Source organism: Heteronotia binoei, chromosome 5 (genome assembly GCF_032191835.1).
Source record: "Heteronotia binoei isolate CCM8104 ecotype False Entrance Well chromosome 5, APGP_CSIRO_Hbin_v1, whole genome shotgun sequence".
Classification (NCBI taxonomy): Eukaryota; Metazoa; Chordata; class Lepidosauria; order Squamata; family Gekkonidae; genus Heteronotia; species Heteronotia binoei.
Window position 1 is genome coordinate 37529199 of NC_083227.1, and position 143364 is coordinate 37672562.

The following is a 143364-nucleotide window of genomic DNA, read 5'->3' on the forward strand; positions in this document are numbered from 1 at the left end:
ATGCGTAATTTTATAAACTTCTACTGTGCCTCTATCCCAGTTGTCCTTATTCTGAAGCTCAGTTCCCAGCTTTCCTTTTTTTAAAGTAAGTCTCTATCACCTTGTAGAGATATACCTTTCCCCTTATATCTCCAGAACAAAAGAAGCTAGGCTAGAGACTTACTTTTTCAAATAAAAGCTGTGTGTGTGTGCAGAGAACAGGCAGGGGTCAGTTCAATTGCTTTCCAGATGTACCTCAGCCTACCTTCATACAAATGCTATAACGGGTGGGTCAAGCTCTCCCCCTTCCCTATGCAGAGAACAGAGATTTGGAGATATTAAATGAAGACAACGAGATTAGATTTATACCCCATCCTTCACTGAAAGTGTCTTACAATCTTTTGCCCTTCCTCTGCCCTCCACAGACACCCTGTGAGGTAGGCAGGTCTGAGAGAGCTCTTTCAAGAATAGGTCTGAGAGAACTGTGACTGACTCAAGGTCACCCAGCAACTACATGTGGAGGAGTGGGGAAATCAAATCCAGTACTCCAGATTTGAGTCCACTGCTATTAACCACTACACCAAACTGACTAGAGAGTCTTCAGGAAGGAAAACTCTGGAGACTTCATGAAAAGCCTCCTTGCCTGGTTCAGGGGGTGGAGAAAAGAGATATGATAAAAACTCCTTGCAGCAAGTAGGAGGGCTCTTAGGTACTGAGTCCATCAGAAGAGGCAGAGCTCTCAAGGAGCAGGCAGCTATTTTGACCATGTGCTTTGAGGTAATGGTAATTCTGTAGAGATTTGTAACTTTTCAAGCTAAGGAGCCTTTAAGAGAGCAAATGAAGATACACATTTGAGGAATGCAGAACATTATTAAAGCCCAAATTTATTCTTCCCAGGCTAGTTATGGATCTGGTTTATAAAAGATGGGTCTCTTTCTCTAAAGACATCTGGTTGCTTGTGCTTTAAGAGGAGAGACTTGAAGTGAAAATTTTCTTTCCTTCTTAATGTCTCAAGGCACTGCATTCTCAAAAAAAAATTATTATTCCTTTTGCCTTTTCTGGTTCTGTTAAAGATTTCAGATTGAGTAAGGAGAAGAGGATTAGCATTCCTTCCCTAATGGGGGAAGGGCAGGAGGACTGCAAATTTGCAATCTTTAACTTCTCTAGGCCAGGCTCCAATTTGGGCTGATCTTGGGCACTCTCTGTACATGCTCAGAGGCCTTTCCTTGAGCTTGAAATTTATAGAACTGAAGCAGTAAATATTTAAAAAAACTAGTTTAATCTCTCTTTCTCAGAGGTATTTGGTTCTGGCATTTTAAAAGTGAAAATAAAGGTACAACTCTCTGAATCTCTCTCTCAATCATGACAATAAATTGTATTTGTTTAGTTCTCATCCTGGCTGCATTTTAAAAGGGCTGAACCGCAGTTCTTTTTGGCTAACTGTAATGCAGTAGCCATGCACCAACTGAATTTTAGTGCTGAATAGCTGAATAGCCTTAATTGGCTACACCGCAAGGGTCTGGGCGGCATAAAAATAACATCATGAGTGCATTTCTTTGCCTAGCCTAACCGAGACTAGAGCCTATTATGCTGAACAGCCTCCTGACGTGATTCCATTCAGGAAAACCCTTGGATTTCATTTGGACATTTGAACATATGAAGCTGCCTTATACTGAATCAGACTCTGGGTCCATCAAAGTCAGTATTGTCTACTCAGACTGGCAGCGGCTCTCTAGGGTCTCAAGCTGAGGTTTTTCACGCCTATTTGCCTGGACCCTTTTTAGTTGGAGATGCCGGGGATTGAACCTGGGACCTTCTGCTAACCAAGCAGATGCTCTACCACTGAGCCACCATCCCTCCCCATTGGACTCTGTATGATAATATCTATGAATTTATACCCAGTTAGCTAGTTATATTGAACAACATTGTTATTTTGTATGGCTCACTAAAACCAATGCTTTCATGCCTATTTTGTAAAATAAACTTTCTTTAAGTTTATTTTTGTGGTTATTTGCTTTCAGGGCCGCAACAATTTGAGCCAAACTTACCCACTAGCCTTTGGAAGTGCCTACTACCAATTTGTGAAACTTGGGGGAATCCCTTGCTGCAGTGGTGTGGCTTGGTTTTTTCTAGAGTATTCCTAATAGGCAGAGGCTTGACTGGGGCCTCTTTGCTAAAGGATTTATTCAGTCTGGTGGCAACCTACCTTCCTGGTGTTTCTGGGGGAAATACCAGATTTTGGACCTGTGTTGGACTATCAGTCGGCAAGTCTGCTGACCCACCTTGGCCAGACAGGTGGCAGACTTCGTCACACTAACAGAGACTTGATCTTTTAGGCAAGGCCACATTCTCTGCAGTTAGTTTTATTTCCTGAATGGGGTTGCCATATCCAGACAGGACAGATTGCTAGAGATCTAGAATGGAAGTCTAAAGAAAGATGAGATCCCAAGGGAACCAGGCTCTGAGCTCTCACTCACACCGAACTTCCATTACCCTGCAGAGAAAACTGAGTCTGCAGCTTGGAACTTTGTGCTGTGATTCCAGGAGATCTCCAGGCCTCACCCTTGAGAATGGGACTTTAATTTTAGTCCAAATCATTGCTTTTCTGTTTATTTTGTTAAGGGAAGAGAGGTCTTTGTTACCTTATAAAGCCAGGTTTCTCTATTCTAAGAGACATTCAAATTTAAAAATTAGATTTTTCTTGGGGGGGGGGGAGGTTTAGGGACAAAGGAGCCTTGCCTGCCCATGTGGAACTACCATTCTCTGACATTCCCCAGAATTCTGGCTTTTAAGTTCCCCATGGCACCAGACGTTTAGACAAGACACTTCTAGGGAAAACAGAAAACAGGAGCTGCCAGTAAGTGGTCTGGCAGCCAGGGAGCCCTGGGGGTTTTCACTCCCTCTTTTGTGACCTCTTTTGTTGCCCTACTGGGAACTTCACAAGAGAAAATCCCTCTCGCTTAGAGGCTTCGTCTCCTCTCATTCACACACACCACAGAAATCCTTCCAAATCCTAGCTTCTGTGCTTCAGCTCCAAAGTGGGGCCTAATAGACAGAGATTTAGGGGTGATCAGACCCTTCTTCTCTCCTAAGGAGAGGTAATCAGAATTCCCAGATAGTTCATACTCACAATCCTGAAGATCTTCCGATTCCCTGGACATGTCGGTTCAACCAGGCACGGGATTTTGGTTTGGCAAACCAGACACCTTCTCCCACCAGGGCAGAGAGAGCCGGACTCGATCAAAAATGTGACCATGGTGCCTAGTCCGGTCTTCCCACCACGAGGGTGGAAGGCGGACGGCTATACAACCAGCCAAGAGGAAGGAAATATTCTAACCCCATTCACTTCCCAGCCAATTGCACCAGAATGAAGCAGAGAAATAACGAGGTCCGTACAGACTTACTGGTTTGAAGCGAGTTTACTTTATGGTACCATAAGCAGAACCCAGTCGTACACTTACCTATGGGCCCCCAAAATGACTGAGTTAAAATCATTCTACATACAGACCATTTTATTCACACAGAAAACAAACAGGCAGGCACCCAGGCTTATCTGATTTCAAAAGTCCCACCTTACAGAACTCCTTCTAGCAAATTTTCCATGACGAAGTTTCCTTACTTATCTATATACAACAAGTCCCCTGTAGGAGGCTGTTCCCTTATCTAATCTTACAGCTGGAGCTCACACCCATTGGGCGGTATAGTCAGTTTCTAACGGCAGTTTTACAACAGACCCCTTTGTCTGAAGACAAAGCATATTTTTACTCAATATGACAAATATTATTATTGGGGGTATTAATTAATTATTCAGGGGCTCTCCTTCACAGGCTGAGAGATTGTTTCAGGCCCAGGGTCACCTGGAGAGCTTCCATGGTTGAGTGAGTCATTCAAGCCAGGTCATCCCAGGTTCTAGTTCAACACTGTAACCACTATAGTACACCAGAGCTCTCAGCTTCTTTTAAATTTTAATTTCCAGGTGCTTCTGACAGAATGTAGCACAAAGGAGGGACTCAGTCTTCCTCCCTTGCCATGTTCCGAATCTGAAATGATGCTTGGGTACTCCTGTTTGCTTTGCTGGAGAAAATACACAGGTACTGATATAGGTGTATACTCAGCCGGTGCAGGTAGTGACATGGTTGCCCCCAAGAGTGTCCAACTCCTCTGTGACATTGGAGCAGCTAACCCCTTGTGGCCGAAGAGTCTGTGCAGGTCTTCTTGTGCTCTCACAGCAGCTCAGCCAACAGCATCAAGAGAAGCAAGCAAAGAGGAGTGCCGGTGCTCAAACAACACTCAGTGCTGTGGCTGTGTACCATATAGAAATAAAGCTTTTTTCTCACAGATCCAATTGGCTATATTAATGCAGGCATCAGAAATAATTTGGTTTCCATTCAGCTTCCCACAGGCATTTGTTTCTGCTGAACCTGATCTGCAGTAAAAAGAAGAAAGCGATTAGCACTTGTCAAAGGGTGGCACGTCCATCTGCTTCTTCATTCTCTTCATGATTGTGGCTTTTCTTTCATAATTGGCACCTATGGGCTTTCCTAGTAGGCACAACCTAATGCTGTCAAATCAAGACAGGGGATTCAGAGACATCACTAGAGCAAGCATCACTATGCAGAACTTCTGGTCTCACAGAGGTCTTTTCCACATACATATACACTTAAAAAAATTAAAAAGACAAAGGAAAAACAAGGGGCACAATCCAGCCATAGGTAAGTGTACTACTGATCTCAATAGGAAAGTTGCTTTAAAATGTCGCTAATAGTTGTGGGACATCACCCCAGAGCTGGAAATTACTGGTGCTTGCACAGGGGACTACCTTTACTTTTAATAGCTATGGAAGGCCTGTACAAAATCCAGAGATGCTTGATGTCATATTTTTGAAAAAGAATTCTGTAGTAACAGAAACAAAATGTTTGCATAAATTCAAAGGTAGTTGTCTTGTAAAAAAATGTTTTTGATCTGAACTCTATTTGGACTACTAGGGCTTTTTTGTAGCAGGAACTCCTTTGCATATTAGGCCACACCCCCTGATGCAGCCAATCCTCCTGGAGCTTACAGGAGGCCCTGTACTAAGAGCCCTGTGAACTATTGGAGGATTGGCTACACCAGGGGTGTGTGGCCTAATATGCAAAGGAGTTCCTGCTATAAAAAAAGCCCTGACTAATAGATTCTGCGGTTAAGTCCAAATGATCCCTGCCTCAGATGGTGTAAGCACACTCCTAAACTCATTTACTCAAAAGTAAGGGATTTTGGTTTCAAATGGGGTTTTGTTCCAAATAAATTATATTATTGCTTGACACTGGGTATAGGATAGAGAGTTCCAGTCTTCTCTGAAGATGATTGACACTACATTTTTGGACTGGAAACATTTCACATTTATGACCCAATCTGGAAATCAGCTGTAATGAAATGGTAGGGGTTTGGAAACACCTGCTTTTTGCTCCTCAGGTTTGCAGTGGCTGGTATGCAGACATGTATGCATGCTTAATATCATAAAGAAACACAAAGACTGGTTTGTCCTATGGATCCACCATCCACCAAAAGCAGCAGAACCATCAGTGGAAGAGGAATTTAAGATGAGGAGGCAAAGAATTTCAGTAGACCTGTCAGTGAATCTTAGCAGATCTGGTGTGATCAACTGATGAATAACTGAGTAGAAATGGTAGGTGAGATACTCACAATTCGTTATCATAGGGGGAACCATCCACCCACATCCATTTTCTTTCAGGGGATGTGCGTTGTAGTCCAATCCACAACATCTTATTTGCCTTGATGATATTCTGTAGAAAAGCCTGCAAGAAAAGTAATTGGTTTGGCAATGCTGTACCCCTGTTTGTAGGTTCCTCCCCTCTACTACATAGAAACATAGCAGAGATCCTTCTTTGTAATGTTCTGACTTCATATAAGATTGCCAACCTCCATATGGAACCCAAAGATCTCCCATTATTACGATTTTCAGATGATCAAGATCAGTTCCCCTGAAGAAAATGGCTGCTTTGTAAGGTGGACTTTATAACAGTATACCTTGCTGAAGTCCCTCCCCTCCCCAAACCTCAGACCCCCCAGGCTCCACCCCCCAAATCTCCAGATATTTCCCAATCCAGAGCTGGCAACCCTAGATTGGAATGGATTTAGGCGTAAATTCACACAAGAGCTCATTATCGGACACTTGATTACTGCTCACAAATACTAATGAAACAACCTATGGTGTTACTTTACCCAACAGAAGGTACAGTTAACTGAAAATGGAAGGACACATTCCTTTAAAAGGACAATGCATCTAAGTTTTTTGGGGGGAAACCATGTCAGAAAAGTGAAGTTCCATTGAAATTAATGTAGCTTAGTTCCATGGAGATATGTATAGGATCAGGTTGGGAGGGGTGCTTTCTCTGTCTCTTTGGGAAGTAATTGCTGGCCTTTACTTACCACTTCTCTCTGATCCTGTATAACCACCATCTGGGAGAGTTTTGCTGTGCAGTTTTTCATAGCCTGGTTCCAAGTTAATTTCTCTCTGGAGATCCAGTAGCACTTCTTCTCATATAGGTGCCAGTTGTAAGGACAGATCTTGCAGGTGGTGCTCTCTTGAAAAGAAGTGAAATGGGAGGAGCTGCGTGTGTTAAGTGACATAAATTAAATGAATTAATGTCTTACAAAATGTCCTATCATTAACAGCCTTGCTCAGATCTTGCAAACTGAGGGCAGTGGCTTCCTTCCTTCCGGCCGACTTCTAGCCTGCACTCCCCTGCACCACAAGGCTCAGGGAGTTTATCAAGAAGTTAAAAACGACATCATAATTAATTATTAAAACAATTTAACATAATAGCAATACAAGATAAAAACAGATGGTGATATAAGCACTAATAGAGTGAATCAGAAACCTTTACAGCAAGGAAAAAAACAACAGGAGGAATCTGGTATAATTTGCTAGAAATAATACATATGCAAGTATAAGAATATCTATTCAGAAGTGATTTGATATTCCAAAGAAGCTTAACTATGTGCAGATATCAAGAAAGTAGGATAATTTTATATACAGTTTTTGAGTTATTGGGAGCATTTACTCCATGGGTTTGCACATTAACAATAGCACAGGGCAGTGGAGTATGAAACTACTGCATATTCTTATTATTACTTAGCTGGTGTGGAGACCCTCAGGCTTAATCCTTAAGAGATACTGGTCACATTAATTCTTAAAGCAGCTGTTTTTGAAAACACAGAAGGTCTGTGTAACATGCATAATTATTCATAATTATAATCAGTGTTCTCTCTAAGCTGAGTTAGTGTGAGCTAGCTCACAGACTTTTAGCCTCAAGCTCATACATTTTTGTCTTAGCTCAAGAAGGATGACCCCAGAGCACACTAATTTATGCAGTAGCTTACAATTTTAATGCCAGTACCTCACAACTTTAATGTCAATAGCTCACAAAGTAGAATTTTTGCTCACAAGACTCTGCAGCTTAGAGGGAACATTGATTATAATGCTTCCTTAACTGAGGCATGCTGTGTCTTCCTCTTTTTCTACTGCCTTCAACTTGTCCTAGTCTATATATTTCAAAATCTAAATGCTATGTAAGGATCCAAAGAGAACCATTCTAAACGTTGCCTCTGAATGTGACTAAACTGTTTACTGGCATGTCTGGAAGATATGCTGGGCTATGAGATGGCAGTTCCAACTCAAAGTAACCCGAGACGAGGCATAGAAGTGGGCGGCATCAGGGGTGTGTCACGGAGGAGCAGGGTGCATATAGGTTTCCCAGCAAGGTAAGTAGCAGCTCTGTGGGGCTTTTGCTGGTCAGAAAAATAGAGTGGAGAAGGCAGAATCCCCTTTCAGTGCACCAGGGTCCCAGTTTGCAGTGGGGCTGTCACTGTGGCTGCCTGCAATGCTTGAAACTACCCCCAAAATGTCAGACCAAAAGCCCTTATGGACTTCATAACATGTGAATCCACCCTGAGAGTTTGTGTGTGGAAATTTTAAGTAGTATTTTTCTGTTTAAGATATGACATTGAAATTACCTGTTGTGCTCTCAAGTGACATGCACAAATACTGCCGCAAATGATATATCGACTTATTCTCCAAGCTTGATTCATTTATTCCATTGTTGCTTCCCTGAGAGGTACAGGGTTTCTTCAAAACACTCCTGAGTTGTCCAATCTGAAAAACTTCAAATAAGAAAGCATGTTTAGGTGATAGTATGGTGGAATCCATTCCAAATGCTAGAGAGGCCTAAGATGGCAACTAAGTCATTGTGTTGGTGTATCTTGGAGATATTCTAGTGTTCCTGGAGATAGACCAACATGATGTGTTTAGTTTTGGGCACCACACTATAGACAAGCCAGAACATATTCAGAGGAGGGCAATGAAGATAGTGAGAGGTCTGGAGAGCAAGCCTTATGAGGAAAGGTTGAAGGACCTGGGGATGTTTAGCCTGGAGAGGAGGCAGCTGAGAGGTGATATGATCACCATCTTCAAGTACTTGAAGGGCTGTCATATAGAGGATGGTGTGGAGTTTGTTTTCTGTTGTCCCAGAAGGTCAGACCAGAACCAATGGGTTGGAATTAAATCAAAAGAGTTTCCGGCTAAACATTAGGAAGAACTTCCTGGCAGTTAGAGCAGTTCCTCAGTGGAACAGGCTTCCTCAAGAGGTGGTGGGCTCTCCTTCTTTGGAGATTGATGGCCATGTGACAGCAATACTGATTCTGTGAATTTAGGCAGATCATGAGAAAGAAGGCAAGGGGGGGTAGTTGTGATTTTCCTGCATTGTGCAGGAGTTGGACATGATGACCCTGGAGGTCCCTTCCAACTCTATGATTATCAATCAATCAATCAATCAATCAACATTTTATTTATATCCTGCCCTCCCCGCCGAAGCAGGCTCAGGGCGGCTAACACATCAAATACAGTAAATTATACAATAAATATTTAAAAACAGTAGCTAATTTAAACAGTTTAATTTAAAATTCCTAAAATTAACATTCTGGTGCTATTTCAGCATAATGGTGAAAATTGCTTAGGCGAGTCCCTCTGTCATTTTAATCGGTGAAGGCCATCCCAAAAAGGATGATTCTATTATTCCATCATTTTTTTTAAAGTGGGGGAGGGGAGCTTAACCCTAACTGAATTGAATTAAGAAACCTAAAGGTTAAGAAGCTCTGAGTGTATAGGCCTAATAATTCTGCTAGTCAAGTTAAAAACATTGAATATTGACAGAGATACAGAAATATACATGTATTTATTACAAAAAGTAAATTGGCCTGAATTAAGAACCAAATTATATAGTGACAACCATTATTGACCCTGATCATATGTTTCAGCCCGTTGGCCTTCCTCAGTGGTCAAATTAATAATTTTACAGAATGGCTTCTAACATGAGAGGGAAGAGCAGGAAGGGCTGCATCAGTGCTTAGTTTTTGTGGTCCTTTCTTACACACCCAGGGAAATACTAATCATCGCTTAGGGGTCAGGAAACAATTTTCTGCAGGTCAGTTTAGTCAGGGATCCTGAAGGTGGGGTGTTTTGTTTTTTGCCATCTTGTGGGCATGGAGCGGGGTGGGGGGAGTATTTGTGAGTTTCCTGCATTGTGCAGGGGGTTGGACCCTGGAGGTCCCTTCCAATTCTATGATTCTATGATTACAATGCAACAATCATTTCTTATTAATTGACCAAGTTGAAATTTTGATGATTATTGTGTGTGACCCCAAAGAAAAGATATAAATCAGTGTCTCATACCTGACAGTACCGCTTGCAACCAGTCGATGGTTCTAATAGTCACAGAGAAAGTGACACAGGCAGACAAACAAGAAAGGACCGTGAAGACTTGGAGGTAGGAGTCTCATTTCTTTACTCCCTGTCTCTGTTTTACTATTCTTTTTTGTCACACCCTATCAGTGCCTGCAGCTTCTTCCTTCATCCCTTTCTCCTACACACATACCTACTTTTTCTGGCCTTGACCTGGATACCCCAGGCAAGCCCAGTCTCATCAGATCTTGGAAGCTAAGCAGGGTTGACTCTGGTAAGGAGACCTCTTGGGAATATCTGGAGTCAGAGGCAGGCTTTATTCAGCCAGCCCTTAAATATCCCACTTTTTCTGTGTCTGCTAGGGGTGTACAACGCACCCCCCAAACACAGTATATTTTGGCTATGAGTATATTGAACCGCCAAAACTTCCTGATATTCTCAAATTTCAATACCAGTATGGTATTCCAATTCATAGTAAATATTCAGGATTCTCAGATCTTTTTGGCTCCATTGGAACCCATTATAGCTGGTCCGAAGGTAGTGGATTATTTCAATTGATTATAGCTAATGTTCCCCATAGGGTATACTGGATAATTGACTGGGAGTATCTGGGGCTCAGGGGTTGGGTTTTTGTTTTGAGATAGAGGCACCAAATTTGTAGCATAGTTGCTGGAGCCTCTCTTAAAAATCCCCCCAGGTTTCAAAAAGATTGAACTAGGGGGTCCAATTCTATGTGCCCCCAAAGAAGATACCCCCATTCACCATTGTTTTCAATGGAGGGGGGGAAGGCATTGAAAGAGATTGTTATGTATGTGGACTCAAGTGAGAACCAAATTGAGTGTTCCTGCATGGCTCATTGGAGCCAGACAACCAGAGCTTAGGGACTTGGGAACAATAGGCAGCAGGATCCAAATCCCTGCTGCCCTGCTCCAATCATGAGCCCCCTGCTGGATTGAATGGACCAATAGAATACTAGCGCGGGAACCCTGACATGTATATAAGGTTGGCCCCGTTGGCCCTTTTGGGCAGTCTTACACTGAAATCAATAAAGAGCTTATGATTCACTGCCACCTCGTCTCTTCCATGTATGGAACCCACTATACTATAGTGGCGATGAGGATGGAATCCTGGTGAGTGGCCCAGACCGGCATCGCAACGCGTTCCGCACCACCATGGAAGAGATGGCTGCTACACCAGGACCGATTCCGGCCTTTGACTGGGCTAGGCCTGAGAGATGGGAAACGTGGTTAGAACAGCTGGAGAACCACATTGAATACAACGAGGACATGGACCACAGGAAGAAGGCACTGCTTCTCAGCTCCTGTGGAATGGACATCCTGGAGCTGGCGCAAGGCCTCATGGTGCCCGTGACCCTCAAGGCGGCCACCTTCAATGAGATCACCACGGCTCTCACAACTCACTTCACTCCACAGTCAACAGTCCTGGTGTGCCACCTCGAGTTCTTGGAATGCAGCCAGCGACCCAATGAGCCCATGGCTGAATTCAGTGCCGCCCTCCGCCGGTTATCCATCTGCTGTGAGTTCCTGGACATGGACGAAGCGCTGAGGGACCAGTTTATCTTTGGTCTGCGGGACGAGAAGCTGTGGAGGAAACTGGACCCTGGGGACTTACACGGAGCCCCCTGTGTCTCTGCAACTAGACCCAAACATTCAGCCCATAAGGCTGAAAGCCCGGCGTGTTCCCTTCACCTTAAAACATGATAAAGGGGGAGCTAAACCTCCTGGTAGCCCAGGGAGCGTTGGAGCTGGGAGACGTCCATCGTCACCCCAGTCAAGCCCAACAGCCATGTCTGCCTCTGTGTGGACTATAAGTGTACGATAAATAAGGTGCTATGGAACCACACCTACCCGGTGCCAGTTGTGAGCCACGTGTTGGCCTCCCTAGCGGGGTCCAAGATTTTCAGAAAATTGGACTTGGTCCAGGCGTACCAACAGCTGCCAGTGGACACCACCACAGCTGAGGCGCAAACAATAGTGATGCATAGAGGCGCCTTCAAGGTCAAGCGCCTCCAGTTCGGAGTCAGTGTGGCCCTGGGTATCTTCCAGAACCTAATGGACTCTCTTTTAAAAGGTCTGCAGGCCTAAAAGTGAACAGGGAGAAATGCCTGTTGGGGGTTCCTAAGATCAACTTCCTGGGGTACTCCATGGATGCGAATGGCATCCACCTCTCGAAGGAAAAGGTGGAAGCCATTTGTGATGCTCCCGCCTCCACCAATAAAGTGGAACTACAGGCTTTCTTAGGACTCCTCAACTTCTACTACACCTTCCTTCCCCACAAGGCGGTGGTAGCGGAACCACTCCACTTCTTACTAGACAAATGGGCCCTGTGGGTATGGGGCTGCCGGCAGGCCGCTGCTTTCCAGGCGGTGAAGGACCTCCTCACGTCCAACAGCCTGCTGGTGCATTTTGACGAGCAGCTGCCTGTGGTCTTGGCTTGTGATGCGTCTCCTTATGGGGTGGGGGCAGTATTGGTGCACGTGCTGCTGGACAGTCGAGAGGTTCCAGTGGCTTATTATTTGAGAACATTGCAAAAACCTGAGCGCAACTACGTGCAAATAGATAAGGAAGCGTTGTCCATTGTTGCTGGTGTTAAGAAATTTCATGATTATTTGTACAGCCAACCCTTCACCATTCTCACAGACCATAAACCACTCCTAGGCTTGTTCGCCCCAAACCACCAGACACCGCAGATGTTGTCACCCCGGGTTTTAAGGTGGTCCATTTTCTTAGCAGGGTACCAATATGACCTCCAATACTGGCCAGGAAAGGCTATAGGCCATGCGGATGCCTTAAGTCTGCTGCCACTTCCCTCCGTGGTCACAGATCTGGTGCTGGCGCACCAGATAATGTTGTTGGAGTCACTTCCAGACCACCCAGTTCACGCTAAGGACATCGCTAAATTTTCTGCCAGGGACAAAATCCTCTCCCGGGTTCTCAACTGGGTGTGGAGGGGATGGCCCATGGGCTGGGTGGGCTTGGAATTTGCAGGTTTCGCGTCCCGCTGGGATGAGCTATTAGTTCACAAGGGCTGTTTACTATGAGGAGGATGGGTGGTGGTGCCCCCTACTCTGTGGCAGAGAGTCCTAACCGCACTGCATGACTGACACTTAGGGATTGTGTGGATGAAGGCTTTTGCCCACAGTTACATCTGGTGGCCGGGAATAGATTACACCATTGAATCCTGGGTGGCGAGGTGCCAGCCATGCCAGGAGACCCGGCCAGCACCGCCCTGAGCCCCAAACCAGCAGTAGGAGTCCACACACCACCTGTGGTCCCGCCTGCATCTGGACTTCGCGGGGCCCTTCCAGGGGCAGCTATTTTTCCTCATTGTGGACTCCCATTCAAAGTGGTTAGAGGTAGTCCCCGTGGCTTCCACTTCCTCCTGAGCCACAATCACAGCACTCCGCAGGGTTTTTGCCATCCAGGGGCTCCCAGACACGCTTGTCTCGGACAATGGGACAGCATTCACCTCAGGGGAGTTCCAGGACTTCTGCGTCCGAAACCTAATCCGGCACACTAGGTCAGCCCCTTTTCACCCAGCTACCAATGGCCATGTGGAAAGGATGGTGCAGTCCCCAAAAGAGTCACTCTGCCACATCATCCAAGGGGACTTGGAGACCTGCCTCGCAGAGTTCCTGTTAGCTCAACACGCTATCCCCTGCACAGCCACCAGCCGCTGCCTGGCGGAGCTCCTCATGGGCTGGTGGCTGTCAAAGCTCCTAGACCGCATGCACCCCAATCGGGCCCTGGACATGGAAGAGATACCTGACGCGGTCCAAGCACCCAGGGGTTTCGATACGGGGGACTTTGTGTATGCCAAGAACTTTGGGGGGGGGGGGGTCAGCTTGGCTTCTGGCTTGAGTCTCAAGGGTACTGGGGTCTGTAATGTATGAGGTCACCACAGAGGAGGGGTTCACAATGTGGCGACACCTAGACCAGTTGAGGTCACGAGAGGTGCCCGGGGATGAGATCGAGGAAGACGGCGGGTCACAGGACTCGCCAGCCAACCCGGGTCTGACAGCCCCCGAGCTGGCAGCCACAGCGATTCTGACCCCCGCCATTCTGCCAGAACATGAGGCAGCGGAAACCCCAAACCACCGTTCCAGCATCACCGACCCCTCCACTCACTGTGCTGGAAGCCGCTGCCCTCTCCCACTCCCAGGCGATCAACACGGGAGCACCGCAAGCCTGCATACTTAAGGGACTATGTGTGTCAGGGCTTGTGAACTAGGAGGGGAGAGATATTATGTATGTGGACTCAAGTGAGAACTGAAATGGGTGTTCCCATATGGCTCATTGGAGCCAGACAACCAGAGCTTGGGAACAATCCAAATCCCTGCTGCCCTGCTCCAATCATGAGCCCCCTGCTGGATTGAATGGACCAATAGAACGCTAGCGCGGGAACCCTGACATGTATATAAGGTTGGCCCCGTTGGCCCTTTTGGGCAGTCTTACACTTAGGCTTAGGCATAAAGAGCATATGATTCACTGCTACCTCACCTCTTTCATGTATGGAACCCACTATACTATAGGGATCACAGTCCTTTTAAATGCCTTCTCAAAGCTGCAACTCCAGAGTGAACTCTGAAGGCATTTTAAGGGCTTGCAGTCCCTTTAAATACCTCTATGCAGCAAGTTCACATGGAAGGCATTTAAAGGGACCACATTTAAAGGGACCCTTTAGCTTTGACTACCTGGTGGCCTTGAAAAATTCCCAAATATTTTTGGGTACTGGCCATTTTGGAAAGTAAAAAATGGCCAGATCAATATCCGGGTGAAAGAATTTCTGGAAAATACCAATAAGGTATTTTTTGGATTGTTTTTTCAGCTCAGATTTAACTGAATGCACACCCCTAGTCCCTGCCCCCTCCCTCTCCCACCTTTTCTGTTCTTCAGCTTTCCTTTTCACATTTTCTGCTCCTATACCCTGCATCTTTATATTTCCTCCTTCCTCTTTTTGACACCTCTGCCCCTGCTGACAGTATCTAAGGCTTGGAATTGTCCACAATAATGTTGGTTGCATATTGCCTGGCAACTCCCCAAACTGTCACCAGATGTCACAACAGTCTTCTGAGATCTCAGTGGTACTTTTCTCTTAAGGAAGCAAACATTCCTTCTATGATTGTGAGGTTTTCCTGCCCTCCAGTGCTTTTAAAAATCAGGTTTTCCTGCATATCTGGAATTTTCCCCTGGCTGGCAGAAAAATCCCCTTCTAATATCTGTGGCCTCTTTTGTAGATTTTTTTATCCCAAGCTGTCTGGTGTAGTGCCCAGAGTTTTACAGTACTATTAGCATTTGTCTCCCCAGAACCCTCTCAGATGTAATTTTCGTTTTGTGCCTGTTGAGAAAATGACATTATCTTAAGGCAGACTCTCCTCCTCTTGTGTATGGCCAGCTCAAGGTTAGACCATCACTCCTTTGTCTCACACTTTCCTGAGGTTAGGTTATTCACACTGAGGTTACCAACTCTGGGTTGGGAAATTCCTGGAAATCTGGGGGTGGAGCCTGGAGAGGCCAGGGTATGGGGAGGGCAGATTTTTTGGAGGGTAGGATTTAAAGAAAAATATAAGCATTAGCTCTCTCCGTCTTCAGTTGTTATCCAGGGGGATCATTTATTCTGCTGTTTAGGTATACACTGATGTGTGTGTGTGTATTCCAATCTCAAATGACTGATTTCTTCTGTCTATTTCTGCAAAAAAAGACCCTGCCATTAAAAACAGCAGCTGATGTTGGATCTGACCCAGAAATTACAATTGATCTCCAGACACAATTCCCCTGGAGAAATTGCCTGCTTTGGAGGGTGGATTCTATGGGATTATACTCTACTGAAATCTGCCCTCCGATTTGGCTGAACCAAATGATAAGATAAGATAAATTTATTTTTATATCCCGCCCTCCCCCGCCAAAATTTATTTTTATATCCCGCCCTCCCCCGCCAAATGCACACCCCTACAGTGTATGAGAACAAATGTAAGTGCGACAATGTGGTGAGGTGAGAGGAAGTGAAATGGTGGGAGGTATGGGAGTGACTGTGAATGGAACCCGGTTCTCCCCCGAAGACCAGGACACCAGCAGCGTGGGGACGAAGGCCACTCCCTGGCCACTCCCAGGACATCCTCCCGCGCCACCCAGGGCGGGTCCCCTTGGGGATCAGCGGCTGCCTTTCGCCCGCAATGGGCATGGAGGCGGAGGCTGCGCGGCTTGGAGGGCTTGTTAGCCGCCTTGAGGGTGAAGTCACACCAGTTTCTCCTGCAGGGGCCTCAGCCTGACGAACACACAAACACCCACTCTCTCTTCACTTATCTCCGCAGGGGGACTGGCCTCACTTTCCTGCGCAATTCTTCCCTCACGGGGTCACTTCTTTTTCAGAAAGAGTGCGCAACCATTTGTCTGTTTTGCCTTCCTCACACCCGCTCGTCTGCCCTGGGGGTAAGGTGTTCCTCTCACGCCTTCCAAGCAATCTTCCCGTTTTTTCAAGCACGCGGCTCTCGCCCCTGAGGAGACTGTAGCGCGAGATTACTCTCGGCAGCTGCCATACGGTCCTCCTTGTTGCTCCAAGGACAAACCCAGAGAGACGTGGGGCTCACTTCCCGGCGCCACAAAGTCCCATCCGCACCAACCGAGCAGGATCCGCCCTCTCCACCACCCCCACAGGGAAATTTCTCAAGCGCAAATGGACGCTTCCTCAGATGGACCCTGGCGAGCTTGCGCAGGGCTTCTTTTGCCCTTTGCAAAATCTGGAAGTAGTTTCTCTTCACTGATAGAGAGGAGAGCGCTTCTCCTTCCCTCGGGAAGGGAAGGGCCAAGGAGATGCTGCTGCGATCGGGGCTGGGTGGGAAGGGCCGCCATTTCCCCCCACCCACCCCCACCCCCCGCTTTCCGGGTTTTTCGCAAGCGGGGGGAGGAGGCTCCAAATCTGGGGTCCCCCGGCCAGGCAGGGGATTTGGGAAGCCTAAGAACAATGTATACGATTTTCCCCTCCCTCATATTTATTTATTTATTTATTTATTCCATAACTTATACCCCGCCCTTCCCATAAAATGGCTCAGGGCGGCTCACAGCAAACGATAAAACAATAAAACAAGGTACAGAATTATTACATTTAAAAAATCAAAGCATTTAAAAACCTAAAAACCTTAAATTCTTAACATTAAAACTATACAGTATAATTCACAAAAGTCTAATAAGCTACATTTATCCAGTCAGGCATAGGCTAACCGGAAGAGGGTTGTCTTACAGGCCCTGCGGAACTGAGTAAGATCCCGCAGGGCCCTCACCTCCTCTGGTAGCTGGTTCCACCATGTAGGGGCCATTGTAGAAAAGGCCCTGTCTCTGGTTGTCTTGAGATGGACTTCCTTAGGCCCGGGGATGGTGAAAAGGTTTTGAGTCCCAGACCTCAGTACTCTCTGGGGAACATGTGGGGAGAGACGGTCCCTCAGGTAGGCAGGTCCCAGGCCATATAGGGCTTTAAAGGTAATGACCAGCACCTTGTACCGGACTCGGTATGTTATTGGAAGCCAGTGCAAAGCCCGAAGACCCGGCCGAATGTGCCCCCATCTTGGGAGGCCCAATAACAGCCGGGCCGCGGCGTTCTGCACCAGCTGCAATTTCCGGGTCCAGCACAGGGGCAGCCCCATGTAGAGGGCATTACAGTAATCCAACCTCGAGGTGACCGTAGCGTGGATCACTGTTGCTAGGTCGTCGCGGTCCAGGAAGGGGGCCAACTGCCTTGCCCATCTAAGATGAAAAAACGCGGACTTGGCAGTGGTCGCTATCTGAGCCTCCAACTTTAAGGACGGCTCTAGTAGCACCCCCAGGCTCTTGACCCTGTCCGCCGCCATCAGCGGCGCACCGTCATAAGCTGGCAGGGGGATTTCCCTCCCCGGTCCCCGATGGCCCAAACAAAGGACCTCTGTCTTTGCAGGATTCAGTCTCAGTCCACTCAGTCTGAGCCACTCAGCCACGGCCTGTAGTGCCCAGGCTAGATTTTCTGGGGCGCAGACCGGTCGGCCGTCCATAAGTAGATAGAGCTGGGTGTCATCAGCATACTGGTGACACCCCAGCCCATACCTTCGGGCAATCTGGGCAAGAGGTCGCATATAGATGTTAAATAACATCGGGGAGAGAACCGCTCCCTGGGGCACTCCACAATTAAGTGTGTGCCTCCGGGATAGTTCCCCCCCAATCGCGACCCTTTGTCCTCGACCTTCAAGGAAGGAGGAAAGCCACTGCAAGGCCAGCCCCTAAATCCCCATGTCGGCGAGGCGGCAAGTCAGTAACCGATGGTTGCTGTATCGAACGCCACCGATAGGTCCAACAGCATCAGCACTGCCGAGCCACCCCGATCCAGATGCCGTTGAAGGTCATCTACCAGGGCAACCAACACCGTCTCCGTCCCGTGACCTGGGCAAAAGCCGGACTGGAGTGGGTCAAGGATGGAAGCGTCCTCCAGGAAAGTCTGTAGCTGCCTCGCCACTGCCCTCTCAATAAGTTTGCCCAGAAAGGGCAAATTCGAGACCGGCCTATAGTGTGTCAATTGGGCCGGGTCTAAAGATGGTTTTTTTAGGAGGGGACAGACCACAGCCTCTTTAAGCGGCGCTGGAAAAAGCCCTTCCGTCAGGGATCTGTTTATGATATCCCGTATAGGATATCTGAGATCCCCCTGGCAGGATTTAATAAGCCAGGAAGGGTATGGGTCCAATTTACAAGTTGTTGGGCGGGCAGATGAGAGGATCCTGTCAACTTCCTCCAGGCTGAGGGGGCTGAAACCGTCCAGAATATGATCCGAAGACATGCTCAGGGCCTCGGTTGCGTTAACTGTCTCAAAGTTGACGGGGAGGTCGAGGCGGAGTGATGCGATCTTGTCCGCAAAATAATTTGCAAAAGCCTCACAGCCTATCTCCAATTCAATAGAATTTGGTCTGCCCTGGGGCAGTGTAGTAAGATCCCGAATTATATCGAACAATTGTGCCGGGCGCGAAGTTGCGGACACAATCTTAGCCGCAAAGTATGTCTTCTTTGCGGATTTGATTGCCATCTCATAGGTCTTCAAACTCTCTCTATAAGATGTTCGGGTCACTTCGTCTCGAGTACGCCGCCATTGCCTCTCTAGTCGTCTGAGGTCCCGCTTCAATTGCCGCAATTCCTGGTTAAACCAGGGAGACGGCTTAAGGCGGGGGCGCAGAGGACGCCTAGGCGCGATCTCCTCGATGGCCCTGGAGAGTCCATCGTTCCAGGACTCTACCAGATCATCTAGGGAGTCGCCAGTGGGCCAGGTATCCCGCAGGGCCGTCAGGAACCATTCCGGGTCCATCAGGCCCCGCGGGTGAGCCAAAATCCACTCTCCGCCTAAACAGGTTTGGGGTGACATATCCATACGAGCCTTAAGGGCAAAGTGATCCGACCATGGCACTGCTTCCATTGCAATATCATTCACTCGTACTCCCGCCGTGAAGACCAGGTCTAACATGTGTCCCGCCTGATGAGTGGGCGTTGTAACAACCTGGGAGAGTCCTAGTGTCGCCATGGATGACACTAGATCCATCACCTGGCTGGAGGCCGCGTCGTCGGCATGAACATTGAAGTCACCCAAGACCAATAGCCTTGGGTACTCCAACGCCCAGCCCGCCACGGCCTCCACCAGGGATGGTAAGGTGGCGGCCGGTGCGTTAGGCGGCCGGTACACCAGCCAGATCGCCAACCCCTCCCCAAGTCCGACATCAGGCCGGCACATTCAATGCCTGGGATCTCTGGGGCCGGGAGAGCTCTAAAGGAGTAAGCCTCTCGTATGAGTAGTGCCACTCCTCCCCCCCGCCTGCTAGTCCGGGACTGGTGAAAGACCGAGTAACCTGGGGGGGTCATCTGGGAGAGAGCGACGGTCTCCCCATCTCACACCCAGGTCTCGGTCACGCAAGCCAGGTCCGCGTCCTGCTCCCGCAGGTAATCCCGAAGGACAATGGTCTTATTGTTGATGGACCTGGCATTGCATAACACCAGTGTCGGAGGCGGGTAAATTCGTCTGGTCCCACTACCTGTCACCATCGGGATGGGACGCAGGCTGGAAGGTGGTCGAGCACTCTCATGTCTCAGCCTCCTTCGCTTGTAGGTCTGCCTGCTCCCACCGTCATACCTTCCCCTCCCCAGGAGTACCGGAATCCCCAGACCAGTCATCCTCTGTGGTGGACACCAGTTCGTCGACTGATGGTAACAATAGTTCGGGAAGTAAAGTGCTGCTGTATACAAAATACGGAGCAGTAGGTGCAAGATGCTAAAGTGCAAAGTTCTTCTTCTTATGTTGTAGAGGCTCTAAAAACTAAAGTGCGGTAGTGTCCAAAAGTGCAAGGCAGCAGAGTCTAAAGTGCGGTAATGTCCAAAAAGGTGCCAGGCGGCAAAGTCTAAAGTGCGATGGTGTCCAACAGGTGCATGGCGGCAAGGAGGTGGAAATTGGGTCTCAGTCTTGATCTTATTCTTAAATAGTATAGCTGCACAGTTATTATAATTGCTGATATTGATGTTCCCATTGATGTTCCTATGCGGGGGGGGGGGAGGTGGGAGAGTCTGAGAACCCAGGCAGCCTCCACCCAGCTCTAGGGCTCCAGGGGGTGCTAGTCCTCCCTGTTTCCCACAGCCGTGCGGCCGCTGCCCTAGTATCTCAGTTACAGGGTGAGTTGTAGTTCACCCCTTCTCCCACTAGGTGTCCTCAGCTCACTCTCCACCCTACGTGCGGACTCCAGGTGTTTACAATTCTGCTAGGGAAGAGAGGAGGAGAGAGGGAGAAAGGGGGGGAGAGAGGAGGGGCCGTCGTCCCACTGGTAGCCTAGCTACCCCGGTACTTCGCCCCCCCTCACCCGCAGCTGTCTCCAAGCACCCTAAAACCACAATCTCCCCAATCAAAATGCCGCTCTTTGGCGCTCCTCGCTACTCCTCACGCTCGCCTCGCACCTCCGCCTCCTGCAGTCTCCGGCGCGGTCTCCGGCAGGGCGGTCCCTCAGGCGGCTGCTCAGGCGGTTGGTCCCCAAGCGGACGGTCCCCCAAACAATCAGTCTGCGGGCTCCACCGCCTCAAATTCCCAGCCGTCTCCGCTCGCCCGCAGAAGTCTTGTGGAATCTTAATGATTCAATTTTTATTTTAAGATAAGCTTTCAAGCTACAGCTTGCTTAATCAGATGCTATAAGTGGATGTTTGCTACATGAACATCAGTAGTAATCCCAGGAGAACTGCAGGCTCGAACCCTGGAGTTTGGCAACCCATTCCTCATTCTGCCTTCCAGTGTCTCTAGAACTACCTGGAGGAAGATGGGCTATATTGTTACTGGCAAGAAGAGAGGCGAGGCTCTGTCCCACAAGAGAAAATCAACTCCTTCTGTGCTCTCATTTGGGGAGAACTGTATTTCTTCAGAAACTGCCATCAGCTTACTGAGGCAGGCAGCCAGAATGTTCAGTGAACAGTGAAGAATTGTCCACAAATTGATTTATTATAGGCTTTTGTGATTTAGTTTTATTGTAACTTGCCTTCAGAGCTGTTATAGTGCATGGCCTGTCCATACAGCAAACAAGGAAATAATGAAAACTAGAAGTATGAACCTGTGACTGCCTTTGGATCTCAAGTGTTTTTAAAAAAGCACACATGAACTAGAAAAACATGGTATTCAACCAGCCACAAAAACCTGTGTGATATTTTCCCCTCACAGGAACTGTCATATGAACAAAGCAGGAGTCAAGTTGCACTTTTAAGACCAACCAATTTTTATTTAGAACGGAAGCTTTCATGTGCTCTTAAGCACACTTCATCAGACGAGGAATCCAGCACAGTGAGCAAAGCCATACATAGCTGAGCAGAGCCATACATAGCTGGTAGGCAGTGGCCCAGAATGCAACATGGTACAGATTTAAGAACCAATGACAGTGAAGTAAAATTATCTGGTAGGCAGTGGTTTAGAATGTAAAATGGTACAATGACAGAATAGTAAAATTAACAAATTGAGCAAACCTTTGATCTGAGTAGCATGAGCATGCGAAAGCAACAAAACAGTAGCATGTCAAAATGTGAGATTGTCTGTCAATGACAATGGGAGATGGGTTCAATATATATAATGGGATAAGCAACCTAAGTCCCTGTTTGAGTGTGTCAATACAGCTAAAAGAGAAATACATTGGATAGTGATGTTCTTGTCCACCTAATTTACTTTTTAGCTTGTAAACATAATTCTAGTTTGCCATAGGAAAAAGGAATACAATAAAATATAGTGAAAATGGGTAAAGCATATGTAATGAGATATACAGCCAATATCCCTATTTTGAGTATGTCAATACAAATAATTATACTGATACAAATTCTAAAAGAGAAATTGTCATTGTTGAAGGCCAGAAGCACTAAGCATCCTGTGAATGTCAGCATAACAAACTGGAGGTCATTTTTGATACTAAATATACTTACCCAGCACCATTACAGTGACTAACAGGATGGCATTCCCAGTCCATCCTATCCATAGAGCAATCCGGGGCCAGCAAGAACCCTGGCAAGGATCTGTAATGATTGAAAGGCATCTAAATTTAGCATAATGAGGAAGGCAAAGAAACAGGATTCCAGTTACCCAGGTGTGGATTACAGATCAGAGCCCGTAATTCCTCAATATGTAACCAACAGCAGTCAGAAGAATTATAATCAAGAATTGTCACATGGGTGGGGAGGAGTGGTGTATGTGTGTGTTCTTTCCAAAAGTTTTGACATTATTATTATTTTTTTTAAGAATATACGTAAAGACTCTTTTCTGCCCGAGTTTTTGTATAGCTAGTCACAGTAAGCAGGGCTTTTTTTTGAGCAGGAACGCACATGAACACAGTTCCAGCTGGCTTGCTGTGAGGGGGTGTGGCCTAATATGCAAATGAATTCCTGCTGGACTTTTTCCTACAGAAAAGCCCTATGCGAAACAATGGTGACACCTGGGGGTGTGTCCTCATATGCAAATGAGTTCCTGCTGGGCTTTTTTTCTACCAAAAAACCCCTGACAGTAAGTATTGACAAGACAGTATTAAAGGATGTAATGATAGATTTAGTTATTTAGGTATACTCCACTTATTTATACTCCATGTTTCTCCTCAAAGCGGTGTACAGCACCATTCTCCCCTCATCCATATTATCATGACAGCAACGTGAGGTAGGTAAGACTCCAAGAAAGTAAATGACTGACCCATCCTTTGAAGCTTCCATGGCAAAGTGGGGCTTCAATTTAGGGTCTCCCTTAAATCTTACCCAACACTATAACATCCTTCAGACTGCTACTCTCAAAAAAACCCCATGATGCATCATTCTTGGACATTAATTAGGTATCACATACAGGTATACCCATCAGTCTAGTGTGACTTTTTTTCTTAGTTTTTTTTCTTGAAAAAATGTGATCAAGCATTTCCAAGAATATGTTCAGCCATAATTGACCACAGTGAGAAATATGGAAGCAATATGAGAGCAACATGTGGACTAGGGATGTGCATTCGGCTCGGCCGAGCCGTATTTACAGCCGAATCAGTGCTGATTCGGCCGCATACGGAATAGCCTGCAGCCGACTTCCATAAGCGTCCATTATACAGCAGCCGAATAGGCTCGCTGTGTAGTTACGAATAGCTATTCGTAAGCACACAGCTGTCAATTCAAAAGGCGGCAATTAGCTTCTGGAGCTTCAAAGGAGCTGCTTTGGCGCCTTTAGTGGCTTCTTCCCGCCTCTGCCTTAACCTCCCTGGGATCAGGGAGGGGGGGGAGGGGGAAGAGGAGCCCCAGCAGCCAATCCAAAGCATGCATTTGCAAAATGCATTGCAAATGCATGCTTTGAAGGGCTTTCTAAGGAGTCTTCCCTTCCTGGCTGACTCCTCCATGCTGTGTGTGAGAGATTGTGCAAAGGGCTGGCAGTGGCTGGCTGGCCCTTCGCTTAAGCTGCTGCCTCTCTCACTCAGACTTCCCTGGACTAGAGAAGACAAGGTAAGACTCTCTCTTGGGTTCTTGTTTTTATTTATTGTTGGTAAAAGGACTTTTTTTTAAAGACTTAGAGTCCCTTTACTTATCCAGATTTGGGTGGTGGTGGGGTAGCTTATTTGGGGGTTTCTGCTTGGGGAGGGGGCCTGGGGTGGGGGTTTTTGCCAATTTGCCCATATCTTAATTTAGTGAGAGGACTTTTAAAAGTGCAGTGTCCTTTTACTTCTCCTGATTTGGGTGGCTTGGATTTCTTGGGGTTAGGGTGAAGGGTTTTTTTGGGGGGGAGGGGGTGGCAAAGTTCCTGTATTGTTAAAAGTTAATTTTTTACTGTTTTAAAAGTATTCAGTGTTTGATTTGTTGCTGCTGTGCTGTGTTGTGCTGCTGCTGTTACTCTTTTTGTGGTTGGCCAGCTCTCCCCGTGTTGTTTGGGGCAGGGCTGGAGAGCTGGCATCTGGGTTTGCTGCAGCCAGGTCTGCAGAGCAGACCTTGAGCAGATTGTGTTTTGTGTGGCAGTGACGTTGGTAACTGGGTTTATATTGGTGCCAGGCCTGCAGGCCCAGGGTTCATAGATTAGATAGAGGGATGTAGTGCATTTGGGGCCTATAGAGATTCTCTGGTGTGAAGTTAGGTTTGGCTTTGGGTGCCCCAGGAATTGGACCCCCTGGTCCAATTTTTTTTTGGCCTTGTGGGTTTTGTGTGGGACAGTGCCCTGAAGCTGCACAGCAGTTTGGGGGGGGGGCTCTCCTCAAAACCTCCTGCTCCCCAGAGCCACACTTCCCATGACAATTGCAGTGAGGAAGTGGCTCTAATTGGTTTTTTCTCACCATTGGGAGCAGTGTTCCTTTTGGGGTGCCCACAGATGGGTGCTGTCTTTTGGGCCAGGGGGGTTGCATGCTGGGGAGTCCCCTGAAGCTGCCCTGCAGTTTTGGGGCCTCTCCCTCAAACCCCCCTCTGGCCAGAGCCACTTTCCCCACAGCAATTGTAGTGGAGGAAGTGGCTAATTGGGCTTTCCCCATCATTGTTGGCAATGGGCCTTTTGGGGAGCCCAAAGACAGGGACCCCCTGGCCCAATCTTTTTGGGACTTGGGGGGGTTGGAGGGGAGAGTCCCCTGCAGGTCCCCTGCAAATTTGGGGGCTCTCCCTCAAACCCCCTCCCCTCCAGGCGGCTTCAATTGTACCCTATTTGCCATTGATTTCAATGGCCCATAGGGTATAATGATGGAATAGGGGCACCCTCTTTGGGTGCCCCTGGAATGGGATCCCCTGGCCCAATCTTTTTGGGACTTGGGGGGGTTGGAGGGGAGAGTCCCCTGCAGGTCCCCTGCAAATTTGGGGGCTCTCCCTCAACCCCCCCCTCCAGGCGGCTTCAAATATACCCTATTTGCCATTGATTTCAATGGCCCATAGGGTATAATAGGGCCGTATATTCGGTAATAGCCGTGCATCTACCGTATATGCGGCTATTCCGAATACGGTATTCAGTAGTGCATGGGGAATCCGAATTTTCTTCCCCAGTGTACTTCCGAATCCGTGTAATTCCGAATTTTTTTTTTTTGCACATCCCTAATGTGGACTGCTATGTTGGAACATATGCAAAGGAGCTTCTGCTGGAATTCTGACTTTGATGGATTAAGACAGCATCATGTGTTGACATGTATTTATGTTCTTGTATACAGGGCTTTTTCTTTGGTAAAAAAGTCCAGCAGGAACTTATTTGCATATTAGGCCATACCCCTTAACATCACCATTGTTTTTGTAGGAAAAAACCCAGCAGGAACTCATTTGCATATCAGGCCACACCCCCGGCACCAAGCCAGCCAGAACTGCATTCCTGCTCAAAAAAAGCCCTGCTTGTGTGTATGTACTGTACCTTTTAGCTACATTGTTGAAACAGCAGAAAAATTGTAACCACACAAAATTCCAACACAGTGAAAAACATTGAAACTAGTGACTAAATAGCTGAAAAAAACACTAGAAAAGCAAAATTAAAATCCAGTGACCACTAAAAGACAAAGGAAGCTTTGAGTCTCAAGGAGCTTATACTGAGGAAATCTTGTTGGTCTTTAGGTGCTCTTGGACTCAGAGCTTGCACCACTAAAATACAGGGAGCTTTAATTGTCACTCACCGATGAAATTCCATGGCAGACCATGGCGTGGTCTATGTGCTTCAGCTATGTGCTATGTGCCTCACAGGACTGTTGTGCCACTAATTGGGAGAGTGGAGAACCTTGAGGATGGGCAGGGAAACCCCCCCATACCTTGGAGACATGTATGTGCCTACAAATAGATGTACTAAGATAATTAGAGTAGGGTTTTACAACTGATCTTCAGGTGACACGGTTTAGTTCCCCTGGAGAAAATGGCTGCTTTGGAGGATGGTCTCCATCACTTTGTTCCATGCTGATGTCTCTCCTCCCACCCAAACCCACGCTCTGCAGGGTTCAACTCCACCCCCCCCCCCCCAAAAAAAATCGAGGTATTTCTCAACCCAGAGCTGGCAAAATTAAATTAGAGGGCACAGCAAAGATCATAGCAGCAATGAGAGGGTGTGTCTTAGTAAAATGCAAAAGTCAAATACAACATACAGACTTGACAGATCATTAGTCATAGTTCTATTTATTTAGGATTATACAACCCAAAGCATTTATTTCTAAACAGAGATTGCTTTTTTAAAAATGAAACTGAATACTAGTTCTGGAAACCCAAAAAAGGATTTTGGACTTTTTATCTTCCCCTCCCCCATCATATGGCAGTCTAATTTGGAAATGAGTATACTTTTTAAAAGGGATATAAGAGTGTTCTCATCAAAGAGGGGGAAATGCCAGATTCCAATTAGACTTGCCTGAGGTTGAATTTTGGATCCTGTCTTTTGCTTCTCAGCCCACATTGATGTCATGATGAAACCAAAAATGTATCAACAAATCCAACAGCTCCGCTACTTTGTTGTAGCATAAAACAGCCCAGAGGAATAGTGAGGAATGGTCCTTAATATGCTCCAACATCTCCCCAGATTCTCAGGGCCCACTGAACATGCCGTGCCCTAACCCCCCCATAACCTCAGAACAGATCTTAGTAAATGAGGTGAATAATTATTCTCCTTGCTTCCTCTGAGATTATCTAACACATAGACCAGATGTCACTGTGTTGCTCTTTAGTCACTCTCCTGGGTCCATTCATGCTGAAAATTTTCAGTTTCCTTAGGAAACTGAAATTTCAGCTGCTTAGACATTTCAGTTCCCTGAGCCTCAGAAAAGCTTCAAGACTTAGATACCAGCAAGCCCTGGTTTGTTTGGAGCCTTGCTTTTACTTTTTCCAGTTTTTCAGTCATTTTTGGAATGTGATAGTGGTATCCATTTTCATATGTAGTAAAGGGTATCTTGGGTACATTGTCATTAATGTTTACGTTACTGCAAAACTGCTCAACATCCTGTTGGGGTGCTCTAAAAATATTTGTTCATATGCTCTAAAAATATGTAACCTCACATCCACCACCCCTCTCTCTGCAGTGAATAGCACAGAAACTTTATATAACGCCTTAATCAAATTTATGCACAGTATTATAATACTTACCAAAACTTTGGAATAGGTGAGGCGGTGTGGCAGAGTTATGTCCAGAAGGGTGGCTGAGATAAGTATAAACAGTTTAGTCGGCCATGCTGTAAGAAGCAAACAAGCCCAGAATGTTGTGTGCAAAATGAGGGCAGCCAGCAGCCTTCAGTGAGCTTTTGTGAAGGAAGCTGACCAATCAACACAATGCATGCTCAGGAAGCAGCGGTAAAATATTGCCAAATTCATCACTGACCTTTAAAGACTGAAGCAAGGTTTTCTTTTGCACAAAGGTGAACAAGAACCCATGTGTTGCTCTGCCTTCTTTACAAAATTGATCCCAATCTTAAACATAACCACTTGCTCACAATGAAACGAGATATATTGTATTATAGAATGGCAACAGGACAACAAGATAACACCTATATTCAATTTTTTATTCAAGGTATAAGCTTTCATGTGCATGCATACTTCTTCAGATATAGTGTGTTGTGTACATGGACTCAAGTGAGAACTGAATTGGGTGTTCCTGCCTGGCTCAATTTGAAAATTTTTATTAGTTCTCCAGAAGGTTAAGGGGAACAGGTAAGAGGGGAATAGAAAATTAGAATTACAAATATCAATACTGTAATAATCTAATCTGCATGTAAAATACTTTCCCAAGGTACAAATATTATCACATATTGTTATCTCTTTATGCTAAGTCATCAACATCTAGATCAGGGGTGACCAACGGTAGCTCTCCAGATGTTTTTTGCCTACAACTCCCATCAGCCCCAACCAGCATGGTTGATTGCTGGGGCTGATGGGAGTTTTAGGCAAAAAAACATCTGGAGACCTACCGTTGGCCACCCCTGATCTAGATAAAATGTTTTAGTGATTATAAGTCTTCTTTTAAGATATCTATTTAAGCTTACATTTCCAATATAAATGATATCATAATACACATTTCAGGAAATAGGAGATAGAGATTCACACCAAAGAATCTTAGAAGTCTTGATTGTCTAACCAAGCATATCACTTCACCCTTTTCTTGTTTCATCTTTAGCTTTCCTAGCCATCAACTGGGATAAATAGTCCATCTCAGCCGTTTGCCAATCTGGGAGGCCCAAGCCTGCTCTCAATTTAGAGTCTTGTCTTTAGCTTAATTCTTGTTTTTTTTCCTCCACCAAATATAGTCAGAGACCATCTTATTCAGTTCTTGAAAAAACACATTGGTTAAACGTACTGGTATAGTTTGAAACAGAAATAACAGTCTTGGCAAAATGTTCATTTTTACTGAAGCTATTCTTCCCATTAAAGATAAATTCAGATCTTGCTTGCTATTTTCCTAAGTCTTTTTTGATTTCTTTGAGCATTTTATCATAGTTGTCCATCTTTAAACTACTGCATTTGTTTGTAATGTATACACCTAAATATTTAACTCTTTTCTCATAAGAAAACCCCGATTTATGTTGAAGGAGTTGAATTTGTTCGGTCATCATGTTCTTTGTCAGAAATTTTGTTTTGTGGTAGTTGATCTTCAATCCTGCCCAATGGCCAAATTGATTAATCTTATTTATCATACAGTCAATTGAGTCTATTGGTTGTTCTAATATAAAAACCAAGTCATCCGCAAAGGCTCTCAGTTTGTATTGTTCACCCTTGATCACCACTCCCTTAATACTTGATATCTTCTCTTATTTGGTATTCAGTATATCTAAACACAAGATAAAAAGAAATGGTTACAGTGGGCAACCTTGTCTTGTACCTTTTTGAATAGCAATTGCTTCTGTTAATTCACCGTTCACCATCACCTTTGCCCTTTGCGAGGAGTATATTGATTGTATTGTTCTCAAAAAATCCTCACCACATTCCATACCCTTCAGTTGTTGCAACATAAATGGCAACAAATATTGTCAAAGGCCTTCTCTGCATCCAGACAAATTAATGCCAATTGTTTCTCTGGATGGTTATCATAGTATTCCATTATATTACGTACTGTTCTGACATTATTTTTCAGATATCTTCTAGGAAGAAATCCTGTCTGATCTTGGTTTATTGTAATCTGTAAGACCTTCTTTAGGCATTGTGCCAATATTGCAGCAAAATTTTTGTAATCCACGTTTAAAAGAGAAATTGGCTGCACCCTCTTTTGGAATTAGATATTGTAGCTTCTTGCCATGAAGCTGGTATTTGAGCTTCCTCTTGAATCCTTTCAATAAGACGTTTAAATGGCAACAACAAACAATCTTCATAGGCTTTATAGAACTCTGTAGGTAAGCTATCTGGACCCGGTGATTTACCATTCTTTTGAGATGCCATTGCGTCTCCCACTTCTCTTATTATTATTGGTTCATTTAAAATTTTCTGTTGCTCTTCTGTAAATTTATTAAGATTGTTTTGTTTAATATATTCTTCCAAATTTTTAAGAACATAAGAGAAGCCATGTTGGATCAGGCCAATGGCCCATCCAGTCCAACACTCTGTCACACAGTGGCCAAAAAAATTTATATATATAAATTTATATATATATATATATATATATATATATATATATATATATATATATATATATATATATATATATACATACACACACACACACACACACACACACACACACTGTGGCTAATAGCCACTGATGAACCTCTGCTCCATATTTTTATCTAAACCCCTCTTGAAGGTGGCCATGCTTGTGGCCGCCACCACCTCCTGTGGCAGTGAAGTCCACATGTTAATCACCCTTTGGGTGAAAAAGTACTTCCTTTTATCCGTTTTAACCTGTCTGCTCAGCAATTTCATTGAATGCCCACGAGTTCTTGTATTGTCAGAAAGGGAGAAAAGTACCTCTTTCTCTACTTTCTCCATCCCATGCAGTGGAGAGCCAGTTTGGTGTAGTGGTTAAGTGTGTGGACTCTTATCTGGGAGAACCAGGTTTGATTCCCCACTCCTCCACTTGCACCTGCTGGAATGGCCTTGGGTCAGCCATAGCTCTGGCAGAGGTTGTCCTTGAAAGGGCAGCTGCTGTGAGAGCCCTCTCCAGCCCCACCCACCTCACAGGGTGTTTGTTGTGGGGGAGGAAGGTAAAGGAGATTGTGAGCCGCTCTGAGACTCTTCGGAGTGGAGGGCGGGATATAAATCCAATATCTTCTTCTTCTTCTTCTATCTTGTAAACCTCTATCATGTCACCCCGCAGTCGACGTTTCTCCAAGCTAAAGAGTCCCAAGCGTTTCAACCTTTCTTCTTCTTTTGAACTTGTTTATCTTCATATAATATTTTGTAAAATTGTTCCACAATTTGGCGTATCTCCTGTTTTTGAAATTTCTCTTTATTATTTCATCTTTCAGTACCGGTATTAGGCTTTTGGCATTCTCTTTTCTCAATCTGTAGGCCAACCACCTTCCAGGTTTATTTGCATCTTCAAAGAAATTCTGTCTAGCAAATCTTATGTTTTTTCTCCGTTTCCTCTACAAGCGGCAGATTAAGTTGATGTTGTATTTTTTTGACTTTATTTTGAAACTCCTGTTTTGTAGGTTGTGTTTTTAAATTCTTTTCAGCTTCTCCTGCTTGCAACATTAGTTTTTGGAAGTTTTCAGTTCTTTCTTTCTTTTTCTTGCCACTAGATCTGATTGCAAGACCCCTAAAATATGCTGTAAAGTACTGGGGTCGGCGCAGTAAGAGACCAGAGTCGGAGAGTGATTTCAGCAAGCTTTACTTCAGGAACACCAACACAGACTGAGCTCTATTCAAACTTCCCACTCTTTTATACAATTCTTGCCCCCTTCTGATTGGTCCTTAACTATCTACATGGATTGGCTATTTACAGGGCCCTAAGGGCCTATCAGGGTACAGTATGAGCCTAGATGTTGATTGGCTACTTATGTTTCAATCCTTCCCCTGATTGGGCACGCTTAGGCCTTCTCTGGAACCCTGGTGTGGAGTACAAGCTTGGCTTGTTCAGCTTCCCTCCAAAAGTAACAGTTCTCCATTTGAACCTAGGACACAACACCCCTCCCCCCATAGTTCCAGCTATCAGGTGACATAGTCCTGGAGATATGCCGGAGGGCGGCGGTCTCGTGTCGAGCGTCGGAGCTCCGAGGGGACTGGGCGTTCTGACTCGGTTTGTGGTTCCGCGGCTGCAGAGCTGGAGACATCTGGGACGGCGGCCCCGGAAGACCTGGGTTCAGCTGCGCGGTCGGGGGTCTCCTCCTGCTGGGCCGAAGCGGGCTCCACGGAACCCTGTTCTGTGTCAGGCTCACGGGGACTTACGTTGTCCGGATCTGGAGCCTCTGACCTTGGCTCCCCGGCAGGCAGGCGACCACGGAGTTGGTCGATGTGTCGCCTCAGGAGATGTCCACCCTCCAAGGTCACTGCATAGGAGACCGGTCCTGTGACGTGGTCCACCTTTCCAGGGAGCCAGGCGGGGCCAGTGGTGGCATAGTTCCGTGCCCACACTGTCTCACCTGGGTAGAACCCTCTGGGGGCTTTAAGGTGTTCCGGCGCCGGTCGCCTGTCTGGGGCTCGGTCAGGGTGCAGCTTGTCCAGCAGGGTGGTGATGCGGCGGCCCATGAGGAGTTCGGCTGGACTGCGACCTGTGGAGGCGGTGGGTGTGGTCCGGTAGGCCATTAGGAAACACGCCAAGTCTTTTGGCCAGTCTGAGGGGCCCAGACAGTTCAAGGCCTCCTTTGCCGTGCGCACCATCCGCTCTGCCTGGCCGTTGGTGGCTGGATGAAACGGGGCAGAGCGAATGTGCCTGATGAGGTTCCTGGCTAAGAAGTCCTGGAACACTGCTGTGCCGTTGTCGGTGACGATGGTCTCCGGCAACCCGTGGGTTGCAAAGATGGCCCTCAGAGCCGTGATGGTTGCCTGCGATGATGGCGAGAGCACCTGGACCACCTCCAACCACTTGGAGTATGAATCCACTAGTATGAGTAGAGTCCGCCCATGGAAGGGGCCAGCAAAGTCCATATGCAGTCTTGACCAGGGGGTTTTGGTGGATTCCCATGGTTGCACTGGGCCACGTGGGGGGTCAGGCCTTGACACCTGGCATGTCGGGCACCTTTTAACCCAAGCCTCAATTTCTGCATCGAGGCCGGGCCACCAGACATAGCTTCGTGCGAGAGCCTTCATGCGGACTATGCCCGGGTGTGCCTCGTGCAGGGCTCTAAGCACTTGGTCTTGCAAGGGTTTGGGGATGACGACTCTGTTGCCCCATAGTAGGCAGCCTTTGTGGGTGGATAGTTCGTCTTTCCGGGCTGCAAACGGAGTAAATTCCGGCCCAGTCGAGCCCTTGGGCCACCCCCTCCCCACCCAGTCCAAGACACGGGAGAGGACTGGATCACGAGCGGAGCGGGCAGCAACGTCGCGGGCGAGCAATGGCCTGTCCGGAAGCATGTCCATCAGTAGGATCTGATGAGCCGGGGCTGGATCGGGATCCACGTCAGGCAAGGGCAAGCGGCTCAGGGCGTCAGCATGGCCCGGGCGATGCACTAGGGTGTAAGTGTAGCCGGCTAGAAAAATGGACCAACGGAGGACCCGTGGGGACAACACCTGAGGGGTCTGCCGGTCTGATGCAAAGAGGCCCAAGAGGGGTTTGTGGTCCGTATAGAGGGTAAAGGGCCGGCCGTAGATGTAATCATGAAATTTTTTGACGCCGGCCACAACTGCCAACCCTTCTTTGTCGATTTGGGCGTAGTTCCGCTCCGCCGACGAGAGGGTCCGCGAGTAGTACGCGATAGGGACTTCGGTCCCATCAGGGAGTCGGTGGCCCAGAACTGCCCCCACGCCATAAGGGGATGCGTCGCATGCAAGGACCAAGGGCAGGGTCTCGTCGAAATGGGCAAGGACAGAGTTGGACATCAGGAGGCCCTTGATATCCTGGAAGGCTTTAGCGTGCTGGCGGCCCCACGCCCAGGGTCGGTTCTTGTCTAGAAGCCGGTGCAGGGGTTCGGCCACCGCTGCCTTGTGGGGGAGAAAAGCATGATAAAAGTTTAGGAGGCCGAGGAAGGCCTGGAGTTCTTGCTTGTTGGTGGGCGCTGGAGCATCTCTGATGGCACGCAGCTTGGCGTCGGAGGGGTGGACCCCCTGGGCATCGATGGAGAACCCCAGGAATTCCACCCGATCCACGCCCAGGAGGCACTTCTCCCGTTTGACCTTGAGGCCGGCTGTTTCAAAACGTTGTAGGACTCCTCTAAGGCGGGCGGCGAATTCTTCAGGCGAGGCTGCAGCGATCAGCACATCATTGAAGAATGGAGTGACTCCGGGAAGTCCTTTTAAAAGAGAGTCCATGAGTTCCTGGAACAACCCCGGAGCCACACTCACGCCAAATTGCAACCGCTTTACTCTAAAGGCCCCCCGGTGGGTCACAATTGTTTGGGCGTTGGCCGTGGCCTCATCCACCGGCAGCTGTTGGTAAGCTTGGGCCAAGTCCAACTTGCCAAAAATTTTTGCGCCGGCTAGGGTGGCTAAAACGTGGCTGACGATGGGCACAGGGTATGCGTGGGCCTGAAGAGCCTTGTTGAGGGTACACTTATAGTCTGCACAAATCCGCACTTCCCCACTGGGCTTGACTGGAGTCACGATGGGCGTTTCCCAGGCTGCGTGGGTGACAGGCTCTAGTATTCCCTGTGCAATCAGTTTATCCAGTTCCTCCTCAATTTTAGGCTTGAGCGCGAATGGAACTCGCCGCGCTTTAAGCCTAATAGGCCGCACTGTGGGGTCGAGGTGTAGTGTAACCGGGGGACCCGTGTAGCAGCCCAAGGTGCCATCGAAAACGGCCGGGAACTCTTCGCAAACCTTGTTAAAGTCCACTCCGACAGTCTTATTGACCCCCCTGATCTCTATTCCCAAAGGCTTGAACCAGTCGAGACCCAAAAGGTTTGTAAGGTGGTTCTTGACCACTAGCACTTGTAGCTGGCCCTTGAACCCCTTGTATTCGACTGGGACCGGGCCCACTCCCAAGATAGGCACCTTATTCTTCTGGAAGTCCACTAAGGTAAACTCCGGGTCCCTGAGACGAGGCCTCAGCCTGGTGGGGATTTTAAAAAATGTCTCTGCCGCTATAATAGATGATGCTGACCCAGAGTCCACCTCCATTTGGCAGGGCACCCCCCCGATCTCTACATTGACCCGGATTTTGGAGGGCCTGACTGGCGAGGGTAGGTACTGTACCGGGTATTGGTGGGCGTGGAGAGCGTCGGTCTCGAAGTCTGGCTGGCCTTCGGAGTGCGCAGATCTTTGCGGGACGCGTGCTCGGGATGTGGATCTGCAGGCGCAGGCGATGTGGCCTTCCTTGCTGCAGAGTCGACAGGTGGCATTCCGGAATCGGCAGGTCTTTCGCTCGTGCTGGCCCCCGCAGCTTGCACATGCAGGTGGTGTCTTGTGTCTCATGCCCTGTGGGGTATGGGTGGTCTTCCTTCCTGCTGAACGATAGCCGGTTTGTAGAGCTTTGTCCTTGTCTGAGTCCTCTGTAGATGGTTCAGGGTTGATCTGGTGTGCCGCAGCCTGTCTTGTCAGCCGTGGCCCTGCTGATCTGCCCTTCTCCCAGCTGGTGGCCACATCGATTGCCTTTCTTAGGTCGCACTCGGAGAGGGACAGGAGTTTCTGTACTAGTTTTTCGTCCCTCAAGCCCCATACAAACTGGTCGAGAAGGGCTTCGTTGAGGTCTGCGAAACTGCATCGGCTTGCCACCCGGCGCAGGCTTGTCAAGAACGCCATCGTGGTTTCGCTTGCTTTCTGTGTCCTTTGTCGGAAGTCCCAGTGCCGGGTGAGCTTGGTTGGCTGGGGCTGGAAATACTTCTCCAGAGCGCTGATGATGTCGTCCACCGGCGTCTCTGAGAGGTTCCTGGGTTGGAGAAGAGCCCTGGCTAAGTCCACGGTCTCCGTACCACACGTACTGATAAGCAGAGCTCTCTGCATGGTAGTCTCTGTAATCTTCCGGAACGTCAGGTATGACTGGAAGCCTTCGACCCACGAGTCCCACAGCTCGGGGCGATCGATGCTAAAGGGCTGCAGGAGGTTGGCTGGAGCCTCCATTCTTGGCAGCGTGTCTGGGCGGCTTGCGAGATGGGGTGTGCGCAGAGTGGAGGTGGGGACCCAGATGGCTTGGATTTAGCCACCTTTCCGTGTTCCTGGTTCTGTTGCTGGTTCTTACTGGCATCCCATCCTCGTCGCCAGTGTAAAGTACTGGGGTCGGCGCAGTAAGAGACCAGAGTCGGAGAGTGATTTCAGCAAGCTTTACTTCAGGAACACCAACACAGACTGAGCTCTATTCAAACTTCCCACTCTTTTATACAATTCTTGCCCCCTTCTGATTGGTCCTTAACTATCTACATGGATTGGCTATTTACAGGGCCCTAAGGGCCTATCAGGGTACAGTATGAGCCTAGATGTTGATTGGCTACTTATGTTTCAATCCTTCCCCCGATTGGGCACGCTTAGGCCTTCTCTGGAACCCTGGTGTGGAGTACAAGCTTGGCTTGTTCAGCTTCCCTCCAAAAGTAACAGTTCTCCATTTGAACCTAGGACACAACATATGCTTTGGCAGTATCCCAGACCACTTGCATTATTACATCTTGAGTTATATTCTGTTTGAAAAAAGATTCCATTTCTACCTTAGTTTCTTGAAGAAAATCTTTGTCTTTTAGAATTGAAATATTTAACCTCCAAGTTCTTCTCAGCTGGGTGCCTTTGAATTTTATCATTACAGGATTATGATCTCATTTGACTCTTGGTTGAATTTCTGTCTCAGCTAGGTCTTTAACCTGGTCTGTGGACAGCCAACACATATCAGTTCTTGACCACAATTGGTGGCTGACAGAGTAGCATGTAAAGTCTCTCGAATTTGGGTATCTTGTTCTCCATGCATCAACTAACTCCAATTCTTCTGCAAGCTTCCAAAAGTTTGTTGGTAGTTGAAAGCCTTTAGCTTTAGTATGCTTGTGTGTTTTTTTGTCCAATTGTCTATCAGAAACTGCATTGAAGTCTCCTACTAGACAGTATTCTGCATAGTCCAGATTTACTAACCTAAGGTGCAGATCTTTTAAAAAAATTTCTTGATATTCATTCAGAGCATAAATGTTTGCCAATATTTTTTTTTATTATCCATCATAACTTCCACTAATAAAATTCTTCCATCTTCTGAAGCATACTGCAACTGTGGATTAAATTTGTCCTTAATATATATTGCCAGGCCCCTTTTCTTTTTATTAATATCTGTTGCTGTAAACAAATTGCCAAGTTTCTTATTTCTCAAAAAATGTTGATCTTTTGCCAGAAAATGAGTTTCTTGTAAGCAGATTAGATCCATCTCCAATTTTGCTATATATTTAAAGGTCTTCCTTCTTTTTATGGGAGAATTAAGTCCCTTCACATTAATAGAGACTATTGATGCCATTATAGATTTTTCTTATCACTAACTTTTTTATCTTTTTTGGTCTGCAGTCTTGTTGGGTATTTCCTTGCTCCACTTGGGTCTTCTTCATCTGAGATTTCTTCTTCTTCCTCTTCACCGTCCTTTTTCTTCCCCTCTTTTTTCTCAACTTTCTCCAAAAAAATTTGGGCTTTAAAAATAGAATTTATCCTCTATCTGTTCTCTTCATATGTAAAAAGTAGGCCTTCCGGCATTAGCCATGTGTAAGGTATTTCTCTTTCTCTCAGAAAATTTGTCAAAGTTTGATATTGTCTTCTCTTTTGTCTGACTGGCCATGGTACCTCTCTCAAAATTTTCACCATATTTCCTGCTATCGTCATTGGCTTATCTCTCGCTTGTTTCAAAATATTATCTCTAGTCTTCTTCCTCGTGAGCTTCAAATGGATTTCGCTAGGTAGTTTGTTCCATCTCATGAAACTTGATGGTACCTGCTTAACTTGGTCGAACTCCTCCTCAATCTTATCAGGTGTCACCTGTAGAATTTCTGCCAGGGCTTCACTTAGTATTTTCTGTAGATCTTCAGCTTTTTCTTCTGGTACATTTTGAAACCTTAGCATATAGGCTGTTCTCTATCTCTAACTGAAGAAGTCTACTAAGATATGCTTTCTGTTCTTTTTCTAGTTGCGCCACCTTTTGTGTGTTGTCTGTCACCTGTGCATCTAAGACCTTTAAAGCTTTATTGGTCTCTGCTGTCTGTGTTCTATTCTCTTGAAGTTCTTGCTTAATTTCTGCCATCTGGTCTCCCATATTGTCTACTTTACCAGTCAATTGTGCTATGGCAGTTAGTAGAGTATTTTGCATTTCTTTCATGTCCCCCTGCATGGTTACAGGTGCAAACTTCCCTAAACCAGATGAAGAACTGGGTGAAGGAGTCTGTGGTCTGCCTTCTTAGTTCTTTTTTCCTTTGAGCCTCTTTAAAGCCAATAGCAGCTTTATTTTCCATCCTTATTAGTATATTTGCACTCACAGGCACAAATTTTGTATATTTCCCTTTAGCTAGCCTGTTTTGGAACACAATGTTCCTGTTTGTGTCAACTGAGCTAGTATCTAATAAATAGTGTCAATATTATGAAAAGATAGTAGTTTGTTTGAGAATAAAACCTTCTTGCTTCTATCAACATTTTAACAAGCCCCAAACGGCGATAAGCCTTATGTTAAACAAAACCTTTTTACCACAACAACCTTTAGTATCACCAAGCCTAAACAATTCAACTCACAGAAACAGTTCACTGTAGAGCGTTCTCAGAATAAATAATTCAATCGAGTCTAGGTCTTAACAAATTCATCTAGGTATTTCAAAATATAAATTGTAATCCAGGGCTGTGTGCCCAGTTTGTATAACCTCCACGAGAAAGAACAAAAATTAAAAATAATCAGAAAAGATGAAAAATGAAGCAATCCAAATGAACCCAACAGAAAAATAAAAATCCACAGAGAGAGAAAAAAATGAAGAAAAATAAATATATATTAAAAAAGTATTCCAGCCATATGCTTATGGATAAATCCTCCAGGTAAAGCCACAAGGGGTAAACACACAAAAAGAAAAATAAACCAAAATTGAAAAAAAAATGCAAGAATCACCTTCAGCCAACCAACTTTTTACAATCCATTAACGAACTGAAGTCAGAAAAATTACTGGTAACCGTATCAACCATCAAAAATTTGTAATCCACTTGAAAACTTCAAGCTATTCTTCCAACAGTCAACAATATAGCTGCATTTTATAATCCACTGCACAAGCCAAGTAAGACGCTGAATGTGGCTATTAGCCACAGTGTGTGTGTGTGTGTGTGTGTGTGTGTGTGTATATATATATATATATATATATATATATATATATATATATATATATATATATATAATTTTTTTTGGCCACTGTGTGACACAGAGTGTTGGACTGGATGGGCCATTGGCCTGATCTAACATGGCTTCTCTTATGTTCTTATGTATATTTAAGACCAACAGAGGTTTATTCAGGATACTTCCCTTCACCCCAGCCATCAAGTTCTTTCTTTTTCTTATATCTTTAAGAGCCACAAAATTTATTCATAACTGTATTCTGTCCATTAAAAGTCAATTCTGTAAGACATTCATTAGCTTAACAGTCTCAGCTCAGAATTCTTACAGCAACTGTTCTTCTCATCCACATATGCTTGCTACTAGCTTTCCAACAGCAAGATCTTCCTCCCCCAAAAGAGTTCAGGACAAATCAGTTCAATTCAAACATCAGATCTTTTTTATCTTAAGAAGCTGGTGTGAATCAATCCCATTTTTTCAGGACATCTCTAGGAAAATCACCAGGTTAGGCACAAACTTTTTGAAGCCTCGGAAAAGAGAAGCTGAGCATTTCCCCCCTTTCTCTTCGCCTTTGCCTCCGTAAGTGCTCCACTTCATTTTCCACTCTCAAGCTCCCGATCTTTCAAAAGTCTTACTTTAAAAGTTGAGTATTAGAAAGAAAGAAAAACTTACAACCAGTCCCATAAATAGCAAAGTCTGAGCTTGTCATGCAGAAATACTTGATAGTAGAAGGAAAAGAGGTCCAGCAGTCAACCCTGATGCCATTTAAAAATGGTGATCGGGACAGTGAGGCTCGCAGCAACATCGGGGTCAGGAGACAGCCACCGCTGATGATCCTGACCCTCAACGTCAAGCCTCCCACCTTCTTGGATCCTTCCTGGGTCCCAGACTCGGGTCTCCCCATGAGGAGGACCCCTCTGCTGCCCGATTAGGGAGCGACTCTGGACCAGCCGGTCCAAGTCGCTCTCTAAGTTAGGTTGCCGAAACCAGAAGTCTCGTTCCTGCCTGGCTCATTGGAGCCATATGAACGGAGCCTGGGGACAAATACCTGCTGCCCTGCACCAATCACAGGCCCCCTGCTGGTTTGAATGATCCAATAACGTGCTTGCGCAGGAACCCTGAGTTGTATATAGTTGGCCCCGTTGACCCAGTTCCTCAGTCTTGAAGTGCAGGCTACCTTATGCTGTACTTAATAAAGAGCTAATGATCACTGCCACCTTGCCTCTTCAATGCATCGAACCCACTATATTATGCAGTGAAATGGAAATTATCAGTCCATATATATAGGTAGAGGGTAAGCAACAAATTAGCATACATCAAGAAGATGTTTAACAGATTCAAGGACCAAACAGAAAAAAAAGATTAGTTTATATGGCTACCATTTGGGTTTGATTCTGGGGGAAAACATTGTGAAGGAAATAAATATCTCAAAATTGGAGACTGATGGGCAGATGTACTCTTCTTAACTGTGGAATGCTAATTATCTGAGACCCTGTCATTATGGTCCATCCATCTCCTTTCAAGCATGGAAGTGACCTTACAGCATCTTTTTCTTTGAGGTGAGGTGATTAGCTGTATCTCCTCTGTCCCCAGACCAGAGAAATACATTCCGATCTATCATTCCAAATAACAGTACATTCTACTATTCATTATCTTACATTACAATCTAATATTTCCATCTACTATTCCAAATTCCAAATTTCCATCTACTATTCCAAATAAGAAATAAATTAAAGAGGATGTATAGAGGATTGGTGGGTTGGAGGGTTGGTGAGAATGCAGATGTAAGGATAGAATGAGAATGTAACACTGCATGCTTCTGGTCCAAGCTTGGTGAAAAAACATTGTAAAGGAATGAAACATCATTTTTCTCCACTTCCAAATTCAACCAAAGCTCATCTAAACCTTTGCTATGGAAAGCTCATCTAAACCTTTGCTAAACCTTTGCTCAGCCCAAAGTTGGCAGCTCTACAGGCAAACCTGTAAAACAAATATAACCCTGCAACTTCCTCAATCATAAATTGTTCACATTCGGTTTTCCCAGCTGAGTCTTGATAGGAGTCAGCTGTATTTGACACTCATATGTTATGTATTTACCACCACTTAGTACATTTCCTCACTGAGTCAACTGGTTTTTGGCGGTTTCCGTTTGCGCCACAAAAGCCGCGGGACTTTCCGGCTCTTCCGAGTGCTCCGCAGCAATTAGCGCGAAATCCGCGCCGATCCTGCGCGGTGAAGAGGGGCGTCGCTGCTGATTAAGGTCAGTGCGAAAACGCCCATGAACTGATAAGGAATCCCAAACTGCACAGACTTTTCATGCTGTTCATGGCTTTGGAAAAGGGGGGGGGTGTATCAGCAGGCTTGCCTGTTCTCTCTCTGTCCCAGTCTTTATCTTGGCTTGGACTGGCACAGGCTATAGAAACCTTTGCTATGGAAAGGCAGCACCTCACTTTGCACTGTGCTCAGTTGCTCAGTGAGCAATCACAAATTGCTCACATTCGGTTTTCCCAGCTGAGTCTTGATAGGAGTCAGCTGTATTTGACACTCATATGGTATGTATTTACCACCACTTAGTACACTTCCTCACTGAGTCAACAACTGGTACTCATGAACTGATAAGGAATCCCAAACTGCACAGACTTTTCTTTGCTACGACTCCAGACACTTTCTAGTTTCCAAAACACTTTTTTACAGCATTTTTCAGTAACAGGTCCAAAGAATATACAGACATAAAAATGCAATATTACAGTCAACATTAAAAAAGAAAAATATATTTCTGCTAGTGCACCTTCTATCTAATTTTTTTTATTTTATTACTCCAGTTTTCTATCCCGCCCTCTCCGCAAGCGGACTCAGGGTGGCTATCAATTCAAAAACAATTTAAGATTATGATATAAAACAATAAAATAACAATTAAAATACATTTCGTGGTGCTGCTCAAAACTTCAGTATAGGCGGGATTATAACTTCTTTCTTCTGACAGTGATCCTATGGTGATCACAATTCCTCATGAGTGATATCGCTCAGCAGTGTAGGGTGGCAGTCCTCTCCCATTTAAGTGTTAAAGACCTGTTGAAATAGTTCAGTTTTACAGGCCCTGTGGAATTGGAAGAGATCCTGCAGGGCCCTTGTGGCCTCCGGGAGGGCATTCTACATTGCTGGTGTTGCCACTGAGAAGTCCCTAGCCCGTGTAGAGCACAGTCTGGCCTCCCATGGTCCAGGGATAGATAGTAGGTTTTGTGTCCCTGAATGCAGTGCTCTCTGGAGAACATATGGAGAAAGGTGGACCCATAGATAGGCAGGCCCTTGATCATATAAGGCTTTAAAGGTCTAAAGAACTAATAGGAGTGCATTTTATCCTCACAACAACCCTATGAAGTTGGTGAGGCCATAAGAGCAAAAGCATTCTTGGTCAACAACTCTGTGAGGTATTCAGGCTGTAGGATTGCCAATGCTACATGTAGCTGATGGGCAGGGGTTAAGCATGCAAAGTTGTTCAAAGTTAGAATCCAATGACAGAACAGTGAAATTAACAAACTGAAGGAACATTTGGTCTGTGTTGCCTTTGGTGTCAAATCCAGCTGACTCCTATCAAGACTCAGCTGTGAAAATTGGGGGCATGCCTGTGTGACAGTTGGGAGGGGGTGAGGGAGGAAGAGCCCGGAAAAAACCAAGCAGCAGAAAGGCACGCAGGAGGAAGCCCAGCTTCAGCCACATCCTCAGCTCTGTGGTGTGTTCCCCTCACCTCAGCCATTGTTGGGCTCCTGCCTGCCCTCCTCCCGGGGTTATCTGCTGTTGCTCTTCACTTGCCCTAGCTCAGTTCTGCACTCCCCCCCCTTCCCTCCTCCTTGTCCTGCCGCCTCTCCGAGGCAGGCGCCTCACACCAAGCCCTGCTCTTGCTCCTTCCTTCAGCTAATTTCTCCTGCCTCAGCTTTCCTCGCTCTTGTCTAGTGCTGCTGCTGCTGTCGCTTTCATCTCTCTGTTCCCAACTCCTGCTGCTCGCTGCACTCCCTTTTTATAAGCTCCCTCTTCTTTCACTCTCCTTTTACTCGCAGCCTGGCTTTTCTCTGTCTCTTTGTGTAATGTACCGAGTCGGGAGACGAGCGTAAGGCAACATACTTTATTGAAGGCACATCACGAGAGAGAGAACACGCGGGCCGGGTCCTGCTTATGTACCTTACCCGGAACAACCTCCCAGGCTGGCCAGTCCAATCCTGGCCAGTTAAACTTCCCGCCACTGATGGTGATAGGCGGGCGCTTGCGCGCAGCGTGGAGTTGCCTGGGGCATCCCCACTCGCCTCCCCTGCCTGGTTGCGTTGGGAGAAGGCTGACATCTTTGTGTACCATGTAATAGTGTGTAGTTGCCATCCAGGCTAGCGCAATACACTACACTCCTCCCCCCCAGTTGATGTACATAGTCCCGTAGGTAGGCGGGAGCCCGGCGCTCCCGGGTAGAACGCCGGGGCGCGGCTTGTGGTGTGAGTGCTGGAGCTGCTTCCATTTCTGGAATCTCTCCGGGGGATGGCGCTGCTGTTGGTTGTTGGTCCGTCTCTGCTGGCCGCGCTGGTTCGGCCGGCCTTGGGGGGTCGTGTGTGGGTAGGATCGGTTCTGGCACTGTCGCCTCTGGCGGAACCCTCGTTGGCTCCTCCCCTGCTCTTGCTTCCTCCGCTTCCGTAGGGACCTCCGGTAGGGTGCGGCGGCGCAATTGGTCGATGTGCCGCCTTAGGTTCTGGCCCCCCTCGGTCGACACATCATAGTGGCGGGACCCTAGCACGCGCAGTACTCGGCCCGCAACCCATTCCGGCCCCCGCGCGTAGTTTCGGGCGAACACCGGCTCCCCTGCAAAGAACCCTCTGGTCGCGTCCCTGATCTCGGGGGACCCGCGAATGTCTGAGGCTCTGTCGGGGTGCATCCTGTCTAACCTGGTAGTGAGCTTGCGCCCCATGAGGAGCTCTGCTGGGCTCACTCCTGTGATCGGGTTGGGAATGACCCTGTTGTCAAACAGGAAGGCGGCCAATCGGTGATCCCAGTCGCCCTGCACGATCTGGCCCAGGGCTTCCTTAGTGGTGCGCACCATGCGCTCTGCCTGGCCATTGGTAGCCGGGTGGAATGGGGCTGCCCGAATGTGTTTGATTAAGTATCTCTGTAGGAACGCCTGGAATTCCCCAGAGGTAAATGCGGCCCCATTGTCGGAGACTATTGTGTCCGGGATGCCGTGTGTGCAAAAGGCCCTCCGCAGCACTCGGATTGCTGCTGCTGAAGACGTGGACGCCACTGGGGTGACCTCCAGCCATTTGGTGTAGGCATCCACAATAATCAAGAAGATCTGTCCCTGGAAGGGCCCCCCGAAGTCTATATGGAGCCTCGACCAAGGCTTCCGGTTTTAAAAGGAACTGAACTGATTTTGAAAAAGAAAAAAAATAATATTTGCAGCCAATTTAGATCACGGGCTACCTGGAGAATATTCTCCAGAGTGCAGTTTCAAGAATAGATGGAGTTCAAAGGGCTGATCTTCTTAGGACTCCACATTGAGATCAGAATAGAACACAGGGCAGGATGACTTGCGCTATGCAAGTTTCTTCTCTTACTCAACCCATATATAATGCCATTAAAAATTTTTGGTTTATTGTGAGGGATTTGCTGGGATGCCAGGATATTCCGAAGATGGGTTTTAGAAGAACAAAAAATATTGGGGAACTTGTAACCAAATCAGATTTTGCAGCTCCAAAGAATGATATGAGAAAAACGAGAGAGCACTTTAAGTCCTGGGTGTGTTCCGCCTGTGGTTCATCCTACAACTGGATACAAAGGTTTTTTTGAAGGATACCCCAAAATGCTCAACAAAGAGATGCATTTATGCAATTCTCTGCCCGTGCAAAAAAAATTATCTGGGTTCTACAACACGCATGGTATGCACACGCGTGTTGGAACACAAATCCCGCATTAAGAACCACGTGTCAGAAGCTTCCCTTGTGGAACATTTCTCAGAATTAAAGCATGATCCTGAGTCTTTGCGGTTTTGTGTCATTCTTAAGTTTCCATCTAAACTACAGGATAAGGTGGACTGCAATAAATGGCTTTTAGAGCAGGAAATGCGCATGATTTTCAAGCTTAATACGTTTGTTCCCTTTGTATTAAATAATGAGTGGGACTTGACATGCTTTCTGTGACTATGGATGTACTTATGAGATCTGAGTATCTTATACTGTTTAATGTTATTCTGGACATCACTGTAGCTGACATTACTGTTTCTTTAAGGAATGCTTAAGTATGTACACCTGTGTCTATATAGCCTAGGAGTAGCTGTGATTTCATCACCATAGAAGTGTTATCTATTGTTGTAAACGTTTGGTGTTCTTACCTGGTGTTGAAAATAGTCTGTGAAAAGGTATGCTTTTTACTACATTGTCTGTATATACATGGTTAACATTTGGGTGTTTTATATAAATTCTGAAATTATTTGTATGCAGCTTGGAGAAGCTTATTGTGAAACAGGGGCACAAGTACAGTCCTGTCGCCTTATGGATTGCTGTCTGCATATATCCAAGATATTGGACTTAAATGAATAATTAACACGTTGACCCAAGATTCCTTAAATCACTAACATTCAATTGTTGAAATAGGAACTTGCTGCTTGGGGACACGTTCCTTATACCACTTGGAAGTTTGATTGACTTCATGTTTTTGTAATAAATATATGCCCTTTTTGATACAATTTGGATTACTGCTTGATTGTTTGGAGGCTGGCATCACGGTAGCTGTTTGCTTTGGTTTCCTCTGCCCACCTGGGGATTGGCAACCCTAGTTCCCTTTTTAAAATGTTCCCAAACTTATGTTGTGTTAAACTGCTATAAAGCCACAGCCTTTTGAGTTTCTCTCTCCTGGGGGGGGGGGGGAGCTCAACTACTAAGCAATGCAGGCCTGAAACACAATAGAAGAAACCAAAGTTGTTTTACTATTCTGAGTCAGATACGTGAGTCAGTAGAGGAGCAAATCCACACTTTCTGTTCCTACTGGTTATCATTTGCCCAGGGCAGTGCCCTTTCTAAACCTAGAGAACAAGTTCACCCAGCTCCTCGCCCTTGAAAGGGAAATCCTGCAGACGCAGCAGCTTGTCACGCCTCTCAACTGGTGAATGTATCAGCAGGCTTTCTTTGAGGCTCCCCAGCTCTTCCTACATGCACCATGAATCACCTCTCACTCTCAGTGGATCTGAATACCTGAGTGGAAGAAGACAACCCTCTTTTTTAAGAAAACCAGTAAAGGTAAAAAAATATTCCTTAAAAAAAATACAGTGCAGTTTTTGTATTTCTGTCTTTTCCCATCAATAGTATGTCATGTGTGTTCTTTAGATACACAGTTGGGAGGGACAAAGGGATATCTCAGTTGTCCTGAAACATGCCGTACTAACAACATTTGATCGTAAAATATACAAGACAATATCTAAGATCTGAAAGGAAATTATGTGGACACCCTCTGAACTGGGAATGTCATAAATGCCAATGTAATTGGTCTTGTCAGCCACCAGCGAGCCTGCAGCAGATGTGGACTATTGCACCCTTCTTAAATCTTCGTTCGCGAAGCCAAGCCGAGAGAGAGAGAGAGAGAGAGAAATGACTGTCATACAGTGGAATTTAGTTTCAGAGGCCATGTTGGTCTGCAGTAGAATAGCTAGATATGAATCCAGTAGCACCTTAGAGACCAACAAGATAATCTTTCCAGAATCAAAGCTCTGAAGAAGGGGTCTTTGACTGTTGAAAGCTTATATACTGAAAATCTCAATGGTATCTAAAGTGCCTGCCACTGGACCTGTAGCTAACAGTAGAAGATGTTAATCTGGGTCCTATATTTAGACCCAGGGGAAAGGGCACCTACTACTACTACTACCAACAACAACAGGATTTATACCCCTCCCTTTACTCAGAGTCTCAGAACAGCTCGTAATCTCTTTCCCTTCCTCTCCCCACAACAGACGACCTGTAAGGTTAGAGGGGCTGTGAGAACAGCTCTGAGAGTACTGTGACTGACTCAAGGTCACTCAGCAGGTGCATGTGGAGGAGTGGGGAATCAAACCCGGTTCTCTCATATTAGAATCCTCCACTCTTAACCGCTACACCCAACTGGCTCTCAGAAGCCAGAAGACAACCTAGACTGCACGTATTGAACTGATATAAGTAAAACTTTTTAAAAGGAACTGAAGACTGCTTAAGCATCTAACAGCCAGTTTGGTGTAGTGGTTAAATGCGTGGCATGGACTCTTATCTGGGAGAACCGAGTTTGATTTTCCACTCCTCCACTTGCAGCTGCTGGAATGGTCTTGGGTCAGCCAAAGCTCTAATAGAGTGTCCTTAAAAGGGCAGCTTGTGTGAGAGCTCTCTCAGCACCACCTACCTCACAGGGTGTCGTGGGGGAGGAAGATAAAGGAGTTTGTAAGCCGCTCTGAGATTCAGAGTGGAGGGTGGAATATAAATCCAATCTCATCATCATTCCACACTTAATAAATGAAGAAAAGCAATAAAATAGGAAAAACAAAAAAGTGTGGTGTAAAGTACTGGGGTCGGCGCAGTAAGAGACCAGAGTCGGAGAGTGATTTCAGCAAGCTTTACTTCAGGAACACCAACACAGACTGAGCTCTATTTAAACCTCCTGCTCCTTTATACCATTCTTGCCCCCTTCTGATTGGACCTTAACTATGTACATGGATTGGCTATTTACAGAGGCCTAAGGGCCTATCAGGGTACAGTATGAGCCTAGATGTTGATTGGCTACTTATGTTTCAATCCTTCCCCTGATTGGGCATGCTTAGGCCTTCTCTGGAACCCTGGTGTGGAGTACAAGCTTGGCTTGTTCAGCTTCCCTCCAAAAGTAACAGTTCTCCATTTGAACCTAGGACACAACACCCCTCCCCCCATAGTTCCAGCTATCAGGTGACATAGTCCTGGAGATATGCCGGAGGGCGGCGGTCTCGTGTCGAGCGTCGGAGCTCCGAGGGGACTGGGCGTTCTGACTCGGTTGGTGGTTCCGCGGCTGCAGAGCTGGAGACATCTGGGACGGCGGCCCCGGGAGACCTGGGTTCAGCTGCGCGGTCGGGGGTCTCCTCCTGCTGGGCTGAAGCGGGCTCCACGGAACCCTGTTCTGTGTCAGGCTCACAGGGACTTACGTTGTCCGGATCTGGAGCCTCTGACCTTGGCTCCCCGGCAGGCAGGCGACCACGGAGTTGGTCGATGTGTCGCCTCAGGAGATGTCCACCCTCCAAGGTCACTGCATAGGAGACCGGTCCGGTGACGTGGTCCACCTTTCCAGGGAGCCAGGCGGGGCCAGTGGTGGCATAGTTCCGTGCCCACACTGTCTCACCTGGGTAGAACCCTCTGGGGGCTTTAAGGTGTTCCGGCGCCGGTCGCCTGTCTGGGGCTCGGTCAGGGTGCAGCTTGTCCAGCAGGGTGGTGATGCGGCGGCCCATGAGGAGTTCGGCTGGACTGCGACCTGTGGAGGCGGTGGGTGTGGTCCGGTAGGCCATTAGGAAACACGCCAAATCTTTTGGCCAGTCTGAGGGGCCCAGACGGTTCAAGGCCTCCTTTGCTGTGCGCACCATCCGCTCTGCCTGGCCGTTGGTGGCTGGATGAAACGGGGCAGAACGAATGTGCCTGATGAGGTTCCTGGCTAAGAAGTCCTGGAACACTGCGGACGTGAATGCTGTGCCGTTGTCGGTGACGATGGTCTCCGGCAACCCGTGGGTTGCAAAGATGGCCCTCAGAGCCGTGATGGTCGCCTGCGATGATGGCGAGGGCACCTGGACCACCTCCAACCACTTGGAGTATGAATCCACTAGTATGAGTAGAGTCCGCCCATGGAAGGGGCCAGCAAAGTCCATATGCAGTCTTGACCAGGGGGTTTTGGTGGATTCCCATGGTTGCACTGGGCCACGTGGGGGGTCAGGCCTTGACACCTGGCATGTCGGGCACCTTTTAACCCAAGCCTCAATTTCTGCATCGAGGCCGGGCCACCAGACATAGCTCCGTGCGAGAGCCTTCATGCGGACTATGCCCGGGTGTGCCTCGTGCAGGGCTCTAAGCACTTGGTCTTGCAAGGGTTTGGGGATGACGACTCTGTTGCCCCATAGTAGGCAGCCTTTGTGGGTGGATAGTTCGTCTTTCCGGGCTGCAAACGGAGTAAATTCCGGCCCAGTCGAGCCCTTGGGCCACCCCCTCCCCACCCAGTCCAAGACACGGGAGAGGACTGGATCACGAGCGGAGCGGGCAGCAACGTCGCGGGCGAGCAATGGCCTGTCCGGAAGCATGTCCATCAGTAGGATCTGATGAGCCGGGGCTGGATCGGGATCCACGTCAGGCAAGGGCAAGCGGCTCAGGGCGTCAGCATGGCCCATTGCCTTGCCCGGGCGATGCACTAGGGTGTAAGTGTAGCCGGCTAGAAAAATGGACCAACGGAGGACCCGTGGGGACAACACCTGAGGGGTCTGCCGGTCTGATGCAAAGAGGCCCAAGAGGGGTTTGTGGTCCGTATAGAGGGTAAAGGGCCGGCCGTAGATGTAATCATGAAATTTTTTGACGCCGGCCACAACTGCCAACCCTTCTTTGTCGATTTGGGCGTAGTTCCGCTCCGCCGACGAGAGGGTCCGCGAGTAGTACGCGATAGGGACTTCGGTCCCATCAGGGAGTCGGTGGCCCAGAACTGCCCCCACGCCATAAGGGGATGCGTCGCATGCAAGGACCAAGGGCAGGGTCTCGTCGAAATGGGCAAGGACGGAGTTGGACATCAGGAGGCCCTTGATATCCTGGAAGGCTTTAGCGTGCTGGCGGCCCCACGCCCAGGGTCGGTTCTTGTCTAGAAGCCGGTGCAGGGGTTCGGCCACCGCTGCCTTGTGGGGGAGAAAAGCATGATAAAAGTTTAGGAGGCCGAGGAAGGCCTGGAGTTCTTGCTTGTTGGTGGGCGCTGGAGCATCTCTGATGGCACGCAGCTTGGCGTCGGAGGGGTGGACCCCCTGGGCATCGATGGAGAACCCCAGGAATTCCACCCGATCCACGCCCAGGAGGCACTTCTCCCGTTTGACCTTGAGGCCGGCTGTTTCAAAACGTTGTAGGACTCCTCTAAGGCGGGCGGCGAATTCTTCAGGCGAGGCTGCAGCGATCAGCATATCATCGAAGAATGGAGTGACTCCAGGAAGTCCTTTTAAAAGAGAGTCCATGAGTTCCTGGAACAACCCCGGAGCCACACTCACGCCAAATTGCAACCGCTTTACTCTAAAGGCCCCCCGGTGGGTCACAATTGTTTGGGCGTTGGCCGTGGCCTCATCCACCGGCAGCTGTTGGTAAGCTTGGGCCAAGTCCAACTTGCCAAAAATTTTTGCGCCGGCTAGGGTGGCTAAAACGTGGCTGACGATGGGCACAGGGTATGCGTGGGCCTGAAGAGCCTTGTTGAGGGTGCACTTATAGTCTGCACAAATCCGCACTTCCCCACTGGGCTTGACTGGAGTCACGATGGGCGTTTCCCAGGCTGCATGGGTGACAGGCTCTAGTATTCCCTGTGCAATCAGTTTATCCAGTTCCTCCTCAATTTTAGGCTTGAGCGCGAATGGAACTCGCCGCGCTTTAAGCCTAATAGGCCGCACTGTGGGGTCGAGGTGTAGTGTAACCGGGGGACCCGTGTAGCAGCCCAAGGTGCCATCGAAAACGGCCGGGAACTCTTTGCAAACCTTGTTAAAGTCCACTCCGACAGTCTTATTGACCCCCCTGATCTCTATTCCCAGGGGCTTGAACCAGTCGAGACCCAAAAGGTTTGTAAGGTGGTTCTTGACCACTAGCACTTGTAGCTGGCCCTTGAACCCCTTGTATTCAACTGGGACCGGGCCCACTCCCAAGATAGGCACCTTATTCTTCTGGAAGTCCACTAAGGTAAACCCCGGGTCCCTGAGACGAGGCCTCAGCCTGGTGGGGATTTTAAAAAATGTCTCTGCCGCTATAATAGATGATGCTGACCCAGAGTCCACCTCCATTTGGCAGGGCACCCCCCCGATCTCTACATTGACCCGGATTTTGGAGGGCCTGACTGGCAAGGGTAGGTACTGTACCGGGTATTGGTGGGCGTGGAGAGCGTCGGTCTTGAAGTCTGGCTGGCCTTCGGAGTGCGCAGATCTTTGCGGGACGCGTGCTTGGGATGTGGATCTGCAGGCGCAGGCGATGTGGCCTTCCTTGTTGCAGAGTCGACAGGTGGCATTCCGGAATCGGCAGGTCTTTCGCTCGTGCTGGCCCCCGCAGCTTGCACATGCAGGTGGTGTCTTGTGTCTCATGCCCTGTGGGGCATGGGTGGTCTTCCTTCCTGCTGAACGATAGCCGGTTTGTAGAGCTTTGTCCTTGTCTGAGTCCTCTGTAGATGGTTCAGGGTTGATCTGGTGTGCCGCAGCCTGTCTTGTCAGCCGTGGCCCTGCTGATCTGCCCTTCTCCCAGCTGGTGGCCACATCGATTGCCTTTGTTAGGTCGCACTCGGAGAGGGACAGGAGTTTCTGTACTAGTTTTTCGTCCCTCAAGCCCCATACAAACTGGTCGAGAAGGGCTTCGTTGAGGTCTGCGAAACTGCATCGGCTTGCCACCCGGCGCAGGCTTGTCAAGAACGCCATCGTGGTTTCGCTTGCCTTCTGTGTCCTTTGTCGGAAGTCCCAGTGCCGGGTGAGCTTGGTTGGCTGGGGCTGGAAATACTTCTCCAGAGCGCTGATGATGTCGTCCACCGGCGTCTCTGAGAGCTTCCTGGGTTGGAGAAGAGCCCTGGCTAAGTCCACGGTCTCCGTGCCACACGTACTGATAAGCAGAGCTCTCTGCATGGTAGTCTCTGTAATCTTCCGGAAGGTCAGGTATGACTGGAAGCCTTTGACCCACGAGTCCCACAGCTCGGGGCAATCGATGCTAAAGGGCTGCAGGAGGTTGGCTGGAGCCTCCATTCTTGGCAGCGTGTCTGGGCGGCTTGCGAGATGGGGTGTGCGCAGAGCGGAGGTGCGGACCCAGATGGCTTGGATTTAGCCACCTTTCCGTGTTCCTGGTTCTGTTGCTGGTTCTTACTGGCATCCCATCCTCGTCGCCAGTGTAAAGTACTGGGGTCGGCGCAGTAAGTGACCAGAGTCGGAGAGTGATTTCAGCAAGCTTTACTTCAGGAACACCAACACAGACTGAGCTCTATTCAAACCTCCTGCTCCTTTATACCATTCTTGCCCCCTTCTGATTGGACCTTAACTATGTACATGGATTGGCTATTTACAGAGGCCTAAGGGCCTATCAGGGTACAGTATGAGCCTAGATGTTGATTGGCTACTTATGTTTCAATCCTTCCCCTGATTGGGCATGCTTAGGCCTTCTCTGGAACCCTGGTGTGGAGTACAAGCTTGGCTTGTTCAGCTTCCCTCCAAAAGTAACAGTTCTCCATTTGAACCTAGGACACAACATGTGGTTTTATGGATTAGGGAATAAATGAATTCCTGCTGAGGCACTTGTCATCATGAGCACAACTGCTTACCATTCTAGCAGTCACCTTTATGTACAGAACAAAGTCCTATGTTATTGGGTTGCACATAACATTGGCTGTTTATATATCGGGGTCTCACGGGCCTCTCCTTATGGACTTAGCTTTTCAGCAGATGCTTGTCTGATTCAATATTTGATTCAATGTTGGCACAAAGCCTATAGAGCATAGCTTGTTATCATGATAAGAAATGAGTCAGCTGATATAGAGCGTGTCAGTGGGCAAAACAGAATGGCAAACAATCTTAGTCAATCAAAATAATAGTTTAACAATATTTCTTATACCACAAACTGGACTCATGAACTCTAGCACAGACCTCTGCTGATCCATGACAGCTGAAGAGCTGTCTGAGAAAGGTTTTTTACATTTGAGTTGTCTATCTGCCATGTCTCTCAACAAAGTTTGAGTCCAGTAGCACCTTTAAGACAACAAAGTTTAATACCATGTATCTTCTTTCTGAGTTGTTTACCTGCTTTCCTCCTCCCTCAGGTCCTTCTCTTTCAGTTTCGTCTCTTTTTTCTGATGCCTTGTTTACTAACTATCCCTCTCTTGGATTTCCTTCTCCTTCAGGTCTTTCTCTTCAGTTTCTCTCTCTCTACCTGTCCCCAATTGTTTGCTGTCTATACCCTCCTTCACTTGCCCTCCATTCTAGAATCTCACAGGAATATGGAGCAGATGTTACACATGAGACCTGGTTCACAGACACAGCAGAATGGGGTGGCAGAATGCTGAGGTGGTAGAATGAACTGTACAGACTATAGACACAGAATCTCAGTTTGTAATGCTTCCATTCTTGCAAACAGACCAACACAGCAAACAATAGGAAAGTGGGTATATTTTTTCTAACTGTGGTGCCACTTGGTTTATTAATGCAAAGGAATGGTTAAAGCTAGATTCTACCACCTGCAGTCTGGTGCAGTTCATCCTACCACTTCAGTGTTCTACAAACACATTCTGCATAACAAATACAATTGAGATGCTACTTAAGACAAGTTGGTTTTTCACTGTTCTACCCCTATGAAGCCTAAGATTCTATGCATCATACAAAACAATTTTTCTGATCTCTATAGAGAATCTGCTTTGTGATATTCAAGGCGCTTTTTTTGTAGCAGGAACAAGTTTGTATATTAGGCCACACACCCCTGATGTAGCCAATCCTCCAAGAGCTTACAGTGCTCTTCATACAGGGCCTACTGTAAACTCCAGGAGGATTGGCTACAACAAAGGGGCATGGTTTAATATGCAAAGGAGTTCCTGCTACAAAAAAAGCCCTGGTGATATCAGTGTTGTAACATTTCAATCTATTCTTTGATTCAGACCAAATTTTAGAAAATCTGATTCAGAGTGTCCAAGCTATTACAGGGTAAATTTATCCTTTTACTATTACACGTAATGGTAAACATTTCATTAGTTGGAAACCCGTTCTATAGTTCAAAGTTGTGTTCAGCATTTGGTTGAGGACAGCTATGGGCCAGTATAAAATCTGGTAAACCATCTTTGGTAACCACCTTCTGTAACCCTCCCTCCTTCTAGGTGGCCTTAGTTGTATATATATTTAGGTATTTTAATCTTGGTTTTTAACTGGACTTGCTTATTGGTTTTTTTCTGTTGTAAGCTGCCCTGAGCCCTGCTAGCAGGGAAGGACAACCAAAAATTCAGTTTAATAAATAAACAAATATAAATATATTTATAAGGGAAGGGCAAGCTATGCAATACATCTCTCTTTCAGTCAGTGACACTCATGGCAAGAAGGAGGTGGGGCAGCTGCTTCCAGGGCCCATAGGGAGACAGGATGAGCCATCCCTAGCACAGCATGCAGCTGCAGGAGGTAGAGGCTCCAGCTGGAAAGTTGCCCAAGGCAGAATGCTCCTGGAGGAGGCCTGGAGCCGGAGACTGAGTGGAACAAAGTAGGAGTCAAGTGCAACGAAGTTTTATTTAGAATGTAAGTGTGATGAAGTGTGCTTGGAGCTGATGAAGCGCGCTTGGAGCACACGAAAGCTTACGTTCTGAATAAAACTTTGTTGGTCTTAAACGTGCATTTGACTCCTACTGCTTCAGACCAACATGGCTGCCCACTTGGCTCTATCTGAGTGGAATAGTAATGGTCATGCTCCCAGGCCCCCCTGTTGAATCAAAAAGACTGAGAAAAACAAAGCAAAATGAACTAAAGACAAGAGTTAAGACAGAATGTGAAACTGATTCAAAAATTTAATAGAGTATCTTCACCCAAAGGGTGATTAACATGTGGAATTCACTGCCACAGGAGGTGGTTGCAGCTGCAAGCATAGCCAGTTTCAAGAGGGGATTGGATAAAAATATGGAGCAGAGGTCCATCAGTGGCTATTAGCCACAGTGTATATATATTTTGGCCACTGTGTGACACAGAGTGTTGGACTGGATGGGCCATTGGCCTGATCCAACATGGCTTCTCTTATGTTCTTATTGGCACAATAAAAACACAATTATAAGAATGGCTGTGTATGTCTGTTTCAATTTTGTTTCTTTCCCTTGTGTAGCACAAATGAGGAACAGGATAGAAAAATACACACAAGGATGTCAGTACAAATAACTTTGATTGAGCCTGGTCATATGGAATCCAGATTTTTTTGTTTATTTTTGTTTTATTAGTTCAATTTATAACCTGCCCTCCTCACCGTATGTCAGAGCATTTAGCGCATGGGAGATCTTTACCCTTCCTTCTTTTCCTGCTGGACTCAACTTAGGAAGGACTTGAACTGATCAAACAGGCTCTGGCATTGAACTCAGGTGAGTAATGAGTTACTGGAGGGGCACAGGAAGGCTGCTTGGGTGGCTCAGGTTTTTTTTTACAGCTAGCTCTGATTGTGACCACCTCTCCCTTGTGGGTTAGGGTGTTAGGTGGACTCAGGGCTCTGAGCCACCATGTGTCTCTGCTCATGCTGAGGGGCTTAGCTACTGTGCCTCTGCTGAGCACCCACCTGGAGAAAACGGCTGCTTTGCAAGGCGGACTCTATGGCATTATACCCAATTAAAGTCCCTCCCCTCCCTAAACCCCACCTTCCTCAGGCTCTACCCCTACAATCTCCAGGTAATTCCCAACCCAGGTTTGGCAACCCTAGACTTGTTTGCACTGTATATAATAACCAGAGTTTGGGGGGGGGGTTAGCAGGAACAGTTCCAGCTGGCTTGATATTGGAGGGTGTAGCCTAATATGCAAACAAGTTTCTGCTGCGAATAATATGCAAATAAATGCAATAATATGTAAATACATTTTTCTACCCCCCCCCTCCAAAAAAAGCCCTGATTATAACAATTTGGTTTTTGCACAATCAAGGACAATTCTCTCTCTCTCTCTCTCTCCCCCTTCTTTTTGTAACCTGTCGGGGTGGCCTTGGCCTCTATGCCTTGGTTCTCCAGTGGAACTGGTTGGCCACTGTGCAAGTTAGGATGTTGGATTAGATGGACCATTGGTCTCAGGGCTTTTTTGGTAGGAAAAGCCCATCAAGAACTCATTTGCCTATTAGGCCACACCCCAGATGTCAAGCCAGCCGGAACTGTGTTCCTGTGCTTTCCTGCCCCCCCAAAAGCCCTGATTGGTCTGATCCAGCATGGTTCTTCTTAACTCTTATGTTTCCTTTCAGGGAGCTCTCACTGTCATGATCAGATCCGTTGGCATTGCTGCTGTCATCCTTGTTCTTCTCTACATTATAGCAACTGATTGGTCATCACCAGGTGAAGTTTCTAGCTTTATACTTAGTCCTTGGTTCTACGTCATTCACAGCAATGTTATCACATTTACTTTGATGAGCATCTGAATGGAGGAATTATGAGGGCCATGAGTGACAGTCATGGTTCTTGTCTCTGTCACAAACCTGCCCTCCACCACCTATGGCTTCTTCATTCAGATGCTTATTGAAGTTGTATAGGGGAAAAGGCTATGACCTGGATTGCCAAGTCTAGCTTGATCTCATCATATCTTGGAATCCTAGTAGGATTAGTATTTGGATGATAGACCACCAAAGAAATCTAGGATAGCTGTGCAGAGGCAGACAATGGCAATTCACCTCCGAACATCTCTTGCTTTGAAAACCCCATGAGGAGTTGCTGTAAGTGACTTGATGATAACAACAACAAAAAGGTGGGGGGAGGCTCGGGGGAGCCCTGGGATGGGGGGAACTAAGTGGGCCTAGGCCTCCATGTCCTACCTTGCAGGCCTACCAAGGCTTTCTCTTTGGCTACTGTGTGAAACAAGGTACTGGACTAGATTTAGATGGGCTGTTAGTCTGATCCATCAAGGCTACTCGTATGTTTCTATGGTGCTACTGATCCTAAGTGAAGGCAAAGTGTCAAAACTGCTGTGATCCTTCACTTATGCCCTTGGCTCCCCATCTAGTAAAGATATGGATTCATTTCCTCTCCTTAATCTCTGGGCTGCATTAAGCACTATGTACAACTGAAAGCCCTTACAGCTACTTCAACTAAATAAAAGCATCAGGAAGGGTTAGGCATGTGCAAACACCCAAACTGCTTCTTCCTGAAGCTACTTCTCATTGTAAGAAAACTGCTGCCATTGCATGTATTTGCGAGTAACTTGTAGTCTGAGCATCTAAGGCTTTCTTTGTCAGGTTCTGGTGGTGGGATCTAACTTGCATGTTCAGTATATCTGTTCATGTCATCATGATATGGTGCAGTTTGCACATCTGTACTGCAGATGAGGAAGAGGCCTTTGTGGGTTTAGCAAAGGACATGAAAGTTGTGTTGTTGGCAGATACCTTTTGCTATCTTCCTGTATATAAAGAACATTGCATTTACCAATTAAAGTTAGGAGCCCATCCCTGGAAACCCCTGGAAGCTTTCTAGTGATGGAGCTCTAGAAAACAGTGTTGCTGACATTGTGATGTCATCCAACCCCCAAAATGCTCTAGGAATCCCACAAATTTCTGTGGAAAAAATCACAGAGATGGGTGAAATTCCTAGAATGTCATGGTAGCCTGTGATGTCATTTTTGGGGCTTCACTTGAAAAATGACATCCTGACATTGGCGATGCCATTTTTCCTCCTCTTGCTGTATTGATTGATGGAGACCAATTGGGAGAATGTCATGGTAGCCTATGATGTCATTTTGGGGGTTTCACCTGAAAATGACATCCTAGCATTGGCGATGCCATTTTTCCTCCTCCTGCTATACTGATTGATGGAGTCCATGTGGGTACTCCAATGCCTCCATCGCCCTAAAATGGGTCAGACCCATGGACAGTATAAAATCAAGTTTGGCTCTAAACTACCCCCCGTACTTATCCTCCCCCACCATGTAGAACCTAACTTACCTTGGTGGAAGTTGAGGTTTCAAATGACACTAGAGTAGAGATAGAGTGAAATGAGCTTTAACTCATGTTTTCTGTATTCCACCCACTACCCAACAGACTGCACCCAAGTGCCTTCTAAATACAATTATTTAAGTACCCTGAAGAAATTGATGGAGGCCAATTGCCAGTCAACTGGCAGCCCTACCTGCAAACCAGGAAAATGTATATGTGTGAAGGCTTAGTTTCAGTTTCCTTCCATTTATCTTTTCTTTTAAAAATAAGCAAATCACCCTTGAGAAGGTCAGTGGGAAAGGAAGAACTCAGATGCTAATGACATCTCACCTTCTTGGGTTTGCTCTTTCAGGGAAGATTGAATTACTTGTAAAATGGAGATGCTGTCTCCTATCTGTCTAAAATAAGAACATAAGAACATAAGAGAAGCCATGTTAGATCAGGCCAATGGCCCATCCAGTCCAACATTCTGTGTCACACAGCGGCCAAATATATATATATACATATATACACACACACACACACTGTGGCTAATAGCCACTGATGGACCTCTGCTCCATATTTTTATCTAACCCCTTCTTGAAGGTGGCTATGCTTGTGGACGCCACCACCTCCTGTGGCAGTGAATTCCACATGTTAATCACCCTTTGGGTGAAGAAGTACTTCCTTTTATCCGTTTTAACCTGTCTGCTCAGCAATTTCATCGAATGCCCACGAGTTCTTGTATTGTGAGAAAGGGAGAAAAGTACTTCTTTCTCTACTTTCTCCATCCCATGCATTATCTTGTAAACTTCTATCATGTCACCCCTCAGTCGACGTTTCTCCAAGCTAAAGAGCCCTAAGCGTTTCAACCTTTCTTCATAGGGAAGGTGTTCCAGCCCTTTAATCATTTTAGTTGCCCTTTTCTGAACTTTCTCCAATGCTATAATATCCTTTTTGAGGTGCGGCGACCAGAACTGCACACAGTACTCCAAATGAGACCGCACCATCGATTTATACAGAGGCATTATGATACTGGCTGATTTGTTTTCAATTCCCTTCCTAATAATTCCCAGCATGGCGTTGGCCTTTTTTATTGCAAACGCACACTGTCTTGACATTTTCAGTGAATTATCTACCATGACCCCAAGATCTCTCTCTTGGTCTGTCTCTGCCAGTTCACACCCCATCAACTTGTATTTGTAGCTGGGATTCTTGGCCCCAATGTGCATTACTTTGCACTTGGCCACATTGAACCGCATCTGCCACGTTGACGCCCACTCACCCAGCCTCAACAGATCCCTTTGGAGTTCCTCACAATCCTCTCTGGTTCTCACCACCCTGAACAATTTAGTGTCATCCGCAAATTTGGCCACTTCACTGCTCACTCCCAACTCTAAATCATTTATGAACAAGTTAAAGAGGATGGGACCCAGTACCGAGCCCTGCGGCACCCCACTGCTTACCGTCCTCCACTGCGAAGAATGCCCATTTATACTCACTCTCTGCTTCCTATTACTCAGCCAGTTTTTGATCCACAAGAGGACTTGTCCTTTTACTCCATGACTCTCAAGCTTTCTAAGGAGCCTTTGATGAGGAACTTTATCAAAAGCTTTCTGGAAGTCAAGGTAAACAACATCTATCGGGTCTCCTTTGTCCACATGTTTGTTCACCCCCTCAAAGAAATGTAACAGGTTAGTGAGGCAAGATCTTCCCTTGCAGAACCCATGCTGAGTCTTCCTCAATAACCCGTGTTCATCAATGTGCCTACTCATTCTGTCCTTGATAATGGTTTCTACCAACTTTCCCGGTATTGAAGTCAGACTGACTGGCCTGTAATTTCCCGGATCTCCTCTGGAACCCTTTTTAAAGATGGGGGTGACATTTGCTACCTTCCAGTCCTCAGGAACGGAGGCAGATTTCAATGAAAGATTACAGATTTTTGTTAGAAGATCCACAAGTTCAACTTTGAGTTCTTTCAGAACTCTCGGATGTATGCCATCCGGACCCGGTGACTTATTAGTTTTTAATTTGTCTATTAGTTGTAGGACCTCCTCTTTTGTCACCTCAATCTGACTCAGGTCTTTCAACACCCCTTCCAATATTAGTGGTTCTGGGGCGGGCAAACACTTCTCATCTTCCACGGTGAAGACGGAGGCAAAAAATGCATTCAGCTTCTCAGCCATTTCCCCATCCTCCTTCAGTAATCCTTTTACCCCATGGTCATCCAAGGGCCCCACTGCTTCCCTGGCTGGTTTCCTACTTCTAATATATTTGAAGAAATTTTTATTGTTGGTCTTTATGTTTTTTGCAATATGCTCCTCATAGTCCCTTTTTGCCTGCCTGATCACAGTCTTGCATTTGATTTGCCACTGCCTGTGTTCCCTTTTATTAATCTCACTTGGACTGGTTTTCCACCGCTTAAAGGAGTCCTTCTTACCTTTTACAGCTTCCATTACTTTGTTTGTTAACCATGCTGGCCTCTTCTTATACCTGTTTGTGCCTTTCCTAACTTGTGGTATGTATTTTATCTGAGCTTCTAGGATTATAGTTTTAAATAGTCTCCAAGCTTCCCCAAGGGTTTTGACCGTATTTACCTTTCCTTTCAGTTTCCTCCTCACATGCCTCCTCATCTCAGAGAATTTACCCCTTTTAAAGTTAAATGTGGTTGTGGCGGTCTTTTTGGGCAACTCCCTATTTATACAAACGGTGAAATAAATAACATTATGGTCACTGTTCCCAAGCGGCGCAATCACTTTTACGTCTCTCACTAAGTCTTGGGCATTACTTAGGACCAGATCCAGGATCGCCCCACCTCTGGTAGGTTCTGAGACCATCTGCTCCATAGCACAGTCATTGAGAGCATCAAGAAACTCAATCTCTTTCTCTCACCCAGGAAGACACCCCTGTACTTATTCCCAAGCCATGCACCCCTGGAATGTGATATTGCAATGTAACCCTAGAATATTAATTGGATACAGCAATGCCCATTTGAATTGGAATGGTCTTTCTTGCACATAAGGGAGACAAATCCAGTTCCTTCTTGACCCAAAGCAGGTCTGTAATGTGATTCTGGTACACAAGCCAGAACAACATGTGGCCAGCTGAAAGGTTGAGAAGCGTCCATCTTTCTGCTCCTGGGAATGAAAAAGTTTCAGGCTCAGAGAGACTGGTGGGCAGTGCCATAAAAATTCCTTCACTTTTGGCAACCTTTAAAAGTCCTGTTATCAAAGCATAAGGAAATAAGAATGACCCAGGAAACCTCCAACAAAAATAAATGGCTTGTATCTGGTAATCCTCAGGACAAGATGGCAGAAACACGAGGTTAGAGGCCAAGCACTCCTTTTGTTGTGAATGTGTGTTATAACCTGTAAACTGATCTCACAATTCTGACTTTTAACAAAGTTTCTATTTTTCTTTAATTAATTGCTAAGGCCATCAAAGTCAGCCAGTCCCCTGACCACTTGATGGATGCCCATCCATGTTTGACACTAAGAGAGAAATCTATCACTTTTGGGGAGCTTCAAAGGAACCAGTTTTGGGAAAAACAAAGCCATAAAGTCATTTGGCCAGTGTAATTAAAATACCTATGTTGGGGTATGGATCTATGATACGAATGGTCTCTGATTGGATATTACACATATGACACCCCGACTTTCCATTGGTGTGACACTCTGCCCCCTCATTGGGTAGTGGAATTGAGTGATGTGACGTAATTTACCCTAGAAAACAGACAACCCAACCTGTCAGGTTTAGGGTTCGTGGATGCTGGTTGCAGAAGAAGAAAAAGGAAGGAAAAAGGGAATCCCTTCATCCTCTCCTCCCTCCACCCCCTTCCTACCCTCACCCCCCCTTCCTCTCAAGAGAAATCTCCCTCCAGAAGCCTTGCATTTCCTCTGACTGAGCCTACCCTGCAAAGATCTAGGTATTGTATCACCCTCCCCCATCCTGCTTATTCAGCTAACCTCTTGTATTCCTCTTGTATGCTTGAAATTGTTTGATTGGGATGTAACTATTTGAAACCTATGCTATAATAAAATCCATTATTAACCAAAGGATTTTCAGTGGTCTATCTCCGTAGACAAAGACATAGATCCCATACACCTCACCTCTCGTAGGCCTACCATTTTGAGCTAAGAAATATTAATATTCCCCAATAAAAAGTTGTTTGAGGTGTAACAAAAGTGGTGGAGAATGCAGCGGGCATGTCCTGTACTTTTGGGAACTGTGAGCTAAGCCTCAGAAGTTGTGGAGAATGTGATTGGCATGTCCTCTACTTTTGGGAGCTGTGAGCCAAGCCTCAGAACCTAAGTGTACAGACTTAGAGAAAAGACCCTGAAAAATCCTGGTTAAGTGTGTGTGTGAGATTCTGTGTGCTTGAAAACTATCGGTGGGGATCAGCTTTCTCTTTTTTCTCTCTACGGTGGAGTGTCAGTCAGCCGCACCGATTGGGCCATGAGATTCCGTGCAAACGGCCATGAGCTTTAGTCGAACGCAAGGGGTTGACACTCGCTGAGGTCCTTGGGAATCAGTGCCCAGCATGGGCCTCCCTGTTTGTTATTTTGCCCAGGGCTATCTGGTTGGGTTCTCATAGGCTAGGGAAAAGTCTCACCTGTGTGCAAAATCCCCTTTCTCAGGCAGAATGCTGTCCCTTTAAGGAGCAGCTCAAGAGAGAGCCAGCAGTTTTACCCTTAATGAGCAGCTCTGATTAAGCCAACAGAGACATCATGTTCAACAAAAAGGACCCCTCAGACAAAAAGGAGCCCTCTTCCCCATCCCAAACAATGTTTAAACCCAAAGAGAAGTTAGGCAAACTTCAGAAGTGGCTTATCAAACAAGGAGAGAACCCATGGAAGGGAGGTGTGTTTAAAGGGCCAGACCCACGCACCACTCTGAAAAATGCCTTTCAAGATTTCTGTGAAGGGTTTAAGCCCCGTTCATCCTCTAAAGACAAGTATGCTGCTTGGGGTCTATGGTCAGCACTGGGAGACTGTGCTGAATATGCAAATGAGATGCAGGCTAGTTATGAGGAAGCTGCAGAAAAATTGGCAAAACTAGAAAAGGAATTAGCTGAGAGAACAGAGACAATGCAGAGAGACTCCAGAGAGAAATTACAACAGCTAGAACGGGAATGGACAGAAAAATTGAACACTCTAAAACAGGAATCTGAGGAGAAACTAGAGGCTACTGAAAGATCCTACATAGAACAGATAGACACACTACAATATGAGGCACACAACAGATGGGTCTCCCTTGACACAGAGTTACGTGAAAAATTAGAATTAAAGGAGACAGAGATAGAGAACTTGCGTGCTGAGAAATATGACCTATTTGTTGACAAACAGGCTTATGCCTCCTCTTCTTTAGATGCCCAACAGAAACTTAAGGATGCTTTGACCCGTGCTAGTGCAGCAGAACAAAGGGCTGCAGACTTAGAAAAACAACTCACAGAAACTCAGCATGCAGCCAAATTTTTAGTAGAGCACCAGTCTGCACAAAAACTTGAGTCTTCACATGACGCCTGCAGGAAAGAAATACACTCCCTCACACGCAAATTAGGACTACAGAAGGCCTTGATTGCCTCTGTACATCCAGGCACTATTGTAGACATGGATTTCTCTGAGCTAGAGCCTGACAGTCAACAGAAAGATGCTAAGCCCCCACCCCCTCCTTACAACCCAGACTGGCCACCACTCAGACCAACTAGGCCTGTACCTGTCCCACCCCCAGTCACCAGTAAGCCAGTCAGCACTCAGGCTGACACAGACCCTATTTCTGAGCAAATCCCTGAGCCAGCTCCTGTCCAACCCGTAACTACAAGAACAGTTTCCACCCGAAGCGCAGGAGGGAGACTGAATGTTCAGGAGGTCAGTGAAAAGGTACCCTGGAAGCCGCAGGAGGCAAAGGCTATTGCTGACCAAATTGGTCCCCTTACTAGGGAGACTGGGACTGCCTGGTTCACTGCCATCCAGAACACCTACCCAAATGCTATAGGAGAAGACCTTTCCCAGCTAGCAAGGCTCTGTACAAATGGAATAGATGGCCCCACCATTGAATCTGGTATAGCCACACGCCATCTCTCAGCTCTTAGAAACCAGCTTGACTGGATGAGAGAGGTTGCAAAATTGCTCTGGCCTGGACGCCCACTTGAACACCTGTACATCACAGAAACTCAAGGCCCAGGGGAAAACCCAGAAGCATATGTAGATAGGAAAAAGCTTTTAGCCATGCTAGCAAGGAGAGTTCAAAGCCTACATGGAACCTATGAATTTGATGATGCAGACTTTAAAACAACGCTTGTTGCAGGACTAAATACCCAGACAAAAACCATCATTGGCCTACTGGATCCCCTTGCAGTTCCTTGGGACACCTTAGCAGCCAGAATTAGGCAGGCTACTGACTATCTGAGAGAGACAGGAGGCCTGAAACTGCAAAACCGTTCCAATCGTAAAAATCAGGAGCCCAAAAACTCAGAGCCAATTCAGGTAGTCACATATGCTAACAATGGGCCTCATTCACAATACAGGAATGAGACAAGCAGCCGACCTAATGCACCTCAGCCCCCTCCACGCAGCTGGAATAGGGACAGGGCAGGCAACAATAGATACCCAACTAGGAATCAAGAACCTGGATACGGACATGACCCTGCTAGAGCTGCCCCACCCCAGAATTTTCACCCAGCTCCCCCTCCTAGACAGAATCCCCCTTCAGCTCCAGCACAAATGACACAAGGACTTGCTCAGGGACCGCCACACAGTCAGGCACCCCAGCATCTCCCACAAGAAACACTGAGAAAGGCTGTTTGGAACCAACTCAGAGACACAGGAGCTGATATGTCTTACTATGACAAGCAACCCTTGCAAGTGCTCCTTGCAGGCCTTCTGAATTCTATGCCCCCTGCTGCTATGCAATATCAAGCTACACTCATGCCTGCCGCTACACAAAGCCAGCCTTTACACAGTCAGCTTGCACAGAGCCAACCTGCACACTCGAGGCCCAAAACCCCACCCCAAGCACAGAATTCAAACCCTTTCCATGCCCCTCAAGAACATCGCCCCCAGAGTGTCCCAAGGATAGCAACAGTTTCAGAGTCACGTGTTCGCCACGACCAACGTCCAGGGCCTAGCCACCAGCAATAGGGCTGCCCGAGGTCCTTGCCTTTACCCCAGGAAGTCATAGCTAGATTAGCCCCTGATGAATGGGGAAGGCCAACCGTTAAGGCAGGTGTTGGGACCTCAGGGAAAGAGTTACCTGCCACACTTTTAGTTGACACTGGAGCTTCACTGAATGTGCTGCACCCAGAATTGGCTGCTTGTGGAACACAAACTAACAAGGCCACAATTTTGGAAGGCTTTGCAGGAGGGTCCCACAGGACCAAGATCTGGGAAGACATACCCCTGACCGTAGGAATGCTCAGGACTGTAATTGCAGCTTGTGAGAATCTCAGGGAGGATGCAGGAATTTTAGGAATGCCCTTTCTCAGAGGACAGAGCATTACAGTCGATTTGGCCAATGGTTTCTTATGGCAAGTTCAGAATGGACCTGAAATAATATCTGCTATCCATAGATGTGCTGCTCTAAAGGCTCCCTTACCCCTAGCCCCAAGTGTAGGCGACCCTTGGGTGGAAGAGTTTCCTGAAGTCTGGGTCACAGACAAAGTAGAATGTGGGACCGTTAAAGGTGCCTGTGTTCTCATTGAAGGGAAAGACCCACCCCCTCAGAAGCAGTATAGGTATCCTAAAGAAGCAGAAATAGGGATAGGGAAAACTATTGAAGGTCTTTTGCAATGGGATGTAATTACACCCATGCAGTCCATCTGCAACGCGCCCCTATGGCCAGTCCTCAAGGCAGACGGAGTAACCTGGAGACTAACTGTGGATTTTCGAGCTCTTAATGCAGTCACACCTCCTGTGGCTCCAGTGGTGGCTAAATACAATGAAATCCTGACAGCCATTGCTGCAGGGGCCAAATACTACAGTGTTTTGGACCTGGCCAACGCCTTTCACTCAATTAAACTACATGAATCCTGCTGGTATAAATTTGCCTTCACATTCCGAGGTCAGCAGTATGCTTTCAAAAGGACCCCCCAGGGTTTCCACTCTAGCCCCAGCATTTGCCATGCACACGTGGTTCAAATGTGGGACAAATTGAGCCCTGCATCTCGCCCCCATGTTGTTTCGTACGTTGACGATATTCTCGTGTATTCTGACACGGAAGAGAGAACACGTGAAATCACAAGGGAGGTCTTAAACCTCATTAGAGAGACAGGTTTCAAGGCAAACCGAGAGAAAGCCCAGTTGGTCAAAACCGAAGTGAAATACCTTGGCCTCTCCTTAGGAACTGATGGACGCACCCCAGACTCTCAGAGGGTAGAAGTTGTTTCTAAACTCCCAGCCCCCACTGACCCCCCTACTCTGAGAGCTCTTCTGGGAACATTCAACTTCTCTAGGGATTTCATTGAATCATTTGCAGACAAGGCACGTCCCTTATATGCACTCTTAAAGAAAGGAGTTCGCTGGAACTGGGGACCTGAGCAACAGAAAGCTTTTGCAGAGCTCAAACGTAGTTTGATTCAAGCCCCAGCGCTTGCACACCCAGACATGACTAAGCCTTTCTACATACAGCTAGCCACTTCAGACGAAAGCATAGGGGCCACTCTCTTACAACAGCAAACAGGCTCTCTAAGAGTCATTGCCTATGCCTCTAGGAACCTCACCCCTGTAGAAGCCAGATTCAGCCCCTGTGAGAAGAATTGCCTAGCCCTAGTTTGGAGCCTTACACACTGGGAATTCATTATAGGAGGTGCAAAAGTCATAGTTCAAACTACACACACACCTCTCAAATACATCCTTTCAGGGAAAGTGCAAGATGGTCAGGTCTCCAATGCAAGGATTGCTAAATGGACACTAAAACTGGTAGGCAGAGGAGTGGACTACAAGAAAGAGCAAACTGAATCTCCTGCCCCTTATGGCCTCATAGTTTCAGGGGAACAGCATGAATGCCCCCTCCCTCAGATGAATCACTCTCAGTGGCCAGTTATATGGGGAGAGTCTCTAGCAGAAGCACAGCAGCAAGGCTTTGTGTGCTGGTTCTGCGATGGCTCCTCCTTCCATGTAAATGGTTCCCCCAAGACAGGCTATGCTGCAATCAGAGTACATGATTCTTATGTTCTAAAGGGCATAGCACGTCCACATTCTAGCCAGGCAGCAGAGGTAGCAGCCCTCCGTGCCATCCTGGAATTTGAACCCTCAGATTGCCCCCTGGCTATATATACAGATTCAGATTGGACAGCAAAAGCTGCAACTGTATGGCTGCCAGTATGGTTGGCAAATGAGTTCAAATCCTCAGAGGGGAAGCCCATCTCACACAGAGACAAATGGATCCATGTTGCTGCACTAATTCAGAGCAGGCAAGCTGCAACCTGGGTCACACATGTCAAAGGCCATCAGAAAAATAATTCAGACACAAGCACCTGGAACAACCGAGTGGATGCACTAGCTAAAGAAGCTGCCCTGGAGGACCAGGACCCAGCAAACCCAGAGCCTAGTCCCCAACCTCTACACCCAGTTACAACCAGACAAAAAGCAGCACTCCCTGCTCCCCTCTTAGACCTATCTACTCTCCAGGAGGGAGATGAGCAAATCCAAAGCCTAGCCACTGTAGGAAAAGACCCCACAGGCAGATATACCATTGAGAAACTAGAAGGAGTCTACTGGGCTGTGGATCAGAACCGCAACAGGCACTGGATAGTCCCTGTAGAACTTAGAGGTGATTTAATTCAACTTGCCCATGAACAAGGACACAGAGGAAGAGAGCTCACCCTAGAAAGAGTCAAAGACACAGGGTGGTGGCCAAACATGAGACAGGACATTGAGCAATGGGTAGACAACTGCCTAGCCTGTGCAATGGTTAACGCAGACAACACAGGAGCCAAAGCACCCATACAACACCAGAGAATAGAGGGTCCTTGGGCACGGATTCAGATTGACTTCATAGGCCCCCTCCCTCTCACATCCCGTGGCAACCGGCATTGTCTGACAATAATTGATCCCTTCAGCAAGTGGGTAGAGGCATTTCCCTGCAGAAATAACACAGCAGCAACTGCAGCCCGCCTTCTCTTTAATAATGTTTGGTCTAGGTGGGGCATAAGTCGTCAAATTGATAGTGATAGAGGCGGAGCCTTCATTGGTGACATCACAAAGGAATTATGCAAAGCATTAGGCATACAGCAAAGATTTCATGTGGCTGGTCATCCCCAAAGTTCTGGAAATATAGAACGTACAAACAGAACGCTCAAGGAGGCTCTGTGCAAAATGGTTAAATCCTCTGGCAGGGACTGGGATGAAAAACTCCCCATCATCCTCATGGCTCTTAGAGGTACTAAAGCTGTTCATGGTTTCTCACCACATCAAGTGATGACTGGCAGAAAAATGCTTTTCCCAGAGGCTTTTTGGTTAGATACAAGCCTCCCATCAGACTTGGAACCAGTTGTAATAAGTGATGCATGGGTAAGGTCCCTGGTCACTGAAATCTCTGCCATTCATAAAAAGGTTGCCCTGCAGTTAGGCATAGCCCGTCAAGCAATGGATAAAAGACTGGGATGGGTACGAAACCCCAGACAATGGGAAGAGGGTCAACTTGTAATGTACAGAAAGTTTTCTGAAAAAGAGCATGCCCTCACTGCCAAATGGAAGGGACCAGTCCCAATCACAAAGAGGATCAGCCCTGCTGTGTACCAAGTTGCCATCCCCAAGTCAGGAGGTACCTGGCTCAAGTTCTTCCACTGCTCTCAGTTGAAAGACTGGAAAGGGAAGCCCCCTGACGCTGTGGCCAACTCTGCTCCAGCTGCTCTCCAGCAGAATTCTGAAAAGCAACCCCCAGATAAACCTGGAAAAGCCTCCTCTATAAAGATCAGACAGATCTCACTGAATTATGCTCCTACACCTGCTCTGATTGATCTAGCTGAGACTATTGTGGCTCTCTGAGGCTACAAGCATTGAGCTACTATGTAAATATAGGAAACTTGACCCTGCACCCCAGCAGCAAGGGTGGGGGGGCAAGCCTCTGCTATTTGTGTATATGTTTATTTCTTGATCTTCAGCTAGAAGTACTATGCAGCCAGGCATAACCCTTTTCCCTTACAGAATACACTCTCCTCCAAGGATTGCACTTCAGGACCAGGTTGTTTTTCTTTTTAAATTTTTAAATATTGTAATGTATCCCATAGTGATAATCCTTGCCATACAAGCTGGCATGGTAGTCTTTTTTAATTTATCTGGTATGTTGGTTAAGGCGTCAATTCAATAGATTGGAAGCCTTGGCAAACTCAATCAAATATAGTCACTCAGAAGAACTATGAATGCATTACAATTTCCAGAAAAATATCTATATATGCATATATTTAGGCATATGTGCATATATATCTAAGAACAAACAGAAATGCCAACCTCCAGGGCAAACCTGGAGATCTCCAGCCGAGACCTGGAGACATGCAAATGAAGTCTGTTTAATGTAGCAGCCAATGAAAGTATTCAAAACTCAAAAGATGGAACCAAAAACAAAAACTCAAAAAGAGAAAAACCAAAAAAACTCTGAGCATTTCCTTTTAGCAAAGGATTGGCTCTAAGTGAAACTTTAGGATGCCAGCTCCAGCCTGGAGGTTCCAAATATTTGAAGACTGCATTGGAAAACCATAACACATGGTGTCTTATTTTTCTTTAAGCCCTTTTCCCCAAAGAGACATGATACTTAAACTCTAAGCATAAGATATAATTTTGGAAGTAATCTCCAGGTTCCAACTGGAGACTGGCAACCTTACAAGAGCGGCCATCTTTTTTTCCCCTTTTCAGAAATCCCACATGTTCTCCCCCTCCCCACTTTTTTTTCTTCTACAGTCTCTCCTTTGCATGCTTGGCAGGAACTACAAGCAACTGCCACACCTACCCATTTCTCTCCCCTCATCACTAACAACTCTGCTCTGCACTTGCACGCCAACCCTGCAAGGCAGACCAGGTACAAACAGCACGTTTGTGCAATGAAAACAGAGACAGTCCAAAAAGCCTTAATACCAACACAGGGGTGGCAAACAGACAAACAGCATTATTTTGAAAACTCCAGCCAGACTTTTTTTTTACAAAACTTCCCCCACAGAGAAACTTTTTAAAATTAAAACAAAGACCAGTGCCCACGTGGTCAGCACAGAGATATACCTTAGACAAAGGAAAGGCAAAGAACTACAAAGAGTTTTTTTCTTCCTCTCTCCCTTCAGTCCAGAAAAAAACTAGGGGGGGAAGTCAGTGATTTTTGAATGGAAGTCAGTGATTTTTGAATAGGAATCTAGTACTGTGGAGTGGAAGTCAGAGATTTTTTTTTTGAATAGATTTTTGAATGGAAGCCAGTGAGATTTTTGAATAGATTTCTGAATGGATCCAATGAGTTTTAAACAGAATCTAGTATTTTTGAAAGGAAATTCTTTTTAACCCAAGTTTGAACAGAGTTTTTTTTTTTTAAATGCCTTCCCTTTTAAATTAAGACCATTTTTTTTTCTCTGCAAACAGCCAAAAGCAATTTTTATTCCCCCTTGCTGGAAATTGGGAACTGCAAGCAGAATTCTTAAGCCTCTCATATGCTTCTACAGATTTCACAGCCAGGCAATGGCTGATACCAGCTTCCCTCTTCCCCCCTCCATTGCATGACGTTTATACTTACAAAAGAACCGGGTGTTTTGAAATTCTTATCTCCTTGTGTTCTCCTTTTTTTTCCGCTCCATGCAGGGAAAACAAATCCTTTGTTCAATAAGGAAATAAAGGAAAAACAGACTGCTTTTTCTTTCTAGATCACAAAAAATCACAGAGAAAGACGAAGCCATCTCTTTTTCCAAAAATGAGAAAAGGAAAAAGGGCCCTGCAACCCACATTTTTGTATGGGGCAGGACTGACTTAAATTTAAAAGGGAAAACAGGAAATTTTACCAAAAGGTATACCAGCATTGCACAGAGACACATGTGCTCAGAGCCATCTTTCTTCCTCTGTCCTTTGAAGAAGAAGAGGAGCAGGAAATGGGTGGAGTCCCACTGGGACAATGAATTGCCTACTTGTGGCATGTAGCTAAAGGAATGCAACCTTTTGTTTTACAAATGGCCCTGAAGAAACAGAGGGCAATTTAACCTCATGTGCTATATCTTCCAGCTCATTTACACACATGCCAGCAGTAAAAATGACCCTGAAGACTTCAGTTTGCCCAAACAAAGGTGTGCAGCAAAAAAACCTGTCCCTTCGGAAATGATGGTTCCAGATACATCCCTGCTGCAAGAATACAAGGGGAAAGAATAACAGATTTCAAATGTGCCTGTTAATTTCGTAGATGCATAGACAAAGCCTACAAGAGGAAAATGTCAATGTAAATGTACCTATGTATCTTTGTTGCTGAACCCCATTTTGCTGTAGACTAATAGAATCCTATGTTCTTTCCCCTTCCCCCTCAAGAAAATGATATTCTATGTTTGTCTTCAAGTTTGATAAGAATATTTTAGCCATGAGTTAATAACTGCCTGTTTGGTAGTTTAGAAACATTGAGCATATATTTTGAGCATTTTTTTTTGTGTGTGTAACTATGCAACTTTTGATATCCTGTTAATTAGCAATATAAGTTTAGTTACTGTTTTGTACTTCATTTATATTAGAACCTATGATTAGCTATTATAAGTGACCTTATATATATGCATAGTATAGTATAGAAGGAGGATTGGTTTTGGTAAAAATGTATACTCCCACTTTTATAAGGCAAGAAACTGTCTTCCCCCTAAGCACCTATCCAAATATGGTTTTGACTCCCATGTTCTTTGTACATGCAACCTCAGAGGCTCAGTGTTCATTATCAGAAACATATATGCACACCCCATGAATTCAGCTTAACCCACTAAAGGTTCCAGTTAATTTTGAACTGGCCTGCAGTTTTTTTATTATTATTTTTTTTTACCTTTTAATTGGCTGCAAGATTTTAAAGCTCCCATAACCTTTTTTTTCTCCTCTCTCTCTGTTCTCAATCATATTTTATGGCCTGACATTTCTTTCTCTTTCTATATCTGTATGAATGGTTGTACCTTGATGTGAAAAAGAAGTCTCACTGAGAGTTCGTCTCCATTTTCAAGGGGGGGACTGATACCCAGGAAGACACCCCTGTACTTATTCCCAAGCCATGCACCCCTGGAATGTGATATTGCAATGTAACCCTAGAATATTAATTGGATACAGCAATGCCCATTTGAATTGGAATGGTCTTTCTTGCACATAAGGGAGACAAATCCAGTTCCTTCTTGACCCAAAGCAGGTCTGTAATGTGATTCTGGTACACAAGCCAGAACAACATGTGGCCAGCTGAAAGGTTGAGAAGCGTCCATCTTTCTGCTCCTGGGAATGAAAAAGTTTCAGGCTCAGAGAGACTGGTGGGCAGTGCCATAAAAATTCCTTCACTTTTGGCAACCTTTAAAAGTCCTGTTATCAAAGCATAAGGAAATAAGAATGACCCAGGAAACCTCCAACAAAAATAAATGGCTTGTATCTGGTAATCCTCAGGACAAGATGGCAGAAACACGAGGTTAGAGGCCAAGCACTCCTTTTGTTGTGAATGTGTGTTATAACCTGTAAACTGATCTCACAATTCTGACTTTTAACAAAGTTTCTATTTTTCTTTAATTAATTGCTAAGGCCATCAAAGTCAGCCAGTCCCCTGACCACTTGATGGATGCCCATCCATGTTTGACACTAAGAGAGAAATCTATCACTTTTGGGGAGCTTCAAAGGAACCAGTTTTGGGAAAAACAAAGCCATAAAGTCATTTGGCCAGTGTAATTAAAATACCTATGTTGGGGTATGGATCTATGATACGAATGGTCTCTGATTGGATATTACACATATGACACCCCGACTTTCCATTGGTGTGACACTCTGCCCCCTCATTGGGTAGTGGAATTGAGTGATGTGACGTAATTTACCCTAGAAAACAGACAACCCAACCTGTCAGGTTTAGGGTTCGTGGATGCTGGTTGCAGAAGAAGAAAAAGGAAGGAAAAAGGGAATCCCTTCATCCTCTCCTCCCTCCACCCCCTTCCTACCCTCACCCCCCCTTCCTCTCAAGAGAAATCTCCCTCCAGAAGCCTTGCATTTCCTCTGACTGAGCCTACCCTGCAAAGATCTAGGTATTGTATCACCCTCCCCCATCCTGCTTATTCAGCTAACCTCTTGTATTCCTCTTGTATGCTTGAAATTGTTTGATTGGGATGTAACTATTTGAAACCTATGCTATAATAAAATCCATTATTAACCAAAGGATTTTCAGTGGTCTATCTCCGTAGACAAAGACATAGATCCCATACACCTCACCTCTCGTAGGCCTACCATTTTGAGCTAAGAAATATTAATATTCCCCAATAAAAAGTTGTTTGAGGTGTAACAGCCCCACCTCTGGTAGGTTCTGAGACCATCTGCTCCATAGCACAGTCATTGAGAGCATCAAGAAACTCAATCTCTTTCTCTCGACCAGAACACATATTGACCCAATCAATCTGCGGGTAGTTAAAATCACCTATTACGACACAGTTTTTACGTTTAGCCGCTATCTTTAATCCTTCCATCATATTATAATCGTCCTCTCTCTTTTGATTTGGTGGGCGATAACAAACTCCCATAGTTAAAATTCCTTTTGGGCCCTCTATTTCAACCCAAAGCATTTCTAAAAGGGAATCTAATTCTCTGACCTCAGTCTTACTGGACCGTATATCCTCTCTGACATACAGAGCCACCCCACCTCCAACCCTTCCCTCCCTATCCTTCCGATATAACTTATATCCAGGAATCACTGTGTCCCACTGATTCTCCTCATTCCACCAAGTTTCTGAAATTCCCACAATGTCTATGTTTTCTCCCAACACTAAACATTCCAATTCACCAATTTTACTTTGGACACTTCTAGCATTTGCATACAAACATTTATAATTTCCCAGGCAAGCTAGGCCCGCCACCTCTGTCCTGCTGCCTCGAGACTCTGGCAGACAGTCCATACTGTTTGTCACCATCACAGTGGACAACTCTGATCCGTTACTCGGTAGAAAAATAGAAGCCAACCCTTCATCTCTTTGAGATGAGTCCTCCCGAACCAGAGACATTCCATCTCCTATCGGCTTTCCCCCAAGATTTAGTTTAAAAACTGCTCTGCCACCTTTTTGATTTTAAGCGCCAGCAGCCTGGTTCCATCCGGAGACAAGTGGAGACCGTCTCTTTTGTACAGCTCCCGCTTGTTCCAGAAAGCATCCCAGTGCCTAACAAACTTAAACCCTTCCTCCTTACACCATCGTCTCATCCACACATTGAGACTTCTAATTTGCGCCTGTCTCTCCTGCCCTGCACGTGGAACAGGTAGCACTTCCGAGAAGGCCACCTTGGAGGTCCTGGCCTTAAGTCTCCCACCTAGCAGCCTAAATTTCTCCTCCAGGACCTCACGACTGCATTTCCCCACATCGTTGGTGCCAACATGCACCACGACCACAGGCTCCTCCCCAGCACTGTCTATCAGCCTATCTACTACACGCGTAATGTCCGCTACCTTCGCACCAGGCAGGCAAGTCACCATACGGTCAATACGCGGTTTCGCCACCCAGCTGTCTACTTGCCTAAGGATCGAATCACCAACTACCAAGACCCCCCCTCTCCCCCTGTCCAGGGATGGTTCCTTGGCGCGAAAGGATTCCTGCTCACCAACCGAAGAAGAGGTCCCTTCTGAGGGCGCATTCCCCTTATCCTCAGCAAGGTGCCCTGTTCCCTCTAGACCCTCACGCTCTCTGGCAGCAACGGGGCTGCCACATTCAGAGTGGGGCTCATCTAATACGCCCCCAAGAGTCTTCCCCAATTGCCTAACTGACCGTCTCTGCTTCTCCAGGGCAGTCACCTCGGCCTCAAGGGTACGAACTCGTTCCCTGAGGACCAGGAGCTCCTTGCATCGAGCACACACCCAAGACTTCTGTCCTGTGGGCAGATAGTCATACATGTGACACTCAGTGCAAAACACTGGAAAGCCCCCACCCCCCTGCTGGCATTCTACCTTCATGATATATATATTAAATATACAGTCCTCTTTAAATGCTGTTATTTACGTGGCTCCCCTTCTGGAAGATCAACTTACCTTATTGGGAGAACAAGGAAATCAGGGATCTGGGTTCCTGGTCCTTAGGAAGCCCCCAGGCAAAGAGCCACAGGCCAAGAGCCCTTTAGCTCTCGCCCTTTGGCAAGGCGCAGCTTAAAATGCAAAGAGGGTGGAGCAGACCACTCCTAAGCAATCATCAACAATTACTCTCAATCAATCAATCAATCAATCAATCACTTTCACCTTTAGCCCACTCACCCAAACGTACAGTAGTTCCCCAGCTATCACAACTCAGCCTTTTCAGCAGTCACCCAAGCCTCAGAATGAAGTCTTTCAAAACGCAGAAATCCTTAGCAACTTCTCCAGCTGTCTCAGCTTATCAGAGCTGCTCTGCTCTGTTCTGTTCCTCTCAGGCCTCTCTGAGATGAAATCTGGCAGGGAAGAGCCCTTTATGAACTGATTTCTATGGACCTCTCTGAAAGGTCATTCTAGTCCCCGGGAATATTCTTGCCTTTACTGAAGTGGCCAAGTTCAGCAACAGAATAAACTCCTTGGAGAGTTGTAGAATCTTCTTCTTTGAAGATTTTCAAGAAAATTTTGAACAAATCTCTTTGGGGGAACTTTGCATATGAAACGATCCATTTGATCTGTCTGAGTGTGCCTAATGGTGGGTCTTGGTGTCCAGAGGATAACTTTCCCTCTTTCTTTCCTTAGTGAAGGTCTTGTGGAGAGAATATAACCAGCAGCACTCTGATGTGGATGTCCCTGCCCCCTGCCGTCCAGCCTGCCCTTCTGGATGGTTTAACTATGAAGGAAAATGCTACTTTTTCTCAGAGGAAGAAAAAAACTGGACTTCCAGCCAAAGTTTTTGTGCTTCCTTTGGCTCCTCCTTGGCTGTGATCGAGACAGAGACAGAAAAGGTGAGGACAACAAATATATTTGATTAGCTTTTAGGAGAGAGAATCAGTTCTTAAAGAGCCAGGAAGAACCTTACAGGCATTTGTGGGAAAGTACAGGAAACCATTGCCAGCTTGGCTATTACCAATTTTTTGATAGCAACAAAAAATAACCCTTTCACTGGTGGGGATGGTGGGTGGCAACATGGAGGGCTGAAGAAAACTTCAGGGGAATTTTCCATATGGGTATTCCATTGCCATCGTGAATTCCTCTGTTTTTGCAGCAGCAATCAGCTCCTACTTCCATCAGTGATTTTGAATTTTTTGTTGTTGCATAAGCTATTTCAGGCACAAGTGTGAAGAAGTAACCAAGAAACAACTTGGCTTTAAAATGCATAATCCTAAATTTTCTCAGCTCAGCTGTAGGATGATAATCTTCAGTTGGACATTAGTCTTCCTCTTAAAAATGCAACTTCAATGTAATTCTATATTTTAAAAATTGTTGGGGGAAAATAATTATAGGTCTACACATAACATCTTTGGACCTCCTCTTTTTCTTAGTCTTTGTCTGAGTTCACCTGGCCCTGGAAGTCATAACCCTCTCATGAGGTTTGTTTTGGCATTTGAAAAGGTATGTGTAGGACTGGAGGGAACATGATCACAAGGCCCCAGCAGGATCAGGCCCTCATGGCATTTTTTAATGGCCAGATTCTTCTCTAAAATGGCTCAGACCCATGGACGCCCTAAGGTACCCCAGTACTTGTCTTCCCCCACCATGCCTGTCTTGCCCATCTAAAGATTTCTCAGTGCTTCAAATGTCACATGTTGTTGGTTATAAATGGTTAGCTGTGAATATAACAGGGGATGGAAAATAAACTTTAGGAAAACATTAAAATTCTTCTTTTAACATCTTAATTTTTGAAATGTCTTTAATGTTTGCTGCCTTGGGGAGACACTGGGTTGAGTGGAAGATTGAAAGAGAAATGTTTAAATACATTCAAACAAATATTTATAACCCTGTCTTTGTATGCATGGAAGGCGTTCATTCTACATTACAGGTGCTCTACTGATTACTGGATTGGCCTCCGGAAAGAACCTGACCAGACTTGGAAATGGATAGATGGAAGAGAACTGAACAATATGTGAGTCCTTGTTCCTTTTAAATTTTTATTAGATTTTTGTACCATGCTTTTCTCTCCCACAGGGACCCAAAGTGCCTTACAACTTCATTATCCCCTCCTCCATTTTCTATTCACAACAACCACCTCGTGAAATTGTGAAAGAAGGCAAAGGGCCTGCCTCTTTCCAACAATCACCAATCTCCTGCATACCTGTTTTAGTGTATGTGAAAAGAAATTAATGGTCAATCAGAATCCAGGAGCCAAATTGGAAGGAAGGGGAATAGAGGGGGCAAATCTAGTTCTATGCCTTGCTTTCCTATAAATATTGCTTCCTCCCCACCCCCATTTCCCTTATGACTCATGTGAAGTCCTAGGGAATGGAAGGCAATTCTAGACCATAACACTTCAGTACCAGAGGGAAGAACTCTAATACCATTATGACAGTAGCAGGCAGCAATGCAGATTAGGCTGTGGCACATTCCTTCAGGGTACTTAAATAACTATGTTTAGAAGGCACTTGGGTTCAGTCTGTTGAGTACTGGGTGGAATACAGGCTTCTTTTTACTCTATCTTTACTCTTACACCGTTTAAAACCCCAACCTACAGCAAGGTAGGCTAGGCTGTATGTAGAATCATAGAGGAATAATAGAATCATAGAGTTGGAAGGGGCCATACAGGCCATCTAGTCCAACCCCCTGCTCTATGTTTTATTGTGTTGTAATCCGCCCTGAGCCCATCTTGGAAAAGGGTGGACTATAAATTCGCAAAATAAAAATTAAAATAAAATAAATTAGCCTAGAGCAGTAATGGCGAACCTTTTAGAGAGCGAGTGCCCAAATTGCAACCTAAAACCCACTTATTTATCGCAAAGTGCCAACATGGCAATTTAACCTGAATACTGAGGTTTTAGTTTAGAAAAAGGGAAAGTGGGAAGAGCGGAAGAAGCTGAAATGGATGGTGGGGAGAGTGGGAGAGGCAAAAATGGGTGGCGGGGAGAGCGGGAGAGGCAAAAATGGGTGGCGGGGAGAGTGGGAGAGGCGAAAAGGGATGGCGGGGAGAGCAGGAGAAGCAAAAACGGATGGCGGGGAGAGCGGGAGAGGTGAAAACGGGTTGCGGGAAAGCGAGAGAGGTGAAAACAGGTGGCAGGGAGAGTGAGAGGCAAAAATGGGTGGCAGGGAAAGCAAGAAAGGTGAAAATGGGTGGCAGGGAGAGCGAGAGAGGCAAAAACAGGTGGCAGGGAGAGTGATAGAGGCGAAAATGGGTGGTGGGGGAGTAGGGGAAACGAAAACGGGCAGCGTGGATAGCGGGAGAGGCAAAAACAGGTGACGGCGCACGTGCCCAGAGAGAGGGCTCTGAGTGCCGCCTCTGGCACGCGTGCCATAGGTTCGCCACCAGGGGCCTAGAGCATCCCTGACAAGTGTTTGTCCCAGCCACTGCTTAAAAACTACCAGTGAGTGTGACTGGCTTCAGGTCACTCAGCAGACTTCTATGAAAGAGCAAAGAATCGAACCTAAGTTTTTACACCAGCTCCGCCGCACACACCCCACCTCCAGCCTTCATAGAGAGGGACCAGCAGCCCTCCGGCAGGCAGAACTCCCACCCCACAAACTTGCCCAGGAGCTTGGGAGGCTGGCTCTGCTCCCCAACTTTCCCAGAGAGGGACCCACAGCCACCCCTGATACCTCCAGAGCACAGCCAAGGGCTCCTTGTCCTGGGTGGGAGATCCAGAGGGGCCACAGCAGGAAGAAAGAAGAGCTGGAGAGCACCCAGGAGCAAAGGAAGAGCACTCACACACACATGCTCTGAGTCAGCTCTGGCGCCCTCTCTGGTGGTAGGGGGGGAAAGCAAGCAGGAGGAAAAAGCAACCAGATGTAGCTTCAGCCCCAGGTGCAGATGTAGCTGCAGCACACAGTTCCAGGGGCTGTTTTAAGAAAGCTGTGTTGTCTTGGGGCCACATTCAAAGCCATCCTTGGGCCACAGGTTGGACAAGCTTGCTCTATGGTTTTACTGAACCTGTTTGTTTGTTCTTCATCTTTGCTATGTGATCTACAAAAAGCCTGGCTTGACTGAACAGCCTCTGTTATATTTATGGTGTAGGTTGGAGATGAAAGAAGAAGGAGGAGATTGTGCATTTCTGACTTCTGACTCTGCAGTTTCCTCACGTTGCCACAGAATAAGAAATTGGGTCTGCAGCCATCCTGATATCTATACAAAGAAAAGGCATTATTCAGCCACAAAGTGACAAGACTGGGAGAACTGTGTTAAGCCTTCCAATAAAAGTGCATGGAGTTCAGTTTATGCCTGAGATTACATTATATTGGTTATATGACTTCCACTAGCTTCATCCTAAATCCAGCATTTTAGACTGGGTGACCACTTACCAGGTTAATTGCTTTTGTGAGAAACTCATTCTGCAAGCCTACCTTGCAAGGCTTACTTTCTTGTTTAGTCTGAGGAAGGTGGGAAATATTCCACCAGGCTGGAGCCAGAATCATGAAGTCTCTGGCTCAGGCTAAACAAATACTTTCTGGGCTGCAGAGCACCAGGAAATTATCTGTAGTATGGGTGAATTGGTGGGGGACTGGGAAGGGAAGGGAAGAAAAAGATAGAGGGTGGCAAGGTATCTCAAGAAGGCAGCAGTTGGGAAGGGAAATTGAGAAAATGGGGAAATGTGGGGTAAGTTATCAGAGAAGGGGGTATCAGAGAAGAGATGGGGGGGAGGGCAAAAGAAATGGAAATGCTTTCTAACTCCTTCCCCCCTGCAGTCCCTATCTAGGAAAAGCACAGTCTTTCTTCACAGTGGGGACCAAAGCAATTTACATCATTCGCCTCTACCGTCTTTTGATCTGCACAAGAACCCTGTGAGGCAGGTTAGGCTGAAAGTCTGTGACTGGTCCAAAATCACTCAGTCAGCTTCCATAGCAAGAAGCTTGGTCTGGCAGTGTTAACTGCCATTTTCTCCAGGGGAACTGATATCTGCCCACATCTGGAGAGCTAGGGTGACCATAATGTCTGAAGGCCAGCCAGGGACACCTTGGGGGGGCGGAAGGTAGGGGTGCGTGTGCGCTTCGCGCGCGCGCTGCCGGAAACAGGAAGTGACGGTTCTTCCGGTGATGTCATGCCACCGCCGGAAACAGGAAGTGACGCCACTTCCTGTGACATCATTTCCCCCACGTCACCTGCCGGAAACGGGAAGTGACATCACTTCCTGTGACATCACTTCCCCCAAATGACATCGTTTCCCCCAAATGCCACTGCCGGAAACAGGAAGTGACTTCACAGCACTTCCTGTGACGTCCCCAAAAATCCCCCAAATATCACCGCCGGAAACAATTTTGTTCTCAAATCCTGTATATACTTCATCAGTATATGGGATAAGGCACTTTCTCAACTGTGCTGCATAATGCAGCCTATTTATTTTGTCCTGTTTGCTCTGTTGGCTCTATCTGCGCCACCTTCATCACTTTCGGGGTGTGGATCCCCCAGTGGGGTGGTCTCCCGACTCCCTCCGCCGGCTATTTCTGATAGCCCTGCGCCCCCTCTTTCATTTGATATGTGTCCCGTGCGGGTGCCACCCTCCCGCCAGGAGATGCCGCAAAATGAGCCCCCTTGAGGCTTATGGCGGCAGGGCTCGGGGGAAGCGAGCTAGACTGCTGTTCTTTTGAGGGGTTATAGAGTGTTTCGAGCCCGTCCCTGTGGCATCGGTCCCATCGTTGTGGGACCCAGGGGGCCGGCGCAGCGGCACGCCGAAGTAGCCTGTCACTAATAACACAGGTCGAGATGCAGGACAGGAACCCGGAAGTGACCGACAGGCTGTTTCAGCGTGCTGCTGCGCCACATGGGAGAAGGGCTGGCGAGCTGGTGGTGCCTTCCCTGGCATGGGCTCCTTGCCTCTCCAGGCTCTGAAAAGTTGCCTGGCTGGTGTGTCCTCATCCAGAGCCACTCCCGGTGTGCTGCAGCTGCCTGGGACTTTGTCTTTCCTGGGCTGAGAGGATGGGGGGGGGGGAAGGGAGTGCATGGCCAGTCACTCCACCTGCCCAGCCCCATTTGGCTCCCTTGCTAGCAGGGCAGCAGGAGCTGGGGGATGAGGTGCGCTTGAGGATGACTTCAGGGCCAAGAGCCACCATGGGGGGGGGGGCTGTCAGTGTAGGGGGAGGCCAGTGGGGTGAGGGGGTGTGAGGACCTTGCCTGGGGTACCAAAAAGCCTGGTCTCAGTCCTGGACGGGGCACCTTGAAGGAATTGAGAAATCAGCAAAACTGAGGTTGGTTCCCTGCTCCTTATTCATACTTCCTAGTTCCTTATTTGTGAGTCCAATCACAAATATTGAAGATAATTTAAAGAGTCTGCACCCCAAAATAAGGTTTGGACATATCATACATACAATCATTCAGCTCTTGGTGCCAGAACCAGTGCTTGTATTGGGTACCAGTGCATTTCTTCATGTAGAGAACAGTCTCCGGAGTCTGGGGGTGTATGATTCATGGAGGTTCAATGATTTTTGGGGATACAGCTTCACCTCTTGAGTGTGTATTTGCCTTGGGGCACCCCACTTTGGAGCAGTTAGCACAAGAACTGACCATGAAACAGTATAGGACCACTAGCAGAGCAAAGTCAGCTGAATGTATGTGTGTGTGTGTGTGTGAGGGGGGGTGTTGTGATTGTCCAAACCTTATTTTGGGTGCAGTGGATATGCAGCCATTTCAATTCCTTATTAAAATTCTTCTTTGCAATACAGGTTTTTGGAGGCAATACAGAGAAGCTCATGATACCAGAAGCAGAGTTTAAACCAGGCACCAGTTATCACAAGAACTGGCCTTTGGACCAGGAAACAGTATAGGTCTACTTGGAGGTCAGAGTCCCTTTAAAGTGGGGTTGTATGATATGAGGCAGTCCAAGAATTTTAAAGTTATCCTCTATATTTGTGATTGGATTTGCAAATAAAGTCTCCCACCAAGCTTCATTTGCAGATGAGGGATTTGAACCTGGGTCTTTTAGATCCCAGTCAGGCACTCTACCCAGTAACCCACATGGGCTCTGAGAGCTTAGGGAGTTTCTTAAGCCCCTGTTCATTTATAATAAGGGGATATTTTCCATGCTCCATGTCTGTGCTGCTGTATCTCTTCAGTGGACTCAAACCTGCTCACTTCTTTCTCTTGTCTTCCAATACAACCTCATGAGAACAAGAGCACATTAAGGAATCTTAGACTGAGGAGTGTTAGACTCAGTGAGGAATGTTAGACTGAGACGGAACAACTGGCCAAAAGTCATGCAGTAATTTTCCATGGCAGCTCACGGATTCAAACCTGTGTCACTTAGATCCTTGTCAGACACTCTAACCACTAAACCTCACAATCTATGACATATCAGGGAAGGTCTAAAACACCTTTGCTTTGAAATAGGGGGGGGGGGTATTTTTCACCCCCCTCCCTGTATGTGCTGCCAGCATCTTCCTGGCTTCTTGACAGTAAGCTTCCACTGCAAATACCAGAAGGATGTTTGGGAGCTAATCTGTGGCAGGATGTTCCAGTTCCCTTCATTTTTGGTACTGCAAGTACCACCTTCATCCTGAAACTGAACCAATTTTGAGTTATGCCTAGCATGGAAGAACAGATGGACAGACGGCAGTGCCAGATTTATGTATAGCCTAAGTAGGCTGAAGCCTAGGGCCTCTAAATCTAGGGGGCCTCCACAGCCCCCCCCCCCCAGCGGGCAGTCTCCCCTCTCCCAAAATTGTAAACCCAAGACATCATGCGAGGACAGGGCAGCCCGGGCCCAGCAATTATGAGACCCGGGGCCAGCCAATGGGGCCCAATTTGAAACTCTGGGGCCCCTGGAAAAAGTTTTGCGGGGCCCAATTCACAGCCAAAGTCTGCAGAATCTTAGGGTGCGGTCACACTCACCATTAAATCCATCTGCAACGCGCCTCTATTATAATCCGCACAACCAATTTTCTGATCAGACAACAGCCAGGCTCCCGTTCTATCCCATGTGGATCCCATCGCTGGTCGATCAGAGTGCTCTACCGGACCTCGTTTCATGAGACGTCAATCTGCATTAGCGCAGGCGCAGTGATGCCTGCTATCTGCAGAGCGTCGCTTTGAAATGGGTCGGATCACTAACAGTTTTGCTAGTCCGTTGGCACTACTTTTCCAGCACGAGCACTACTCATGCAGAAAAAAACCCTAGGAATTCACATCTAGGTCACATCTACTTTCAAAAGTGATTTTGTTTCCGGACATAGGGGCGGGTAAACGATTTATCGAGCCAACATTCACTCACTCATTCACTGGCGTAGTGATATCACTTTCAGGGGGCTTTGGGAGGGAAGAGGTGGTGCGCTTCCGACGAGTCGCCAACGATGGAGTGTTCAAACAGAGAAATTCTGCTCAGGAACCGTCAGAAGAATTTTGTTCCTGATTTAAAGCAGTATCAAATTAGTCCGCGCCCCAATCATCTCAACACGGGACTCGAACGAGCTAACCACCATTCGCAGATGCTGACGTTTGGACAACCGCTTAAAATACGACATGTTTCCGGAATCCACTCATGCTCGTAGCGGGATTTTATGAATGTCTGACCTCACCCTTAGAGATACAAATAAAATCCATCTAGATTGCCCTGGTCCGGGGGCCCCCATTTGGCCAAATTGCTTCATTTGCCTTCGTTTGCCTTAAGGCCAGCCCTGAGGAGTGAGAAGCTGCCTGCTGCCTTTGAGATATGCTTTAGAAAGGTAAAGCTTCATTTGGGTATTTGCTTTGTGCAGCCGGAAGGAAGGCAGAATCTGCTTAGTTCATTTTGCAAACTTCAGTACTTAGGGTTCACTTGGGCAGTGGGGTGATGAAAGAAAAATAAACATGAATGGTGAAGCTCCATTACTATAAAAGAAGAGCATGAGAGCGGGTGGACCAGAGCTGGGTGGGAGGACAGGGTCAGGACTGGTGCACCCACTAGGTGACCTTAGGTCATCACCTAGGGTAGTGGCCCTTGGGGGTGCCAAATTGGGTGCCCCCCATGTAACTTTTGGCAGCAGGGGGACAGGCAGGGGTGATGGTGGTAGCCACCCTGAGGGAGCCAGTCTCATTGCTGTCAGGCCTGCTGCACCACAAAAACAAAGGGTGCCCACCCACCAGCCCTGCCAGCCATGCCTGCCGCTGCCTCCTTCTTCTGCCCACTGCACTGCTGCTGCTCCTGATGGGCCGCAAAGGCCTTGACCTTAGCCAATAAGTCACCCACCATTTCTCTTGAGCAGGTGCCATTGGGCTGGGCCGAGGGGCACCTCCCTGAGCATGCACAGATGAGCACCCCCCACCTCACCCACATGGGAGAAGGGCTGGCGAGCTGGTGGTGCCTTCCCTGCCATGGGCTTCTTGCCTCTCCAGGCACCAAAAAGTTGCTTCATCCAGAGCCACTCCCGGTGTGCTGCAGCTGCCTGGGACTTTGTCTTTCCTGGGCTGAGAGGATGAGGGGGGAAGGGAGTGCATGGCCAGTCACTCCACCTGCCCAGCCCCATTTGGCTCCCTTGCTAGCAGGGCAGCAGGAGCTGGGGGATGAGGTGCACTTGAGGATGACTTCAGGGCCAAGAGCAACCAGGGGGGGGGGCTGTCAGTGTAGGGGGAGGCCGGTGGGGTGAGGGGGTGTGAGGACCTTGCCTGGGGTACCAAAAAGCCTGGCCTCAATCCTGGACGGGGCACCTGGAAGGAATTGAGAAATCAGCAAAACTGAGGTTGGTTCCCTGTTCCTTATTCATACTTCCTAGTTCCTTATTTGTGAGTCCAATCACAAATATTGAAGATAATTTAAAGAGTCTGCACCCCAAAATAAGGTTTGGACATATCATACATACAATCATTCAGCTCTTGGTGCCAGAACCAGTGCTTGTATTGGGTACCAGTGCATTTCTTCATGTAGAGAACAGTCTCCGGAGTCTGGGGGTGTATGATTCATGGAGGTTCAATGATTTTTGGGGGTACAGCTTCACCTCTTGAGTGTGTATTTGCCTTGGGGCACCCCACTTTGGAGCAATTAGCACAAGAACTGACCATGAAACAGTATAGGACCACTAGCAGAGCAAAGTCAGCTGAATGTATGTGTGTGTGTGGGAGGTGGTGGTGGTGCTGTGATTGTCCAAACCTTATTTTGGGTGCAGTGGATATGCAGCCATTTCAATTCCTTATTAAAATTCTTCTTTGCAATACAGGTTTTTGGAGGCAATACAGAGAAGCTCATGATACCAGAAGCAGAGTTTAAACCAGGCACCAGTTATCACAAGAACTGGCCTTTGGACCAGGAAACAGTATAGGTCTACTTGGAGGTCAGAGTCCCTTTAAAGTGGGGTTGTATGATATGAGGCAGTCCAAGAATTTTAAAGTTATCCTCTATATTTGTGATTGGATTTGCAAATAAAGTCTCCCACCAAGATTCATTTGCAGTTGAGGGATTTGAACCTGGGTCTTTTAGATCCCAGTCAGGCACTCTACCCAGTAACCCACATGGGCTCTGAGAGCTTAGGGAGTTTCTTAAGCCCCTGTTCATTTATAATAAGGGGATATTTTCCATGCTCCATGTCTGTGCTGCTGTATCTCTTCAGTGGACTCAAACCTGCTCACATCTTTCTCTTGTCTTCCAATACAACCTCATGAGAACAAGAGCACATTAAGGAATCTTAGACTGAGGAGTGTTAGACTCAATGAGGAATGTTAGACTGAGACGGAACCACTGGCCAAAAGTCATGCAGTAATTTTCCATGGCAGCTCACGGATTCAAACCTGTGTCTCTTAGATCCTTGTCAGACACTCTAACCACTAAACCTCACAATCTATGACATATCAGGGAAGGTCTAAAACACCTTTGCTTTGAAATAGAGGGGGGGTATTTTTCACCCCCCTCCCTGTATGTGCTGCCAGCATCTTCCTGGCTTCTTAACAGTAAGCTTCCACTGCAAATACCAGAGGGATGTTTGGGAGCTAATCTGTGGCAGGATGTTCCAGTTCCCTTCATTTTTGGTACTGCAAGTACCACCTTCATCCTAAAACTGAACCAATTTTGGGTTATACCTAGCATGGAAGAACAGATGGACAGACGGCAGTGCCAGATTTATGTATAGCCTAAGTAGGCTGAAGCCTAGGGCCTCTAAATCTAGGGGGCCTCAACAGCCCCCCCCCCCAGCGGGCAGTCTCCCCTCTCCCAAAATTGTAAACCCAAGACTTCATGCAAGGGCAGGGCAGCCCAGGCCCAGCAATTATGAGACTCGGGGCCAGCCAGTGGGGCCCAATTTGAAACTCTGGGGCCCCTGGAAAAAGTTTTGCGGGGCCCAATTCACAGCCAAAGTCTGCAGAATCTTAGGGTGTGGTCACACTCACCATTAAATCCATCTGCAACGTGCCTCTATTATAATCCGCACAACCAATTTTCTGATCAGACAACAGCCAGGCTCCCGTTCTATCCCATGTGGATCCCATCGCTGGTCGATCAGAGTGCTCTACCGGACCTTGTTTCATGAGACGTCAATCTGCATTAGCGCAGGCACAGTGATGCCTGCTATCTGCAGCGCGTCACTTTGAAATGGGTCGGATCACTAACAGTTTTGCTAGTCCGTTGGCACTACTTTTCCAGCACGAGCACTACGCATGCAGAAAAAACCCCAGGAATTCAAATCAGTTCACATCTAGTTCACATCTACTTTCAAAAGTGAGTTTTGTTTCCGGACATAGGGGCGGGTAAACAATTTTTCGAGCCAACATTCGCTCACTCATTCACTGGCGCAGTGATATCACTTTCAGGGCGCTTTGGGAGGGAAGCGGTGGTGCGCTTCCGACAAGTCGCCAACGATGGAGCGTTCAAACAGAGAAATTCCGCTCAGGAACCATCAGAAGAATTTTGTTCCTGATTTAAAGCAATATCAAATTAGTCCGCGCCTCAATCGTCTCAACGCGGGTCTCGAACGAGCTAACCACCATTCGCAGATGCTGACGTTTGGACAACCGCTTAAAATCCGACATGCTTCCGGACTCCACTCATGCCCTTAGCGGGATTTTATGAACGTCTGACCTCACCCTTAGAGATACAAATAAAATCCATCTAGATTGCCCTGGTGCAGGGGCCCCCATTTGGCCAAATTGCTTCAATTGTCTTAAGGCCAGCCCTGATGAGACTGTGCAGGGGTTGGATTGACAAGCCCTGCCCCTTCTATGTCCCTGGTGCCACTATTCAGAGTGCAGGCTCCAGAGCCAGCAGCCCAGAGTCAACTACCAGCTGCACAGCCTTTCCCAGCTCAAGGGTCAGGTCAGTAGTGGTACGCACTGCACTTTAATCAGTGGGAGAGTGCAAGTGGGGGGCTGGCTGGGGCAGATAGACCAGCCAAGCAAGACTTCTCCCAAGTCCCTTCCATTCCTACCCTTCTCTTTCGCTTGAACAGAGCAAGCACATGTGACTGGCACTGGCCTCACCCCTCCCAGGTAGGGAAGTCTCTCTTGTACACTTCACAGAGCCCTGTCGGTGCCTGCAGCATGCACTTGCAACCCCTTTCTCTCAGAACTTCTTGGATATGAAAAGAAATATTGATGGTGTCAATTGTCATGCCAATAAATCCAAACAATACTGCTTCATACATTAATAGTGGATTAATTGTTCTAAAGCCATTGCAGAATCTAATCAAAGTTTTACATATTTATTTTATATAACATTTTTTTTGTTGGTTGGCTCTTTTAAATGGCTAGTATTGATTGTTGGATGGGAGCCTGATGTTTGCTGCTGCTGGAATTATTAGATGAGAAAATATAGTTAATTATTAACCCATGTTTTTGCATCATTTTCAAGCCTCCTACTTGCATGTGTCTTGGAGAAAATTATTTTGAATCCTTTTGGCAATTTGGGGAGTTTATAAACTTTTGAAAATGTTTAGATTGGAAAACGATGCTGTGCTATAGGGTTGGCCTGTTGGATGTGACAGAATAGACTCCATCTTGTGTTTGCTTTAGTTTGGGTTGTTTAGTTTAGTAAAAATGGCCACCCACCCTGGGAAGTAGGGCAAAACTCCAGGGTAGGCCTACAAATCCCAGATGCCTCTATGGCCAAAACATGCAGGAAAGCCAGGGGGCAAAGTCAGAAGATATAAATGCTCCAGCCAGCCTGGGAGGGGGGGAGTTGTCCTGCAACCCTCAGAGAGGCCAGGAGACTCTTGCTATAGATTGCCCACCGGCAGAGAGGAGCCTTGGGGATCAGGGAAGGCAGCAGTGGAAAGGGATCCTCAGAGGGAAAAAGCCCAAAAATGTGCAGGTGCACTTTCTTCAAGAGATAAGTTTAGGATAAAATCCTTTATTCCTATATTAGATGCTTGAAGTCAATTTTAAAAGAAATACTGTGTACAGTGATGTTGTACAATTCTTTCCCATTCTTGCTAATCTGACAGCATCTAAGCAAGAAATTTAGCAAGGTGTTAAACTGTTCATGAAAGCATACCCAGAAGATATTGACCTGAAACTTATTGATGAACTTTTGCACTTTCACCTGTACGTGAGATAAAGCCATAGGCTTACAGAAGAGCGCACTCTGTCTCATACAGAACTTTATGAAATTATATGGCGATCTGGCTGGTGTACCGTACGCCTAACGCACCAGCTAGCGCCTTACCGTCCCTGCTCGAGGGGGCGACAGGCTGTGCGCTGGAGCACCCAAGGCTGGTAATCCTGGGTGACTTCAACGTCCATGCTGATGACCCGGCCTCCAGTCAGGCGACGGACCTAGTGTCTTCTATGGCAACGCTAGGACTCTCTCAATTTGTTACAACCCCCACTCACCAGGCCGGGCACACGTTAGACCTGATCTTTGCGGCCGGGGTCACAGTGGACGATATAACCGCTGAAGCGGTGCCGTGGTCGGACCACTTTGCCCTCAGGGCTCGTGTAGATATGCCACCCCAAACCTGTTTAGGCCACGAGCGTATTATGGCTCGCCCACGGAGCCAGATGGACCTGGAACGGTTCCAAATGGCTCTGCGGGACTCCTGACCCTCTGGTGACTCTCTAAATGGCCTGGTTGAGACCTGGAACACCTGGCTCTCTAGGGCCATTGATAAGATCGCACCTCGACGCCTTCTACGACCTCGGATTAGGCTGGCCCCGTGGTATACCCCGGAGTTACGCCAGCTGAAACAAGGTCTCAGACGGCTAGAGAGGCAATGGTGGCGTACCTGTGATGAAGCGGCTAGAACATCTTATAGGAAGTTTATGAGGTCCTATGAGATGGCAGTCAAGGCCGCAAAGAAAACATACTTCGCGGCCAAGATTGCGTCTGCAAATTCGCACCCGGCACAATGGTTTAGGATAATTCAGAATTTTACTACATTGCCACAGGGCAATCCAAATGCTAAGGAATTGGAGATAGGCTGTGAAGCTTTTGCGAAATTCTTTGCAGACAAGATCCAGTCGCTCCGCCGCGACTGCCCTGCCAACTTAGATACAGTAAGTGAACTCAAGGCCCAATGCGTGTCTTCTAGTTTGATCTTGGACTGCTTTGACCCACTCAGCTTGGAGGAAGTCGACAGAATCCTTGTCACAGCATGCCCAACGACTTGTGATCTGGACCCATGCCCCTCCTGGCTAATTAGAGCTTGCCAGGGGGAGCTAAGATGTCCCATACGGGACATCATAAATAGATCTCTTTCAGAGGGCTTCTTTCCAACACCCCTGAAAGAGGCAGTGGTCCGCCCTCTCCTGAAAAAGGCTACATCAGACCCGGCCGAATTGGCTCATTACCGGCCGGTCTCAAATTTCCCCTTTTTGGGCAAAATTATAGAGAGGGCTGTGGCGTTGCAGTTACAGGATTTTCTGGATGACGCTTCCACCTTAGATCCATGCCAGTCCGGCTTCCGCCCAGGCCATGGGACAGAGACAGTTCTGGTCGCCCTCATGGATGACCTCCGGCGACACCTGGATCGAGGTGGCTCGGCAGTATTGCTGTTGTTAGACCTGTCGGCTGCGTTCGATATGGTCGACCACCGGCTGCTGACCCGCCGCCTCGCCGATGCAGGAATTCGGGGGCTAGCCTTACAGTGGCTCTCCTCCTTCCTTGAAGATCGGGGACAAAGGGTGGCGATTGGAGGAGAGCTGTCCCGAAGACACCCACTTAATTGTGGGGTGCCTCAGGGGGCAGTTCTCTCCCCAATGTTATTTAACATCTACATGTGCCCCCTTGCCCAGATTGCCCGGAGGTATGGGCTGGGTTGCCACCAGTATGCTGATGACACCCACCTCTATCTATTGATGGACGGCCGGACCAGCGATGTCCCTATAAATCTGGACCGGGCGCTGCAAGCCGTGGCAGGTTGGCTCAGGCTGAGTGGGCTAAAGCTGAATCCAGCGAAGACTGAGGTCCTTTGCGTAGGTCGCGGTGGGCCAGGAAGGGAGATCTCCCTACCAACCTTTGACGGTGCATCACTGATACCAGTGCACAGGGTCAAGAGTTTGGGAGTGCTACTGGAGCCTTCCTTGACAATGGAGGCCCAGATAGCTGCCACTGCTAAATCCACCTTCTTCCATCTTAGGAGGGCGAGGCAGTTGGCCCCCTTCCTGGAACGTAGAGACCTGGCAACTGTGATCCATGCAACGGTCACCTCAAGACTAGACTACTGTAATGCCCGCTACATGGGGCTGCCCTTATACTGAACGTGGAAACTGCAGCTAGTTCAGAATGCAGCGGCCAGGCTGTTAGTGGGACTACCTCGGTGGGAACATGTGCAGCCTAGGCTGTGGGACCTGCACTGGCTGCCGATTGTGTACCAAGTTCGCTATAAGGTGCTGGTTATTACCTTTAAAGCCCTATATGGCCGAGGACCTGCCTACCTTAGGGACCGCCTCTCCCCATATGTTCCTCAGAAAGCACTGAGATCTAGTTCTCAAAATCTTTTAAAAGTCCCTGGACCAAGGGAGGTTAGCTTGAAAACAACGAGGGAGCAAGCCTTCTCAACAATGGCTCCCCAATGGTGGAATCAACTACCAGAGGAGGTGCGAGCCCTGCGAGACCTAAATCAGTTTTGCAGGGCTTGCAAAACTGCCCTCTTTCAGCTCGCTTTAAGATGAAACCCGGGAAATGACATCCAGCCATCCTACACATAGTCTGAACTGTAGCACCGAAATGTATAACTTATAATGGTTTAACTGCCTATTTAATTTTAACTTAATTTATGAATGTAATTTTATCTATTTTAATTGTTTTATAGAAACGATTGTATTTTACTGTAATCATGGTGCATACCATGTCTTGTTAGCCACCCTGAGCCTGCCTTTGGCGGGGGAGGGCGGGATATAAAAATAAAATTATTATTATTATTATTATTATTATTATTATTATTATTATTATTATTATTATTATTATTATTATTATTATTATTATTATTATTATTATTATATAAGGAAATTCAGATGGCCTTTCCTAATGTGGAAGCAATCTTGAGGCTGTTTCTTAGCTTTATGGTTACTAACTGCTCGGAAGTGAGGAATTTTTCAAGACTCAAAAGAATTAAAAATTAATTAAGGACCATGATGTCTCAAGAGAGGTTGTTTGCACTGAGCATTCTGTACATTGAAAGTGACAAACTTAAACAAACAAAAACAAATGATGAAGTTTTGGATGAAGAAGGCTAGAAAAAACATTTTTAGTCTTCCTGTATTTGATGGTTGTAGTTTACTTTGTAATATGACTGTTTAATGACAACATAAAGTAGATTCTAAAAGTACCACACTGTCAGGTAATCGTGATCACATTATTTACACTTCCCAGGCAATATAATTTGTAAACTCAAGGTTGTTGTTTTTTAAGAATAACATTACAACTTCATTTTCCTAAAAATTAATGCTTATTCCACAAAAGGTTTACAAAGTTCAGTTTTTTCAAAAGATTTCAGTGTTAATTTTAACATTTATGCATTTTTTTCAATAACTATGGTATTTAACAATAACATCTTATCAACTTTAGAGGGGAAATTGTGAATTGCAGAATTTTAAATATCTGTCAACATCCTTGGCTTCACTCAGTTTTGTTTATAACACTCTTCCATTTTCTTCTAGTCATCAGGGTGGGGGTTGGGAGGGGCCTCACAAGTGGAGTAGCCTAGGGCTTCTCTTCATCTAAATCCGGCCCTGCCAGACGGACAGTCTGATGCTGTTATTATAAACTTTGGAAGACTATGGGTGAGAGATTTGGGCTGTTGGTGCTCCCCAGGGATTCTGGCTCCTAGTAGCAAAGATACTACCATGATTTGGAAATGCATCAGGTCACACATAAGAACATAAGAGAAGCCATGTTGGATCAGGCCAATGGCCCATCCAGTCCAACATTCTGTATCACACAGTGGCCAACATATATACACATACACATACACACACTGTGGCTAATAGCCACTGATGGACCTCTGCTCCATATTTTTATCCAATCCCCTCTTGAAGCTGGCTATGCTTGTAGCCGCCACCACCTCCTGTGGCAGTGAATTCCACATGTTAATCACCCTTTGGGTGAAGAAGTACTTCCTTTTATCTATTTTAACCCGACTGCTCAGCAATTTCATTGAATGCCCACGAGTTCTTGTATTGTGAGAAAGGGAGAAAAGTACTTCTTTCTCTACCTTCTCCATCCCATGCATAATCTTGTAAACCTCTATCATGTCACCCCGAAGTTGACGTTTCTCCAAGCTAAAGAGCCCCAAGCGTTTTAACCTTTCTTCATAGGGAAAGTGTTCCAAACCTATAATCATTCTAGTTGCCCTTTTCTGCACTTTTTCCAATGCTATAATATCCTTTTTGAGGTGCGGTGACCAGAATTGCACACAGTATTCCAAATGAGACCGCACCATCAATTTATACAGGGGCATTATGATACTGGCTGATTTGTTTTCAATTCCCTTCCTAATAATACCCAGCATAGCGTTGGCCTTTTTTATTGCAATCGCACACTGTCTTGACATTTCCAGTGAGTTATCTACCATGACCCCAAGATCCCTCTCTTGGTCAGTCTCTGCCAGTTCACATCCTATCAACTTGTATTTGCAGCTGGGATTTTTGGCCCCAATGTGCATTACTTTGCACTTGGCCACATTGAACCTCATCTGCCACGTTGACGCCCACTCACCCAGCCTCAACAGATCCCTTTGGAGTTCCTCACAATCCTCTCTGGTTCTTACCACCTTGAACAATTTAGTGTCATCTGCAAACTTAGCCATTTCACTGCTTACTCTCAACTCCAAATCATTTATGAACAAGTTAAAGAGCATGGGACCCAGTACTGAGCCCTGCGGCACCTCACTGCTTACCGTCTTCCACTGTGAAGATTGCCCATTTATACTCACTCTCTGTTTCCTATTAATTAGCCAGTTTTTGATCCACAAGAGGACTTGTTCTTTTACTCCATGACTCTCGAGCTTACTAAGGAGCCTTTGATGAGAAACTTTATCAAAAGCTTTCTGGAAGTCAAGGTAAACAATATCTATTCGGTCTCCTTTGTCCACATGTTTGTTCACTCCTTCAAAGAACTGTAACAGGTTAGTGAGGGAAGATCTTCCCTTACAGAACCCATGCTGTGTTCATCAATGTGCCTACTCATTCTGACCTTGATAACGGTTTCTACCAACTTTCCTGGTATTGAAGTCAGACTGACTGGCCTGTAATTTCCTGAATCACCTCTGGAACCCTTTTAAAGATGGGGGTGACATTTGCTACCTTCCAGTCCTCAGGAACAGAGGCAGATTTCAATGAAAGATTACATATTTTTGTCAGGAGATCCACAAGTTCACCTTTGAGTGTAAAGTGGTTGTGCTGGTCTTTTGGGGCAACTCGCTATTTATACAAATGGTGAAATCAATAAAGTTATGGTCACTGCTCCCAAGTGGTGGGATCACTTTTACATCTCTCACCAGGTCTTGGGCATTACTTAGGACCAAATCCAGGATCGCCCCACCCCTGGTAGGTTCTGTGACCATCTGTTCCATAGCACAGTCATTGAGAGCATCTAGAAACTCAGTCTCTTTCTCTCGACCAGAACACATATTGACCCAATCAATCTGCGGGTAGTTAAAATCACCTATGACAACACAGTTTTTTCATCTAGCCACCATCTTTAAGCCTTCCATCATATTATAGTCGTCCTCTGTCTTTTGATTTGGCGGGCGATAACAAACTTCCATAGTTAAATTTCCTTTTGGGCCCTCTATTGCAACCCAAAGCATTTCTATAAGGGAGTCCAATTCTCTGACCTCAGTCTTACAGGACCGTATGCCCTCTCTGACATACAGAACCACCCCACCTCCAACCTTTCCCTCCCTATCCTTCCAGTATAACTTATATCCAGGAATCACCGTGTCCCACTGATTGTCCTCATTCCACAAAGTTTCTGAAATTCCCACAATGTCTATGTTTTCTCTCAACACTAAACATTCCAACTCACCAATTTTACTTCGAAGACTTCTAGCATTTGCGTACAAACATCTATAATTTCCTAGGCAAGCTAGGTCCGCCACCTTCCTCCTAGGGTTGCCAAGTCCAATTAAAGAAAAATCTGGGGACTTTGGGGGCGGAGCCAGGAGACATTGGGGGTGGAGCCAGGAACAAGGATGTGACAAGCATAATTGAACTCCAAGGGAGTTCTGGCCATCACATTTAAAGGGACAGCACACCTTTTAAAATGCCTTTCTTCCACAGGAAATAATTAAGGATAGGGGCACCATCTTTTGGGGCTCATAGAATTGGACCCTCTGGTCCAATCGTTTTGAAACTTGGGGGGTATTTTGGGGAGAGGCACTAGATGCTATACTACAAATTTGGTACCTCTACCTCAAAAATAGCCCCCCCAGAGCCCCCAATACCCACAGATCAATTCCCTATTATTCCCTATGGGAATCGTTCTCCATAGGGAATAATAGAGTGCCCAGTAGACATTTCCCTCCCCCCCACACTTTCTAAAGAGGGGGGGAGGGCCTCCAAACCAGGGAATCCCCTGCCCCCTCCCTCTCTCTCACACACAAATACTTACTAGATCTTCTTCCTGCAGAACTTTGCTTGCTGTGAAAACGAAAGCAAAAGAAAGGGAGGGGCCGTTCTCCATGGAAACTGTTATTGACCCTTTCCAATGAAGCCCTTCCTGTTTCCTGCCCAGCCTAAAAAGGGGCACACATTTTACAAACGAATCAGGAGCTCTACAACAACATGATGCCTACACGTATGTTCTCCGCTCCCCCACCCCACTTCTGGATTTTTGGAGAGCAGGGGAGGAGGCTGCAAATTCAGGGGTCCCCCGCCAGGGCGGGGGGGTTGGGAAGCCTACTTCCTCCTGCTGTCTCGAGACTCTGGCAGGCAGTCCATTCTGTTTGTCACCATCTCCGTGGACAACTCTGTTCCATTACCCGGTAGAAAAGTATCAGCCAACCCTTCATCTCTTTGAGATGAGTCTTCCCGAACCAGAGACATTTCATCTCCTGTCGGCTTTCCCCCTACATTTAGTTTAAAAACTGCTCTGCCATTTTTTTGATTTTAAGCACCAGCAGCCTGGTTCCATCCTGAATAATAGTTGAGTTTATTGCTTGTCCACAGGTCTTATAGGGTGACAGATGGGCAGTTTGAGGTGGTTTGGAGACGTCCTGAATTGGGCCAGCTCAAAAAGAGCCATCTCGAAGCCTCCACATGCCTGCATCCTGTCTGCCAGGTGGTCAGGCACCTCCAGACGTGGAGGCATCTCAGAAGCCAGACCACTCTTTCTTCCCCCAACAAGTTAAGCACTCAAGCGCTCCCAACAGTTTTTAAGGGGGGGGGGAATGCAGAAACGGCTTGGGGTGGCTTGGCACTTTCAGACAGTCAAGTTGCCTTGCATCCACCCTGCCACTTCCAGATGCTGACTAGGCGACTGGCTGCCAGCTCAGAAATTTGCTACCACTTCAGAAGTGGTAGCTTTTTGATCTGCCTGTGGATGCCGGAGGACAGGGTGAGTACGGGATGGGGATGGGCGGCAAATGTTTGTGTGTGGAAGGATTTTTTGAGTCGATTTCAGAGCCATCTGTGAGTCAGCCCAAAGTGCCAGTCTGTATCACCCATAGTGTCCTATCTAGTTTCACCCTCAGAGAGTTTCCAGAAAGAATCCAGAAAGGGGCAAGAAAGGAGTTTGGCTGCTGCAACATTTGCTATTGTTCCCTAGAGGCCATCAATATGAATTTCTGAAGATGCACTTTGACATTGGGGAAGAATGCAGGTCCAGGTGCCCATCACTATCTTGAACATTGCCTCTTTGCTTTCTCTTTTTCCTTCCTCTATTCCTTCTTTTGCTCCTTCTTTCCCCTAAGGGTTCCTTTGAATTTCTATGACTCTAGCATTGTTGTGAGGCAAAAAGTCACCAAAGAATCTTCCATAGTGGGTTGGATGGATCTGGTACAAAATTTCTGCTTGCAGCTACTGCAAATTTGATGTGGTGTAAGTTTGACTTACATCACAGGTGGAGTTTGACTTACAAACACAATACAGGAGCTGCCTGTACTGAATAAGACTTAGACCATACCTGCTTGTGTTTTCACCTTGGCAAGATCTCATGCAACCAGTTTTCATACATTACAATACACTAGTGGCACCGTGGCACAGAGTGGTAAAGCAGCAGTACTGCAGTACTGTGGTCTGAACTCTCTGCTCATGACCTGAGTTCAATTCTGGCGGAAGCAGGATTCAGGTAGCCGGCCCAAGGTTGACTCAGCCTTCCATCCTTCCGAGGTCGGTAAAATGAGTATCCAGCTTGCTGGGGGGAAAGTGTAAAAGACTGGGGAAGGCAATGGCAAACCACCCCGTAAAAAGTCTGCCGTGAAAGCAACGTCACCCCAGAGTTGGAAACGATCGGTGCTTGCACAGGGGAACTTTCCTTTCCTTTCACAATACAGAAGGAGGAAACCGCTAGGTCTTGGCAAGCTGAACTTAAAGCTGCTCTTCCTGTTGTGATGCTTCACAGCATCACTCCCCAACCTTCAAGGCTGCATTCAAACCTCATACAGAAAATGCACACAACCAATGACTAAGAAAAGAGAAGTTTGTGCAGATTAACCGAAATATATAGTTATTCTGCTTAGATAGTTTCCTGTCACGGGATGCTATCATGGTCACCTTTTAAAAGGGACATTCATGAATAATAATTGCTTGTTTATTGCTTGTCTGGGAACTTTCTAGGTCACAGATCCCAAGATCTTCAAGACAGCAGAAAATCAAATTTAATGAGAATACCAATAAAAATTTCACAAAGCAGATCTTTTTTTGTGGGGGAGGGGAGAAGAATCTTAGCTTGGAACTAATAATTATGAGTTATGTGTCATACTGGTTCTGGGTACAATTGAATGTGCTGGTTCTTACTTTTAAGACCCCAAATGGCTAGTGACCAGGTTACCTGAATGACCATCTCCTCCTATGTTATCCAGCCTACTACTGAAGAGCTGCCTTTCAAGCCTATTTGGTGGTAATGAGGGAGCCAAAACAGGGCCTCCAATGTAGCACTTGAAGACCAGGCAGGAACGGAGGCAATGGCTGCTAAGAGGAGGCACTGCTGAGAAAGTGAAAGCTGATGATGGGTGGGAAAAAAGACATAAGTAACTGGGTGGGAGATGAGGAAAGGTGACAGAATGCTGGCACTACTAGGGGAGGCTACCTTGACTTCCAGAAAGCTTTTGATAAAGTTCCTCATCAAAGGCTCCTTAGAAAGCTTGAGAATCATGGAGTAAAAGGACAGGTCCTCTTGTGGATCAAAAACTGGCTGAGTAATAGGAAGCAGAGAGTGAGTATAAATGGGCAGTCTTCGCAGTGGAGGACGGTAAGCAGTGGGGTGCCGCAGGGCTCGGTACTGGGTCCCATGCTCTTTAACTTGTTCATAAATGATTTAGAGTTGGGAGTGAGCAGTGAAGTGGCCAAGTTTGCGGATGACACTAAATTGTTCAGGGTGGTGAGAACCAGAGAGGATTGTGAGGAACTCCAAAGGGATCTGTTGAGGCTGGGTGAGTGGGCGTCAACGTGGCAGATGCGGTTCAATGTGGCAAAGTGTAAAGTAATGCACATTGGGGCTAAGAATCCCAGCTACAAATACAAGTTGATGGGGTGTGAACTGGCAGAGACTGATCAAGAGAGAGATCTTGGGGTCATGATAGATAACTCACTGAAAGTGTCAAGACAGTGTGCGTTTGCAATAAAAAAGGCCAATGCCATGCTGGGAATTATTAGGAAGGGAATTGAAAACAAATCAGCCAGTATCATAATGCCCCTGTATAAATCGATGGTGCGGTCTCATTTGGAGTACTGTGAGCAGTTCTGGTCGCCGCACCTCAAAAAGGATATTATAGCTTTAGAGAAGGTGCAGAGAAGGGCAACTAGAATGATTAAAGGGCTGGAGCACTTTCCCTATGAAGAAAGGTTGAAACGCTTGGGACTCTTTAGCTTGGAGAAACATCGACTGCGGGGTGACATGATAGAGGTTTACAAGATAATGCATGGAATGGAGAAAGTAGAGAAAGAAGTACTTTTCTCCCTTTCTCACAATACAAGAACTCGTGGGCATTCGATGAAATTGCTGAGCAGACAGGTTAAGACGGATAAAAGGAAGTACTTCTTCACCCAAAGGGTGATTAACATGTGGAATTCACTGCCACAGGAGGTGGTGGCGGCCACAAGTATAGCCACCTTCAAGAGGGGTTTAGATAAAAATATGGAGCACAGGTCCATCAGTGGCTATTAGCCACAGTGTATGTGTGTATATAACATTTTTTGCCACTGTGTGACACAGAGTGTTGGACTTGATGGGCCGTTGGCCTGATCCAACATGGCTTCTCTTATGTTCTTATGTTCTTATGAGGCAAAGAGGAAAAGCAATAGGGAGAGAGGGTGCAAATGAAATTCCTCCCTGCCTATCCTCAGGGTTCCCCATTTGTCAATGGCTATTAGCAGGTCTTCAATTCAGCAGGAGCTCACAGGACCACAGCTCTTGAACCTTTCTGAGGGTTCTCCCACCTCCTCCCCACCTACCTTGTCCATTGAATAGTAGGTGCAGCTGCATAACAATCCCTGGATTAGGAGAGCCGGGCAGCCAGTCAGCCAGCAGGAGCTTTGCCATGCCGCCAGCAGCCCTCATTAACCCCTGAGAAAGCCCACACCACCCTTTCTCCACTTCTTATGTGATTTTGGGCAGTGGGTGGCTTGCTGGACTTTTGACTGTGGGGGTGGTGGCCTAGGAGAGCCCCAGGTGAGCAAGGCCTGCTTGGGCTGTCTGGATCTCTAGCCAGCCCAAGCAGGCCTCACTCACCCAGGGCTCTCCTTTCTTGCATCGGGTTGCTTTTGGCTGTTGGGGAGGGCGACATATGCTAATGAGTTATGCTAATGAGCTCCGCCACTTATTTTTCTACAACAGAACCCCTGGCTGTGTTAGTCTACACAGCAAACAAAGCAAGAGGAGTGGCCATATCATTCCATAAACACCTCAATGTAACTCTGCAGGAATTTAGAACAGCAAATGATGGAAGACACATTATACTGGATTTCTTCATAGACTTGGAGAGATCTCTTTTGGTAAAAGTGCATGGGCCAAATAATGAAAACCCCGAATTCTTCCATTCCTTATTTGGATTGATTTTGCAATTTGATTTAATTAAAATAATTTATGGTATTGACTTCAATGAAATCATGGAGTATTCTTGATTCCCCTAATCTTATAAGTGCATGGTGTATGGTCTGAAGTGGCTCGAGGCTTATTCTGGGGTGCAGGAACTTGCTGCTGTTCCCTATTGACAGCATCTTTTCAATATAATCCTTCTTGGGGGAACCAAAATAGACGCTCTTGGTACCAGAACCAGTATTTGGGTTGGGTACCAGTGCCTGTCACCTTGCAAGGGACAATTTCTTCAGTGTGTAGGTATATGACTTGGTGTGTCCCAAAGCTTTTTTGGGGGAAGGGGGTACAGGTACTGCCAATGTTTTTATCTGCATTTCTCTTGGAGGCACCCCACTCTGGAGGAGTTAGAACAAAAACTAGGATTGAACCAGGGAACACCTTAAGTCTTCTTTGAAGGACAGATATCCTGGAATGTGGAGATGTATGATTTTTCAGTTTTCAGAAACTTGTTGTGGCCTGTACAGCATTTAAAGTATGATAACAAAAATGATGGGTCTGTCCATCTATCTGTGGCACTCAATTCATCAGACAATAAAACTAGGAGTATCGTAGGGGGAGCGACCCCTTGGCCGAGTCCCGAGGTGGGACACACATCCGCTCCTTGCCACGCAGAGTCCTCTTTGAACAGGCATGAGAGGTAATCGGCCACTTTCTGGTCTACTCCAGCCTGGTGGTGCACTGTGAAACAAAAAGGGAGAAGGGATAAGTACCACCGAAGGACCCAGTCGTTATTATTTTTCATTTGGTGCATCCACAAGAGGGGGGCGTGGTCAACCACCAAGCGAAAGGGGTTACTGGCCAGATAGAACCACAGGGCCCCCATCGCCCATTTCACCGCCAGGACATCTTTTTCTACAGTGGAATAGGTTCTTTCAGCTGGTGACAACTTGCGACTGATGAACACGACTGGACATTCCGTGCCCAGGTCTCCCTGGGCAGGGCTGCTCCAATCCCGGTCCCTGAAGTGTCAGTGTGCAGGGTGAATGGCTGCGAAAAGTCCGGATTCTGCAAGACCGGCTCTCTGGACAGGCTGGTGCAGAGGTGTTCAAATGCAGCCTCTTTGTCCGGCCCCCATCATAGGATGTTGGGGCTGGTCTTCCGCAGGCCGTCCATCAGCGGGGTAGCAATGGCTGCAAAGTTGGGTATAAACCAGTTGAATATCCCTGGGCCAAGGGAGGCCAGACTGAAGGCCACCCGGGATCGGGCCTTCTCTGTCACTGCTCCACTACTATGGAACCAACTTCCTGAGGAAGTGAGGGCCCTAAGATGTTTAGATCAATTTCGTAGGGCCTGTAAGACCCACCTTTTCAGGATGGCCTTCAACTAGTGACAGAATCAATGACAAAGCTAGGCATGCTGCTGGAAATGTTTTAATGTCCTATTTTTTTAGAAGTCTACCAAATCTAATGTTTATAACGCCACATTGTTATGTTATGTTAATTTTAATAATTTATAACTGTTTTAACCATGTCTTATAATGTAAAACCGATGTAATGTTTATTTTATGTTGTGAGCCGCCCTGAGCCCGCTCCGGCGGGGAGGGCGGGATAGAAATAAAAAATTATTATATTATTATTATATTATTATTAAACTTGCTATAATACCCCGTGAATCCCAGGAAGCGGTGCAGTTGTTTCTTGGTGCGTGGATGAGGCTGTCGCTCCAGGGTTACAATCTTCTCGGGCAGGGGTTGCAGCTGGCCTTTCCTGATAAGGAACCCTAAGTACTTGAGTTCCTGGAACCCCAGATGGTTTTTCTGGGGGTTGGCCCACAACCCCTGCGGCCCGCAAGGCCTGTAGCACCCACCACAGGTAGTCCAGCTGGGCGTCCCACGAGGGGCTGCAGATGATGATGTCATTGATGTAGGCCTGAGCGAAGCCCTTGCACTGGGCCAAGGCAAACGCCGTCTTCTCCTGGTCTGCTGGGTGCATGGGCACTTGGCAGTAGCCCTTTGTCAGGTCTATCACGGAGAGGTACTGGGCTTTCCCGATTTGGTCAATGAGGATGTTGGCCCATGGCATCCGGTAGACATCAAACTTAGACAACTTATTCACCTCCCTGTAATCGACGCAGAAGTGCACACTGCCATCTGGCTTTGGCACCAGGACCATGGGACTCCGCCAGTCGCTTTGGAAGGGTTCGATGATATCGAGGCGGCACATCTCGTCGACCTCGCATGCAATGGCGTCCCACCGTTTCTGTGGCACGGGCAGCCATCGGGCTCTTGCTTCTCATCCCGGGGGTGTCAGGATCTGGTGACGGACCAGTGGGATCAGCCCGGATTTTGTAGAGAACACCGCAGGGCATTCTCGCAGGACCTCTTGGAGGTCTTCCCGCTGCCCGGGGGTGAGGGTCTCATCGAACCTCAGGGGTTCTGGCACATCAGCGGATGTGGTCCAGGGGAGCAGGCCATCCCCTAGGTCGCTGGGGTCTTTTGCTAGGAGGTCTGTTTCTTCGGGGGCATCTCGCTGTCTCCCCTCCTTCAGCTCGTTGACGTGAATGGTCTTTTTTTGCCGGGGGCGGGGTCCACATTGGACTTCATACGTGAGGGGCCCCAGGATGCGTGTTACCCAAAAAGGTCCCCTCCAGGGGTCTCCTTGTTGCTGGCCCATCACTGCGTGGGAGACTAGAACGTTGTCGCCCACCTGGAACTCTCAGCCTTGGTGCCTTGGTCGTACCGCCTCTTTTGAGATCCTGGGCCTTCCCCAGCTTCTCCCAGGCCTCCTGGTGGGCGTGGGCCAGCCGCTCTTGTAGTCACCTCACATAGTCATCTAAGGGCTCGATGGCCAGCTCTTCCCCTTGGACCCACTGCCCTTCCACCAGCCCCAAGATGCCCCGGGGTTGCCGCCTGTAGAGCAGCTCAAAGGGGGAATATCCCGTAGAGGTCTGGGGGTGGTTCTCATGTACTGCAAAGACTAGGGGGTCCAGGTAGAGATCCCATGCTGTGGGGTGGTCATAGGTTGTCTTTTTTAGCATCCGCTTGAGCGTTTGATTCATCCGCTTGGGGGTGGTGGACCAAGGTGAACAATTGCTGAATGTGTAATGTCTGGAACATCTGCCTCATGAGGATAGCGGTAAAGGGGGTTTCCCTATCTGTGAGGATCTCGCGGGACAGCTCCACATGGGCAAAGTAGTGTAGTAGGGATTGGGCCTACTACATGCTCGGCAAGGATATGGCTTCTGGATAATGGGTGGCATAGTCCATAAGCACCAATATGTAGCGATCCCTCCTAGGGGTGAGTGGCAGTGGGCTGACGAAGTCCATGGCCACTCTCTCAAAGGGGCTGCCCACAATGGAAAGGGGGGTTAAGGGTGCCCGGGGGTCGGCCCGAGCCAACATCCATTGACGGACATCGCAGGACCGGCAGTAGGCTTGAACCTCCCTGGCGACCGACAGCCAGAAGAAGTGGGCCAATACCCTGGCTAATGTGTTCTTTACCCCTTGGTGGTCGTGGGCCCCTTGGAGTACCTCCGGTCTATACCTATGGGGAACTAGCAACTGCTTACTGAGCACCAGCCTCCCCTTTACCTCACGATACCATACACCTTCGTCTCGGATGATCCTGGACAGGTGCTATCCCCGGCAGGCATTGACCACCACGCCATCGCGAACTGCTTCCCGCTCTCTCAGGTCTTCCAGCTCCTCATCGGCCTCCTGGGCCTTGATGAATTGGGGATCCCTCAGCCAGGCAGCAAGCGGGGCATCCTCAGGGTTCTCTGCGGTGGAGGGCCCTTCTCTGGGGTGTGTGGGTTCCACCCCGGCAGGCGCGGCCAGGTCATGGTCATTGGCTGGTGGGCCTCCACGCTGCTCAGGGTTGGCGGCTTCCAGGACATCTGTGAATCAGGGGGTATCCCGCCCAAGTAGGACGGGGTATGGTAGGCGTGGTACTTTCGCTACCAGCACGCTTCAGTGATGTCCCAGGTATTTGCGGGGGACGGACACTACGGGACACCATTCTGTATGGTCGTGGATGCAGGCTATGGAGGCTGTCCATCTGACGGGCAGGAGGGCAGGTAGCAGGTGTGCACACACCATGGAGACGGAGCTGCTGTTATCCACCCTGGCCTGCACCTGGCGGCCCCCCAGGCCTACTGGAAGCGTTCGGGGGGCACCCTCCCACCTCTGTGGTCTGCAGGGACTCCTCCCATCCGGTGTTGCACTCCATCAGGGGGCATTCTCTTTTCAGGTGACCCCACTGGCCGCAGGTAAAACAGGGCCCCACATCTCCCGGGGTCTGTCGCTTGTCCAGCAGAGGTCGGCCTTCTTCTCCTCCCTCCCGGGAGCCTGGTCTCCGGGCAAGGCCTGGGAGCAGGGGGCGGTCTCAAAGCCAGCAGGGACCGGGCGCTGTGCGAGCTGGCGCTGGTCAGGCACCATGCGAGCCAGCGCTGGTCGGGTGCGCCCTCCTGTTCCGGGGGCCTCCGTTCGGGAGCCCCACACCCGGGGGGCCCCAGGGTTCCCCTCGGAGTCTTGCCAGTGCCAATCCGGGGGGGGGGGGGGATGTTGCGGTGGTCAGCTGCCTGAAAATTTTCCCAGAGTTCTAGAGCTTTGCTGAGGCGGGTAGGTTTCCAACAGGCCACCCAATGCCACCCCTGGGGGGGGGGGAGTGCTTGCAGGAGTTGTTCAACCACTATCAACTGCACTATCCATTTTCTGTCGTGGGGCACAGCCATCGCATGGCGGCGTCTTTCAGGGTGGCGATCGCATAGCGGTGCAAGGTTGTTGCCGGCGGCTGCCAAGCGCAGAGCTTCTGGCGGTGGGACTCTGCTATGACCTCTAGCCAGTCCAAGACAGTGGCCTTGAGCTTTTCGTAGTTGGTGGCCTCGTCCCACTCCAGGGCCTTCATGGCAGCCTGGGCCTCGCCAGTAAGGTATGGTCCCAACACGAAGGCTCATTGTGTCTTGGGCCAGCCGGTGGCTTCTGCCACCCTCTCAAAAGCCTCAAGGTAGGCCTTGACATCGCTGTTGGGGCCAAGCTTGGTCAGCGGGGGCCAGAGGCAGCAACCTGCCCCGAAAGGCCCCGGCCCGGCAGGATCTGGCCGGGCCAACAGCGCTTGCTGGAGGTCCCATACCAATGTGGCTTGGGAGGCTTGATGCTGCTGTGTGACATCTTGGAGAAGTTGGGCGTGGTGCTCTGCCATCCATCAACCAAGTCCAGCAGCGGGGGATTGGTGTCAATGGCGACCCTGAACTCCACTACAGTGTCGTCGCTGCTCTCACCAGCTGAGGTGCTGCTGGAACGGGACCCGTGCGGGGGGGCAACGGGTGGCAGTCCAGCCAGGAGGCGCTGGGATGTGCGAGGGATGGACACAATGGCGGGGAGGTCTCAAAAGGGGGGGAGGTGCTCGCATTCTCCACCATGTTGCCACACCCCTGCTGCTCCCTGGGGGATCGCCTGGTGGCCAGCCCTCCCGGTGGGCCTCGTCACCAGCTGTGGATGTCTCAGAATGGGAGGAGGTCGGGTTGCTTCACCCTTCTGACACTCCTTTTTCCGGCTCAACGTTGGAGGCTCCCTTAATCTTCCTCTCTGTGCTGGGCATCCTCCCTGTCTCATTCGCCTCTCTTCCTCCTCGACCTCTCAGCCTGGCTTCCTTTTATTCCCCTTTTCGCTACACCCCTTTCTCCCCGCTCCCTCCCCGGGCTGGCCCCACCCCTCTTCAAAAGTTCCAACGCCAGACCCTGGCGTCCTGGGGTGGTTCCCTGGTCTGGCCTTCGTGCTGGCCCTCGGGTAGACAGGGCTGCAAGGCTGGCAGCGCAAGCTGCCGCAGTTCGAGGCAAGCCTCAACGGCTTGTTGCGGGCAGGCTCCGGCTCTTCTCTGATGACCGACCGGCTTCTCCCACGTCAGGCTCCTTGGAACGTGTTGGGGTGAGTGGGGGGTGCTGTGCTGGCTCATGCCAGGGTCGGCGAAGGGCTCGGCCAGTGGGGTGGCCGTGGGGGGAGCGACCCCGGCCAGGGGGGTGGCCGACCCCCCCCCCCTCGGCCGAGTCCTGAGATGGGACAGTCAGTGTAGGACAGGAAACTAAGAAAAGCTGCTTTGCATTCCCATTAGGTGAAAGGCTAGGTATAAATGAATTAAATCTCTCTGCTACCTGCAAAGGAAAAAACAGTTGTCTGTTGCTGGCAAAGCGTATCAGAAGACAGGGGGACATGGTATTGGTGACCAAAGGGAGTGGGATCAATCTCTAGTCATATGGCTGGATTCATAAATAATGAACCAGGAAGTGCAAATAAGGAACTGAGAACTGACTTCAGCTTTGTTTTCCCACATGCCTATCCTCCTGACTCTGAGGCGGTGACTACACTAGAATTTCTTCCATCCCTGATTTTCCTGGTAAACCAAAAGGAGCTGTTAATGTCTGTGTATGGAGTGCAAAAATCCTGCCTGTGAGAAGTCCTGGAGCTCCTGTATTATTTGGTTCTCATTTATTTGAATGAGCCATGGGACTAGTTGTGCTTGAGTAGACATGGTGAACACTTTCTGGCAGCATGCTTGTGCTCTGAGTGTGGGTGATGGTATTGAATGGGTTAAATGATGTCACAGCATTCCCACAATTGCTGTGTGCTGACTGGTGACCTGAGGAAGAGTGATGCTACTAACACATGAAGCTGCCTTCAGGACCTTTCACATATAGAGCGGAGGGTCTTACTATGTAGCCACACATCCATGGAGCAGAGGTCTATCAGTGGCTATTAGCCACAAAGAGGAGGAGGAGAAGAAGATTGGATTTATACCCCACCCTTCCCTTAAAGAACGGAGCCCCATGGCACAGAATGGTAAAGCTACAGTACTGTGGTCTGAACTCTCTGCTCATGACCTGAGTTTGATTCCGGCAGAAGCTGGGTTCAGGTAGCCGGCTCGAGATTGACTCAGCCTTCCATCCTTCCGAGGTCGGTAAAATGAGTACCCAACTTGCTGGGGGGAAAGTGTCGATGACTGGGGAAGGCAATGGCAAATCACCCTGTAAAAAGTCTGCCGTGAAAACGTTGTGAAAGCAACGTCACCCCAGAGTCGAAAACGACTGGTGCCTGCACAGGGGACTACCTTTTTAAAGAGGGGCAACAGTGTGAGGGCTTAGCTCTTAAGGAGACTTTGGCTTGCGAGAGGCAGTAACGGGATCTTTACATCAATGGTCCATCAGTGGCTGTTAGCCACTGCTTATTGTTGGAACTCTCTGTCTGGGGCAGCGATGCTCAGTATTCTAGGTGCTTAAAAGGGGTGCAGAGTGGTAAAGCTGCAGTACTGCAGTCGGAGCCCCCTGCTCATGACCTGCGTTCAATCCCAGTGGGAGCTGGTTCAGATAGCCAGCTCCAGGTTGACTCAGCCTTCCATCCGTCCGAGGTCAGTAAAATGAGTACTGTAATGTATGTGGACTCAAGTGAGAACTGAAAGTGTGTTCCTGCCTGGCTCATTGGAGCCAGATGGCCAGAGCTTGGGAACTTGGGAACAATGGGCAGCAGGATCCAAAACCCTGCTGCCCAGCTCCAATCACGAGTCCCCTACTGGTATGAATGGACCAATCAAACACTTGCGCAGGAACACGGGTGTGTATATAGTTGGCCCTGTGGGCCCAGTAAGCCAGTCTTCTGTGTATACCTCAAGATGCTGCAATCAATAAAGAGCTGATGCTTCACTACCACCTTGCCTCTGCCATGCATTCAACCCACTATATTATAAATACCCAGCTTGCTGGGGCGGGGGGGGGGGGAGTGTAGATGACTGGGGAAGGCAATGGCAAACCACCCCATAAAAAAGTCTGCCATGAAAACGTCATGATGCGACGTCACCTCAGAGCCAAAAACGACTGGTGCTTGCACAGGGAACTTTTCCTTTCCTTTCCTTTCCTTTCCTTCACTTACAGTGCAATCCTAAAGAGAGTTACTCTGGTCTAAGACCATTGAAAAAGAATGGGCTTAACTGGAGTAATTCTCTTTAGGATTGCACTGTTAGAGTCTCAGAGTTTACAATCTTCTTCCCTTCCCCTTCCCACAACCAACCCCCTTGAGGTTGGTGGGGCTGAGAGACCTCTGGGAGATCTGCCCTTGAGAGAACAGCTCTGAGAGAAACTGTGACTGGCTCTAGGTCACCCAGCTGGTTGAATCTGGAGGTGGAGGAGTGGGGAATCAGTGGGACACAGAATATTGGAATGGATGGGCCATTCCTGGCTTGGTCCAGCAAGCCTTCTTGTATGTCCCTTCTGGGGATTTACACTGGTGTAAATGCTGACATAATGGTAATTTTACACTGGATACAGTAGTGCCATATCTAGCCACAAATCTATTGAGTGTCAGCATCACTTGCTTCTAATGCCTAGGATCCTGGGAGATAGAGGGAGGCTTCTGTTTGGGAAAGCTCAGCATCTGAAACGCTGCTTGTTAAGTCAGAATCTATTTCCTATTTCTTTATATCTCATCCCACCCCCTCGCTCTCCACTCCCCTCAGTGAGTAAAGAAGTGTTTCTAAAGGTGATGCCTGTGTGTAGGCAGAGGACTGCCGCCTGAAATTGGTCGGGGAAGAAAATGACCAGCTTTCATGGAGGAAATTGACCTCTCTGGTAAAACATGGTGCTGGACTAGTTAGTCTGATCTGCTCTTACATCCTTAGGAAATGCTGGTGGATGCCTACAATGTTTAGGGCAGCATTTGTAGAATTAGAGATGAGGAAGTTCAGAAGAGTGCACTTGGTTTCACTACCTCTTTGTTTGCCTCCCGATCACTCCGTCACACGTTCTTCCACGCCTTGGGAGGGAAACTGGAGGAGGCAAGAGGTGGTGATCCCAGAAAAGGCGCAGGATGGCCTCGCTTCAGACGCTGGCCTCGGTGCTGGTGGTGGCTCTGGGCCTGTGTAAGTGTCAGGTAGGCGGTGATGAGAGGTTGAGAATGGGAAGGAAGGGGGAAGTGGCAGGATGGTGATGAGGCAGGATGGAGAGGGGGGAAAGCTTGGTTCTACCTCAATCCCCCCAAGGTCTCAGACCCAGATCCAAGACTAGAACTGGCGGCTGGGCTAGGGAGGAGGGTGGGGTGGCCAGGAGGCCGGTTACTTTGGGCTGAGGGACCGCAGGGATACGACATTAGGAGAAGGCAGCTGAGTGAAATGCTGCTTGTTGAGCGGAGGATGAGTGAAAGGTCCTTACCAATGTTCCCTCCAAACTGCAGTCTTGTGAGCAAAAATTCTACTTTGTGAGCTACTGATATTAAAGTTATGAGCTACTGGCATTGCAGTTGTGAGCTACTACTGCATAAATTAGCGTGCTCTGGGGTCATCCTTCCTGAGCTAAGACAAAAATGTGTGAGCTGGAGGGTATAAATCTGTGATCTAGCTCATGCTAAATCAGCTTAGAGGGAACACTGGTCCTCACCTAAGCCCCGCTCTCTGAGAGGTGCCTGATGCCTGCTTGCCTTTTCCAGTGGCTGAAGAAGGGCCAGGTGGACCATGACATGTGTCATGATGATGGCAAATGTACATCTTGTTTTTTTGCTGGGCCCATGAAATCTGATGGTGACAACATTTTTAGGGTTTGTAGAATCTTTCGGGATCAAGTGCCGTGTTCTACTGGAGAAAATTTTCCTTCCAGACGTTTCGTTCTCAGCTGCGGAGAACATCCTCAGTGGCGTTGCAGCCGGAGCAGGCTCAATTCACAGCAGCCAAGAAGGTCTCCCCACTCAATGCACAGCAGCCAAGAAGGTCTGAGCGCCTGCTCCGGCTGCAACGCCACTGAGGATGTTCTCCGCAGCTGAGAAAGAAACGTCTGGAAGGAAAACTTTCTCCAGTAGAACACGGCACTTGATCCCGAAAGATTCTACAAACCCTAATGATGTTACCAGCCGTGAAAACCTGAAATCTTTGATGACAACATTTTATTTATTTACTTTTATTTATTTGTTGTTTACAGTCTGCCTTTTTCACAGATTACTTAGACTGATTTCCCAATAATGCTGCTCCGCCCCTAGGCTTTTGTTTCCCTAGGAGCAAGCAATAGATTTCCCACTAGTTGCTCCGCGGGTGCATTCTGAGCTGGCAATCTCCAGTTCTCAGCCCGGCAACGTAATCCTGAAAAGACAGCATCAAAAAATGATGCAGGGAACTGGAGGTTGTCACAGCTCAAAAGACACCTATGGAGCAACTGACATTACAAAATAAATTACAAATTATAAAAATAGAGAAATTACAAAATAAGATCTTACTTACAATAAACTATATGCAGCAATATAGAGCACAGTCCTTCATCATGTATTCAAATAAGTTTGTGAACCATTTTGTGCAGTTAAATCAATATGGGTAGCCGTGTACATCTGTCTGTAGTAGTACTTTAAAGCACCTTAAAGACTAACAAAATCTGTGGCAGGTTAGGAGCTTTCCTGAGTCACTGACCACTTTTTCACATGCAGCTAGAATATGAGTCCATCTGTCCTATATATGGGAAAGTAGAGTGATTTCAGATGCCAAATGACATTAACAGACAAATGTCAATAGAGGAGGAGGAGGGTATTGGATTTATTCCCTGCCCTTCACTTGGAGTCTCAGAGTGGTTTACAATCCCTCTGAGGTAAGTAGGACTGTGAGAGCTCTCAGGGGACTGCTCTTTAGCAAACAGCTCTGTGAGGTGACTGACCTAAAGTCACCCAGCTGGCTTTATGTGGAGAAGTAGGGAATCAAACCTAGTTCTCTCATTTTAGAGTCCACAGAGGTGAATGACAATGGCAGGCATGGTTGGATTTAGGTGTGATATGCAGAGGGGTAGTAGGTGTGGAGAAATCAGCATTGGTAATGAGACGGGAAACCTAGGTCTCCATTCAGTCCACCTGCTATTGTTATTCACCTGCTATTGCCATTCAGCATCTGAAAGCACTCCACTTTCCAAGACAGATGGACTCCCATTCTAGCTGTATCTAAACAAATGAGCAGTGATTCACAAAAGCTCTCACCCTGCCGCATATTTTATTAGTTTTTAAGGTGCTATTGGACTCTTGCTGTTTTCTGCATTTTGTGCAGTGCAGCCCTTTTGAAAAGTTCAGGGAGGAGAAATCAAGGCATGCCTAAAATAGTTATTCTCTGACAATATTTAAGAGATGATTGAGGAAGATGCAACTGGTTTTTCTATTTTTATTCTAGAATCAGGATTATAATACCAGGAAGTTGCTTAACTTATCAGCAAGTAAGAGAGACATTCAGTGATTTCACCATCAGATCTGACAAAGATTATGAAACAAGTTCTTGAACTTGGGAAACTCATATTTTGTAATTGATTTATGTGACTTGTATGTGTGAATTCATGTGATGGCTGACTGAAGTTTTTTGTACAATGGTAGATCCCCCCTCCCTCTTTTGCCATCAAGTCACAGAAGACTTAAGGTTGACTGCATAGGGTTTTCAAGTCAAGGCATTCAGAGGTGGTTTGCCATCGCCTGCCTCTGTGGTACAACTTTGGACATCCCTGAAGGTCTACCTTCCAAATGCTAGCCAGAGTTGACCCTGCTTAGCTTCTGAGATCTGATGAGATTGGGTAAGCCTAGGCTATTCATCTTAAGGTTTTCTCATACATGCATGGCATTCTGTATCCACTGTACTAGTTCAGAGTACTGTACTGGTTGCTGGTTGTGTTATGCTATCTGCATGGTGTGATGCCAGCACTTCATTGTGTTTTACACTGAGTCTTATGCTGATGCTTGTGATGTTATTGGCAGCCCAGGTATCAGCTGTGGAGGTGTACACACCAGGGGAACTCACTGTGATAAATGGGAGAGAGGCAAAGCTCGAGTGCATATTCACATCCACTGAAGTGATCAGCAGTGCAGCTTCTGTGACCTGGAGCTTTCAAGCACAAGGAGCACCTTCTGCTTCGTCGGTAAGAGATGATCTTATGCTAGGTTTGAATGGGAAGCAATGGCAACAGTGGATCACCAGTGTAATGCTAAACAGTGTCACATCTATGTTCATTAAAGTTCATCTCTCTGTCTTAGCTTGCATTCAAGTCACAGCTGACTTATGGCCACCTCATTGTGGTTTCAAGGCAAGAGACATTCAGAGGTGGTTTGCCATTGCCTGCCTCCATGTCATAGCTGTGTTATTCCTTGGAGGTCATCCATCCAAATACTAGCCAGGACTGACCCTGCTTAGCTTCCAAGATCTGACAAGATCAGGTGAACCTGGGCCACAGGGCTGCATTATGACTTTTGCGGGCCCTGGCACTTTTGCCTTCATGGGCCCTGCCCTGCTCCTGCCAAAATAATATCCATATTGAAAATTATTTTGATATAACTTCAAATATTTCAACTTTTTTTTTCTTTTAGGCAACATTTAATAGATTTTTGTAAGCCCTAAACATTTCGATGTTTATGTTAGAAAATGTTTTATGTGAAAACATTTTCTTCAACCCTAAAACTTCATTTTTCTTCTTTTGATTTTAAAAGAATTTACAACAGTTCCATGGCCCCTAAAAGGGATTGTGGGTCCTAAGCACTGTGTCTACTATGCCTAATGGCCGTCTAGATCAGAGCCCATTAAAGTAAATGGACTTCGAAATATCTAATTCTGCTCAAAACTTCTTTGTACATCAGTTATGGGCATTTTCTCTTCACTTTTGCTGTTAAAAAAGAATGGAATGGACCCTGCCACCTTTTTGACTGGTGAAAAAGGGATGAGGGGTCCATTTTGATTGCCAAAGAATGGCTGAACTGGAGATAATGGGGGCTATGCTGATGATAGTGAATGGAATGGTTAAAGTTGGGACATGGGAAACCCAGGGTCAAATCCCCACTCTGCTGTGGCAGCTTGGTGAGTAGTCCAGTCACAGCCTCTCATAGGGTTGTCATGAGGATAATATGGAGAAGAGAAGGAAGGGAGAATACAAAAGAAACAAATAAAAATAATGTGGGACAGAGCCTATAGTAAAGAACAGAACTGGGTGAGATTGACCTAAAATGCTTGGTGGATCCAACCCAGTGTGTATTTTTACAGCTGTCTATTCTGTCATTGAAGCACAGACCATGCCAACTGAGTTCTGCCTGCCCTCAAAGACTACTTCTATTTCAGAACCAAAATGCTCCATTAGAGAAAAGAATGATTTATTTCTATGATTTATTTGTCAGCCCCCCGCCCAAAGCTAGCTCTTTCTAAAACAAAACAAAACACTAAAACTTATATCTGCAAGGAGGGACTGGAATCCAAATTTCAAAATCAGATAGATTTTACTTGTAAAGAACAATATTATCATAATCTTATATTTCCACTTGAATTTTGTATTTAAAATATTTAATATTAATATTTAAAATACTACCATTTTATATGCTCACTGAAGTAAAAGTTATGCATGTTATGTTGTCAAAATAGGGGGGAAAGTTTAAGTTTAGTAAGAAAGTAAGTATTAAATATGTACCAAATACTTTCCAGTTTGTGCCCCCCTACTCACTCCTAACTGGGGCTAGAATATGCTTTTTCTATAAAGCAAAAACTTATGTACACCAGGAGGGATTGATAGCATGCTGGGAGACAAATCCCATGACCAATTAGACTTGTAGCTTTCCAGCAAGCTAATTTCCTTGAGTACTGGAAAAGTTCTGACAGATGTGACAATGCAATGGGGAAGAAAAAGGTTTTTAACATTGCATGGCAATTGTTTTCTTGATTGCAGTTCTTTTATTATTCTAATGGAAAGGCATATACTGCGAAGGATGTGTCATTTATGGACAGAATCAGCTGGGCAGGAGACTTGTACAAGAAAGATGCATCTATCAAAATTGCAAATATCCGGTTTCGGGACAACGGCACTTATATCTGTGATGTCAAGAACCCTCCAGACACTGTTGTTACAACAGGAAAAATCAGGCTCAGAGTGGTAGAGAGAGGTACGTAGTTTCTGAACAAGACTCCGCTGCTAATGAAATGCTCTGTTGCATAATTAATGCTTTCAGTAAACTCTCTTCACTTATAATAAAGTCATGTTGGATGCTGTTGTATCATTTCCACTGCATTTTGTGCAGACAGCTTTGTTCTCAAAATAAAAACTATTTTCTTTCCAATTAAAAACAAAGTGAAATATAATTTACAAAAACCTCTCTGTTCTCAACTAAATGGCTCTATCAGAGAGCTTCTGCATACGGAAGGATATCTGAGCAATAAGCACAAATTTCTTGCCTCCTTAGCTTGAGATGTTCCCTTAAAATTCCATCCTCTGAGATAGTTTCCTCCTAAACAGCTTTTCTGGGTCCATTTTGGACTCCTGTGGGAGTGGTGGGAAATATTCTGGTGGAGCCAAGGGTAAGGCTGGCCACCAAACCCAAGCTCAGTCAGAAAAGTCCCTAAAATGCTTTTATAACTGTTCACATACTAATTGAGAGATTTGCTAATAGGCAATGGCAACTACCGGTGCACTTTGAATTAGGATCCTGTTTTAATATGTCCCCATATTCACTCAGACAATACACTCACCAGACCTAACAACGCCAGCTGTGCCAGACAGTCTAAAGCCATCCCTGAGAGAGGGGGTTTAGAATTGGATGAGAACCAACCATCACATAACATATCTGTCAAATTCTTAAGTGGTCTGTCTTGTTCTTTTCCATCTCCTTCTGTGCACAGATTGTGACTCTTCCACTCGAAGCATCATCTGCTTAGCCATAGGAGCTGTGATTCTTGTCCTCCTTGTGTTCATTGTCATTACAGATCATCTCTTCTGGAAGGAACAAAGATGCAAGGTTGTATGATTTCTCTACTCAATGGCTGCTTATAGACTGGCACTTTGGGCGGACTCAGAGATGCCTTAGAAATTGACCAGAAAAATCTTTCCACACACAAACATCTGCCATCCATCCTTGTCCCGTATTCACCCCATCATCCGGCCTCCATAGTGTGGTTCAAAAAGCTACCACTTCTGAAGTGGTAGCAATTTTTTTAGCAGAACACTAGTCACCTCCTTGTTGTCTTGAAGTGGAAGGGTGCAAGCGAGGCGCCTTGAAGGTGTAAAACTGCCAAGCCACCCCAAGCTGCATCTGGCTTTTTTTTTTTTTACAAAAAAATGTTTAGAGTGGATGAGCACATGCGAATGTGCATTAACAAATGTGCACATGCATGTGCATGACTACTAAAAATATATGGGGAAAACCCCAAACCAAGCAATGGGAATGGTGCATGACAACTGTCTAATCGTGTCTGTGTCACCCCATGGATTGGAGGGGGGTGGCTTGTGGCTTGTGGATGAGCATGTGGAAACTTCAGATCAGCTCTTTTTGAGCCGGCCCGATTTGGAATGCCTCCAATCTGCCCCACATTGCCCATCTTTTATCAGCCTTTGTGTCCCTTACTATAACATAGTGGGTTCTCTGTAAGACTAAGAGGAGTTTGAAAGATAACTTTTTGAAGTATTCTGAACTTTTAAGGAGGAAAAACAAAACAACAAATACCATGAGATATACCCAACCCTTGTTAGTACCTAAATTGTCTATTGGAATTTGCTTAATGCCCTCAGTTTGGTGTAGCAATTAAGAGCAGTGGACTCTAATTTGGAGATCCTCCACATGCAGCCAACTGGGTGACTTTGGGTCACTCACCATTCTCACAGAGCTGTTCTCCTAAGAGCAGTTCTCTCAGAGCTCTCTCAGCTCTACCTACCTCACAGTGGGTCTGTTGTGGGGAAGGGAAGAAGATTGTAAGCCTTTCTGAGACTCTGAGTGAAGGGTGGGGTATAAATCTCAGTCTCCAACCACCTGCGTACCAGCCCCACCTCTAACGCAAATTTCAGGTCTTTACATCTTATATTTCTGTTGAGTATATTTTCAGTAACATACATTTCAACAGAACAGTTTTGATGTGTGATATTTACAGATGCTGAAACCTCTGGCAAACATGGAAAACAATCAAAGATTTCCTAGTGACCACTCCAGGACAACACGGTTATCGTATGAAAATGTACACCTGTGAACTGCTTTGAAGAAGAAGAAGATGAAGAAGATATTGGATTTATATCCCGCCCTCCACTCCGAAGAGTCTCAGAGCGGCTCACAATCTCCTTTACCTTCCTCCCCCACAACAGTCACCCTGTGAGGTGGGTGGGGCTGGAGAGGGCTCTCACAGCAGCTGCCCTTTCAAGGACAACTTCTGCCAGAGCTATGGCTGACCAAAGGCCATTCCAGCAGGTGCAAGTGGAGGAGTGGGGAATCAAACCCGGTTCTCCCAGATAAGAATCCGCACACTTAACCACTACACCAAACCGGCTCTGGTCAATCCCAACCACATCAGAAGCATCTTTTTAAAGGTATCCCAAATCAGCAGCATCCTCCTTCTACATTATCTACCAACCACTAATATAAAGATGTCTTCCTCTCATTTCCCTCCAAAGGATGTCAGAGAATTTTTGCTGTGCAATCCAACAAGTCCGTGAATGTCCAAGTGCTTCATCTTGATGCTAAAAGCAGCTTTCAACTCCTACCATTTAATTTAATTGTCCAGGCACATTATGGAGGGGAAAATTTGGACTTGCAAGAACCCCAGACTTCTGCACTCTCCACTTCTGTAAACTGATTGAAGAAGAAGAAGAAGATATTGGATTTATATCCCGCCCTCCACTCCGAAGAGTCTCAGAGCGGCTCACAATCTCCTTTACCTTCCTCCCCCACAACAGACACCCTGTGAGGTGGGTGGGGCTGGAGAGGGCTCTCACAGCAGCTGCCCTTTCAAGGACAACCTCTGCCAGAGCTATGGCTGACCCAAGGCCATGCTAGCAGGTGCAAGTGGAGGAGTGGGGAATCAAACCCGGTTCTCCCAGATAAGAGTCCGCACACTTAACCACTACACCAAACTGGCTCTCCACACCAAACTGGGTCTTTTTTGAATAAAAAGCAACAAATGTCATTTAAATAGGTTCTGAAAATGTACTTTGTTGGAATCTTTTTGCTGTAAGACTGATATCTTGTCCATTAATATGACTTGGCAGATTTTATGCAACCAGACTGTTATTTCCAATACTGTGCAAAAAAACCCATGGTTATTACAGTTAAATATCTCAAAAGGTGTATTTGTCCTTTAGATATGTCAGTGGTACAATAACCTAATAAATACACCATACTCCATTTTGCATTGTCTTTTATAATATAAATCCATGAAGATTCTCTTTAAGGCACTACTGGACTCAAATCCTGCTCTTTTATAATTCTGTGATTGACCTTGTGTCTCAATGAGAAAGAACGACAAGAACATGGCCAGTGGGTGAGAGTAGGTGACCCACCCACCCACCCACCCACCCTGCTGCTCTCAGCATCCTGGGTTGCAGACCCGGGAAACTGAGAGCAGCCGGATGGCATGCCAGTTTGTGCTCTCCTCCAAGCCCAGCTTCCTAGCTGGGCTCAGAGGAGAGCAGCCTCACTCTGAGGCTGCCTCCCCTTGCAGGGGAGACAGCCCTTGGAGTGAGGCAAAGCAGCCCCGATTACCTGGGTAGATGAAAGAGGTGGCGTAATCTTGGCTCTCAGAGCGAGACGGAACAGCCCCACCACCCCTTTTACCCACCTGGGACTCAGGTGGACGAAAGAGGTGGCACTGCCTCGCTCCAACCTCATGGCGAGGGGGGGGGGATACAGGCATGGGGGCAGCCTGGGGCAGCAAAAACCCCAGCACCACCCCTGGACAAGAAGAAATATAAACAATTTTGATAAGGAAACCATGCAAAGGGGCATGCAGCCCCGATCCCTATAATCCACCCAGCTGTCTTATGATAATATATTCCATATTTGGGTAAGGGTTTCCACTCATGCATCTGCAGTATCAGCTCCAGTTTGCCACTTAGGGAGACTATTTAGATATATCAGCAAAGAAAGCATGTGGGTGGATCCAGCCAGCACTTTCACTCAGTTTTATCCAGTCCTGCTCTTCTACCTGTTCTACATGGCTTTCCTTCCCCCCATGCAGATCCCATGATCCCCAGCATAGTCTTCTGGGATTGTAAAAAGGAACTTCCCTTCCCCTTTTCATCCCTGGAAAAGCTGGTTGGATCCAATCCATATATCTGCAAATCCACTGTGCCCATATAGTTGTTTCAAGTGATTAGTCAGTAGCTTACATTATGACTCTTGGAATGAGTTGGATGAGTCCTGGATAGTCTTCTGTGACCTATCTGTGAGGCATTCTGTTGATCGATATTGTCTGTATCTGTTTTGACAGAGATGCCACTTGAAAAATAGAGTCAGTTGGGGATGGAAGTGGGCTCTTCTTGTCCTGCCCTTCAGTTTGTGAAGTCTGATGATATGGACAAGGTCCTTGAAGATATGATACTAATATTCTGGCTCCTTGCCCACAATTAGCATTACATTTGTTACTGGTGACCTTGGAAGGGCTTAATGCTTCCTGGAAGAAACAGTGGTCTGAGATTCTTTCTGAGTTATCTTCTGTGATGTACGTTTCTGGCCCTTTAGCTTTTACTATGAACAAGTCTGCATATTTATAAATATAGCAACTTCTATAAAATAATAAGGAAGGGTGGAGACAAATAAGGAAGGGCAGAGGTATAGCATTATATATGAAGGAGGTACATAATTGTGAGGAAATACATGAATCTGAATGTGGCAGTTCATTGGAGAGTTTCTAGGTAAAAATAAAAGGAGTAAGAAATAACAGTGATATTATGATGTGGGTCTGCTATAGACCACCAAGCCAGGCAGAAGGCATAGATCAGTGGTGGCAAACCTATGGCACAGGTACCAGAGGCGGCACTCAGAGCCCTCTCTGTGGGCACACGTGCTCCCTTGCCTCTCCCCACGCATGTGGCTTGGCTCCCCCCTGCGGCCCTCCTCTCCCCAAACTCAGGTTCCTTCCCCAAATCTCCAGGTATTTCCCAAACCTGGCAACCCTAACTGGGCCTCCTTCAGAGAGACAACAGGGCACTCCAAGCTTTTTGAGCTCATGGACACCTTTGGAATTCTGACATGGGGGGGGTGCAACCACAATGCAGCCCCCAAGCACAACACACAGAGGAAAATTCCTTGCAGGTGTTCCTGCAGTTTTAGGGAGGAGGTTAGATGGGACCCACTAGGGCAGGGGTGGCCAAACTTGCTTAACATAAGAATCACATAGAATAAATGTCAGATATGTGAGAGCCACCAGACACGAACGTCAGATGTCTGAGAGAAGGAAGGAAGGAAGGAAGGAAGGAAGGAAGGAAGGAAGGAAGGAAGGAAGGAAGGAAGGAAGGAAGGAAGGAAGGAAGGAAGGAAGGAAGGAAGGAAGGAAGGAAGGAAGGAAGGAAGGAAAATAGATGGTGAGAGGGAGCAGGGAGGGAGAGGTGGAAAGAAAGCAACTTGAACTAAATGCATTCTCCAAGCCACTGGCTGGCTTGGCTTGAAGAAGTGGTTTAAAGAGACAAATGGCTTCTCTGGTGAGGGCTTCAAGAGGCACACGGTGTGTGTGAAAGAGTCACATGTGGCTCCTGAGCCACAGTTTGGCCACCCCTGCACTAGAGAGATGGGTATAAGGCAGCTTCACATTTTCATGTGGCCAAGACCTGGTTGCGTTTCATATTTCAAAACTGTTGTGGCATGGTCCAAGCCTAAGAGAAGAGAGCATGGGTGTGTGGGGTTGGGGGTTGGGGAGGAGAGATCAGAACCTTGAATCAAGCACGTTTTTTTTGAAGGGATGTGGGTTTATTACAGAAAATGTTGGATCCCACTAATCTGGCAGAAACAGTGGCCGGGATCGCCTCTGGTTTAGGAGTTGAAAGGGAGGAATTGCAGGCTTCCTAGCTTTCAAATACAATGCCTCTGATAGCACTATCTGAGTAGAGCTCTTTCAAGCCACAGGGACCATAATGCAAATTGTTGACAAGCTGTTTTTGAACTGTTGCACTGCTGGTCTGGTTTCTCAAAGCATCCCTGACATGTGTTTGTCCAGCCGCTGCTTAAAGACTGCCAGTGAGGGGATTGATTGCACTGTTGAACAACTCATATTGTTAAAAAGTTTTTCCTATGCCAGTCTTCTTCTCTGCTGCCAGCAGGAACAACTCCCTGCCCTCCTCTAAGTGACAGCCCTTCTGATACTTCAGAAGAGCAATCATGTCTCCCCCCTCAACCTCCTCTTCTCCAGACTGATTATCCCCAAGTCCCTTAGCCTTTCCTCATTGGGCTTGCTCTCCATGGTTACTCGGAAGTAATCTACAGTGAGCACTATGGCACCTACTCTCTACACATGCACAGGATTGCAGTTTTAGTTTAAAGAAAGAAGATATTGGATTTATATCCCATCTTTCACTCTGAATCTCAGGGTCTCAGAGCAGCTCACAATCTCCTTTATCTTCCTCCCCCACAACAGACACCCTGTGAGGTAGGTGTAGTGTATCAGTAAATAATATGCGACCGAGCGCAGGGCGCGAATCTCCCCGCCCATCAACAGCTGTGGCGGGAAGTTCAATGGGTCAGGATTGGCCTGACCAACCCTGTAGGCTGTACCGGGGATTGTATATAAGCGGGACCCGGCCCGCGTGTTCGCTCTCTTGCAACGTGCTCCTAATAAACCATGTTGCCCTACTCTCGTCTCCGCGTCGAGTACGTTACACTGGCGACGAGGATGGGATCTTAGCCTCAGCGGCTACCACGGAGATCTAGGGCAACCACGAGGCCTGACCGCCGCCGCCATGGCCACACAGAACGGAACCACCGGCTACATCGAGACCTTCGACCCCGCCAACCCCGAGGCCTGGGAGTCCTACGCGGAGCGGGTCGAGTTCTACCTAAGGGCCAACAAGGTCACCGACGCAGGCTCAAAGAGGGACGTTCTCCTGAGCATCTGCGGGCCAGCCACGTTCGAGATCGCCAAGGGTCTCTCGGCTCCCGCCCGCCTCACGGAGAAGTCCTACGAGGAGATCATCAGGCTCCTCACCGGCCATTTCTCGCCACAGCCTTCGCGGGTGGCCCGTCGGTTCCTGTTCCACAGAAGAGACCAGGCCGTGGGGGAATCGGCCGCCGATTACCTGGCGGCTCTCCGCAAGATCGCCGGGAACTGCAGCTTCCCACAGCTGGAAGACAGCCTGGCCGACCGATTCACGTGGGGCCTCCGCGACGAGAGGCTCCAGCAGAAGCTCTTCGCCAAGGAAGAGCTCACCCTCCAGAGCACCTTCAGCGAGGCAGTGGCGTTCGAGAGGACCTCTAGGACCTTCCCCAAGGCCCGGACAGAAGCCGCCCACCACGAGGAGCTGGACCACGACTGCCCAGAGGAGGAAGAAGCCCACCAGCTGCGCCGCCCAGCCGGGCCACCCAGCAGAGCCGCCCAACGCCCCCGAGCAGCCGAACGACCCCCAGAGACGGAGAGGGTTCCGGCCACCAAGTGCGCCAGCTGCGGCGACCCCCACGACAGGCGGGACTGCCGATACCGGAACTGGGACTGCCGGAGCTGCGGAAAAACGGGCCACATTGCGAGGGCTTGCCGAGCCAAGCCCAACCGCCGGAGGCCGACCACGCATCACGAGTCGGCGGAGTTCCATTCCACGGACTCCACGTCCCTTCAGGTACTGAACTTGCCCCTCGCCACCCCCGATAAAATTAAAGTGGCAGTCCTCATCGAAGGGAACCCCTGCCAAATGGAGGTGGACTCAGGTTCCTCCATTTCCCTCATAGCGGAGGAGACCCTGAGGGAACTGTGCCCCCGGCAGCGGCTGCAACTACGGCCGGCGAACTTCATACTCCGGGACTTTCAGAAGAATCCGGTGCAAATCGCGGGGTGGGCGCGGGTGCAAGTCGAGCGGGGGTCCTTCTACGGCCCGCTGGACATCCTGGTGGTTAAGCGCCAGCTCGCCACCCTGCTGGGACTGGCGTGGTTCAAACCCTTGGGAATCCGGGTGGAAGGGGTGGGGCAAACCCTAACACCCAGGGGGTTCGGGGAGATATGCCAAGAGTTCCCTGACGTGTTCGATGGGTCTCTAGGGAGCTACAAAGGGCCGGCCATCTCCCTACCGCTAGACCCCACGGTCCGGCCGATTCGGCTCAAGGCGAGGAGGGTCCCGTTCGCTTTAAAGCCAAAAATAGAGGCCGAACTAGACCGCCTCACAGCCCAGGGAGTCCTGGAGCCTGTGGACTATGCCACCTGGGAGACCCCCATCGTAACCCCCATCAAGCCAAACGGGGAGGTGCGGATCTGTGCAGACTATAAATGCACGATAAACAAGGCACTGCAGGATAACCCCTACCCAGTGCCGGTGGTAAGCCACGTTCTGGCTGCCCTAGCGGGGTCCAAGATCTTCGGGAAGCTGGACCTGGCACAGGCCTACCAACAGCTCCCGGTAGATGCTAAGACGGCGGAAGCCCAAACGATAGTGACACACAGGGGGGCCTTCAGGGTGAGGAGGCTCCAATTCGGGGTTAGCGTCGCTCCCGGGATCTTCCAGAGTATAATGGACGCTCTCCTGAAAGGGATCCCAGGAGTCCAGCCGTTTTTTGATGACGTGCTAGTCGCCGCCCCGGACCCCGAAGAATTCGGCAACCGCCTAAGAGAGGTGCTCCGCCGGTTCCAGGCTGCGGGGCTCAAGGTCAAGAGGGAGAAGTGCCTGCTGGGGGTTCCGCGGGTGGAGTTCCTGGGGTTCGCCGTGGACGCAGCGGGAATCCACCCCACGGAAGAAAAGACACGGGCCATCGTGCAAGCTCCGGCCCCCACCTGCAAAGCGGAGCTACAAAGCTTCTTGGGGGTCCTTAACTTTTATCACTCATTCCTCCCCCACAAGGCAGCCCTAGCAGAGCCCCTTCACCGCCTACTGGATAAAAAAGCCCCTTGGGTTTGGGGCAAACGACAAGCCGCCGCGTTTCAGGCGGTCAAGGACGTTCTGGTGTCCAACGCGGTGCTCCACCATTTTGACGAGGGCCTCCCCGTCATCTTGGCTTGCGATGCGTCGCCGTATGGGGTGGGAGCAGTCCTGGGGCACCAACTCCCGGACGGGAGGGAGGTGCCGGTAGCGTACTACTCCCGCACACTGACACCGGCAGAGCGCAATTACGCGCAAATAGACAAGGAGGCTCTGGCGATCGTGGCGGGGGTCCGCAAGTTCCATGAGTATCTGTACGGGCGGAGGTTCACCATAGCCACGGACCACAAGCCCCTCTTAGGCCTGCTGGCCCCAGATCGACAAACCCCCCAAATCCTGTCACAGCGCGTGTTGAGGTGGAATCAATTCCTCAACTCCTACACTTACACACTGGTACACCGGGCCGGCAAGGCTATGGGTCACGCTGACGCGCTCAGCCGCTTGCCGCTCCCGGAAACGGGTCCAGACCCCGCCCCCGCACACCAGGTCATGCTGATGGAAAGCCTCCCAGAGCCGCCCCTCCACGCAGCGGAGGTCGCCAAGGCCACCCAGAAACATAAGACACTTGCACGGGTGCTCGACTGGGTGGTGAGGGGGTGGCCAGAGGGGAACATGGGGGAAGATTTCAAACCCTATAAGGTCAGGAGGGAGGAACTAGCGGCACACAAGGGGTGCCTACTATGGGGGAGTAGGGTGGTGATTCCGCCCCCGCTGCAAAGGCGTGTTCTAGAATCCCTCCATGAGACCCACCCCGGCATAGTTCGCATGAAGGCCCTGGCCAGAAGCTACGTCTGGTGGCCGGGAATGGACGGGGAAATAGAGAGTTGGGTCCGCAGGTGCCAGACGTGCCAGAAGTCACGGCCCGAGCCTCCCAGCGCCCCCGCCACTAGGTGGGAGTCCACCAGGAAACCATGGTCGAGACTCCACCTCGACTTCGCGGGGCCATTCCAGGGGCAGATCTTCATGATAATTGTGGACGCCTACACCAAATGGCTTGAGGTCATCCCCGTAGGGTCCACCACGTCCGCAGCCGCAATCCGAGCATTACGCAGGGTCTTAAGCACACATGGTATCCCGGACACCATAGTCTCGGACAATGGGACCGCTTTCACATCCGCAGACTTCCAGGCGTTCCTCCAGCGATACCTTATTAGGCACATAAGGTCGGCCCCCTTCCACCCAGCCACCAACGGTCAGGCAGAGCGGATGGTCCGCACCACCAAGGAAGCCCTGGGCCGTATTGTACAGGGAGACTGGGACCACCGATTAGCGGCATTCCTATTCGACAATAGGATCACCCCCAACCCGGTCACAGGGGTTAGCCCGGCCGAGCTCCTCATGGGGCGAAAGCTCATAACCCGGCTGGACAGACTACACCCTGACCGGGCGTCAGACACCCGCGAGAGCCCCGAGGTCCGGGACGCAGTCAGGGGTTTCTTCGCGGGCGACCCGGTTTACGCCCGGAACTACGCAAGGGGGCCCAATTGGGTGGCGGGCCGAGTGCTACGAGTCACCGGGTCCCGCCACTACGACATATCAACTGAGGGGGGCCAGGTACTACGGCGGCACATAGACCAATTAAGGCGCCGCACGTTACCAGAGGAACTGACGGACACAGAAGAGGCAAGAGCCGGAGAAGAGCCCAGCGGGGACCGACCGGAGGACGCGGCCCCATCACCCCTAACGCCGGCCCAGGTAGCACCGGAACCGCCAGAGCCCGAAGGTGCCGAAGAACCAGTCCGGCCGCCACCGTCCGCACCAGGGTCCCCCGCAGCATCAGATGCGGTGGCGGCGCCTCCCCCACAGGACCTCCCCAGACGGTCCACCAGAGAGCGCCGACCTCCCGCATATCTGCAAGACTATGTTCATTAACCAGGGGGGGAGGGGTGTAGTGTATCAGTAAATAATATGCGACCGAGCGCAGGGCGCGAATCTCCCCGCCCATCAACAGCTGTGGCGGGAAGTTCAATGGGTCAGGATTGGCCTGACCAACCCTGTAGGCTGTACCGGGGATTGTATATAAGCGGGACCCGGCCCGCGTGTTCGCTCTCTTGCAACGTGCTCCTAATAAACCATGTTGCCCTACTCTCGTCTCCGCGTCGAGTACGTTACAGTAGGTGGGGCTGAGAGAAGCTCTCCCAGAAGTTGCCTTTTCAGGTACAGCTCTGTAATAGCTATGGCTGACCCAAGACCATTCTAGCAGCTGAAAGTGGAGAAGTGGGGAATCAAACCCGGTTCTCCCAGATAAGAGTCCACGCACTAACTCTACACCAAATTGGCCCTCCTTTCTCACATCAGACCTTCTAGTTAATACAATTCAGACTATCCCTGAAGTTTCCAAGGGTAGCCGTGCTGGTCCATAGCAGAACCCCTAGACAATCTGACATGTATATATATTTCCTGGCAGGAAACCAATGCTGAGTTGGCACCTCCTTACCTTCTCATTGGCCATTCAGGAGATCAACCAGAATCCCATGCTCTTACCAAATAATATCACCCTGGGCTACACTGTCTATGAGAATACTTTCCATCCCAGGGTGACGTATGATGCTTTGGTAGACCTGCTACCCTCTGCCCAGGAGACCATTCCAAACTACAAATGTGGTGGACAGAATCATCTGTTGGTTGTTCTTGAAGGGTCTGAGTCTGAAATCTCCACTGACTTTTTCAGTGCTCTTGAGCACCTACAAAGTTCCTCAGGTATGAACTGGGGATGGGACCCATCGCTCTGAAGAAACACTGGTGGACTTTGAAACATTTCTGGTACAGCTCAAAGCCAGCTTTTAGGAGCGTTGAGAGTTTGAGAGAAGATTCAGGTCCTCTGGTAGTTCATGTGCATTCTTCCTTACACTAGTTTTAAAAGGTTCTGAAACAGTTTTTGTTGACTTAGAGAGGATCAGGTACACAGCAAAGAAACTCTCTGCAAAAAGGGACTATCTTTCTTAGATGGCCTGTATGCATCTTCATTTAGAAAAGATAGCCAGTTTGGTGTAATGGTTAAGAGCAGTGGACTTAAATCTGGAGAACTGGGTTTGATTCCCCACATCTCCCCATGCACCTTCTCGGTGACCTTGGGTAAGTCACAGTTCTCTCAGAGCTGTTCTCCCAAGAGCAGCTCTCTCAGAGCTCTCTCAGCCCCAATTACCTCACAGAGTGTCTGTTGTGGGGAGAAGATGGGAAGCTCTGAGATTCTGAGTGAAGAGTGGGATATAAATCCAACTTCTCCTCCTCCTGCTGCTCTTCTTCTTTCTTCTTCTTTGCTGTAATTGCAAGGCCAATCTGGAGGCCTCTCTATGTATCAGTCAGAGGGTCAAGGACTGGCTAGGGTAGTGGAGTATGGAAATCTAAGAATATTGACTTTGAGTTATGAGCCTCATTTGAGCAAAAGTTTCTATAGCAATACAATTTGCACTCCCCCACAAAAAACATTTTTTCCTAACTAAAATGTTGATGTTATTTCCAGGATACCTTCCAATGACCTGGTGAGGGTTACAGACAGGGCTTTTTTTTTTTTTTTAATAGAAAAAGTCCAGCAGGAACTCATATTAGGCCACACCCCCAGACACCAAGCCAGTCGGAACTGTTTTCGTGCTCAAAAAAAGCCCTGGTTACAGACCTTAGGTTGTTATAGTTAATAGGGCAAAAACCCTCCTCCACTTATGATGCTGGGAGGTCAGATCCCCACTGAAAGGGACCCCACAGTGTGTGAGGTCTCCATCAGAAAATTTCTGGGCTTAAAACAATCCCTGTTGTTCAAGGGTTTCCTTTTATCATCAAACAGTTATATGAAACATTTTGCTGTTTATTGACATTTGTTTAAAGTGATGAAATCCAAATATGGCTTTCACCGCATTAGGTCAGTCATGATTTTCATTTGAAAGTTTTTAAGGATAAAACTCAATTTCCTTTTTTCTACCAAACGGTCCAATACCTGGGAATTGTCAAACTGCTCCTGCATTTCCAATGGACATGGGTTGGTCTTTTTTTTTTAGACTGTGACCATGGGGAAGTGTTTAAGAGCACCTTGATCCCTCTCATGCTCAGGAGCAGCATTTGTGTTGCCTTTGAAGAGCATCTCAGAACATTTTCTTGATTCCACTGCTTGCGCAGAAGGAAAAAAGCTACGATTGTATTCCTTTTTCATAAAAGGCCATAAGAACATAAGAGAAGCCATGTTGGATCAGGCCAATGGCCCATCCAGTCCAACACTCTGTGTCACACAGTGGCCAAAAATTATATATATATATATACACACACACACACTGTGGCTAATAGCCACTGATGGACCTCTGCTCCATATTTTTATCTAACCCCCTCTTGAAGCTGGCTATGCTTGTAGTGGGAGTGTGGCAGCCCTGACTACTAGATCTGAATCTACCAAATTAAAAACAATGTCCAGATCTTAAATTTAGAAGTCCACTGACTGTAGAAACTCAGCCTATTTAAAACAACCAGAATTTTTAAACACAGAGAGCATTAAGATAAATACAGGCAATTCATTTCATTTGGGAAACAAATTTGTGCTTGGTCCTCCTTAGTTATTTCTCTAGTTATTATAATCACACAAAATAAGGACTAGACATGAATGATCATGATTGTCTGAAAAAGGATACAGGTAGTCTAGAGAAGGGCTGTCAAACATGTGGCCCAAGGGCTGGATCAGGCACCTGGAGGGCTCTTATCAGGCCAATGAGCAGCTCACTGTCATCTGCTTCCTTCTCTTTCTTGCTTCCTTCTGCATCTCAGCTTGCTTTGCCAGTCTTGCTCAATCACACAAGAACCACAGAGCTATTTTCTTCATTGGCTGACCAGCACATGAAGTAACTTATGTACAAAAGCTCACAATGCCAAGCCATTTAATGTTTTTCCCTGGGTCTTAAGCATTGTCCATGAGATTTCTGTAATGAATGTCAATACATCAAAAGTAGGTTTGCAACTTACATACACACACCTGAACAACACCTGAACAGCATACTCAAGATTGCTACAGTACAGACATTGTCTCCAGATTTTGATGCAATAATTCAGAGCAAGAGATGTCATTTATAAGAGACTGTTAGATAAACAAAATATTGCAAGAGTACTAATCTTTTAAACATGTTTTCAGTTTTTAGAATTGTGTTTGTCTGTATCTTTTATAAAGTTTATATCTCTACTACCTGGCATTACATTTTATGACACACATGGCCTGGCCCAACAAGGTCTCATTTATGGCAGATAGGGCCCTCATAAGAAATGCGTTTGACATCCTTGGTCTAGAGACACCAGTGGTGGATTTTGTGCATTAACCAACTTAAAGCATTGCCCATGGTGCGTAGGAACATTCCTGTAGATTTGAGTGCAGATCCTGGCTCCGGACCATTTCACTCAGTCTAGTGGTTAGTGTGTTGGACTGGAATTTGGGACATGCAGGTTTGAGTCCTCAGTCTACCACAGAACTCTGGCTAATTATTCTCTCCTGGCCTAACATGTCTCAGTCATTGGGAGTAGGCGACAGTAGTGCTACCATGAAGAATTTTTCATTGCTTTCTTTAGAGGACAGCATGGTATCAACATCTAAATGTATAAAGCAAGACAAAAACCACAGTTACAATGAGTTTGTAGAAGAGTTTTCTGTCTTCTAAATGCTGATGTTCTCTTTGTGATTCTAGCTTCATCGCTTCCTAAGACACTACCAGTTTCACAATGCTTCCATGGGTTGAATGGATCTTGATGAAAACAGGGTCCCAGAAGCCAACTTAGACGTTGTGAACATGATCATCTTGCCCAACATTTCCATCTTGAATGTGAAAGTTGGGAGTACAGAAAGAAAGGACTCAGGGGAGATAAAATTAACTATTGATCAGGATGCTATTGTGTGGCCCACCTGGTATAGGCAGGTAGGGAAATTCATTGATTTCTTTCTAAGAACAGATGAACGTAAGAGAAGCCATGTTGGATCAAGCCAATGGCCCATCCAGTCCAACACTCTGTGTCACATAGTGACCAAAAAAAAGGAGGTTCACAAGTGGGGCTAGAAGTCCTTCTACTTTGCCTCCCTCCCCAAAGCACCAAGAATAAAACATCACTGCCCCAGACAGTTCCAATAATATGCTGTGGCTAATAGCCACTGATGGACCTCTGCTCTATATTTTTATCCAAACCCGTCTTGAAGCTGGCTATGCTTGTAGCCGCCTCTACATCCTGTGGCGGTGAATTCCACATGTTAATCACCCTTTGGGTGAAGAAGTACTTCCTTTTATCCATTCTAACCCTACTGCTCAGCAATTTCATTGAATGCCCATGAGTTCTTGTATTGTGAGAAAGGGAGAAAAGTACTTCTTTCTCTACTTTCTCCATCCCATGCATAATCTTGTAAACCTCTATCATGTCACCCCACAGTCGACGTTTCTCCAAGCTAAAGAGCCCCAAGCGTTTTAACCTTTAGGGTTTGTAGAATCTTTCGGGCTCAAGTGTCGTGTTCTACTAGAGAAAGTTTTTCTTCCAGACGTTTCATTCTCAGCTGCGGAGAACATCCTCAGCTGAGAACGAAATGTCTGGAAGAAAAACTTTCTTCAGTAGAACACGGCACTTGAGCCCGAAAGATTCTACAAACTCTAATGATGTTATCAGCCGTGAAAACCTGAAATCTTTGTTTTAACCTTTCTTCATAGGGAAAGTATTTCGACCCTTTAATCATTCTAGTTGCCCTTTTCTGGACTTTTTCCAACGCTATAATATCCTTTTTGACGTGCGATGATCAGAATTGTACACAGTATTCCAAATGAGACCGCACTATTGATTTATACAGGGGCATTATGATACTGGCTGATTTGTTTTCAGTTCCCTTCCTAATAATTCGCAGCATGGCATTGGCCTTTTTTATTGCAGTCGCACACTGTCTTTTATTTTTTATTTTATTTTATTTCTCGCATTTATATCCCTCTCTCCCCGCCGAAGCAGGCTCAGGGCGGCTAACAACAGTCAAACCCAGACAATAAAAAAATAGCAAACAATTAAAATTAACAATAATCATTACCGATCATTTGATGTCTTGACATTTTCAGTGAGTTATCTACAATGACCTCAAGATCTCTCTCTTGGTCGGTCTTGGCCAGTTCACACCCTATCAACTTGTATTTGTAGCTGGGATTTTTGGCCCCAATGTGCATTACTTTGCACTTGGCCACATTGAACCTCATCTGCCAAGTTGACACCCACTCACCCAGTCTCAACAGATCCCTTTGGAGTGCCTCACAATCCTCTCTGGTTCTTACCACCCTGAACAATTTAGTGTCATCTGCAAACTTAGCCACTTCACTGCTTACTCTCAACTCCAAATCATTTATGAACAAGTTAAAGAGCATGGGACCCAGTACTGAGCCCTGCAGCACCCCACTGCTTACTGTCTTCCACTGTGAAGATTGCCCATTTATACTCACTCTGTTTCCTATTAATTAGCCAGTTTTTGATCCGCAAGAGGACTTGTCCTTTTACTCCATGACTCTCGAGCTTACTAAGGAGCCTTTGATGAGGAACTTTATCAAAAGCTTTCTGGAAGTCAAGGTAAACAACATCTATTGGGTCTCCTTTGTCCACATGTTTGTTCACTCCCTCAAAGAACTGTAGCAGGTTAGTGAGGGAAGATCTTCCCTTACAGAACCCATGCTGTGTTCCTCAATGTGCCTACTCATTCTGTCCTTGATAATGGTTTCTACCAACTTTCCCGGTATTGAAGTCAGACTGACTGGCCTGTAATTTCCTGGATCACCTCTGGAACCCTTTTTGAAGATGGTGGTGACATTTGCTACCTTCCAGTCCTCAGGAACAGAGGCAGATTTCAATGAAAGATTACATATTTTTGTCAGGAGATCCACAAGTTCACCTTTGAGTGTAAAGTGGTTGTGCTGGTCTTTTGGGGCAACTCCCTATTTATACAAATGGTGAAATCAATAACGTTATGGTCACTGCTCCCAAGTGGTGTGATCACTTTTACATCTCTCACCAGGTCTTGGATATTATTTAGGACCAAATCCAGGATCGCCCTACCCCTGGTAGGTTATGTGACCATCTGCTCCATAGCACAGTCATTGAGAGTGTCTAGAAACTCAATCTCTTTCTCTCGACCAGAACACATATTGACCCAATCAATCTGCGGGTAGTTAAAATTACCTATTATGACACAGTTTTTACGTTTAGCCACTATCTTTAATCCTTCCATCATATTATAATCATCCTCTATATTTCGATTTGGTGGGCGATGATAAACTCCCATAGTTAAATTTCCTTTTGGGCCCTCTATTTCAACCCAAAGCATTTCTAGAAGGGAATCTAATTCTCTGACCTCAGTCTTACTGGACTGTATACCCTCTCTGACAAACAGAGCCACCCCACCTCCAAGCTTTCCCTCCCTAGCCTTCCAATATAACAGGGGTGGCCAACGGTAGCTCTCCAGATTTTTTTGCCTACAACTCCCATCAGCCCCAGCCAGCATGGCCAATGGCTGGGGCTGATGGGAGTTGTAGGCAAAAAACGTCATCTGGACAGCTACCGCTGGCCACCCCTGCAATATAACTTATATCCAGGAATCACCGTGTTCCACTGATTCTCCTCATTCCACCAAGTTTCTGAAATTCCCACAATGTCTATGTTTTCCCCCATTCCAACTCCCCATTAATTATATAATAATAATTCTATTAATTTATTATTTATTATTTCTATTTGCATAAGGTATAAAGATCTATTCAGTACTATATCTATGAGAGTCTTATGAGCCTTTCAATTTAAACAACAGTTATCAAAGTGACTAGCAATATTTAATATATAAGATATAATAATAAATATGCAATATTTAATTATATCAGTATATTATAAAGACATTTATATTATTGCCAAATAAATCAGTTTTCATTCCCCTAGATTATGTTTCTTGTCTTTGTACATAGAAGCTGCCTTATTCCAAGTGTACCAAAAGCTGCCTCCCTGGATTTGTGAAAGTGAAGCTGGAAGGAAAGCCCATTTGCTGCTATAACTGTTCTCGATGTGGAGAAGGAACCATCCCCTCTCAGGAAGCTGCGTGATGGGATAAAAGGATGTTCCTTTCGGTATGGAGCAAATAGTTTGTTATTTTCTGAGCATTGTTCTAGAAATTTGTGGACTAGTCTTTCTTTTCCAGTTTTCCAAGGAAAGACCTCATGGGAAATGACTACTGAGTAAATGGTGTTGAATATGGAGAAACATGCAGCACCATCGGCTATGGTACTTTCAATGGCATTCATAGTTGTTAGCGCAATGCTGTATACTGAGGTCCTTCCTTTGTAGGGTCAGTTCTGTCATGCAAATCAGGCTTCATTGGAGTTTGGAGGATCCAACAGTACGCAATATTACATTTTTGCCAAATCTGCAGTCTTCTTGGATCTCTTGAGAGGCATGCTGATGTTCCTTGGTAAACCCCTTGATAGGGTTGCCAAATCCTCTTCGTCCTGGAGTGGAGGACATTGTACCATTGTGCCATAGAATTTTCCCTCCCAAATGGCTAGAGCGTCCGTGGAAAACATAGAGTTTTCCCAGAAATGCCTAGAGCAGCTGCTGTGCACAGTTGCTGGCGCAATGATGTCACTTCTGGGTGATGTCATCACACCGGCGACATAGGATGAGGTTCCACCCACCAGCCCAATGTGGGCTGGCAGGTTGGGAACCTCCCAGGGAGGGGAATCCCCGCCTGGACTGGGGGCTTGGCAGCCCCCTTGATGTCACATAGGTTGTAGCTGAGTAATTTTGAGCCACTTACTTACTGATTCTTCACTAGCAGTTGCTCTGCCCCCGGGCTTCTGCTTTCTCCAGTTTTAGTGATGCTTTGATCACCCAGGAATCCCTTGAGGTGGTGATATCAAGGATGAACCAGAAATGCTGCCTTGCAGAGCTATTCATCTAACAATGAGCCTCTGTTGTTCCCAAATAATTCCATGTAATCAGTGTTTTGACTCAATACCATCTTGGTCTTCTGTGGCCCTTGAATATAAGTCTCTTTGAATCCAGAACAGCATTGGCCATCCTAACTGATGATCCTTATGGGGTGAGTAACATGGGAATCATATCCCCGTTGATCCTTCAGTACCTCTTTGTGACATTCAATACCATTAACCACAAAATTCTTCTGGTGACATTGGCTGGGTTTGGAGTACTGGAAACATGACCAATTCTGGAAAGTGGTGCTGGCCAGGAGATTGTTGTTTGACCCTGTTGCTTTCAAGTTATTGGGGCTCATAAGGTTTTACCTTGTTTGGGGATGGGGTGAGAGAAACATATCCCCTCATGAAGGGGAAGTCTCTGGTTTCCAGTTTATATTTTTATATATTTTAAGAAGTCAGGTTGGGTTTCCCTGACCTGATGCTCATTCTCCACAGTCAAATGACAACTGTGGAGGACCAACTGCCAAATTCTGTAGGATTAAATTTGAATAGGAGGAGCAAGATGAGGCACAAAGGACTTTGGCCTTCCCCTTGTGCAATTATCTCAGCCTTCAACAGCTACCCTATGGTCTTTACTGAAACAGATCATCTACTGGGGAAATTAGTCATATGTAGCTTCCATTTGAATGCATTATTTTGAAATGCCCCATCTTCTTTGAGCCTTCATTGGATTACCTGGTGCTGGATGCCAAACAAGGTTCATGGTGTACCTGGTAGTACCAGACAGGGAAGAAGAAAACCCCTTTTGGTTCAGACTCAGTGGATCCAGCAGGGTACTTCATTTCCTTTTTTAATTATTATTATTGGAAGCAGATTTACAAAATAACATATAATTATCTACTTAATCTTGTTATATTAACACAACATTAAACATTAAACTTTGCTTTTTTACTTTCTTTTCTTTTCTTTTTTCCCATCATCACTATTATTGCTATGCTGAACTATTATGAAAGAAAAAAACCCCTTGCATTTCAATCCAGGATGGCTACAAGGGTCTAGAAGGGAAACATCGGCCCCTCTTCCCAAGGATTGAAAAAAAAAAACCCTAGGAAAATATATAAAAACAATAAACAATGGGGGAACATATCCAAATGCTATGCCATTCCAACCTGCTTAATGCTACAGAAGAGAAAAATGAATAACAAATATAAATCAAGTAGATATATTAAATTATTTTTACCTAAGTCCTAACTTCAAAATGAGTCCAAGTTTTCTTCAGTTTCTAAAGAGTCTTCAAGCACACACATTTTAGATACTCTGCCAGGAGTTGAAGGAGAGCGTTCTTTTCTTTTGCTTGTTTTATTGTCTGTTGGTTCAGATGCTAAAGAATTTATAGCAGCCAACATTTGTTCACCAGTTGTAGCATCAAAAGCAATATTATGATTTTGTCCATGTTGAACAGATAGCTTGCCAGATCGAAGCCAGATATATTTAATTCCACAGTCTCGGAGCTTAGCTGTTTTTCCTTTAAGATCTCTTCTTATTTTTAAGAACTCTGGAGGTAAATCAGGGAAGACTTGAGTCTTTACGTCCTGAAACATAAAGCCACCCTGATCTCTGGCTTTTTGAAAATCCTCTGTCTGGTATGAAAGTCTTTGAATTCAACTAGAATGTCTCTAGTATATCCTGAGGAAGCAGATTTCTCTGTTCCCACTCGATGAACTCTCTGCGGGAGAGGGACAACACCAGATTCCAGATTTAAAGTGCTTGCAAGCCAATTAGCCATAAATAAACTTAATTCTACTCCAGCCTTGGTGTTCTCTTGGAACCCCCTAAACTTCAAAGAGTGTTCTCGATGATGATAATCAGAATGCGTTTCCTTGCCCAGATGTCAGATGTTTTGAAGGCTAATTAGCTTTCTAGTTCTGTTACTTTCTTAATGACTTTATCTGCCTTTTGATTAGTCTGTTCATAAATTTGTTCCAGTTCATCTAGGCGTTGGCAAATTGGTGTTAGAATTTCCAAGATATCATTTTTCAGTTCTTGTCTTTGTTTATTTAAAGCTTGCATTAAGAAATTTGTCGTGAGCAAACTCTCAGCTGGCTTTAACTTACCCAGCTTTGCAGAGGAGGTAGGCGGAGCCTCCGTTGATGAAAAGAATTCTGTTAAGAGGGAGACAGTGTCTTCCTTTCTTTCTGCTTTCTTCCCCTTCTTAGTAGCTTTTGGAGGCATCATTCAAACTATAAGTTTTGTTGTCAGGGAGGGTAAAAAAATCAATATTATAAGCAAGTAAATGATGAGCACTGGGGAATGGCTCCCAACCAGGAAGTTGTTGAAGCCCCTCCCCCTGGGTATTTCATTTCCAAAGCAACTGCGGACTTTGAAGATAATTTGACACAGATCAGCTATATATGCGTTGGCATTTTTGGCGACTGGAAGTTAGAATTTTTGCTTTCTTTTTCACAGTGGTTCTGGGAAGTGAAAGCTTTTCCCTCTCATCCACACTGCTTCCAGGTTGGGCGAAGGTCCCAGTTGATGAGTCTGTTGTGTTTTGCACTGCACCTTCCATGTAGTTGCCCAAATATAAAGGAGGCCTCCTTCCCCTCGATCTAATGTTTCAGCTGCCTTAGATGGGGGCTGTGGAGACATGAACACAAGAAGCTGCCTTATACTGTATAAGACTGTATACAGTCCATCAAAGGCAGTATTGGCTACCCAGACTGGCAGTGGCTTTCCATGGTCTTGGGTAGAGAGTTTTCACATCAGCTATTATATTATTCCTTAAACTGGAGATGCTGGGGATCACGTTTCAGTTTTTAAAATCTGTTATATCATCGTTGCTCTTATATTGTTTTTAACCATTTCATTGAGCTGTGAGCTGTCTCCAGCAGTTCTGTGGAGAACTTTAAAATTCTTAATAAATATATATTTGCCATTTTTATTTTAATCTTTGTGCTTGTTTTAGCAGATGTACATTTTTACCTCACTCTCTGTTTCAGAAATCTGTATTTTAAAAAAATGTTGTCTTTCTCTTGTGTGGATATTTTTATCTGGTTAAGGGTCTGGTGTTTTTGTGTTCCTGAAGCTTGTTGCCTTGTTAGTTACTTTGAGCTCAAAGACCGAAAGGGCAGTGAATGCCATAAATGTATAGGGCAGTGAATGCCCTGGTGTAAAGGCTTTATGGAATCTAAAGGAGTACACATTGTCATAGATATGAATAAGATACACATGATGCTGAAGTAACTCTTTTATTTTCCAGATGCAGATCGTTGCACCAAGTGCCCAGAAGATCAGCATCCCAACATGGACCACACTCACTGCATTCCCAAAGACATCCATTTCATTTCTTATGAGGAGACTTTAGGGATTATCATTGTTTTTGTCCTGTTCTTGTCCATAATCACACTTCTAATTCTAGGAATCTTCATTAAATATAATGACACGCTGATAGTTAAAACCAACAACCGAGACCTCACCTACATTCTTCTCATCTCACTCCTGCATTCCTTTCTGTCCTCCCTTCTGCTTATTGGCCAGCCAAGGAGACTGACATGCCTTCTCCAACAAACTGCTTTAAGCACCATTTTCTCCATCGCTTCTGTGTTGGCCAAACGATCACTGTGGGGGTGGCCTTCATGGTCACCAAGCCAGGAAACAGGATGAGGAAATGGCTGGGAAAGAGTCTGGCAAACTCTATTGTCATTTTATGTTACAGTGCTCAAACTGGCCTCTGCATCATCTGGCTGGGCATCTCTCCCCCTTTCCCAGAGTTTCCTGCACTCCCATCATGGACAGATCATAGTGCAATGCAATGAAGGGTCTGTGGCCATGTTTTATGCAGCCTTTGGCTATATGGGCTTCCTGGCTGCCATCTCCTTCACAGTGGCTTTCCTGGCCAGGAAGCTGCCTGGGGCCTTCAATGAAGCCAAGCTGATCACCTTCAGCATGCTGGTTTTCTGCAGTGTATGGATATCCTTTGTGCCCACCTACCTGAGTACAAAGGGGAAATACATGGTAGCCGTGCAGATCTTCTCAATATTGGCCTCCAGTGCTGGGCTGTTGGGTTGTATCTTCATCCCCAAATGTTACATCATCATACTGAGGCCTGGTCTGAATATCAAGGATCATCTCATGATGAAAAGTCAAGATGGAATTTGATTCTCAGTACAGTGTTTTTCATTTTTGCAATTTTAATGCCCATGTTGTCTGTGAACTTGCCTCACAATTGAACTCTCTGATATGCTACTGAAGAAAATTTCTTTCACATACAACATGACAGATAACAGTCACAAATCAAGGCCAACACTTAACAACATAGCAATGGCCACAGCCAATTTCTATAATATTAGTTGTTGTTTTCAACCTGCTTCCCAGTTTATTCATGTTCTTACTCAATTGTAATGTTTATGAATGTCATGTCGTTACTCAATTCTATAAAACAGCTGGTCTCACATAGGCTTCTGAGCTGGACAGGGGGATAGCTGGGAAAGATTACCTGCTCTCTCATTGATTACCTTATATTAAACACCTTAAATTGCCTTTCACTGGATCAGATTCCCCAAGACAATAAAAAGGATAACATTTTGAGGGAGCTTGGTCAACCAAGAGAGGGAAAAAGCAGAGATATCTAATTCCAACTCACCACAACACTGGTAATTGTTTATCTTTCCAGATGACCAACACCACTGACATGGAGTTTCATGTCTGTCATGTAAGATATGTCCCCTTTAAAACAGACATTTTTTTAAAAAAACAGACATATTTGAAACTACAAGTCTCTTTTCCATTGCAAAGCAACATATTAACCTAACCACTAAACTACAGGACTGTAATGACAGCAATGAAATGATTATTTTCTCTTATAAACTATCTCTGGCAGTGAATCAGCCCTTTGACTGAACAGAAGTGTATTTATTCCAGCTATCAAATGAACACCTTGTATTCCAGCTGCCCTTTGCATATGTCAAAACATCTTCATTAAGCTGTATGCTAATCTGTTGTTCACCTATTTAGAGGTGAACATTAAGCTGTATGCTAATCTGTTGTTCACCTATTTGTCTATATATTTGAACTGTTAAGGTCCATTTCTACGTATCTGAAGAAGTGTGCCTGCACACCAAAGCTAATACCTTGAATAAAACTTTGTTGGTCTCAAACTTTGTTCTGCTGCTTCATACCAACATGGCTACCCATTTGGATCTAAGATCAGTCCTGTTATGGTTTAAGTTCTGAGAACTCTTGAAATTATTATGAAAAATTACAAACATGCAATAAAAAACAGTTTCAGAAATAAATGATATCAGACACAGAGAAGTCACCTCAAACAATGAAGAAAAGGTGGGGGTAGGGATGACTGCTATTGCTACAACTTGCCACCAGATGGAGCAGTGCACTCGGTTTAAAATGTTAATTGGACACAGTTACTTTGGCCTCCCTCTAGATGTGCAGCTCTCTCTTCAGGTCAATTAAACTCTAGACCTAGTTTGTGCATGTTGATAGGCATAGTTGGAGCCCTTGTGGTGCCTGATCTGTCCTGTTTTAGCGAGATACACAGTTAGGGAGAGTTTTGAGATTTCGCCAGAATTGCACACAGCAGCGTCTTCAGATAGATCCAAGTGGGCAGCCATGTTGGTCTGAAGCAGTAGCACAAAGAAGGAGGCAAGTTCCTTTAAGACCAATAAAGTTTTATTCATTAATTGCTTAGGGGGTTGCTTTGTTTACCGGAGAGTATGATGAGAATCTGGGGATGAGGCTGAAGTTGGTCCCCCGTTCCTTATCCATGACTTATTCATGAATACTACCTAAAAGACTGAGGAGCATGTAAAAGCTTTCAACTCCATAATAAAGTTTGGACTACCATCTATCATACACCCCCATATCCAGGGGACTCCCCTTTGAAGGGACATGTGCTGTTTGGTCCTAAGAGTGGTTCTCATGCTAGCGCCCCCAAGACAATCACACAGGCAGACACTGGAGCCAGGCTGCACTCCCAAAACAATCTTTGGACTACCCCAAGTGACACATCTCCACACTCCATGAGACTGTTCCCCACAAGAAGACATACAGTGATGCCTGGTCCAAACACTAGTTCTGGTGCCACAACCTTCTATTTGGGTTGTTCCCAAGAGGCCTGTATTTCAAAGAAGATTTGAATAAAGAACTAAAATAACTGCATACCCTCTGCACCCCAAAATAAAATTTTAGTCAGCACACTTAATACACCCTCATGTTTAGGGGACTCTCCCCTTCAAGGGGACATATGCTGTTTCCTGCTCCAAAGAGTGGTTCTTCTGCTAGCCACTCCAAAGTTGGGTGCCCCCAGGACAATCACACAAGCAGACACTGGGGCCAGGCTGCACTCCAAAACAATCTTTGGATTGTCCTGATGGTGGGTGAGAAATGGGGCCCCCAGGCTTGGAGCAAGTAGAAAATATGCAGAGGGGAAATCGGTGTGGAGAAATCAGCACTGGTAACGAGACAAGAAATCTAGGTCTCAATTCAGTCTAGGTGTATGCATTGTCTTGAGCTTTATTGCAAGTCAACAGTCTCTCTTTCTAAAATACTGTCTATAATTAAACTGAGGAAACAATGCAGTGGGAAGCAGGTTGGAAAACCTCCCAGTGTGCTGCTGGCTGGACCCACTTTGAACTTCTTCTGTGCAGTTGATTTAAACTTTTTATGTGAAAACTGCAGGAGGCTCTAGCTTGAACTTTAGCCGTCGTCTAGGTGTGGCCGCTTATTATTGAGTAAATCTAAACAAAGCATTTGTTCTTGGTGGTAAAGATAAACTGGGAAACTCTTACAAGCTGTAATGTCACTCTGTCAAGCTCTTACATATCTCTTTCTCTTAGAAGCTGTGTTGTGGTATTTACTACCTAATAGCCAGGGCCATCTGGCAAAGGGGAGGGGGGGGTTAGCTTCTCATGAGGTATTGTTATGTCTCACAAGTGTGAGAAGTGCCCTGACAACTTCAAACACCCTTATCTCTTTGAAATGCAGTTCTTCTTCTCTGTTGCTTATTGTTGTAACATTTGACCCTTAAGGTAGAAATGCCCACCAAATAGTAATGGCTGTGAACCCCCATTATATATCTCTGTGTATGCCTTGATTCTTCAGTTCTTTCAGTTACCTGTCCTGTAAGCATCTCTAGGTCTTAATAAATAAATTTATTTGAAATAAACAAAGGATATTGTTATTGGGACTATCGGAGCTTGACATTATGAAAGAACTCTCACTTTGGGACTGAACCAGATCCAGTAACTTTTAACACTATTACGGAAGAAGCATCGGACAATACCAGATCCCAGATCAACCAGCCTCTCCAGAAGCCAGAGGCTGTGAACCAGGAGAGATCCCAAAGCAACCATTGTAGTACAATATGGACACGAGGAGACAGGCTGGGAGGGGTTCCCCACTGCACATCCAGCAACTATTCATCACCCCGAAGGATTGGGGGCCATGCAGATCCACCATTTTAATGGATGTCAGCCCGGCCAGACAAGATGCGATCCTGGAACTACCCCCCTCTGATTACAAGGGGAAGCAGAGGACAGCCAGGATCAGCTAGGAGCAGGAGGGGGTGATGGAAGGGAAGAGAAGGCAACAAGTCCAATCCCTGATGGCAAAGAAGAAGACGGAGCGGATCTGAGAGACTTCCTCCAATTGATGAGGTTCGAGATGGGGAGATGGCATGCAACTTGAGGGAAGAAATGTGGGCGAACAACACGTACCTTACACAAGAGGTCGATCAGCAGATCAACCAAGTGTTGGCCCTACAGCGACAACCCGCCCTGCAAGGTAGACCGCCACCGGCCCCACAGCCATTGCTGCAGCTGCAGGGACCACCGGCACAGCCACAACCCCAGGTGGATCCAATTAGCGGGAGAAGTGGAGACACACATGCGGCGTGTTGCCCTCCAATGTCAACAGCAGCAAGGGGGAAAGGGGGGACATGAGTCTCAGTCTGGGGCAAAACCAGAAGGGAAGAAACCAGGACCCAGTGGGGCGCCACCAAAACCCGCAGGGCTCCAGCGTTGCTTCCAATGTGGGGATGTGAACCACATTGCGAATGAATGCCCTAAAATACTTCAAGGCCCCCCTTACTCCGAAGACCAGTGCACCCAAATCCAAGAAGACCAAAAGCCGCTTGAAGGAATCAGGATGGGGCAACATCGCTGCAGCTGCCCCGCGAGACGAGGATGTTATAGTAGTATTGGAGTCAGAAGAGGAATCCTGGGAAGAAGGGCCACCGGGAAATGAGAGCGACCTGCACTGAGTGGCGCTGAGCAGCAGGTCAGAGATCGAACGGTGCCCCAAGGGTGAGAATCACAGGAACTTTATTTTTCATCCCACTAACTTTATTGAACCCTGCCCAAAAACGCTTCATGCATGTAAGGGCTTTGCTGGACTCAGGGTGTACCAGAGACATAATTACCCCTAAAATGGTAGAGGTTCTAGGACTAGCCAAGAGCCTTCTACACCACCCCATCCAGTTTGAACAGATGGATGGGACAATAATGAAGGGGGAACCCTGCACCAAGCAAACCCAGTTGGTACCAGTGGGGATAGAGGACCACTGGGACACAGAGATTTTTGTAGTAGCCCCCTTGTCCTCATTTGACTTGTTGCTAGGGGTGGGTTGCCTGGCCAAACACGAGCTGAACATTAGATGGGTGACCAAATCATAGACTTTAAAGACCCAGCCTGGAACAGCCATAAGTGGTGAGACGACTGGGGTCCCGATCCACCCACCGGCAAATGAGAAATTATGCCTGACCACAGAGGAAGTGAGATTCATACCTAAAGAATACAGAGATCTCAAGACGGTGTTTAGCGAGGAAGAGGCTAATGAGCTACCTCCCCACCGAAACACCGACTGCACCATAGAGCTGATCCCGGGGCAAGACCTGCCCAAAGCCAAAATCTACCCAATGGGTTGGGCAGAGAAAATGGAGCTCCGGAAATTTTTGGATAAGAACTTCGCCAGGGGGTTTATCTGCCCAGCCACGGCACCTCACATCGCACCAGTGTTATTCCGCAAGAAAAAAGACAAGGGGCTGAGACTTTGCACTGACTTTAGGGGGATTAATGCGATTTCAGCATCGAATGTCTACCCGGTTCCGCTCATAACGGATCTATTGAATACAGTGTCCCAGGGGAAGATCTTCACAAAGTTAAATTTGAGGGACATCTACTTCCTAGTACGCATAAGAGAGGGAGATGAGTGGAAGAAAGCATTCAACACCCCCGTCGGCCCATTTGAATACTTAGTAATGCCGTTCGGATTACAAGGCGCCCCCAGAGTTTTTATGAATTTCATAAACAAGGTGCTCAGGGAGTACTTGTACAAAGGGGTCGTAATTTACCTGGGTGACATAATTATTTATTCAAATGACATGCAAATGCACATGAGGGTAGTAAGAGAAGTCTTGAAAACACTCTATGATAAAGATTGTAACTTTTATAGACTATGAGAAACATTTGTAAATTAATGATGCAGAGTTTATATCGAAATGACGTTACTCCCTTTCCCCTTTCCCTTTCTGTATTTCCTTGTCCTATTTCTTAAAACTCTAATGAAATATATATAGACACAAAGAAAACGCTCTGTGACCACAAACTGTTTGCTAAGCTGTCGAAATATGAGTTCCACAAAGCGGAACTAGATTACTTAGGCTACCGGGTGTTGGGGAAGGGATTGGCGATGGACCCGGCAAAAGTACAAGCGGTGTTAGACTGGCAGCTCCCCCAAACATGGAAACAATTACAATCTTCTATCAGATTCGTGAACTTTTATTGTAATTTTATCCAGGAGTTCGCCCAGACCATGCTGTCTCTAACAGGCTTACTAAAAACCAAAGGGAAGAGTCCCGATGTGAAAAAACCTGGGGCGAAACTCTCTTGGATGAACGAGTGTCAAAAGGCATTTGAAAAACTAAAGAGACTGTTCACTAGTGAACCGGTGTTAATGCACCCCAGTGAATTAAAACCCTTTGTGCTACAATGTGACGCTAGTGACGTAGCTGTGCAATTTTAATTTTAATGCAAATGGATGAGCAGGGGAACTTAAGACCATGTGCCTATATTTCCTGCAAATTTTCTCCCAAGCAACAGAACTGGTCGGTGTGAGACAAAGAGGTTTTTGCAGTTAAGTTCGCCTTAGAAACTTGGCTCTCCTGGTTAGAAGGGGCCCGAGTTCCCTTTGAAATATGGACTGATCACAAACACTTAGAAGCCCCGACAGGTCGCAGGAAATTAACTGAGAAACAAATTCGGTGGGCGGGCTTCTTTGTCAAGTTCGATTTCAAATTAAAACACATCCCCAGCTTCCACAGCTTTTTAGCAGACGCGCTGTCCTGACTTCCGCAGCACAAGAGCCAAAAGGAAGAAGTAATAGATTCCTTGATCTCTCCTTCCCACCTCAGAAGAGCTGTAATGACATGATCTCAGAAACTTCATTTACATGCAAAGGAACATTGGAAGGAGAGGCTAAAAGTGGCAGTTGAGGCAGAAGGCGAGAGTCGACCCAAGGAAGTGTGCCACGGAGAAGGGGGGTTTTGGTACAAGGACAAGAGTATGTACCTGAGAGTCTGTGCAAAGAAATTTTACAACATTGCCATGATAATAAGACGGCTGGTCACTTTGGGTATATCAAGACACTATATTTAATAAATCGGCAGTTTTGGTGGCTGTTCATGAAAAGGGACATCTCTGGGTATGTCGCTTCTTGCCCAATCTGTGTGATGGTCAAACAAAGGGGAGGAATCTCCAGGACTATTACAACCCCTGGAAACAGCTAGCCGGCCATGGTCAGCAGTCTCCCTGGACTTTATAGTGGAGTTACCCCCCTCTCAAGGAAAAACGGTGACATTGGTAGTAGTGGATACCTTTTCCAAGCAAGCCCATTTCATTCCTTGTTCGAAAATACCCACAGCTAAGAAACTAGTGCAGTTATTTTTCGAACACGTGGTGAAACTCCACTCATTTCCCAATAAGCTAGCGAGTGACCGTGGAGTTCAGTTTGTTGCCAACTTCTGGTGGAAGTTTTGCAAATTTACTAACATTAAGCAGGGGTTAAGTTTGGTTTACCATCGCCAGACAGACGGTCAGACAGAACGAACGAATGCCCTGCTAGAACAATATTTACGGTGTTTTGTAAACCATCAGCAGTCAAACTGGGTAGAACTCCTGCTGTTTGCGGAGTATGGATACAACAACAGTATGCACAGCCCCACAAAAGCAACCCCTTTCCAGGTGGTGAAAGGTTATGAAGGGAAACCGTTCTGTCTCCTGCCAGGGGAAGAACAGGAGAATCCTCCCTCCACTTTTGAACAATGGTGGGCCCACGGAGCGAAGCCTGGGTGGCAATCCAGGAGAACCTAGATGCTGCCGAAGAGACATATAAAAACACTATGACAAGCATCATTCTCCCACCTGGGACTTTAAAATGGGTGACACCGTGTTTCTGTCCACAAAGAACTTACCGTTGCATCAACCTTCCAGGAAACTGGCTTACAAATATGTGGGGCCTTTTAAAATCAAAAGGGTGATAAACAAAGTGACTGTGGAATTAGAACTGCCTAAAATGTTTAGTAAAATTCACCCCATTTTCCATTCCAGTTTACTTCGCCAGGACCCTGGGG

The 143364-nt window shown here is 46.9% G+C and overlaps 4 protein-coding genes across 6 annotated transcripts; 3 read left to right on the plus strand and 1 right to left on the minus strand.

The window, feature by feature from the left end:
- Positions 1-4269: 4269 nt before the first annotated feature.
- On the minus strand, positions 4270-10869 carry LOC132571954 (killer cell lectin-like receptor subfamily F member 1). The gene is made up of 4 exons (XM_060238747.1): positions 10817-10869; positions 6409-6589; positions 5662-5774; positions 4270-4405 (listed from the first exon to the last, which is right to left on the minus strand). The coding sequence occupies exons 1-4, from the start codon at positions 10867-10869 to the stop codon at positions 4270-4272; spliced, it is 483 nt and encodes a 160-aa protein (XP_060094730.1).
- A 33863-nt stretch (positions 10870-44732) lies between these two features.
- LOC132572291 (C-type lectin domain family 2 member B-like) lies at positions 44733-78704 on the plus strand. Its single transcript, XM_060239185.1, has 6 exons — positions 44733-44846; positions 45491-45723; positions 55603-55693; positions 75109-75314; positions 76329-76432; positions 78509-78704. The coding sequence occupies exons 2-6, from the start codon at positions 45637-45639 to the stop codon at positions 78651-78653; spliced, it is 633 nt and encodes a 210-aa protein (XP_060095168.1). The 5' UTR covers positions 44733-44846; positions 45491-45636; the 3' UTR covers positions 78654-78704.
- Positions 78705-107805: 29101 nt separating this feature from the next.
- On the plus strand, positions 107806-116130 carry LOC132571449 (myelin protein zero-like protein 1). Of its 3 annotated transcripts, none has more exons than XM_060238242.1 (5): positions 107806-107922; positions 110757-110912; positions 112698-112911; positions 113645-113760; positions 114887-116130. In XM_060238242.1, exons 1-5 carry the CDS (start codon positions 107860-107862, stop codon positions 114980-114982), a joined length of 645 nt encoding a protein of 214 aa, XP_060094225.1. In that variant the 5' UTR covers positions 107806-107859; the 3' UTR covers positions 114983-116130. The 3 variants fall into 3 exon arrangements, with proteins under 3 accessions (XP_060094225.1, XP_060094227.1, XP_060094226.1); XM_060238244.1 differs by having other exon boundaries at positions 107806-107911; positions 110752-110912; positions 115401-116130; XM_060238243.1 differs by having other exon boundaries at positions 107844-107911; positions 110752-110912.
- Positions 116131-119705: 3575 nt separating this feature from the next.
- LOC132571956 (uncharacterized protein K02A2.6-like) lies at positions 119706-139997 on the plus strand (the record flags this gene model as incomplete). Its single annotated transcript, XM_060238748.1, has 8 exons — positions 119706-120071; positions 120582-121763; positions 121848-122263; positions 122423-123035; positions 124289-124532; positions 133786-133853; positions 135491-135736; positions 139833-139997. Coding segments are annotated over 8 exons (3300 nt in total), but the record flags the coding sequence as incomplete, so codon positions are not given.
- Positions 139998-143364: the final 3367 nt, after the last annotated feature.

What these genes read in the sequence shown, in the direction of transcription:
- LOC132572291 (XM_060239185.1), top strand. Translation starts at nt 45,637, where the DNA reads ATGCACCATGAATCACCTCTCACTCTCAGTGGATCTGAATACCTGAGT. An exon ending in AACTGATTGGTCATCACCAG is followed by an intron (nt 55,694 to 75,108) that starts GTGAAGTTTCTA and finishes TTCTTTCCTTAG; the next exon opens with TGAAGGTCTTGTGGAGAGAA. An exon ending in TCGAGACAGAGACAGAAAAG is followed by an intron (nt 75,315 to 76,328) that starts GTGAGGACAACA and finishes TATGCATGGAAG; the next exon opens with GCGTTCATTCTACATTACAG.
- LOC132571954 (XM_060238747.1), bottom strand. Translation starts at nt 10,869, where the DNA reads ATGCCGGTCTGGGCCACTCACCAGGATTCCATCCTCATCGCCACTATA. An exon ending in TACAGGATCAGAGAGAAGTG is followed by an intron (nt 5,775 to 6,408) that starts GTAAGTAAAGGC and finishes CTTTTCTTGCAG; the next exon opens with GCTTTTCTACAGAATATCAT. An exon ending in TCCCCCTATGATAACGAATT is followed by an intron (nt 4,406 to 5,661) that starts GTGAGTATCTCA and finishes TTTTTACTGCAG; the next exon opens with ATCAGGTTCAGCAGAAACAA.
- LOC132571449 (XM_060238242.1), top strand. Translation starts at nt 107,860, where the DNA reads ATGGCCTCGCTTCAGACGCTGGCCTCGGTGCTGGTGGTGGCTCTGGGC. An exon ending in TGGGCCTGTGTAAGTGTCAG is followed by an intron (nt 107,923 to 110,756) that starts GTAGGCGGTGAT and finishes TTGGCAGCCCAG; the next exon opens with GTATCAGCTGTGGAGGTGTA. An exon ending in GGAAGGAACAAAGATGCAAG is followed by an intron (nt 113,761 to 114,886) that starts GTTGTATGATTT and finishes TGATATTTACAG; the next exon opens with ATGCTGAAACCTCTGGCAAA.